At 39.1% G+C, this 116,167-nt stretch overlaps 1 protein-coding gene across 1 annotated transcript; it reads left to right on the top strand.

Annotated features, from left to right (window-relative positions):
• Positions 1 to 50,245: 50,245 nt before the first annotated feature.
• LOC145985397 (putative cytochrome P450 304a1) lies at positions 50,246 to 101,039 on the top strand. The gene is made up of 8 exons (XM_083119370.1): positions 50,246 to 50,370; positions 52,576 to 52,821; positions 54,457 to 54,872; positions 61,152 to 61,269; positions 65,425 to 65,605; positions 83,066 to 83,183; positions 88,189 to 88,330; positions 100,168 to 101,039. Exons 1-8 carry the CDS (start codon positions 50,277 to 50,279, stop codon positions 100,359 to 100,361), a joined length of 1,509 nt encoding a protein of 502 aa, XP_082975496.1. The 5' UTR covers positions 50,246 to 50,276; the 3' UTR covers positions 100,362 to 101,039.
• The last annotated feature ends 15,128 nt before the right edge of the window (positions 101,040 to 116,167 follow it).

Genomic DNA, 116,167 nt, shown 5'->3' with positions numbered 1-116,167 from the left:
GTTAAAGTTTTTTTTTATTTTAGTTATAGTTATTTAAGTTTATTTTTTTTCATTTGCATTGCCTACAATTTTTACTAATTTCTAAACGATAGTGTCCCCAAGGCAACGTGTGGATTCCACAAGACAAAATACATCTTTTATCGTCATGCGGATCTAATGCTACTTTCCTAACTTCGTTTGTTGTAATCACGTGGTCTACACTTTGGATTCTTTGTTCTATACTTAGTATCGTCGATTGTGAGTAAAGGCAATCGATGTAATCGTGGAAGGTGAGTTTGTTCTCCACCGTATTTTTGCCCACACCTTTTGCTTTCTTCGTGACTCTACTCTCTGTTCTCATGGCATACATCTTCGAACACAAACCCGCGAACTCGACAATAATATCACCGTTACATTCATCTTTCGTTTACCTAGGACTTTTTTGTTACGAGATGGACTCCCAAATCTGTTGGGTTGAGGATACGCAGAAGTATCGAAATCTCAAGCATGGAAGGATTTTTTATGTCTTCGTATAGGTTAGGTGTTTGTATGCTGTAAATGAAGCTGTCGGTGTCCGTGTACAAAAGTGACATCTTATCATTGAAGAAGGGTTTCATCACGTCATAATGAAATTCGAACATGTAAAGTTTCGACAAGTCGAGAACCGTTGCGCCAACGTAAATTGGTTTTCTGAATTTCATCAATTTTATATCTAGATTGAAAAGTGCCAAATTCTCGTTGTAAATTTTTCTCGACTTGAATCTAGGATCGGCTATCCACTTCCGACATTTATTCTTATCGGAAATTAATTTCACGTCTACGTGCTTTCTAACATTCTCCATGGTCTTTCCGTACACCGCATTGTTCATTAATTTAAAGAAGTCCTTGTCTAAATCGGAAGTGGCAGCTGTTCTATGTTGTGTGTTAGTTTCTATGTAAGATCTTAACCACGTGGAATGTTTAAACTTTAGTATTCTTCTAACATTTACTATCTGAACACCCTTCCCAATCAAAAACCGGAGATTCTTGTAGTGGACGACGTATCTCTGTTTAGGTCCAATGTTAACAAAAGCTTGTCTTGAACCGAGTCGGGTGGACATTTGATTTCGGGAGACGGAGGCAAATCCGAAAACGTGTCGTGCAGGTGGTCGGAGAATTGGAGATCTACCTCTGCGAAGAAACCACACTCGCTATCGTCGAAATGAATAATGTCTATCGAAGTGGGATCTAACCATTCGAATCCCCCGTAAGGAAGTTTCTGAACCATGGCATGTCCGTAGAGATTATTAACGTCGGCGTAGAAGATGTAATTCGATGCTCGATTTGAATCGTAATCTTCTTTAATGTGTACGTTATTAGCTTTCGCATGTCTCTGTACGCATTGCACCATTCCACCTCGTATCCCTCTTTCGATAAATAGCAACATGTCAACGTCCGATATCAGTTCCAGCTTGACCTTTGTCTGGAATAACATTGCCGACCACGCTAATCCCGGTAGACTGTAGAAATACGCTGGATCTAATTTATAAATATTCGTTGCCGTTTTCCTGAACGCTTGAAAAACATCCGCGAGTATCGTCACGTCTAATTTTAAGTATGCGTCGTGGTAGTCTCCGAGTGTCTTACATTCTAATTTCTCCCACATGAGTTGCGCGTGTTGGTATTCTTCGTCCGTGATTCCTTTCTCTCTGAGTCTGCTGTAAAATTCTCTTGGAAGTGGAAGAGCGTCGTCGTTAAATTTAGAACCATCACTAACGTATTCGTAAGGATAAATCCCTTTACGTCTAACGAGTTCTATGTCTACGTTGGGAAAACTAGCTCTAGTTATTTTAAATTGATCGTCGGTGAGTTTGTTCGCTAGAGCATCCAGACTTCCAGAGAGAAATCTATACGAATCCAGGAAGCGCATCTCGATTGTATTTTTCGTTCCCGGAATCGACACTTGCTTGCTGAGACGAATGTAGCGTTCTTCATTCTCGGCCAAGACACCTATACGTTTCGGATCGTAGCCAAGATGTCTCACCAGGTGGTGAAAATCATATCCGCTTCCGTTGTGAAAGAATATGGGGATGAATTTAGGTTTCTGGATTTTAAGATTGCACGTGTTGCAAATTCCACCTATGTAGTTTCCGCTGAAATGATCGTGGTGGAATATTTTTTTGTTCTCATCAGTGAAACTTTGATCACATACCGGACACACCTCAGTGGAATTGTAATTTTGAAGTTCATTTTCAGTTAAAGGTGCCATCGGTTTTGATGTAAGCAGTACGCTACCAATTACCTCAACCTCTTCCACCATTTTTTCCAGGAAGTGCTCGATTACATTTGGCCCGCGGTATATATATGCTTCATTTATTTTATCACGTCGCACAACAACATAGCCGAAACTGTTGTGGAGGAAATTTCGGGATCCGGTTCGCAGTACGAGAGTGGTTTGAGGAACGCCTCGAAATCTGCGACGATGATTGCGGGATGTTCCGACAATGCTTTGTGCATTTTGAATTCTTCGACTTCGTTCGTTTCGGGCATCAACATTCTAGCCGGTCTGTTGTCACCGCAATAAATTTTATGTTCGACAAGTTTCTCGATAGCAATTTGACGTCCGGTGTATTTTCGATAATTGAGTTGTTTTTGATCGTCGAACGTGGTTAGGCATCTCGGGCAAACTTCGATGCAATGTTCATGCTTGGTTGTTTGGCTTCCTAGTAATCGAGACATTGAACAAATTAGCGTGTAGTGATGAACATCCTCGTTGGAAATGAGAAGGAGATTTATTACACGAGCATCGTCATCGTCGATATCGCTTATCCTGACGGGATGCACGAGATATTTATCTGACGTGAAGGAATATACATTAATAGCGATGCGTTTTCCTGCACGATTTTCGAACTTTGTTATATCCGACAATGTCACCGGGTATTCGATGCCAGACATTACACTTTCAAATTCGGACTCGTATTGTTTGTAATGTCCAACCCACTGTGGATTATTTTTGCAATAAACAGGATGCAGTGCAGCCAATATACACCAAAGGAAACACTTGTTATCGCTGTTCTGTATATTTAACACAGCTCTCTTGTGTTGAATGTTCGGTGGAAGAGGAACGTAGCTGGAAGCGCGAAGAGGCGAGAATCGGTTCACGTAAACAGTTAACGTGTGAGGACTTCCACACAGAGACCATCCCGACCCTTTAGCCTCGAAACCGTCATGTTTCTTAACCAGCTCGTTGGAAACTTTATAATAGAAGTTGTCCAAATTTTCGACGTCAGCAAAATAAAGTGTCTGGTTTTTTGTACGATGATAAAAAATACTCATTGTGCCATCAACTTTCTCGTATTCAGAAAACAGAACAACGTATACTTTTATAGAGTTGTTTTCAAGTTTATCTTTCAAAATATTTAGTACAGATGTTTTCGTTTCATGCAAGAAACTAAGGATGTCACGGCCTGGTTCTGACTTAATTGAAAAATCCTGGAGTTGGTCGTTGAATGCAGATCTAATTGGTTTGCGTTCATTAGATAATTTAATTTGCTTGGAAGTGGAAGCTTCCGTATCTGCATTATCGATTTTCCTTTTCGATGCTTGTCCGGTCGATGGTTTGCAAATTTTGAGGTGTTTACTTAAATTTGTAATGCTAATTATCTTTCCACATCGAGCACAAGACTTAGAAGGTAAGGAACGATTAATTCTCGAACCTGTTTCGCTACATCTTGCCCTGTGCTTGCTAATATTAGTTTTAGATATTAATTTTTCGCAAGTAACACATTCAGTTTTATCATTTTTATGATTGAAACTGGTGGTGGATGCCATTGCTTTCTCCAAAATCACAGAAATCAAAAAAATCTAGTATATAGCGATACAATTTTCAGGTATGTTATTTTATATAGAATTTCTTGGAGTGATTACAAAACTCAAAAATTCAATCTACTGTAAATAGAATTTCAGGTATGTTATTTATATATAATTTCTTGTGTGCGAATACAAAAACTCAAGAATTCAATCTACTGTGAATACAATTTTCAGGTATGTTATTTTATATAGAATTTCTTGAGGTGATTACAAAACTCAAAAAAATCAATCTACTGCGAATATAATTTTCAGGTATGTTATTTTATATAGAATTTTCTCAGGGCGAATACAAAACTCAAAAATCCAAGAGAGTTCAGTTTTAACGTGTTCATATTTGAAAAAAAAATGCAAAATACGCCTTGGAGATTTCAACCAATCCACTTTACTAGATTGGCAAAACTCTAACTATTGTTATTTGGAACCTTTAACCTTTTTTGGTGACGTAGAGTACGCGTAGAGAGGTTGGGTTTAGTGTGTCGGTCGAGTCTCGGTGTCCTCTGTCCTCCCATACCAAAATAGACATAGGTCGTCATGGAACAAAAAAAAATGTACCGAAAATTTTCTAAGTCCAGCGTTAAATTGCTAATATGTCGAATTTTTGACAAACAGAGATGTCCCATAGGACCTTTGAGAAAAAAAACACGTGAAAGTCTACAGAGGTGTGGTTATCTAACCGCAGCCGTTAGAACCTTTTTTGGGTTGGGCACCACGCACCCTGGCGAGGTTATAGGGGCCAGGAATCCTAAAAAAAAAAACAATTATTATTTGTTTGCTTGCGTCACAATACGGAAATAATGAGAGGCACGAGCGCGCGTGTGGCACATCGTTCCCCAGAGAGAGGTTTACAAAAGGTCACGATATATAAACATTTGGCCCCGGGACTTGGAAAATTACGATAAGGTGCATTCATCCTTCGAAGGATGAGAGGATGAGAGAGTGCATTTCACTCATCACTGCTTTTCTGCGCCGTGAAACATCGTCAGCGCAATAAATGAGGCGCGGAACGTGGAGAGAAAGTGAGTTTTTGATGTTTTGGTGGTCGTGTGGTCAAGAAATCAGGGTTGTGGTCAAACATACATTTACTATCTGGATTACGCTGAGAGCAGAAACCTATTAGCAGGTCGTAGTAGATCACACTGAGGGACCTTACAGTAAGAGGAGACAGCCTTATAGGAAAATGACGTAAGTCATTTCAAAAGTAGGTGAAAGGACGAGTTAGCATAAGAGCAAAATTTGCAGGAGGTAAAAAATAGCTTAAAAAGTGATGCCAGAGCTTTTTCTGTCCACTTTTCTCTCATTGTAGGTTAGTTTAGTGCGTAAAACGTCGTAAAATAAAAAGTAGGTTAAAGGACCCAGCCAGAACGTACGGTTCCACCTACTAACCTATGTTCGGAAATCGAAAATAGCGACCGGAAGCGGGCTTATCTTGGAAACGGTAAGACTTAGAAAAAATCTGTTTGCGGATTCGTCATGTACACCTATACGTGAGAAAAAGTATGAATAGAACTTATGCTCGGAAATCCAAAATGGCGACCGGAAGTGGGATTATCTTGGAAACGGTAAGACTTAGGAAAAATCTGTTTGCGAATTCATCACGTACGCCTATATGTAAGTAAAATATCAATAGAACCTATGATCGGAAATCCAAAATGGCGACCGGAAGTGGGGTTATCTTGGAAACGGTAAGACTTAGGAAAAATCTGTTTGGTGATTCATCATGTACACCTATACGTGAGAAAAAATATGGATAGAACCTATGCTCGGAAATCCAAAATGGCGACCGGAAGTGGGGTTATCTTGGAAACTGTAAGACTTAGAAAAAATCTGTTTGCAGATTCATCATGTACATCTATACGTGAGAAAAAGTATGAATAGAACTTATGATCGGAAATCGAAAATGGCGACCGGAAGTGGGGTTATCTTGGAAACGGTAAGACTTAGGAAAAATCTGTTTGCGGATTCGTCATGTACACCTATACGTGAGAAAAAATATGGATAGAACCTATGCTCGGAAATCCAAAATGGCGACCGGAAGGGGTTATCTTGGAAACTGTAAGACTTAGAAAAAATCTGTTTGCAGATTCATCATGTACATCTATACGTGAGAAAAAGTATGAATAGAACATATGCTCGGAAATCCAAAATGGCGACCGGAAGTGGGGTTATCTTGGAAACGGTAAGACTTAGGAAAAATCTGTTTGGGGATTCATCATGTACACCTATACGTGAGAAGAAGTATGAATAGAACCTATGTTCGGAAATCGAAAATGGCGACCGGAAGTGGGGTTATCTTGGAAACGGTAAGACTTAGGAGAAATCTGTTTTCGGATTCATCACGTACGCCTATACGTAAGTAAAATATGAATAGAACCTATGCTCGGAAATCCAAAATGGCGACCGGAAGTGGGGTTATCTTGGAAACGGTAAGACTTAGGAAAAATCTGTTTGGGGGGTCACCGAGCTATATTTCGGGCAATAAAGTACAACAACTCACCCTAAGACAAGTGCCTAAAACAACAGCATAGCCTTTCACAAGAAAAGAGGGGAAGAGAATATTACAACAACTCACCCCTAAGGCAAGTGCCTAAAACAAGAGCGTAGCTTTTTACGATGTAAATTTTTGAGGGGAAATCTGTTCGAACGATCGAACTAACATCAAGATCGTCTGCGAGTTCAACAGTCCGTTGCCCGAGGGTACCGTGTGCAGCGTCATCCTGATCGCAGAGAAGTCCATGATGTGAAGAACGAGAGGGTCACAGAGCAGTTTTAAAATATTCGTGAAAAAAAATTTGCCACATACTAAAAAAAGAAAAAAATCTACTAAGTTTACTACCACAACTAATTATTATTATATTATGTCATTTGCTTAGGTGAAAGGGAAAAAATAGTACAAAAAGGGAAATTTTGCCCCTTGGGAAGAGAAATTGTGCCCTCATAGTGTGGCAACACTGCGTCCACATCGCCGGTGGCGACATCTAGTAGCAAACACTAGAACTATTTCCTCAGGTATCGTCTTCATGTTCTCGACTGAAATATTAAAACAAACAGAGTCCCTTGTAGGTTAGTTCGGTGCGTAAAAGATTGTAAATAAAAAAAATGATAGGTTAAGTTGCATCACTGAAGATCGTAAAAAAAAATCGTAAGAAAAAAAAAGGATAGCTATATCACGTAAGATCGTGGCATTCGTACCAAGTACGAGTGGGAAAAAAATTAGATGCGGTGAAAATTGCACTGAAAAGTCGTTAAACGCTATAAAATCAACAAAAAAATTGTCAAAAAATGCTACCACTGAGGTTAAATATGTAAAAAAAAAGAGCTCGTACCAAGTACTATTTTGAACCGGCTAATATACACTACTGTCAGGAATTATCATAAAGCAAGAAATGTCTGAAGACAGCATGCCTCTCCGTTTGTTCTGGATGGCTCTGTGTAGTCTCCGCAATGTCTCACAGTATGCAGCCGCATTGATTGTGGTCCCCGGCTCCATAAAGTCAACCAGTAACACACTTCGCATTTGGTGGGAGAGTCAATTATAGCAGACATCTCTACGCGCCCGTAGCTCAGCTTCAACTGAAGCGTTGGCCTTGGCGGTGGCGGTGGCTGTAGCAGGAGGAATGCCAATCACGCTGCGTGACGCCCCACTTCATAGCGATTCAAGGGCCAGTTGGCAGAAACAGTTTTGCAGTTAAATGAGGAAATCCAAACATTGCTGTACGCCTATTTTTAATATCTATTATACAGCTTTTCTTACTCTCTGTATTTATCCTTTCTAGCTCATGAATATCGTATCGGTAAATGAATTAACACCAGCTTATAAACATTAATAGAGTGTCTCAACCTGAAAAGTCAGTATGGAAGTAAATGGAGTACTTCCCTCTCTCTCTAATACATGAGTTTTGCCAATAGCTCTGTCCTTCTCTACCACCGCTGTGTTGCGAGATGTTACAAAATTTACAAAATGTAAAAGTCAAAAATTTCAAACAGTGAAATCATTATCCTGTAGGGCTTTTTATGCTCTATTTACTGACGGCATTATATAACATGTCATAAATTTATGTGATCTGAATTCTTCATAATTATGCAATTTTGCAAAACACTTAATTTTTTTCTAGTAAGTAGTGTAATTGGGCCGTTTCAAAGTCGTACTTAGTAGGTATTCTTTTTTTTTATCAATTGAATATTATTTTTTGACATATTTTGACAATTTTTTGTCGATGTTTTAGCGTTTGACGATTTTTCAGTGCAATTTTCACCGCATCTCATTTTTTTCCCACTCGTACTTGGTAGGTATGCATTTGTAGCCTTTTTTTTATCAATTGAAAATCAGTTTTTGACATATTTTGACAAATTTTTGTCGATGTTTTAGCGTTTAGCGATGTTTTTGTAAAATTTCCTATTTTTCTTTTTTTTCCCACTCGTACTTGGTACGAATGCCACGATCTTACGTGATATAACTTAACCTATTCATTTTTTTTTCGTGCTAAACTACACGAGAGCCTCTACGTGCTTTGACCTACTTTAGAGTAGAACCATAAAGACAGAGCTGCAACCGAAAGTGAGGCTCGAAGTGAGGCTCGGTGAGGCTCGACTTAATAGTTTGCTCTTGTAAGACATAAGCCTTATTTTCTCGCAGTGTTGCCAACATTTTACTCGAAATAAAATCACCAAGGTTTTTTTCTTGGTCTAACCTATGTTATTGAACTGCGTCGTCACGTCCAAACCTGCATGACTTCCGAACACTATTGGTTTTATTCATACTTTTTCTCACGTATAGGTGTACCTGATGAATCTGCAAACAGATTTTTCCTAAGTCTTACAGTTTCTAAGATAACCCAACTTCCGGTCGCTATTTTGGATTTCCGAACATAGGTTCTATTCATATTTTACTTACATATAGGCGTACGTGACGAATCCGCAAACAGATTTTTTCTAAGTTTTACCGTTTCAAAGATAACCCCACTTCCGGTCGCCATTTTGGATTTCCGAGCATAGGTTCTATTCATATTTTTCTTACATATAGGCGTACATGACGAATCCGCAAACAGATTTTTTCTAAGTCTTATCGTTTCAAAGATAACCCCACTTCCGGTCGCTATTTTGGATTTCCAAGCATAGGTTCTATTCATATTTTACTTACATATAGGCATACATGACGAATCTGCAAACAGATTTTTCCTAAGTCTCACCGTTTTCAAGATAACTAGTAGTGCAGGTTAGCCGGTTCACCAACCGAAAATGGGGCTCGGTGGGGCTCGGTGGGGCTCGCCAAACCTCAAAAACTCACTTTCTCTCCACGTTCTGCGCCTCATTTATTGTGCTGACGATGTTTCACAGCGTAGAAAACAGCACCAAAACATCAAAAACTCATTTTGATTATTTGGAGCTCACCAAAACCTCAAAAACTTATTTTTATTAATTGAGGTTTACCAAACCTCAAAAACTCTTATTTTCTCTCTATGTTCAGCGCCTTATTTATTGCGCTGACACAACGTGATGAGTAAATAATGCAGTCTCTTATTCTTGAAGGATGAATGCACCTTATCGTAATTTTCCAAGCCCCGGTCAAATGTTTGTATATCGTGACCTTTGTAAACCTCTCTCTCGGGAACGATGTGCCACACATACACGCGCGCGCGTGCCTATATTGTGACGCAAACAAACAAACAAATAATATTTTTTTTTAAGATTCCTGGCCCCTAACCCTACTTCCGGTCGCCATTTTGGATTTCCGAGCATAGGTTCTATTCATACTTTTTCTCACATATAGGCGTACGTGATGAATCCGCAAACAGATTTTTCCTAAGTCTTACCGTTTCCAAGATAACCCCACTTCCGGTCGCCATTTTGGATTTCCGAACATAGCTTCTATTCATATTTTTTCTCACATATAGGTGTACACGATGAATCACCAAACAGATTTTTCCTAAGTCTTACCGTTTCCAAGATAACCCCACTTCCGGTCGCTATTTTGAATTTCCGAACATAGGTTCTATTCATATTTTACTTACATATAGGCGTTCGTGGTGAATCAGCAAACAGATTTTTCCTAAGTCTTACTGTTTCTAAGATAATCCTACTTCCGGTTGCTATTTTGGATTTCCGAACATAGGTTCTATTCATATTTTACTCATGTATAGGCGTACGTGATGAATCCGCAAACAGATTTTTCCTAAGTCATGAATTGGAGGGTTCTATGGCAACCTATATTAATTCTCGTAAGAGAACAGAAAACGCACACACACAAAAAAAAAACAATACTGTGGTCACTACAACAAATAGTCTTCTTCAACCCCTATCCAACAAACCAAAAAAAAATCATCATCCTAACTAGAACCATGTAACTAACATTGTGATGACTCATATTAAGTACCTCTTAATTGTATTACTTATAAGTTTATACTATTGCACAACGTTTTTGCAACAAGTTATTACGTAACATTGTGATGACTCATATCTAATGCCCTTCGTTGTATTAACTATAAGGGAGTAAACTATTACACAACATGTTGCAACAAGTTATGACGTAATGTGATGAGTCATATCTAACGTGGCGTCTTCTGATTGGTTAATTATTACAGGTGTTTTCAATACGGTCCGTGTTTTTATTATATAAGACGGCATACACTGCAGATCAGTCAGTCTCGTGAGAGCAGCCGAAGAGTACGGACGTCCTGTTGCAGCGCTTCTTGTTTTTGTAAAAAAAATAGGTATTTAACTTTTTTTGAAGCTACATACCATCTATTATTTCAAGTTCAAAGGTGTTTCACGTGGTTTTTCATAGTAATTTCGACCAGATTGAATTTTGACGTGATCGTGCATTTTCTATTTTACCTCAAAAAATTCTATATAAATAACATACCTGAAAATTGTATTGCTATATACTAGACTTTTTGATTTCTGTGATTTTCGAAAAAGCAATGGCATCCACCACCAGTTTCAATCGTAAAAATGATAAAACTGAATGTGTTACTTGTGGGAAGCTAATCTCAAGGAACAATTTATCGGTACACAGGGCAAGATGTAGCGAAACAGGTTCGAGAATTAATTGTTCGTCATCTTCTAAGTCTTGTGCTCGATGCGGAAAGATGATCAGCATTACAAATTTAAGTAAACACCTCAAAATTTGCAAACCATCGACCGAACAAGGAATATTGAAAAGAAAAATCGATGATCCAGGAACCGAAGCTTCCATTTCCAAGCAAATTAAATTAACCAATGAACGCAAACCAATTAGATCTGCATTCAACGACCAACTCCAGGATTTTTCAATTAAGTCAGAACCAGGCCGTGACATCCTTAGTTTCTTGGACGAAACGAAAACATCTGTACTAAATATTTTGAAAGATAAACTTGAAAACAACTCTATAAAAATATATTTTGTTCTGTTTTCCGAATACGAGAAAGTCGATGGCACAACGAGTATTTTTTATCATTGTACAAAAAACCAGACACTTTATTTTGCTGACGTCGAAAATTTGGACAACTTCTATTATAAAGTTTCCAACGAGCTGGTTAAGAAACATGACGATTTCGAGGCTAAAGGGTCGGGATGGTCTCTGTGTGGAAGTCCTCACACGTTAACCGTTTACGTGAACCGATTCTCGCCTCTTCGTGCATCCAGCTACGTCCCTCTTCCACCGAACATTCAACACAAGAGGGCTGTGTTAAATATACAGAACAGCGATAACAAGTGTTTTCTCTGGTGTGTGTTGGCTGCACTGCATCCTGTTCATTGCAAAAATAATCCAGAACGGATTTATCATTACAAGCAATACGAGTCCGAATTTGAAAGTGTAATGTCTGACATCGAATACCCGGTGACATTGTCGGATATAACAAAGTTCGAAAATCGTGCAGGAAAACGCATCGCTATTAATGTATATTCTTTTACGTCAGATAAATATCTTGTGCACCCCGTCAGGATAAGCGATATCGACGATGACGATGCTCGTGTAATAAATCTTCTTCTAATTTCAAACGAGGATGTTCATCACTACACGCTAATTCGTTCAATGTCTCGATTACTAGAAAGCCAAACAACCAAGCATGAACATTACATCGAAGTTTGCCCGAGATGCCTAACCACGTTCGACGATCGTGACCGACGTGATCATCAAAATCTTCATAGTCGTCAAATTGCTATCGAGAAACTTGCCGAACATAAAATTTATTGCGGTGACAACAGACCGGCTAGAATGTTGATGCCCGAAACGAACGAAGTCGAAGAATTCAAAATGCACAAGGCATTGTTGGAACATCCCGCAATCATCGTCGCAGATTTCGAGGCGTTCCTCAAACCACTCTCCTACTGCGAACCGGATCCCGAACTTTCCTCCACAACGGCGTACCAGCTTCATCAACCTAATAGTTTCGGCTATGTTGTTGTGCGACGTGATAAAATAAATGAAGCATATATATACCGTGGGCCAAATGTAATCGAACACTTCCTGGAAAAAATGGTGGAGGAGGTTGAGGTAATTGGTAGCGTACTGCTTACATCAAAACCGATGGCACCTTTAACTGAAAATGAACTTCAAAATTACAATTCCACTGAGGTGTGTCCGGTATGTGATCAAAGTTTCACTGATGAGAACAAAAAAATATTCCACCACGATCATTTCAGCGGAAACTACATAGGTGGAATTTGCAACACGTGCAATCTTAAAATCCAGAAACCTAAATTCATCCCCATATTCTTTCACAACGGAAGCGGATATGATTTTCACCACCTGGTGAGACATCTTGGCTACGATCCGAAACGTATAGGTGTCTTGGCCGAGAATGAAGAACGCTACATTAGTCTCAGCAAGCAAGTGTCGATTCCGGGAACGAAAACAACAATCGAGATGCGCTTCCTGGATTCGTATAGATTTCTCTCTGCCAGCCTGGATGCTTTAGCGAACAAACTTGCCGACGATCAATTTAAAATAACTAGAGCTAGTTTTCCCAACGTAGACATAGAACTCGTTAGACGTAAAGGGATTTATCCTTACGAATACGTTAGTGATGGTTCTAAATTTAACGACGACGCTCTCCCACTTCCAAGAGAATTTTACAGCAGACTCAGAGAGAAAGGAATCACGGACGAAGAATGCCAACACGCGCAACTCATGTGGGAGAAATTAGGATGTAGGACACTCGGAGACTACCACGACGCATACTTAAAATTAGACGTGACGATACTCGCGGATGTTTTTCAAGCGTTCAGGAAAACGGCAACGAATATTTATAAATTAGATCCAGCGTATTTCTACAGTCTACCGGGATTAGCGTGGTCGGCAATGTTATTCCAGACAAAGGTTAAGCTGGAACTGATATCGAACGTTGACATGTTACTTTTCATCGAAAGAGGGATACGAGGTGGAATGGTGCAATGCGTACAGAGACATGCAAAAGCTAATAACGTACACATGAAAGAAGATTACGATTCAAATCGAGCATCGAATTACATCTTCTACGCCGACGTTAATAATCTCTACGGACATGCCATGGTTCAGAAACTTCCTTACGGGGGATTCGAATGGTTAGATCCCACTTCGATAGACATTATTCATTTCGACGATAGCGAGTGTGGTTTCTTCGCAGAGGTAGATCTCCAATTCTCCGACCACCTGCACAACACGTTTTCGGATTTGCCTCCGACTCCCGAAATCAAATGTCCACCCTACTCGGTTCAAGACAAGCTTTTGTTAACATTGGACCCTAAACAAAGATACGTCGTCCACTACAAGAATCTCCGGTTTTTGATTGGGAAGGGTGTTCAGATAGTAAATGTTAGAAGAATACTAAAGTTTAAACATTCCACGTGGTTAAGATCTTACATAGAAACTAACACACAACATAGAACAGCTGCCACTTCCGATTTAGACAAGGATTTTTTTAAATTAATGAACAATGCGGTGTACGGAAAGACCATGGAGAATGTTAGAAAGCACGTAGACGTGAAATTAATTTCCGATAAGAATAAATGTCGGAAGTGGATAGCCGATCCTAGATTCAAGTCGAGAAAAATTTACAACGAGAATTTGGCATTTTTCAATCTAGATATAAAATTGATGAAATTCAGAAAACCAATTTACGTTGGCGCAACGGTTCTCGACTTGTCGAAACTTTACATGTTCGAATTTCATTACGACGTGATGAAACCCTTCTACAATGATAAAATATCACTTTTGTACACGGATACCGACAGCTTCATTTACAGCATACAAACACCTAACCTATACGAAGACATAAAAAATCCTTCCATGCTTGAGTATTTCGATACTTCTGCGTATCCTCAACCCAACAGATTTGGGATTCCATCTCGTAACAAAAAAGTCCTAGGTAAACTGAAAGATGAATGTAACGGTGATATTATTGTCGAGTTCGCGGGTTTGCGTTCGAAGATGTATGCCATGAGAACAGAGAGTAGCGTCACGAAGAAAGCAAAAGGTGTGGGCAAGAATACGGTGGAGAACAAACTCACCTTCCACGATTACATCGATTGCCTTTACTCACAATCGACGATACTAAGTATAGAACAAAGAATCCAAAGTGTAGACCACGTGATTACAACAAACGAAGTTAGGAAAGTAGCATTAGATCCGCACGACGATAAAAGATGTATTTTGTCTTGTGGAATCCACACGTTGCCTTGGGGACACTATCGTTTAGAAAATAGTAAAAATTGTAGGCAATGCAATTGAAAAAAAAATAAACTTAAATAACTATAACTAAAATAAAAAAAAACTTTTACTGTCTCAAATTATCACATACACAATAAAGAACTAGCAAGGACAATGAATCTCTTTGGTTTCCGAAAGCAAACAATGGAGACTGTACACCGCAAGGCAGATCATGAATTTCTACCTTCCATGTTATCTAAACTCAACGGCCTGTTGATCAATCAATTTTTGGAACGCTGCTCTTCTTGCTGGAACAGGGACGATTTCGGATTCGCGACGATCGACGTGACGAGGAAACCCAACGACGGAAAATACAGAAACAAAATCAACGACTTTCAAAACGTTGCAACGTTTCAAAATATTTAGTACAGATGTTTTCGTTTCGTCCAAGAAACTAAGGATGTCACGGCCTGGTTCTGACTTAATTGAAAAATCCTGGAGTTGGTCGTTGAATGCAGATCTAATTGGTTTGCGTTCATTGGTTAATTTAATTTGCTTGGAAATGGAAGCTTCGGTTCCTGGATCATCGATTTTTCTTTTCAATATTCCTTGTTCGGTCGATGGTTTGCAAATTTTGAGGTGTTTACTTAAATTTGTAATGCTGATCATCTTTCCGCATCGAGCACAAGACTTAGAAGATGACGAACAATTAATTCTCGAACCTGTTTCGCTACATCTTGCCCTGTGTACCGATAAATTGTTCCTTGAGATTAGCTTCCCACAAGTAACACATTCAGTTTTATCATTTTTACGATTGAAACTGGTGGTGGATGCCATTGCTTTTTCGAAAATCACAGAAATCAAAAAGTCTAGTATATAGCAATACAATTTTCAGGTATGTTATTTATATAGAATTTTTTGAGGTAAAATAGAAAATGCACGATCACGTCAAAATTCAATCTGGTCGAAATTACTATGAAAAACCACGTGAAACACCTTTGAACTTGAAATAATAGATGGTATGTAGCTTCAAAAAAAGTTAAATACCTATTTTTTTTACAAAAACAAGAAGCGCTGCAACAGGACGTCCGTACTCTTCGGCTGCTCTCACGAGACTGACTGATCTGCAGTGTATGCCGTCTTATATAATAAAAACACGGACCGTATTGAAAACACCTGTAATAATTAACCAATCAGAAGACGCCACGTTAGATATGACTCATCACATTACGTCATAACTTGTTGCAACATGTTGTGTAATAGTTTACTCCCTTATAGTTAATACAACGAAGGGCATTAGATATGAGTCATCACAATGTTACGTAATAACTTGTTGCAAAAACGTTGTGCAATAGTATAAACTTATAAGTAATACAATTAAGAGGTACTTAATATGAGTCATCACAATGTTAGTTACATGGTTCTAGTTAGGATGATGATTTTTTTTTGGTTTGTTGGATAGGGGTTGAAGAAGACTATTTGTTGTAGTGACCACAGTATTGTTTTTTTTTTGTGTGTGTGCGTTTTCTGTTCTCTTACGAGAATTAATATAGGTTGCCATAGAACCCTCCAATTCATGACTTAGGAAAAATCTGTTTGCGGATTCATCACGTACGCCTATACATGAGTAAAATATGAATAGAACCTATGTTCGGAAATCCAAAATAGCAACCGGAAGTAGGATTATCTTAGAAACAGTAAGACTTAGGAAAAATCTGTTTGCTGATTCACCACGAACGCCTATATGTAAGTAAAATATGAATAGAACCTATGTTCGGAAATTCAAAATAGCGACCGGAAGTGGGGTTATCTTGGAAACGGTAAGACTTAGGAAAAATCTGTTTGGTGATTCATCGTGTACACCTATATGTGAGAAAAAATATGAATAGAAGCTATGTTCGGAAATCCAAAATGGCGACCGGAAGTGGGGTTATCTTGGAAACGGTAAGACTTAGGAAAAATCTGTTTGCGGATTCATCACGTACGCCTATATGTGAGAAAAAGTATGAATAGAACCTATGCTCGGAAATCCAAAATGGCGACCGGAAGTAGGGTTAGGGGCCAGGAATCTTAAAAAAAAAATATTATTTGTTTGTTTGTTTGCGTCACAATATAGGCACGCGCGCGCGTGTATGTGTGGCACATCGTTCCCGAGAGAGAGGTTTACAAAGGTCACGATATACAAACATTTGACCGGGGCTTGGAAAATTACGATAAGGTGCATTCATCCTTCAAGAATAAGAGACTGCATTATTTACTCATCACGTTGTGTCAGCGCAATAAATAAGGCGCTGAACATAGAGAGAAAATAAGAGTTTTTGAGGTTTGGTAAACCTCAATTAATAAAAATAAGTTTTTGAGGTTTTGGTGAGCTCCAAATAATCAAAATGAGTTTTTGATGTTTTGGTGCTGTTTTCTACGCTGTGAAACATCGTCAGCACAATAAATGAGGCGCAGAACGTGGAGAGAAAGTGAGTTTTTGAGGTTTGGCGAGCCCCACCGAGCCCCACCGAGCCCCATTTTCGGTTGGTGAACCGGCTAACCTGCACTACTAGTTATCTTGAAAACGGTGAGACTTAGGAAAAATCTGTTTGCAGATTCGTCATGTATGCCTATATGTAAGTAAAATATGAATAGAACCTATGCTTGGAAATCCAAAATAGCGACCGGAAGTGGGGTTATCTTTGAAACGGTAAGACTTAGAAAAAATCTGTTTGCGGATTCGTCATGTACGCCTATATGTAAGAAAAATATGAATAGAACCTATGCTCGGAAATCCAAAATGGCGACCGGAAGTGGGGTTATCTTTGAAACGGTAAAACTTAGAAAAAATCTGTTTGCGGATTCGTCACGTACGCCTATATGTAAGTAAAATATGAATACAACCTATGTTCGGAAATCCAAAATAGCGACCGGAAGTAGGGTTATCTTAGAAACTGTAAGACTTAGGAAAAATCTGTTTGCAGATTCATCAGGTACACCTATACGTGAGAAAAAGTATGAATAAAACCAATAGTGTTCGGAAGTCATGCAGGTTTGGACGTGACGACGCAGTTCAATAACATAGGTTAGACCAAGAAAAAAACCTTGGTGATTTTATTTCGAGTAAAATGTTGGCAACACTGCGAGAAAATAAGGCTTATGTCTTACAAGAGCAAACTATTAAGTCGAGCCTCACCGAGCCTCACTTCGAGCCTCACTTTCGGTTGCAGCTCTGTCTTTATGGTTCTACTCTAAAGTAGGTCAAAGCACGTAGAGGCTCTCGTGTAGTTTAGCACGAAAAAAAAATGAATAGGTTAAGTTATATCACGTAAGATCGTGGCATTCGTACCAAGTACGAGTGGGAAAAAAAAGAAAAATAGGAAATTTTACAAAAACATCGCTAAACGCTAAAACATCGACAAAAATTTGTCAAAATATGTCAAAAACTGATTTTCAATTGATAAAAAAAAGGCTACAAATGCATACCTACCAAGTACGAGTGGGAAAAAAATGAGATGCGGTGAAAATTGCACTGAAAAATCGTCAAACGCTAAAACATCGACAAAAAATTGTCAAAATATGTCAAAAAATAATATTCAATTGATAAAAAAAAAGAATACCTACTAAGTACGACTTTGAAACGGCCCAATTACACTACTCTAGTAAATACTTCAAAAGCCATAAATATCACACCGTTTGAACAACTTCGCCAGTTTTTTTTTTCTACGGGATATATGATGTTTGTAGATATGATATTCTTCGCCTGAGTGAATTAATTTGCTTACGAGGAGAGTTATATATATACACATACATTGGATATTTTGTATATATCATCAGACCGTAACACGAAAAAGTTGGTTAGTGAGAAACTTTTCGGTTTGTCGCGATACACATGCACACCGAGCGAGAAAAGTGTTGGCCATTGTTTGAAGTTATTTTTAGAATGCATTGTTACTCCATAGCACCGTTATTTATTCCGCAATCGTAGTTTGTTTATGCGGGCTGTCTCGCGTATCAAATTCATTGCGCGCCACCGAGGTTACAATTCAGTTGCAGGCAGGTGCCCCGGTTCGTAGGAAGTGCAGTGTGCTTTATTTTACATAAAAATGTATCTTAATGTTTGTTTTTGCATTTATTTAATTCTGTTTATGTAAAGGATACTGCATTCAACGAAAGAAGTAACAATAGTTGCATGTATTACACATATAATGCAACTGTAAAAGGGTAAGTAGTTACGTCGAAATATAAACATTTATATGCAAATCTTGAGGTACCTATAGTTTTTTTTCCCAAAATGCATCAAATACATAGATTTTGATGATTTCCTATACGATATTATGGAAGTAAATTTGTCGCAATCATTAGCGATTAACAGCGACCTGATGTTCCTCCGTTTGTTGATCTGGCAACGCCGCGGTCCATTTACCCCATACTGACTTTTAAGGTTGAGACGCTGTTTAGAAATTATACACCACCTGCATTAATCGCACACATTCTATGTTCATTACTTACACACAATGCAACGCTTGGGTCAACTTGCATGGCCAATTAACAGCATTGTCTTCATTGCTAATGAACTGATGAGACGGGAACATGTACTAGTTAAATTAAAGAATTGCATTGATGCAGGCAGCTATTTTTATGCAGTCTGGAACTAATGCGCGAGTTTCAATTAGTTCCAAGTACTACCTAATGCAGTTTCAAGTGTCCCTGGGCTTACCAAATTGAAGTTCTCTTTCTATTTTTCTGAAGTCAAAATGCATTAATCAACTTACCTCATTTGTGTTATTAAATTTTCTTCCAAAATTGAACTTCTTGGCTTCATAATTAACGCATCAGTGAGCTTAATATTTTAGGGCATGTTTAATTGTTATTTTTTCAACTTGACCTTTTATACACCTACAAGTTATTGTAACTCTGCTTTCTTTTTAGGTTTTCTGGGGTATGAGTTATTTTATTATTTTTATACCGCACTTTTCAAAGCTTAGGGAAGTTTTAAATCCATTTTTCTTCTTCTGAATACAGCCTAGTGGACTATACTAATTGACTTGTACGTACGTGTCGGCCTTCTGTGCATAAATGAAAGTATGAAACAAGTAAGGGTGTCCGAAAGTCACGCAACCCGGTGTTTACGACCGTATAACGGAATAGCGAAACGGAATGAGAAGAAACTCTTTCTGCCAAGAGAATGCCCTGTATGTTGGGAAAACTTAGAGAGACAAACATATGTAAGAACATGCATGTTTTAATAACAAATAAGCAAAGTGTTGCCAAAGGCGAAAAGAAAATTTGCAAATCAAGTGCATTGATGCACAGAACTCACTGAGGTAAATTATTGCAACATTTCACAATACCAACGAACAATTTGGATGGCCATCTATTGAATTTGACAGAAAAAGAACTTTCACGAAGTTTCAAAAACATTGCACAAGGGAATAAATGGGCTGTTCCAGAAATTGATGTTTTCACAATATTACGAGGGACACTGGCAACACTGTTGCTGTCACGTGTCACTAAGAGACGTGTTTCACCTCAGGCTATATACAGGGTGTTGCAAAATACCTGTTACAACGCTTGGGAGGTGGTTCGACAAGTAAAAACAAGGAAAAAATGTCATGTGAAAAAATGTCGAAATCGGCACCGTTTGCGAGTGACAGGCGTGCGAAAATCGCCTCACACCATGCGTAAAGTACAATAACTCAAGAAGGAAGAAAGATATCAATGTCGGAATAAAAGAATACAAACAAAATCGTGCCTGACGAATACAATGGTGCAGCAATTGAGGCCCAGTGTAAATTGCGCAAGGTGACTCTCAAAGAAAGTGGGGAATCCCGATGGAAAATATAGGAAATTTACTACTATTTTCTACATAATGTTGAGATCGGAATGTAGGCAGTAAAAAATGACGACGTATGTCCACATGTCCCACTACTGCTGGGACACCGTCCCACACTCGGGAAATAGGAAATTCACTCGAAAATGACGCTATGCCGTCAAATTACGCTCAGATTGATTTCAGCTAATTGGTACAGAAAGCTCCACTAGAGGCGCTGTGAGTGTAGGTCACCTGTTACGTATTAGTGTTGGTGGATACTACGTAGAGACTGTAGTCGACCGTTGTTTTTCCTGTCTTGTTCTGCGTCTCGCAGCGTGGAGTTTAGTCTGGCGTGTGTGTATGGTTGAATTGCGCTAAGGAATACTGTACGTAGAGTACGTATTCCCGTGTTCTTTCTCGGTTTGCAACAACTGCGTGGACACCTGTGTGACATTACGTGGGTGCTAATCACGGTAGTTGTGATCCGTCACTCGGAGGGAAAGTGCCCCTGTTTCTGGGCAGTTCTCGAACAAGACAATGGTGGAGTACTCTACCCACGAGCTTGCTGATATGCATCTCGTTTATGGAGAGGCAAACCGAAACAGCCGTGAAGCACGTCGTTTGTATCACGAACGTTTTCCCAATAGGCGATTACCAGCACATGCACTCTTTCAAAGACTTGATGCTCGACTGCGTGAAACTGGATCTCTACTACCCCGTAGGTGGGATTGTGGAAGACCCCGCACTGTGCGCACTGTGCAATTTGAAGAGGACGTGTTGGACGCGATACGAGACCGTCCTGACACCAGCACACGTGTCATTGCTCGTACTCAACAAACCCACCATAGCAATGTGTTCCGCGTTCTTCGAGAGGAGGGATTGCACCCATACAAATTGCATAAGGTGCACCACATACTGCCCACGGACTTTCCCCTACGCATGGATTTCTGCCAATGGTACGTGCAACAAACTCTTTCCATTCCAGAGTTCCCAACAATAGTTTTGTGGACCGATGAGGCAATGTTCACCAGGGACGGCATGTTGAATAGCCACAACAGCCACGTCTGGGATATGGACAATCCGCATGCAATCATTGTGCGCCATCATCAACATAGGTTCGCAGTGAATGTGTGGTGTGGCGTAGTAGGTGACCACTTGATAGGCCCGTACATTTTGCCATCTACTTTGTGTGGTGGGAATTATCGGGTGTTTCTACATGACGTATTACCTGAACTTTTGGAAAACGTGCCACTGGCAGGTAGACAACGTATCTGGTTTCAACACGACGGCGCCCCCGCACATTTCGACCGGGGAGCCAGAGCCTTACTCAACGATATTTTCGGCGATCGTTGGATTGGCAGGGGTGGACCTTTACCGTGGCCACCTCGTTCCCCCGACCTCACACCACTGGATTTCTTTGTGTGGGGAGAAATGAAAAGGCTCGTGTATGAAACCCCTGTGGAAAGTGCTGAGGATCTCGTTGCTCGTGTTAGTGCCGCTGCTGGGACAATTGGTGACATGCCAGAGGTATTTGCACGTACCAGACAATCAGTGCTTCGCCGATGCCATCTTTGTCTTGAAGTCAATGGCGGACATTTTCAACAACGTCTCTGAGTATACCGGTGTTTGTGTGAGCCCCTATCAGCACCACATAGTGTCCTTTAGTGAAAGGTACGAGTGAAGATGCTGGATATCGCTGTACTTCATACCGTCGATCTGCATGTGCGGAGGTTGTGCGCTTCTCAGTGGAATCCCTTCCAGATGTGCTGTGCCTGGAAATGTTACATGCCATTGTGTGCGTTTTCTCGCCATTCTCCGTCTTCATTCCTTCGAGGATTACCCACTTTCTTTGGGGAGCTCTCTTGTAGTATATGTACAGCCTAACGACATGTGGCCATTGTTTAACTTTTGTTTTTCGTACTGCAAAGTAGTGTGTCAATATTAAGGGATTGAAAACTTTTTTTTATGATTTTCCAGTATTTTTTTCCATTTGGGATGGTGTCCCAGCAGTAGTGAGACATGCGACAAATTGGTTTCTTTTCTTCGAACCGCAATGTGAACCGTGTACAACAGGAGATTTGCAGTTATTTTCCTATTTCCCGGGTGTGGGACGGTGTCCCAGCAGTAGTGGGACATGTGGACATACGTCGCCATTTTTTACTGGCTACATTCCGATCTCAACATTATGTAGAAGATAGTAGTAAATTTCTTGTATTTTCCATCAGGGGATTCCCCACTTTCTTTGAGAGTCCCCTTGCGCAATTTACACTGGGCCTCAATTGATGCACCATTGTATTCACCAGGTACGATTTTGTTTGTATTATTTTATTCCGACATTGATATATTTCTTCCTTCTTGAGTTATTGTACTTTACACATGGTGTGAGGCGATTTTCGCACGCCTGTCACTCGAAAACGGTGCCGATTTCGACATTTTTTCACATGACATTTTTTCCTTGTTTTTACTTGTAGAATCACCTCCCAAGCGTTGTAACAGGTATTTTGCAACACCCTGTATATACCCGTGCGTCCATTTCGATCTGCAGCCGAGAGATCGGGAGAAACGTGGCGGGCGGCGCTGACGGAGGTGCCGACATTTGCGGCCTGTAATGCCCGCATATTTTTATGGACATATGCAGACATTTATATAAATATTGCAAAACTAGCACTAACCTGTGTTATAAGAGTTGTTCAAAGTGATGTCCACCTACATTCACACATTCCTGGCATCGTTTGATGAAATTTTGATTCACACGCAAAAGTTCTTCTTCCGTAATTCTTCCTAGTTCTGCCCTTATATTGTCTTTTAGTTCGTCGATGCTATGAGGGTTATTTCGGTAGACTCTATTTTTCAAGGTTCCCCACAAATAATAGTCACATACGGTAAGATCTGCCGAACGTGAAGGCCATAAACCTCTTGAAATTATTCTGTCATCAAACACCTCCCTTATAGCGTCCAAAGAATCAGCGGCGGTATGGGCTGTGGCCGAATCTTGTTGAAAATACCCATATTGTCTCTCATTATCTGATAACAACTGAAAAAACGGCGCGAGTATTTGTGTGCGGTACCTCTCTGAATTTATTGTGTCTTCAAAAAATATAGGCCCTATTATTCTTTTGGCACTTACAGCACACCACACACCAATTTTTGCATCGTGTAACGGAACTTCGTGTATTATTCGGGGATTTTCAGTGCTCCAGTATCTATTGTTCTGTGAACAAACATGACCACGCAAGTGAAACCATGCCTCATCCGAAAAAATTATTAACTGTGGATCAACAATACCATCTACAATATTTTGCAAAACCCAATTACAGAAATTTACTCTACTTACGTTGTCAGGGGGCCGTAATTCTTGCACTATAGAAACTCTGTACGGTTTTAATTTTAGTAGCTTAGTGGCTGTATGTGCTGATGATTTTGACACGCCCATCTCCTGTGAAACACGGTTTAGAGGTGTGTTTGGAGAACGTTCTAACGCTGCACCAATTTCATCGAGTTTTGCTTCGGTTAGAATCCGTCGTTTTTGCTTAGGTGTTTTAAAATTTAACGATCCAGTTTCTTGTAATTTAAGGACAAGATGTCTAACCGTATCTCTATGTGGAGGTGAAACGCCTGGGAATTTCTGTACAAATTGCCTACACACGTCTCGACACGAGTCTGTTTTCACGTAAGTGTCATACATAAAAATTCTTTGTTCTAACATGAACCTTCCTTGCGGCTGGCATTCCAATCGTCTGACTGACACAACACACATACACACTGCAATAACAGAAACAAGTAACGGCAAGTAACCAAGAATAACACTCTTACGCACAGTACGAAATTAACACGCTCTTGGTTTACATCTGCCTGCCACTATATTCACAGCTCTGTAGTCGCGAAGGAACAAAAAACTTGAGCTAGGAGATTTCGGATTGCAAGGAAGCTCACGAACACCATTAGCTTTTAACGGTTCGTCTGCAGCGTAATCTTGATACAGTTTTGCACATTCGAAACCTCCAAACGATCCCCATCGACACAAAACTCTTTCAAGGATATAAACTTAAGCAGGACGTTACTGGTCAAAACTATGATTAAAATGTTTTACAGAGTATTATCTGTGGCTCTTAATATAATTTCTAAAGCGTATTTATTTGTGTATATAAGGGTGGAACTTGGAAGAATTACAGAAGAACTTTTGCGTGTTATAATACAGGTTAGTGCTCGTTTTGCAAGATGTCCACAAAAATAAGCGGGCATTACAGGCCTCAAATGTCGGCATCTCCGTCAGCGCCGCCCGCCACGTTTCTCCCGATCTCTCGGCTGCAGATCGAAATGGACGCACTGTATATATATATATGTATAAATTGTAGTTTTCTTTACTTCATGCAGTTTTGCCTCCAAGCCAATATTTTTGCTCTGCTGAAGACAAGTATATAAATGCATATCAAATCTATATTTATTTGAGATACACGCAAACCAAATATCCAGAGCCACCTGTGATCTTAATATCACCTGAGTTAACACTGATGGGATATAAGAAATTTAACCACACACGTGTGTACTGGAACTTAAGTCATGTACATGTACAGTGTCTCTCAAAAGTTTTAGGACAACGACATTTTAAACTAGGCAACCGAATTTACACAAGCCGTTGGTGGGTTGCGTGCAGAGTTAGGCTCAATTTCAGGGTTGCCACATACACAATAGATATTTATAAAACACGCGAAAGAAATATAAACAAGTATTATTGTATAAAATTATTAAACATATCACTATTATATCGCAAATGACAAAATTCTTTCTAAAAGAAAAAAATAGGTTTTCTAGTATTTCATCGCTGATGAGTCTACAGTAAGGAAAAGAGGTGAGAGGAAACGAAAGGTCACAAAGGAGAGGAGAAAGAGAAAGCGAAAGGAGAAGAGGAAAAGTAGAGCAGAGAAGAAAGATAGGATAGACGAGGAGAGGAGATGTAGTGAGGAGAATGGAAAAAGATTCGAGGAGAGATGAGGAAAAAAGAACAAAGAAGAGAAAAGAGGAGGAAAACGAGAGGAGGGGAGGAGACGAGAAGAGGGAAGTGGAGAGTAGAGTAAAGGAGAGAAAAAGAGAAGAACGAAAAAAGAGAGAATAGTACAGTGGAGTCGGAAATCTAAGACAGGGAAGGAGATAAGAGGAGTGGAGAAGAGTGAGATGGAGATAAGATGCGAGAAAAGTAGGGAAGGCGATATGAGATAAAAGCAGAACGGAAAGAGGGGAGAGAAGAAGGAGAAGGAACTGGAGAGAAGAGGTAGTTGCAGAAAATATCGTCTGAGCGTCAAGAATGGATGCATTGGTCAAATTATCGACATGAAACATTCAATAACATTTTGAAATGTATTGGAGAATATATTAGATCGGTGCGAAATGCCTTTTGGCTGAGTTAAGAGCAAATTAAAATCTTCCATGTAAGATCTTTGATTTTACCTGCGATTACAACACTAAAAAAATGAACATAATTTTTAATATTTATTCAATTTTTCTCCACTTCTCGGTTCGTTGAAATGGAGATTTTGTAATTCAATATTTACCCCCCCCCCCCATCGTTAATTCCAAACTGAATCATTTCGTTTCACACGGCGTGGAGAATGAACACAATGGGATATGTCTAAAACTTACGAAAATTTTCTGCCACCGGAAGGGTTTGAACCTACGACCATCAGATTGACAATCCTGAACGGTAACCACTACCCTACAACCTTTAGCTCCTTAAACCAGGTAGAAGAACCACTACACTACGCCTTTACCTTCGAATGAAACAATATATTTTTTTAAAGTATTCTGTCCCTCCAATATTGTAAATGTCGTTTGGTATACGTGTAGTTGAACTTTTACTTTAATTTTGATTTGCTTTCTTGTAGTATAACCGATATCTTCGAGAAATAATTTTCGAAGTAATTAAAAACGAGAATATTGGTAGTTGTGAAAATGCGAGTTATTTCTTCTAACTTATTATTGTGATTAGACATTACTAATGGAAAATATCTAGAGGCTTGAATATTACAGGACGATGTTCTTTTCCTGTGATACTCTAACAGACAAAATGCTTGTTTACTGATGCAAGTCTTGTGTCCAGAACAGTCTTATGAAATGTATTTGCTGTTGCGTAAGATAACACGAAATAATTACACCGTTTGCGAACTACCAAATCTGTGCAACGTTATACGTAAACAGGCGGATAATTTTATTCATAAAATCACTTAACATTTGACAGTGTTAGTCAAGAGAGACTCGTGGGACACTGTGTTAAGGTGCTGGACTAAATCCTTCTAATTTTTCTCCCTCGAAGAACAACAATTTCTAAGGAAGAGCAACAGTGATGATCTTTCTTATTTCTTTTAAATGCTTACACTTTCCTTTAATTGGGTTAAAAATAAATAAGAATATTGCTTGCATTTCTGTCATTGACGTAGACCAGAGAGAGAGAGAGAGACAGACAGACAGACATTACAAAATAGTTCAAATAGTGTGAACGCCATTAAAAAGTCATGATAATTCTTTATTCATACAATAAAGAACATGTCTAATTGTGAGTTAACAAAAAAAAAAAACAATAATAAAGAGACATTTTCGCATCACGATTGCAGTTCGAAAAAGTCGGGACAGGTATTGAAAGTAACGCACTGTCCTGACTAAATCGGTGAATCGGACATCTGGTAGCCTTGCATCAATGATTATAAAACTAAAACCACCCAATATTGCAGCTTGAAGACTTTTGCGCAAGAAACAGATTCATTTATACAAGAGCAAAATTGAAATTTTTACACATTTCAAAAATCGACGATGTTATTTTCGTATTTATTTATTTATAGGTTCACAGTTAAATATTTTAGGGTTCGAGGGGGATGCATGGCCCACATGGCCCGTCCCCTGGGTACTGACCTTACGTAGACAGTGGAAGAGAAATTTTGGAGAACCTTTCTATTAAATTTAGTATTTACATTCACCTTACGCTCAGATAGGTTAAACCGTTTATTGACAATCGTGAGCTTTTCGTTTAATAGATAATATTTGGTTTTAAACGACGGGAGAACATTGGTCGAATTTCCTTTCTTGCTCTTTTGAGAGAATATATACTTCTACAATAGCAATGGAGTTCGGAAACCGTGAAAAAAAATGACTTGGTTTTCAAAGGCAGACAAGCTTGGTAGTCTAGCTTGCTCGCGATCAAAGTGACTCACTCACGCTATTCAAGGCCGCTTCTTATCGCAAAACACAGTGTCTGCACCGAGCACGTTACAAGTGACCGGAGTCGAATTTTAAAGAGAATCTGAACAATGGTAGATTTCATCAGAGGCGGCTAGGTAGGCACCAGCTCAACATGCAATAGTTTAAGTGATAATTCCTGACAAACAAAAAACCGGATTGAATAATTATTGGGATAGTAATACGTGTATCCGCTCTTTTTTAACAATGTAAGCTCGAAGACAATCTGTATTCCATTCATTTATATTGGCAACTTGGTCAACCGGAGGTTATTTTATCGCCTTCGATAATCGAATTGTCTGATCGATTATGTTTTGTTTACCCAGGAACATGCCCCATAGGAGATATCGGTTATACTACAAGAAAGCAAATCAAAATTAAAGTAAAAGTTCAACTACAAGTATACCAAACGACATTTACAATATTGGAGGGACAGAATACTTTAAAAAAATATATTGTTTCATTCGAAGGTAAAGGCGTAGTGTAGTGGTTCTTCTACCTGGTTTAAGGAGCTAAAGGTTGTAGGGTAGTGGTTACCGTTCAGGATTGTCAATCTGATGGTCGTAGGTTCAAACCCTTCCGGTGGCAGAAAATTTTCGTAAGTTTTAGACATATCCCATTGTGTTCATTCTCCACGCCGTGTGAAACGAAATGATTCAGTTTGGAATTAACGATGGGGGGGGGGTAAATATTGAATTACAAAATCTCCATTTCAACGAACCGAGAAGTGGAGAAAAATTGAATAAATATTAAAAATTATGTTCATTTTTTTAGTGTTGTAATCGCAGGTAAAATCAAAGATCTTACATGGAAGATTTTAATTTGCTCTTAACTCAGCCAAAAGGCATTTCGCACCGATCTAATATATTTTCCAATACATTTCAAAATGTTATTGAATGTTTCATGTCGATAATTTGACCAATGCATCCATTCTTGACGCTCAGACGATATTTTCTGCAACTACCTCTTCTCTCCAGTTCCTTCTCCTTCTTCTCTCCCCTCTTTCCGTTCTGCTTATATCTCATATCGCCTTCCCTACTTTTCTCGCATCTTATCTCCATCTCACTCTTCTCCACTCCTCTTATCTCCTTCCCTGTCTTAGATTTCCGACTCCACTGTACTATTCTCTCTTTTTTCGTTCTTCTCTTTTTCTCTCCTTTACTCTACTCTCCACTTCCCTCTTCTCGTCTCCTCCCCTCCTCTCGTTTTCCTCCTCTTTTCTCTTCTTTGTTCTTTTTTCCTCATCTCTCCTCGAATCTTTTTCCATTCTCCTCACTACATCTCCTCTCCTCGTCTATCCTATCTTTCTTCTCTCCTCTACTTTTCCTCTTCTCCTTTCGCTTTCTCTTTCTCCTCTCCTTTGTGACCTTTCGTTTCCTCTCACCTCTTTTCCTTACTGTAGACTCATCAGCGATGAAATACTAGAAAACCTATTTTTTTCTTTTAGAAAGAATTTTGTCATTTGCGATATAATAGTGATATGTTTAATAATTTTATACAATAATACTTGTTTATATTTCTTTCGCGTGTTTTATAAATATCTATTGTGCATGTGGCAACCCTGAAATTGAGCCTAACTCTGCACGCAACCCACCAACGGCTTGTGTAAATTCGGTTGCCTAGTTTAAAATGTCGTTGTCCTAAAACTTTTGAGAGACACTGTACAAGCAGTATATGTCTTAAGCAATAAGGAATTACAACATATTAGTAGCGTTCAGTGCTCGTAATGAAAATCCCTAGCTTTGGGATGCTTCGTAGAGTACTTTTGCATTTATTTCTGCTAGAAATTTTCTTGCAAAGAACTTACACACAATCAATGATCATTCATTGTAATAACATAAAGACTTACATGTGCAATGTTTATGTTTCTGGTACAAATATAAATTTTCGTATATTTATATTATTAGCATGGAACGAAAGCTAGTTTCTTTGTTTTGGGCGATTCCACGAAAATCCTTTGGCTTTAGCATCTAGAGAAGGCACATAATTTGAAACAGATTTGCCAAATGTAGCTCTTCCCCAATGTTACAAATTTTCAAGTTAACAAGTGTTGATAACGTTGGGAGTAGAAGACTAACTTTGTTACTGTTACAGCTTGTTACTTTTAAAAGCAGCAAGTTACTGTTAGAATTCCTACAAAGAGAGAAGTTATTTCCAAACACTGCAAAGGAATGAGTGTGTACTTCAGTTTGTACTGTGACCCTTTGCTCTGAAACGCAGCGTAACATCAAACACGAGCCTGACATATTATAACCCTTCCCCTCTTTCTGAGGTTAAGGTTCAGTAGAACTGAAACAGCGTTAAGCAAATACAGATCACTGCAACCCATACTGCATACTGTTGCAATTACATGTTGAGATAACGAAACAGCACTTGAACAGGAGATAAGACGAAGGAAGGGTCAAGAAGTTAAAAGTCAATATAAAGAGTATTGCATCCTGCACCTTCATATGAATAAACGTCAATTATAATCGCTGCTACGTTCATTGATGTCTCTTGCCTATTAAATGAACTAGGTTTCTTTAATTTCCAAATTTGATATAATCGCCACAAGATGGCCCTGTTATCGAAACATATGACAACACGGCTAGCAGGATTATTTTGTTGCAAATATCTCCCCTGTCTTTTACCCTAGTGACACATAGAAAAGGTAGGTAATATACCAATTACTTGCCTAGGTCTTATTTAACAGAAGAGTTTAATGACTCCAAATCAGTATCATTGGTATGGTAAATATTTGGCATTGATTTTGTAATAATAAAGAACACAAAAAAATTGTATGGTTTACAAAATCTATGTACAGAAGCCTATTTACATGTGAAGACCATGAAATTCAATTCGTTTTTTTTTCAAAATGTAGTGCACTTAAATTTAATTATCCAGCTTTCTTCGCGATGTCGTATGTTTATTTCTTAATATATGACATTCTGTTTGACAGCTAATTTCTATAATTGAAAAATAAATGTCTGATAGCTTGAGTTGTTTGTCTTAAATCCACTTTATGCCAGATAGGTTAATCAGGACTGGACCTACAGTTAAAAGTGGAACCGAACCACGATGTACCTCAACCGCATATCCAACCCGCGACCCCTTGTTGCCAGTCCTCACTCACAGACTCCTCAACGCGCACTCAAAACCTCTACATTGATTGATCGATTAACTAGGTTATTTTACGTCGCCTCTTTTCCACTTTTTGACTAATCGCGATGATCAGGATGAGTGATGATAAGATGAAATTGATGACTATACCATGACAGATGGTGTTGTGTGTAATATATAGACGGGCCAACCCGCACACACACGCAATACACACCGCCGAGAAGTTGAGGTACTCAGTATCATGGTATGCTACAACTTCCACGGTAAAATAATCTCACCAAAAACAAATATGTGTCCTCCGAATTCTCAAATTTACCAAGAGACGTTCAAACAAATAGGACATACACGTGTCCACTCGTGTATCGATCAGGGAGGGTAAAAATGTAAACCTTTGCCTGTGATAAAAGCGATTCCATTTTCCGGAGAAAGGCGACTTGGCTTCGGTTCGAAGTTCACGAAGTCATCATCCACCATCTTGTCCCCCGTAGCATCTTCTTGATTAAAAAAGGAAATAATAGGCCATGTAGGTCATGCTGGCTGTACTGCCTTGTCCGGATATAGTTATGCAGAGTCAGTTTTAACGATCAGTGTGCGTCTTGCGTTCTAGAGTCTAGGTTCCCGATCGTGCCTAGCTAGGAGATATCTAGGGAGTCGGAGACATTCAGGTAAGTGTACTGCAGTGAAGTGCTCAAACCTACACGCTTCCTGGTGTGAATCGAAAATTAATTCAAATAACAGACCTTCCCTTACCCCAGTATAAGGAAGATAAACCTTCCCCAAATAGAAGTAATGCTGGGAGTGCTACCTCCCTTGGGTGCATACTTAAATTAATACACCACGGCTACAATATCTTCAGGGTAATGGGTTCTTTGTTTGCGAATGCAAATAAGAAAGCAATTATATAGCCGCGGTGGCTCAGTCGGTAACGCGTCTGACTACCATGCTCAAGGTCCCGGGTTCGATCCCCGGCCGGTTCAAATCCGGGAACTTTTCTAACGATGGAAGCAGCCCCGGCGCCCACCCAGCGTCGAATAACATGGGTACCTGGGGGAAACCCTGGGGGGTAAAGGCGGTCAGGGGCGTGATGCTGATCACATCACCCCCACTCACGACCGGATCAAGAAAGTGTGGGGCGTTACCCCCACACCCCCTATACGCCTTCATGGCGTGGTGCTATGCACAGGGGAGCATTTTATTATATAGCCAAAGGTTACGAGAAAAATGCGAGTCTATATTCTGAAAATCTTCACAATTTATAGTGATTATATGTTAGAGTTGCTAGATGTGTACATAAATATTATTTTGTAATGGAGTAGATCTTCGTCTTATTCTTATTCTTTCTTCTACTCTGACCCTGGCCTTCTTCTTCTTTCTTCTAGGCGTAGAGGATAGGCTTCATCTTCTATCTTCCAAGAGTATAAATTTGCTATATGTGTAGAGGATAGGCTTTTTCTTCTTTATTCTACTCTGATCCTGGCCCTTTTCTTCTTTCTTCTAAGCGTAGAGGATATTCTTCTTCTCCTTTCATCTAATAATCAGGTTTTCTTCTTTTCATCTAATAATATGGCTTTCTTCTTAAGGAAAATACTAGGCCTCTTCTTCTATCTTCCCAGATTATCAAATTGCTATATATATGTAAAGGATAGGCTTCTTCTCTCCTCTAGATGAATCTCATTGGGATTTCTTCTTCTCCTTTCTTCTAATAATATGGCCTTGTTCTTTAGGAAAATACTATGCTTCTTCTTCTCTCTTCTATTTACATCAATTGAATATTTCCATTAATCGTATATGCCTACTTCCCTCTTTTCTTAGGCATCGAGAATCGAAACAAAGCTACACCAATGGATTCAGGGGCGTCAAATATTGATATAGCGCCACCTCCTATACCAAATCAAAAAATGAGACAGCCCAAGATCGCTAATAAGAAGCGCTGCCTGTGGCTCGGCGCGTCTAAAGTAACTAGCGCAACCGTAGTGCTTTGGGGCGTCTAACTGGACTATAGCGCCACCAGGGACCAATCATCCCAAAATCTGGCGATATTCTCCTTGCCAGAGGTAAGGAAAAACAGATTCGATCGAAAGACCGAAATGAGACCCAATTCTGAACTCGCCTTTCAACTTCTTAACTTTGCTATATAATCAATATATGGGTATATCCTTAATTATCTTTAATTTCTATTTGCATTATGTTCCATATTCTTCATATACTTTTTATAATCTGTATTTACTTATTTATCACTTATTTTAATTAATATAATATCATCCATTATCTTCCGATTTCGTTATTCGGCGTTCTTTCCAGCTTTTCTTCGCGCTGCTATCTATAGTCGCGTTCGCTAACTAATTCCAATCCATATTAGTGATTGTATGCGGCCGACTAGGCAAGTGACAGGATATGTGCCTCGTGACAATGAAACACGCCCATTCTCAGGTACTTTTTCTTGTTTGTAGTGTTAAGTTTCCAATAACGCATTATTTCTGCTTCTTGATTGATTGGTTTGCTTTTACTTCGCTTTTGGCTAATTTGCGAAGATAGTGATGAGTAATGATGATGAATGGATTCGAACCCGGGACCCATGGCGTAGTAGCGCGATGTGCTAACCACTCCGCCAAGGGGACCGGCGCATTGTTTCTGCTGTTTAAGAGGAACTTTACTTGGTGTTGTGGTCACTAAATTGAAAAATAAATTTAGATGTTTCTAATTTTGCTTATTTTATATACATCTCTGGATTAATCGCTCCGGCGAGGGTGATTGAGACGAAATAGATGACGGCACAAACGAAATTATACGTCCATGCATTGCCCAAGATTCGACAGTGCTAAGTTATTTAAATGTGCCCTTTTCTCAAAACTGTCTTGAATGGAGTTCCGCCAGTGTCTGACTTAACGAGGTGGGGGGAGGGGACACAAAACAATTTATCAGCGGCAAAATAAAATTATTATTATCCCTCCCTCAACGGAAATGGAATTGAAATCATGTACTCGTAGTATACCTCTTAACTATCCGCGCTTTCGAGATTTCGTGGACATCTTTCCATCTTCTGCAGGAAAGCATTCATTTGCAAAATTCGATATCTTTGCAAAAGAATACCACTTAAATTCGTACTGCACATGTAAAATAAGATGTCGTTAAGTGAAAATATATAATATTCATGAAATATATTCCGTGATTTAGTCACTGACGGTGTTTTTTTTCCTGATAAACGCGAATATGCGTGATCATTCCGAATCTAACTTTCATTTGTTTCAGTGTGAAGCTTTCCGATTTTCACCGAATTTGACGTCATTTTTGGTGCACGAGTCGGATGCACGCTGGTGAAATCTGGAAAGCGCGATTTGTAACAAACGCAACTGAAAAATGATTGGAGTTCATTAATGGCCCAGTAATCAAAGATTTCCCAAAGCCGAAAAGTGTGCAGCCTTGTGGATTTAGGAAGAACGCCATTTTGCAACTGACTAACATTCACTGAGCCGAGAAAACAGCAAGCACTTTTCCACTTCTGCTAGCATGGCCTAGTGTTAATATTTTACATGAATTATAGAGTTCCTAAGAAACTTGTTGGTAGGTTAGATGGGCGTTAAGTTTAGGTTAGATGGACGTTAAGCTTAGGTTAGATGGACGTTAAGTTTAGGTTAGATGGGCGTTAAGTTTAGGTTAGATGGGTGTTAAGTTTAGGTTAGATGGACGTTAAGTTTAGGTTAGATGGACGTTAAGTTTAGGTTAGATGGGTGTTAAGTTTAGGTTAGATGGACGTTAAGTTTAGGTTAGATGGAAGTTAAGTTTAGGTTAGATGGACGTTAAGTTTAGGTTAGATGGGCGTTAAGTTTAGGTTAGATGGACGTTAAGTTTGAACTTGGGGATAGAAATTTTGTCAAGTTTTTGGTGTTACTAGTTCGACAGCTTTCTTTGTGTATGTGAGTTTGGATTTTCTTAGAATGTAAATATAGGACTAAGTGTTTCTAAATTACGTGTAAATATTATCATAAAACTTAACGAGCTAGGTTACAAGGACATATTTAGGGGATCCAGGAGGTACGGACCACCCCCCCCCCCCACATACACACCCGAAAGACTTATCAAGTTCTAAAATTAAATAATGAAAATATAGTCGTTTAGCATTTGTTGTATATTTAGGGGGTCCGGAGCCCCTCCCCTCCCCACCCGAAAGACTTATTAAGCACAAAAATTAAATAATGAAAATATACTCGTTTAGCATTTGTTGTATAATTTCCTCTGAACTTATTGGAAGGCAAGGATTATATTGGTATCATACGGCTTTGAAGGACAGGAAGGACGTCGATTGGAAATGGTTTAAACTCTTTCTCTCTTCTGGAAAGATCGTATTTTAATCCCAACGGGTCGTTGCTAACAACGGGTGGTTGTATAGTATCTCCTCCCTCTCGTCGCCGACGTTCCATTACATACTCGCGGACTCTCTTTCCTGCTCGCTCCCCTCTTTTCTTCGGTATAGAGAATCGAACCAAAGCTGCAATGGATTCAGGGGCGACAAATGTGGATATAGCGCCACCTCCTATGCCAAGCCGAAAAGGGACAGCCCAAGATCGCTAAGGAAAAGCGCTACCTGTGGCCCAGTGCGTCTAAAGAAAAGCGCAAACGTAGTGCTTTGGGGCGTCTAACTTGACTATAGCGCCACCAAGGACCAAACAATCAAAATCTGGCGATATACTCCTTGTCAGAGGTAATCGAAAAACAAATTCGATCAAAAGACCGAAATAAGACTTAGTTTTGAACTAGCATCTAAACTGCTTAACTTTGCTGTACATTTAACATATGAGTATATCCTTAACTATCTTAATTTCTATTTACATTTATGTTTTTTATTCTTTATATACATTTTTAATCAATATTCACTTATTTCTCATTTGTTTCAATCAATCTCACATTATCCAGTATCCTCCTGTTTCGTTCATCAACATTCTTTCCAGCTTTTCTTTGCTCTGCCATCTGTTGTTGCGTTCTCTAACTAGTTCCTTCCATTTTAACGGTTGTGAACGGCTGACTAGGAACGTAACACGACTGATAGTAAGGGTGTTAGTCTTGAAGAGCATTTTTATCTAAAAGGTTTAAACCGACTGAAGAAATGTCCCGGAATTTTATCCTCTAAAGTTGGCAAACCTGGAATATGAATTATATCTATTGCGTTTCAAAACCACAGATTATTCCACATTTTTTCTTGTGGTTTCTGGTCATGTATTGCAATTATTACAGAGCTACAGCAACAATGAAATTGCCCAGTTTCTTTTGGTCATTTGTATGATTTTAAAAGCGTTGATTGCAACTATTTGCGTTCACTCCACACTCGAGTAACTGTATATTTAATTTCCAACAAGAAAGATGTGAGGTTTTGGACAATTCGAACATTGCTTCGTTCACGCGGATTACTGTTGTTCCTACCAATTTCTACCGCTCCTTACCAAGATATCTTACCCTTAAATTTCTTACGGAAGTATGTTCATCTCATTGTTCAACAGCGCACATTTAGCATACACTCCATCGGGGTTATCAGTGCCCTCTGCTGATCCAATACATATTTACAAGTTCGTTGCTTTAAACACGAGTGGCTAGGGACAGCATTAGCACCTTAGGAAATACATGTTAACAGCACCAAACCTGACCTGCCTAACCTATCCACGTATGTATATAATAGCTTAAATAAACAAAATATAACTTGCCAAATCTATTTACATGCTTATTTATGCAATTATATACCTACGTGGATAGGTTAGGCAGGTCAGGTTTGGGTCTGTTAGCATATATTTCCCCAGGTGCTAATGCTGTCCCTAACCGCCGGAGGTTGTTTTGGATAAATCGTTACGAGTGCTAGTTAACGACCTTCAGTTCGTCATTGCAGTATTGCCAAAAACAGAAACATAATTTCCCTGCTAAATTTTCAATTTTGAAACAAATTTTTCCCTCGGTTTGGGGAAACTGAAATTTAAATTTAATGAAATGCTAGTAGCATTAGAAGAAACACTGCTATTTCCTTTGACCACAGGAAACATTAATTTACAAATTATTCGTTGATTTTTCATTTTACTTCGCTATTCTGGCACTTTTGGCTAATTCCGAAGATGAGGATGAGCGATGATATAATGAACCTGATGAAGAGACACTCTCAAAGAACATGTTTGCTCAGGCCAGGATTCGAACTCGGCAGCCCTGCGGTTGTAACGCGCTGTGCTAACCACTCTGTCACGGAGGCCGGTACAATAATGAAGACTATCGATAGCAAATGTTACACTTTCACAAAAATTAAAAAATATTATTATTATTACAAATTAAATTATTAAATTAACAAATTATTATTATTATTACATTTTAAAATACGATATTGAGAAGATATTGTTTATAGCTAAGTCAAATTCATAATTATGGTTACATTGATTGAGTTTGTTAAGTCCACTTTATGCACAGTAAGGGTAATCGGTACTGGACCTACAATTTAAAGGGAATCCGAACCACTATGTGCTTCTACCGGGAATCGTACCCGGGACCCCTTGATTACAATGCGACGACGCTCCCATTGTACCATCGAGGAGGCCCAAATTATAATTACAGTTCATTTTGGTGCTAGCATCAATAACGTGACTTGTTTTTTGTTATTTAGCATCGCATTTCTCTCATTTCTGGCTAATTGCGACGATAAGAATGAGTAATAATGAGTTGCTGTTTTAAATCCACTTTATGCACAGATAGGCTCATCGAAACTGGACCTACAGTTTAAAGTAAAATCCGAACCACTGTGTGCCTCGAACGTGGACCGCGTTGATTACAAAGCGACGGCGTTACCACTACACCACAAGATTAATAATTGGTCAGTAAGAAATAACACTCATGGCGAGACTCGAACCCGATGGTGAAATCGCCTGGGGGATGATATCCCTGCCAGTTACTAAGTTAATTTGCATATGCATTAACCCACCTACTGTATTGTCTCCATGTTGATCCATACAATAATCCCCCTACCTATCTCCAAACTCAACCAAGCACCCCCTCCCCCCCAAGGTAGGAATTTCCACTTCGATACTGACTCCAACGAACTTAAATTCAATTTGTGCAAATTACTTGCAATTGTAATTTCCGTGAAATTTCTCTTTTCCCTTTTCGCCTAAAATTCTGCCTAAATTTCCCTTGCGCGGAGGGAAATTTCCCTTCACTGGCAACACTGGAACAGAGCCAGTTTCGGCCGACCATGCGAACCAAAGAGAACCAGAAAGGCAAAGGAAAGGAATTGAACTGTGAAAACGTTGACCAATGAAATCGCCTTCCACACACAAAAACTGAACTTTCGTTTTCAGAGAATCCACACACCACTAGGTTACCAGCGACTTTAATAGGCAACATCGAAGAGGTCAGGCACGTGGACGATAGTTGGCCTACAAATTAAAAAACTATTGCAAAATGAAAGTTATGAAACCGCTTATAATGAAATCTGCTCAGACTTAATAGGCAATTTGTCTGTAAGAGCGTCAACAATATTGTTTTGAAGTTAGGTAAACTTTGAGTGGCTTTAACAGAGTGCGCCGAGTGGTCATAAGCAATATGTTTCTTTGTCAAAGTTTTTAGCCCTGAAATAGACTAATATGGACTGTGCCTAAAGTTGAAAGAGGAATCCGAACCAGTGTTGCCACAATCTGAGGGCATAATTTCCCTTTCCAAGGAGCAAAAGTTCCCTTCTTGCACTCAGTTTTCCCTTCAATAATAACCTTTAAAAATAATAGTAATAAATAGTACATAATCTGCATTAATCTGTACTATTTTTGAGTTTGGTGTCTTAAAATTGCCATGGAATTTTGGTATTTTTCATCCCATTTCGTTTAAAATTTGGTTCGAATTTCCCTTCATAAAGGGAAATTTCTCTTCATGTGGCAACACTAATCCAAACCACTGGGTGGGCCTCCTCGATAGCGTAGTGGACACCCCTGAAAGATGTTCCCTGATATTTGCAAGAATGGCCACTCTCTCCCTTCCACTCGAAGCAAAGGCCGAGACCAATGTCCGTTGACCTGTGTTTGCTCGATGGACCTTGGTCGAGACCTCAATGCTGGGGCTGTAAATAGCTCTCCTCCCTCGCCGCCTGCAAGTGACCCGCCACACCGCGTGACGTTGCACAGACTGAGCGCAGTGTTGCCACATGAAGGGAAATTTCCCTTTTTGAAGGTAAATTTGGAGCTAATTTTAAGGGAAAAGGGAAATTCGATGAAAAATAGCGAATTTTCAGGGAAATTTTAAGACAAACTCAACATTAATTATATTAAACATTATAAGAGATTCCAGTTTTGAAAGAACTTATTTTTTATTTTATTTTCTCGTATACTTTGTTCTGAGAGGAAGGGTGGAAGGTCGATCCACATCCTTTGGGAGTGGGAGCCCGAGGGTATTGTTTATGTAAAGCTTTCCGCGGTTCTCTGAATTTTGCCTCAAACACTACACGTGCAAACCATAAAGTTCTCTTTGTCGCTAATTATGTTTACTTCAGTCCTCAATGGACACTGTGTTATTCGTCATGTGCGAGTGTTTGGTGGACGATGGAAGAACAAGGGAAGCAAAGGAAACGATCTGCAAATCCAGAATATATTACAAAACGTCGTGGAAAATTATCGGAAGACGAAAAAACACCGCGGAAACAAGTTAAAAAATTCCGTGCGGAGTGGCAAGAAGTAACCAACAATACTTCTCAGATTCAATGGATTAAATTTTAATAAAAAACTTGCTGTGTTTTAGAAGTTTCCACCTAATATGTGAAATTTACCAGAATGGAATATTTGCTCAGGTATGTACTATATATACTTTTTTAAAAAAAATAAAACACGTATACCCGTGTACCGAACTTAAAAATTTTGATGGGGAGGCAAAAATGTGATTTTCTACACAAACTCTTAATATCTGCGCCTTACTAGAACCACAGACAAATTTGTCTGTGCTATTAGAACAGCATTTTGTGTAGAATATTTTTTCATTTTCTTCTGATGGTGTGATGAAGACAAAGGGCATTGGCCTCCCTAAATTCAATCTCTGTTTGTGTGTTTTGCTTTTTACTGATAAAAATCTTCAGTTGCCTACTTTAACATAGTTTTAGCTTTCATCTCAAAACGAAACAATTGGCTTGGTTTAGCAATAAAATCTAAATCTTCCGAAAAAAACATTTCAAAGTTATTGATTTGGTTTATTTTACTTAACTTTTCTGCCACTTTTGGCTAATTGCGAAGATGGGGATGAGTGATGAAATTTACGAATGGACACTCACAAAGAGCCATGCCCAGGCAGGGATTTGAACCCGGGACCCCTGGCGTCGTAGCATTTAAAAGTTAAATATTTTATACATACGAACATGGGTCAACGATAATATTGAATTATTATTATTATTATTATTAATAATAATAATAATAGTAATAATAATAATAATAATAATTCCTTTACATGAAGGGAAAAGATGGGCGAAAAAGGGAAATTTTACCCCTTGCAAAGGGAAATTGTGCTTACAGATTGTGGCAACACTGGCTGAGCGTGCCAAACCAGAGATTCCTTGCAAACTTGTATCCGCACGCAGAAGACCTTTCTTTCCCCGAAAACGCAGAAAATATCACGGTAGGCCACATCAATATTAACAGCCTAAAAAACAAAATAGATGAAATCGCAGCGTCACATATAACAAACTTCACATGCGTTGCAATCACCGAGACTTTGTTAAATGATTCCATTCCAGACAGACATGTTGAGATTGAAGGTTTCAAAATGTATAGACGACTTGATCGAGACTATCCTAAACAAGGGGGAGGTATTATTGTTTACGTAAAAACAGCTGTAATATGGGAACTTATATATTCTGTGTCGGATGTAGATATTGAAGGATTGTGGGTGTCTTTAAAACTCAAACAGAACGACAAACCTTTAATTCTAGATGCGTATATAGACATCCTAAGCATGGACGTCAGCAGACTTTTTTCCAGGGAGGGCCAAGGAAGGTGTTTTTTTTCCAGGTGAGCAAACAAGGCACATGTTCCCCAATAATAGTATTGTTCCCTCAAAAAACATTGCTAAAATTTGAATTTTGTCATATTCATACAATAATTAATACATATTGTTGTGGCTGAAATGAAATTATATGTCAAAAATATATAATTTTTGGTTGACTTTCATTTTTCAGGGGGCGCACGTCCCCCTTCCCTCCACCCCTTCCGGACGTCCATTATACCAAGGCCCCGTCACTTTTAATGAAAAACTAGAAAACATTTTGCAGTCATTTCCGGCTTGCCAAGCTTCGGTTCTCGTCGGGAATAAAAATCATGGCTTCATCAAACCTACTGCAGCGGACAATGCATTTTTCGATACGATGGAATCAGCGGGATAGAAGCAGCTCGTTCGCCTGCCGACATAGACCACATTTTTACCAACAAGAAAGAATTGCATGATAAATCCGCCGTAGTAATGCTAGCGATCATTTCCTGATATACACCTCAATTAACCTACGGCCACAAATATCTCCCAGAACCTTGACGTTCATTTAAATATTTCCCTGAACAACAGTTCGTTGATCATTCTTCTTATCTACCCTTTCACAAAACAACAATGATGTCGGATATAAACGATAAGGTAACAACATATTTGCAGTTATTAATAAACGAAGCTCTGGATGTCTATGCGCCAATAAAAACGTTTCGTGTTAGGGGCAACAAGCGTCCCTGGATCACTGGCGATCTTCTTAGATTGATATCACTCAACAACCGAATGTTTAAGCGATCACTTATTCCAAATAATAATAATTACACGTGGGAACAATATAAGACCTTAAGGAACTACGTAACAAAAACAGTAAAAGATGCGAAAAGAAATTATATCCTTACGCAGATCTATTCCGATAAATATTCAGGCAATAACAAATTAAAGATTTTCAGATTCTTAACTGGAAATGATATCAAAAGCCAATCCATCGCATCTATTGAACATAACAATGAAACAATTACGGAAGATGCGAGGGTGTCGAACGTCCTCAATGACTACTTTGCTAACGTCGGTAAGTCAATATCCAACACATTCACTAACGATTTAAGGGCGAAGAAAAATGAAAGTAACAAACAAAATTAAAACTACGCCAAATATCAAGAAACCAGCTTCAGTTTTAAGCCCGTCTCACATTATGACGTTATGAAAATTCTTCAAAAACTTAACCTCGGAAAAAGTCCAGATTTCAATAAAATAAGTAATCGCATACTATATCTACTCGCCCCATGGATTGTCAAATCTCTCACAAATATAATTAATTCATCCTTAAAAAGCGGAATCTTTCCTAACACTTGGAAACACGCAAGGGTCACACCTATATTTAAAGGGGTGGGTTCCCCGACGCAAGTAAATAATTATCGCCCCATATCAATAAATTCCTCATTAAGCAGAATTCTTGAAAAGGTAATAGACAAGCAATTAGAACAATACTTACATTCTATACAATCTGCTGACAGACAGACAGTTCGCTTTTAGAAAAATCTGCTGACATACAGACAGTTCGCTTTAAGAAAAAATCGCTCCACAGAATTACTCGTGCAAGAATTGTTACATAATTGGCGAAATATATTAGATCATAAAGGAAAGCAATACATAGGCATTATTTCTCTAGACATCAGTAAACCATTCGACAGTGTTCAACCAAATGTATTAATACAGAAATTACATCAGCAATTAAATTTCTCTGCTGCTGCCTGCAACTGGATCGAAAGTTATGTATGCAATAGGAGTATCGACACAAAAGTAGGCAACTCGATTTCAAACAGTTTAAATGTACCTCTCGGTGAACCACAGGGATCTATTCTAGGTCCTAAACTGTTTAACATGTTTGGGAATGACATCGCAGATAGGAAATTTGGGTTTGAATTATATTTGTACGCAGATGACTGTCTCCTGTACTGCGCGTCTAGCAAATTGGAAAGAGTAATTGCAAACATTGAGAAAAACATGCCCGAAGTTCTTGAGTGGTATCAATCTAACATGTTGAAAGTGAACGAGTCTAAGACGCAAGTATTAATACTATCCAGTGAAAACAATAACAATACGATATTGACAATATTAAAATAGGTAATTCCCATATAAAACCATGTGAATCTCTAAAATATCTCGGTATGCACCTAGATAAGAATGTATACTTTTCAAACATGTGAAAAAAAAATGTGTGCGCGTGCAGCACCTAGAATCAAGCACTTTCAATTTGTCTGCAAATATGTACACCTTGCCCACAAATTAGCGTTCTACAAAGCATTTATTAGGCCGTTACTTGAATACTGTTCCTCTGTACTTTATGGGATTAATAGAAATAACACCACAAAAGTAGAAAATGCAAAATTGGGCTATTCGTAGCATAAGAAATGAGACGCACGCGACTTCACGTGCAAGCAGAGAAGAGCTGCAACTACCCACGCTTGAATCCAAATATGCATTTATGTTTAAAATTCACCAGGCAATTAACACGCACCACCACTTATTAAAGGACAAAGTAATGATATCTAGTAATATACATTATCCCAATCTGCGATCCAATAACACAAATAGCAGTAGCGTATACTGGGTTAAGAACCTGGGCCATATCATAGTGTTCGAATGGACAAAAAATTGCTGGATATCAAATGTTCCGTATATTGTGGCAGGTCATTGCTCGAACCGCAGCCAATTCAAGGTTGTGGAGGAGTGTGAAAACTTCCTCCCCCTCTTATAATACAAGCAACAGGTGCAGCAAACAGGGAAAGTGACTGCGCGTTGGATTTACGTATGGTATATGCACAAATCTAACACATTCAGAACAGTGTATAATACGCATTTAGAGATACTTCTACAGTAATCCACACACATAATTCAACACATCTCGAACATGTTAACCCCACAGTATAATAAGAAACTCGCAAATATTCAAGTATAAACAAGTTACGTAATACTTACGTTCTGAAGCTTCAATAGACGTAATGTTCCACCGCCATTTTAGGTGTCAAACCGATGATACTACAGTGCTGTAACAGTACAGACAGAATCAAGCACTTTCAAACTTTTTACACAGCAAAGTTAATGTGAATGTATTTTTAACGTTAATACTGTACTACAGTAGAAGCCAAAGAAATATCCATATTACACTTACAACCATCATTCGAATCGCAACACAAACTTACACATTCAAAGCACCTCAATACTAGTTAGTTCATGCAACTGTCACTAGAGGGTGGTGCGTGGCGCTGTACCCTTTTCTTAAAATATCGAGCTTAAGATTATTGCGCAAACAAGAGTAGGGCGAAAAGAAAGAAAGCTATTGAAATATAATTTGTATGTGATTTGAATAATACCGTGCGTTCATTTCGATCTTCAGCCGAGATATCGGGTGAAGCATGACGGGCGGCGCTGGCGGAGATGCCGACATTTGCGGCCTGTAATGCCCGCTTATTTTTATGGACATACGCAGACATTTATATAAATATTGCAAAAGACGAGTACTAACCTGTGTTATAACACGGAAAAGTTATTCTGTAATTCATCCAAATTCTGCCCTTATATACACAAATAAATACGCTTTAGAAACGATGTTAAGAACCACAGATAATAAAACATTTTAATCATAATTTTGACCAGTAACGTCCTGCTTAAGTTTATATCCTTGAAAGAGTTTTGTATCGATGGGGATCGTTTAGAAGTTTCGAATGTGCAACACTGTATCAAGATTACGCTGCAGACGAAACCGTTAAAAGTCAATGGTTTTCGTGAGCTTCCTTGCAATCCGAAATCTCCGAGCTCGAGTTTATTGTTCCTTCGCGACTAGATGAAGACAGAGCTGTGAATATAGTGGCGAGCAGATCTAAACCAAGAGCGTGTTAATTTCGTACTGTGTACAAGAGTGTTATTCTTGGTTACTTGCCGTTACTTGTTTGTGTTATTGCAGTGTGTGTGTGTGTTGTCAGTGAGACGGTTGGAATGCCAGCCGCAAGGTTCACGTTAGAACAAAGAATTTTCAAGTATGACACTTACATGAAAACAGACTCGTGTCGAGACGTGTGTAGGCAATTTGTACAGAAATTCCCAGGAGTTTCACCTCCACATAGAGATACGGTTAGACATCTTGTCCTTAAATTACGAGAAACTGTATCGTTAAATTTTAAAGCACCTAACCAAAAACGACGGATTCTAACCGAAGCAAAACTCAATCAATGGTGCAGCGTTAGAACGTTCTCCAAACAAACCTCTACGCCGTGTTTCACAAGAAGTGGGCGTGTCAAAATCATCAGCACATACAGCCACTAAGCTACTAAAATTAAAACCGTACTCTTATAACACAGTTTAGTGCTTGTTTTGCAATATTTATATAAATGTCTGCATATGTCCATAAAAATAAGCGGGCATTACGGTCCGCAAATGTCGGCATCTCCGTCAGCGTCGCCCGCCACGCTTCTCCCGATCTCTCGGCTGAAGATCGAAATGAACGCACGGTACTTTGGGAATGACATAGATATGAATGAGATTATACATGATTAATTTTTTAAACTATTTATTTATTTCTTGATATTCTTGTCTGCAGCCGGCCCCGTGGCGGAGTGGTTAGCACATCGCGCTACGACGCCAGGGGTCCCGGGTTGGAATCCTGGCCTGGGCATGGATATTTGTGAGTGTCCATTCATCAATTTCATCTTATCATCACTCATCCCCATCTTCGCAAATTAGCCAAAAGTGGCACAAAAAGCGAAGTAAAATAAAGCAAGTCAATCAATCAATCAATTGTATGCAGTACTTTCTGTAAATTATGTAAAATTCAGTACGTATCTGAACTCCAAAAAAAATTAACGGATTAGATCTCGTAGTTCACAAATTACCGATAGATCACATGAAGAAAGAATAATATTTCATTCAAGCAAATTGTATTCTAAAGTTTCTGATAAGTGTTACGAACTACTTGATACGTTCTTGCAATTGACGCGTTATATTATTATACTATTAAAATTAACTTAATAATACTCAGCGGTGAACGATGAGACTCGGTGAAGTACACAGACTCCTCTCAGGTACAGGGATAGTGTTAGGCAAGGACAATATTCACAGCACAGAGAAATAAAACGACATTACTGCAGTATGTATAAACTGAAAAGTTTTATTCTTTATTTATTGCAATTATAATGCAAATATACTTGAGACGAAGGCGAGGATTCCGCTTTGTCGATGAATTGACTCAACTAAAACGCATAAACTCAATGCGTGGCTATCGGCATGCCTATGATCACATAGACCTAGCTTGCGCCCCGAACTACCACACCAAGTGATATGCAATGATAACTGAGCCAATATTTGCTCTTTAGCCTTTTATTTCCAAATTACTCCTTAGGCTAGCTTTATTATTTAACGTAGAATGGTTGCAGTATTGTGCATATCATCAATGCATGGCTATCGGCGTACCTATGACCACATAGGCATAGCTTGCGCCCCGAACTACCATACCAGGATGTATGCACAACACCGAGGAGTTCTCTTTAAGTTTAAAAGCTTCGTCGATCCGTGGCGAAAGTGTGATATTTCTTACGCGATATCCTCGCTTTTATACTATTTTCGAGAACACAGATTAAAGTACAGATGAATCACTCACTATCTACAAAAGGATACTATCAACAAAACTGACATCTATACATCTTTAGAAATACAAATTCGTATAGTGCACTCTCGCAAACATAAAGATACATTAAACTACTCATAACAGAGCATAAAATACAATAAACATTAAACAAAAGACAAAAGATATACATTACAAACAGGGTGCAATATTACATACAACAACACAACATTCACGTGTCCCCTCACAAAAGTATAACATATCAGTGACATATTTTAAAGTTGCGACGTCACATAAAAATATGGATCATATTATACTAAAATGTGTTACTTTTAGAATAGTCATTGTACATGTAACAATAACACCGTTATTTAAATGTACATTACACTACATTTTAAACTTCTTTAAGCCCCATAAGTAAACCACGTCTGAATATATTGGGATAAGAGCTTCTATGTATAAAATGTAAATTAATAGGTTTTTTTATTAAATCCTAATATTGTCTAAAACAAAAAAACTTATAATTTTTATACTTAATAACATAAATACATTTTAGTTAGCCTTACAACATAATAACCAAAGTAAAACATACTTTAGAATAAACAAAGTGCAAGAATTGAGCTACATTTTTTCATATTCTATCATTTAATCCAAAGAATAAATGGTTCCACAGTTCTCAAAATTCCGAAAATGATATTTTTATGAAGAAATCACAATATAAACTGTATGACTAAACTTTAACTTTTAGAGCCTTTTCATGAACGACGTTTGTACAAATGTACATAGCTATGTATACATACACATATTCATGCATTTCAGTACATGAACTATATAAAATGTAAAAGGAATAATGAAAAAAAACCTTTTTACAGGATATTAATTAATTTGGTGGATTTAGTAGAAGTATCCCCAAGGATATAATAAAGATAGGCCTAATAATAATGTAGTGGAAGAAGTAATGACACATTAGGAATAAAATGGATTTATTTTTATTAGTTTATAAATAGTTATTATATAATAATGATCACTATCATAATTATTATTTGAATGCAACGGCCTGCCCCCCGCCTCCTGATAAAGTTTCTGACGACGTTCACATCATGGCTATTGTATATTAGTCATAGCATAAATGGTATGTCTGTTATTGAATTGAATTGAATTTCACGTTTCAGTGTTAATCGCAACGATAATGATGAATGAGAAATTTGACCTATGGACTCCTGGATTCACTCTTTGTCAGGGAAACCAAAGTACTAAAGAGACCAAAAAAATATTCTTGTTATTTTTTCCATACCATACGCTAGGTAAGCGTTTCAAGCAGTTGCACTGATTTCGACCGTAGGGGGGTTCGATATTACAATGTCTACATGCGTCAGGGAGTTTTCAGACCGAAGTTACAAACGACACGTGCCACTTTGAAGCAAACAGCCGGCCTCCGTCACACACCGCTACGACTCTAGGGATTCCGGGTTCGAATCCCAGCCTGTGCACGGGTGTTTTTTGTGAGTGCCCCTTCATCGTTTCATCAATCATCATTGATCCTCATCTTCGCGATTAGCGACAAGTGACAGAAAAGCAGAGTAAAATGAACCAAATCAATTGGAAGCAATCATTCAAAACTGTTTCAAAAGTCGTGCAATTCGAAATTTGAAAATTTATATCACGAAAACTGTAAGAGATAATTACACCGGATTTGCTGCCTTGTAAAGCTCCATTCATTAAGATATTTTTAAATTATTAACATTATCAATTTATACCATACATAAAATTAAATAAATTAATAACTGGCGGAAGGCAGCGTTAAATTTTTTCCAGAAATGCACTTTTGAGTGAGAAAACTGTGTAAGAAATTATCGGAGAGTCATACGTCTGATGACTAATGCCATGTCAATCTGTCATTTGCAACCAATAATGATCGTGTGAAGCATTTGACGGATATATGACTGGCGATTTTATAGGTTGAGTGAAAAAGTGCCATTTTTGGGACATAACTTCGTAGCTGGTAACACTAGCAGGTCGACATTTTGGCACAAGACGCACGCAACATGTGCCTACGTATTGGCTATACATTTACGTGTAAAATCATAAATCATAATTTTGTACCGAAATTGGACTCTTGAGAGAATCCTAGGCTGCCCCTGGCTACCCTGAATTTTCTTCGCTTACGCTTCGCCGCTACAGTGTCTAGTTGATTCAGCAAGCGTATTCATTGGAGCAGTGTGTGTGCATTGTTAAATAGTATTTTACTACTCATTCTTAAACACATGTGCAAGAGGTTTTCCAAAAAAATACCCTTCTTATTCTATACCTAATATAGCAACATTTTTACGACTAGTGCGTCGATTTCGAGAAACCGGAAGTGCATGTGACACAACACAAATTGATCGCCCATCGGTTTAGTTTCAACACCTACCGCAAGGGGGGGGGGGGTGTACACGTATGGAACAATCTCCAACCAAAAGCCCGAGGAAACTTGCGTCCCAGGAAGTCTTGTCACTTTCCAGTGCTCGTAGGGCTGTGAAGGAACCCACCCTAAAACCATATCGTGTTCGATCTGTTCAAGAACTGCAACACCTTGATAAAGATAAACGCTCGAATTACTGCAGGTTGTTTCGATCTCTCATCGAAGAAAATGGCATCCGAATTCTTGATTCCGTTTTTTTCACTGATGAAGCTTGGTTCCATTTGAATGGTTATGTAAACAGACAGAACAGCAGAACATAGTCCGTTGAAAATCATCATGCGTCCCACTAGAAACCGCTCCTTCGAAAGAGAAAATAAAAATTAGGGGTATAGTGTACTGTGACACATGAATATTGCCTTTCCTATTGTTGTCAGACTGTTTATGTTTTTTCGACTTGACAATAATCTATAATATTAAACTCCAACAAATGATCCCACATATTGTTAAGAGTTCGTATTTACTATTGAAAATCAATACTCGGATGTTTTCAGCAAATTAACAATGTTTATCAAATATTGTAATTGATTTTATTTGGATAAATGATAACATAAATTTATTAACAAGCCTACATGATTAATTTAGTGATTTAATCGGAACACTTAATGTCCAAATTGTAATAATAATAAAAAAAGTAGCCGTATAGTAGCCGCATTTATGGCTCACCATTATCATTTCGTAACAAGCTCCCGTCAGCCATGTTGGAATGGCAGTGTTGCCAGGTGCGTAGAAATTTACACTTAAAAGTCAAATTTCGGCGTAAAATTATGGTTTTGATATTTCAATAAAATGTATGGCCAATACTTAGGCACATGTTCCATGCGTCTGGTGTCAAAATTTCGTCCTGATAGTGTTCCCAGTTACGGAGATATGTTCCAAAAATGGCAGTTTTTCACTCAACCTATAAATCCATCAAATGCTTCACATGATAATTATTGGTTGCAAATGACAGATTGACATGGAATCAGACGTCTAATTATGACTCGCCGATAATTTCTTACATAGTTTTCTCACTCAAAAGTGCATTTCTGGAAAACATTTAACGTTGCCTTCCGCCAGTTATTAATTTATTTAATTTTCTGCATGGAATAAATTGATAATGTTAATAATTGAAAAATATTTTAATGAATGGGGCTTTACAAGGCAGCAAACTCGGTGCAAATATCTCTTAAGGTTTTTGTGATATAAATTTGAAAAATTTTGGGTTGCGCGACTTTTGAAACACTGTAGTAAGCTTCTGTACTTGAACACCGAAGCGACACAACAAGCTGCACATGTCTCCCCTCTGTCTGGTATTCGCGCATGCGCCGTGAATGTTTTCTTCCTTTTGTTAAGCCTGGAGGTGCCCGTGACGCTTGTCGCTTGTCATTTCGGTGCGAAACTTCGTGTCGGGTGTCGCTTTGGTCTGAGCAGTCCCCCGGCTACGTTAAAATGAAGTGCGTTCGTCTGTGGCCAATAGAAATAACTGGTATGTGTCTCTGCATGCTGCAGGTGAAAGTATGGCATCCTGAAAAGGGTGAGAAAACAATTAGAAAAGTATTGTAGGATGATAATTATTCCACTTTACAACAGCCACATCACGTCGTCTTTTCATTGAGTTTTGTGCTAGATATGGGTCCATATTAACATACTCCCTTCTTGTGTTTCAGATAGAAGATTTCCCAATCGGCCCATACGATGTCGCCAGCAATATTACTGTTTGTTGCGCTGGTGTTGTTGACGATATTTCTATTGAAAGGCGTTCTTTCGAAGCCTCATAATTTTCCAAAAGGTAAGAATAAAATATCCTAGGCACAGTGCTTCGTTATATTGCTATACAATCAGTTTCCATTATCTTCGTCATGCAGGGTGAGTAAAAAGTCATGTTACACAGGGATTTATAGTGTCTTCAATGTGTACACGTGACATTTCCAGTTCTGCAGAATGACCGGCATAACAATGTCTGCACATTGCACAATGCGTTCCTTCAGATGATGGATTTTCGGAATCTTAACTGAGCAGACCACCCAAAAGGAAACAATTCATTGGTGGCTGGTCTGGGGACCGCGGTGGCCACTCAGGAAAATCACCTCCACCCTTTTGTGTTTCGTCAGCATCTTCCTTCATTCACAGTCAGAAACTCTCTATGTAAACTGACGTAAACCCTGTATTTTATCGTAATATATTCTGCGATCAGTGTAATGCTAAGTGAGGGCCAGTCAATAAAGAATTAGAATAAATTTATTACTCACCGAAAACCGAAGACAGGGTCCAGATGGACATGGTTATTTTCGAAGTAGTCGAGTTGGATACACTTGGTCCAACGGATCGGCAATCTTGGAATACGTTCTAGAGCCCATTCTTTTACATGGTCATCAGCACCGTTCGTCTTCTTCATGTCAGCTCCAGTTGAGTCATACGTGCTGACCTCCGTGGCGGAGTGGTTAGCACAGCGCGCTACGACGCCAGACGTCCTGGGTTCGAATTCAAGGCTGGGCATGCTTGTTCTTTATGAGTTTCCTTCATCAATTTCATATCATCACTCATTCTCATCGTTGCGATTAGCCAGAAGTGGAAGAAAAGTTATGTAAAATAATTTCAATCGAGTCAAAACATTTATCTCTTAGTCCCAATGTTAGGCGAGAAAACCAAAAAGTCGCACGGTCAGGGGTATAGGGTGGGTGAAGCAGAGATTTGATATTTTTCTTGGGCAAATATTGGCAAAACAATATTTGGAACATATGGTCTGGCACGTGAGGGACGTGTAACATATCGTCAACGGTTACACGTGGGTCTTCACGAACAAGGCAGTACCTGCAAAGTTCGTAACCCTTTCACGCAGTGCCGAATCTACAAATCGCAAAACGCTGCCTCTTCATTTAATAAGAAATTTATTTTAATTTCTAGGAATTGTCAAATGATGAAAAATAAATTATTTAAGACAAAGACAGAAGGTAATAACATTTGAATATTCTAGTGTAGTTTAGGGTAAACTTAAGAGTTAAAGGGAAAATTAATTGTTCTTTGGTGTCACGGGTGGGACACAATAGAAAACACACGTAAATCAAACAGTTAAAATAAACTAATTATATGTAAAATACCTTCTACTTTCTAACTTAATTATGTATAAAAAGGTAAAAAAGGTAAAGTGCTCAGCACCACGCCATGAAGGCATATAGGGAGTGTGGGGGTAGCGCCCCACACTTTCTTGATCGGTCGTGAGTGGGGGTGATGTGATCAGCATCATGCCCCGGACCGCCTTTACCCCGCAGAGTCTCCTCCTGGTACCCATGTCATTCGGCGCTGGGTGGGCGCCGGTGCCGCTTCCAACGTTACAAAAGTTCCCGGATTTGAACCGGCCGGAGATCGAAACCGGGACCTTTAGCATGGTAGTCAGACGAGTTACCGACTGAGCCACAGCGGCCACTTTCATTATGTATAATACTTGAATTGTTTTCAAATTTAGATTGTTCGCTCACAAGGTACGATAAAATTACAGCATTGCATTTAATTTTAAAAATTGAGGTTCAGGGGTTCATTCACATGGAGTAAAACAATAAACGTAATAAATTGTCCAGCACCGCAGAGCAGAGAATACCATGTGAATATTGTAAGGTGAAAGGATTTGCTATTAATTTAAATCTGTCTTAAGATGTAGTAGTTTTCGGTTAATAATTTCTGTTGAATGCTCCAAATAAATATTAACTTCTGCAGTGGCAGCGATTGGGGGAGGGGGCAGGTGCCGAAACTGGGTAGGTGGGGAAAGACAATATATTCCCTTTGTAGATAAGGTTTAGCATGGTGCAAAAATGGCGAGAAGTGCGCCCCCTCGGCTCCCCCAATCGCGGCCACTGAACTTTTGCAAAAAAAGTGAACGAATCAATATAATTTTCGTTCTCTTCATACTTTATTTAGGTACAAAATACTACTATCAACATATCTGTGATTGTCATTTCGTTAAATACAAAAATGCTCACAAATTATTTTTGCATTTCAGGTCTTCCATGGCTACCGATCTTTGGTTCGTACCCTCTGTTGTTCCTCTACGACTCTGTTCACCTAGACTTGGCTCTAGAGAAACTCAGCAAGAAGTATGGAAAGATGTTCGGATTGTTCATCGGCAACTTCCCCGCCATTGCAGTCAACGACTACGAGGGAATCAAGGCTATGCTCTCGAAACCCGAGTTACAGGGTCGAGTCCCGGGATTTGTTCCTGAATATCGCTCCTACTGGGAACGGCTGGGTAAGTTTCTATACTCACTACCCCAACATAGCAAGGCTTTATATTCAATGAGTTGGAGCCTCCATTACTCGGTGTTTTTTTTTTTTGGTTTTTTTTCTTTTTTTTTTTACAAAAGTAGTCTTATTTTTATTAATTTTCGATATTGTTCCTAAACTTCGCATTTTTACTTTAGCACACTTTTCTTACCAAATATATCTAAATTCAGTGGCGGCGATTGGATTCCAAAACTGGGGGACAACGAAAGTTTACCTTCTCTTGGTAGACAGGACTTAGCACTCGCCAAACAGTACAACTTCGCTCAGTAATGTAAAAGTTTTCTCGCGTGATCCCGATGTTACGGCTTCCGTGTGACGGTAGGTGCGCACTCGATCTCCCGTCAGAACCCAGCCGCTTGGCTCGGTGATGCAAAGGGTTCTGATAGAAGGTGGAAAATCATTAATTTACACATGGCTACATGCAGCCGTCTGAATTATTCCCTGTATAATACACATCATAGTTTTGTGGGACAAAACTTTGGAAAACAATCATGAGCCCATCAGACGCCCATTGGCCCATTAGTAATTCTTTCTTGTAATGTTATGTAATTGTAATTAAATTTAAGTCTAGGGGCGTCAGATGGGCTCATGATTGCTTGGATATATAAGATCTGTGAAGTAGATGAGAAAAATCTCACAGCTACAACAAAATACGGTATGGGATGGGTAATGGTGTGGGACTGTAAGGGGCCAATCATGTTGGTAATTTGTAATTCATTGATGGTACAATGGACCACACAAGTTACATCAACATTTTGAAGGCGCACCTATCCAACTCAGTTAAGATTATCGGGCTTACTGGTGGCTACATGTTCACCCTGGACAATGACCCGAAACTTTCAGCAATCAACACCAAGCTCTGGTTATTGTACAACTACCCACGCTGGAAAGAATCCAAGAACACCACATTTTCAACAAAAACGACCTCAAGCACGTTTTGTGGACGAATGGGGGAGATTACCTGACAAACAACAGATGCCTTGGTGAAATTAGTCCCACAACGGTTGCAGGAAATCATCAAGAGGAAAGGGGTCCAAGCAGGTATTAAGGATGTCACACACACCAAATATTGAATGCCGAAAGTATTACGGTTGAATACTTTTTTGACCTCCAATTACGCATCTTGTCTTTTATTTCTCTGCACTCCTTCTGTCAACTACTCAAGGTGTTTCTTTTCTGTGTAGTTTGTACCTCAATAGTATGCACTAAACTTCTGTGCACATGTGCTTCCACCTCCGTTCGTTTTCTGCTTGTTGTACATGTTTCCATGGGAGGCCTGTGGTGAGTTTAATACTTTTTTTGAGTCACTGTATATGAACAAAGCACACAACCCTCAGAGGTTGGCCGCAGGTCCAGACGCCAGAGCCTCGTTGGCCTGCAAGACTGTAGTTACTGGGATGTACTACGTAGAAGTGAGGTTGGCTTTTGGGTGCCTTACCAGAAGGTCACCCATAAATCAATCAATCAATCATAAGTAGGTCTATGTATAATGGTCTAATCGGAAGAATTTTCCGCTCTCGAAGAATTTCGCTTCGATCCAATTGTCGCTCAGCTTAGAAAAGAAAAGCACGTTGAAGGATTTCCTGGTTGTATCTTCCAGGCTTGTTCTTCGCCGACGGACCAATATGGCTGCAGCAAAAGAGATTCGCCTTCCGCCACCTGAGGGACGTCGGGATGGCAAAGTCCCACATGGAAGTCGCTATTCACGACGAGGTGTCCGCCCTGCTCGCCGAGATGAGATCCACAATGGCACGCAAGGGATATCTGGATATGCCGGAAGCTTTCGGGATCCTCACCACAAACGTCTTCCTCTACTTGTACACGGGGATAAGATTCATCGACAAAGACTCGCACAAGCTTGAGAAAATCTGGAAGTACGCGCTCCAGTTCCAGAGGTCAGGGAACCAGACTGGAAGTAGTTACGGAATCGCACCATGGTGGAGGTATCTCTTCCCCAAGTCTTGTGGGTTCAAAGACTTCAGCGAGTCATGCATGGGACTTCAAAAATTCATGGAGGTAAGTCGGCCATGCGGATTGAGAGTTTATACTAACGTCCTGACGTCTAGGAAGTTATTATATCATTAGCCAGAGCTGGAGCTATAGGAATCTCTCGATGTCTTTTTCAAAAAATATTTCTCGTTTCTGTAAAAAATAACACGCTAATATTCAAAATTCTCTCTGTTGAACAGGATATGTAGTTGATTAATTGTTTTTGTTTATTTTACTTGTATCTCCGCTTTCTGTCACTTTTGGCTAATTGTGAGGATGAATAATGATATAATGAAACTGATGAAGGGACATTCACAAAGAACACATGAACACATTGCATGAATTTAACAGTTCCCCCTCCATCTAAGTTCTCTCATTTATTGGTTATTTATTCATACAATATACATGAGAAAATAAACATGATAGAATAATACAATATAGTACAATAAAAATAAAATAAAATATGGCATGGTATTTAATTTATAGTAATTGTTTATTTTTGCTGTTCTGCGAATCAGATCTATATTAAGTACCTCGTGAGTGAGGCGATCGATGATTGCATATGAGTTCTTAAAACATAATTAGAACCTGCGAAATCGTAGTAGATACTGCTTTTGTCCAAAACCGAGCAAAATCGCTTCGAGTCAGTTGCAAATTCCCTGTACACGGCACTTCCAATGCCCAGTTCGATGGTTTTCAGATTTAGCGGATATCTTTGAAGTTATTTTGAACATAAGAGAAAATTTGCATCGCAGTTGCACCAAACGAAGCCGCGAAGCCTCCTGCTATTTAGAGGACGGAGGATTTCTGCGTATCTGATCATAGAAGAAACAGCAGTGAATCTCCCCTCCTGTTGCGTTTATTTGCGTGCGCAACTTCTAGGAGTTTGTTTACCCCGGAGTGCTGTTGGTCTGCGATATTACAATCCTTTATGTCATACTAGTGGCTTGATAATCCGATTTCCCGTGTGTTCTGGATTGCAAAACATTTTCTGGTATTTTCCCCCTCGGTATGGAGCGACATCCTGTATCACTGAGATTGAAACTTCTCCCAATAGGAAAATTATGGAAATATACTGTTACAGTGTTAAAAAGTATGCCATTATATCTAATAAGGGTACAACAGTCTCCATAGTTGGTGTACACTGAATAAAAATCCTATTCCCAGTTGTTGTTTTTAGCTTTAACACCAGAGGGACTTTAAAATCCACAGGAGCACAGTGGTCAATGTTCTCACTATGTAATCCAGAGTACAGCCATCTCATTGACCGTTGGGTGGTTGCCAGAATCCTGGTTCGAGTCCTGTTTTGAGAACGAATGTTGTGTGTTTTCATCAATGTCAGTCCATCATCATTCGTTCTCATCCTCTCCACTAGTCTCATGGTGCGTCAATACCTGCGCACCTTTTCATGCATGCATGCTAAGCAGTGCCGGATCTACAAATCTTGCCCCCCCCCAAATATTACCAAAGCCTCCCCCTTACCAACATACCTTCACACACACATACACATATAGATAATATGTATATTATTTATTTATATATATATATGATGAGTTGTCTGCCTGAAGGCAGGTCCTTTGACCGGAAGGTCGCTGGGCAAGGCGAACCCATGGTGGTTTGCTATTGCCTTCCATGGGATGAGGATGAAATGGACATTTACAAACAACCATGCACGAGCGGGATTCGAACCCGGGACCCCTAGCGTCGCAGCGCGATGTGCTACCACTCGGCCATGGGCTCATATTATGAATACTATAGAAATAGTAGAATTGTTGGGTGCTTACAATTACAGGAAATTTGATCATTTGGTGATATTATCTATGTTGATGTTGAATATTGATAATGTTCATGCTGAATGTTAAGTTGTTGATGTAGAATATTCTTGATGAAGACGTTGTAGTGTGTGTGCGGGTGTGTGTGTGTTTGTGTGTGTAATTCTTATGTTGACAAAGTCGCTTACAAGGTCATACAGGGTGAATCAAAAGTCCCTTAACACCTCTATAAAAAGTAAAAGTATAGGAGTTAGGCTGGGTACAATTGGTCATGATAGAAACAGGTTAGCCTTAAGGGGAACCACGGTGGTGTGTTTCAACCGGACGTTCGCCATATTGGTGCCCGCCATATTGAATTCAACTCAAAATATTTAGTGGGAAAGGGGTGATGTATATGACACTGTTTTCTCACATCTGGAAAATGATACATTTGTTACAATCATGCAGTCATAACCTTTTCCTGATTAAAGAAACGTTGAAGAAACCTTCACCACTGCATTTATCGATAAATGGTAACCTGATTTGATTCTAGTCTCACTGCCACGCGGGAGACCCGTGGTGGGTGATCTAAGGTCGGAATTCTTCCAGCTTTGTCCCCGCATAAAGCGGCTCCAGGCCCACCCAGCTTCAAATCAAATGGTAACCGGTGGGGGGCAAAGGCGACCGGAGCGTTGTGCTGATCACATCACCTTCAAGATGTCCTACATCGAAAATACTTGGGTCGTACCACCACATGCCCTAAATATGCCTTCATGGCACGGTGCTATATTGTATTCATTTCTGATCCCCTGAGAAACTACGTTTATTTTTAAAAACGCGAATCCTCTACAATGCCAATGGCTGAGGCCTCCTTAAAGCCCCCCCCCCCCCCCGTACTGCGAGGTTTTGCTGCTTGTAGATCCGGCACTGAGGCATTTGTGTATTGCATGAAGATCGATTTGATTTGGTTTGTTTTACTTCGCCACTATTGGCTAATCGCGAAGATGAGGATGAGTGATAATATGATGAAATTGATGAATAGACACTCACAAAGAACACCCATGCCCAGGTCGGGACTCGAATCCGGGACTCCTGTCGTTGTAGCGGGTACAATTCTCGTTGGGGGTGTCATTTGCAATGGCATATGAACTTCTCTCCACAGACAGCAGCTCGATCTCGATGCGTTCCTGACGCGTTAGGAGTATTCTGGCACTGTTTGCTCACACCTGAAAAATGAGACATTTGCAGTCATTACTTTTTCCTGATTAAAGACACATTGAGAAAACATTCACCATTGCTTTTCTTGAGAAATTCTAGCCTGATTTGATATGTCACATCACCCCTTCCCCACTTAAAAATTTTGAGTTGAGTTCAATATGGCAACCACCAATATGACGGACGTCCGCTTGGATCACATCAATATGGTTCCTCTCCCCCTAAGCCTAACCTGTTTCTATCATGACCAGCCTAACACCTTTATATTTTATAGTGGGTGTTAAGGGACTTTTGAATCACCTTGTAGAATACATCGGAGTTTGGTTTCAACATTAACGCTTATTGTAACAAAATTGATGTGAAACTGCACCTTATGCCCTTAAGATGCAATGTACTACATGCGGTGGATAAATTAACAGGTTGGCAACCTGCGAAAGGACATTGACCGTTCGGATTGCAGATTTTGCGAACGGTTCCTGCGGTTTTTGGACAAATTGTCGGCGTGATTGTCCATTTCTGCCGGACACTGTTCTCTCGCTGATCTCCCCCCAGTTACTCTGACTACGGGCTTTGCCGATTTCGGCCACCATTCCACTCCGGTTGGCACCAGTCGGGCAGAAATGAAGACAACGCGGGGGCAGGAAGGGAGGAAAATGTTCCTGCCCGGAGGTGGTCGGTCTTATTGTGCTGACTCAAGGTTTTATCTTTCCGAACCATCCACCGTTGCCATTCTCTCTTTTCCTTACGGTTCGCTAACAGTTTCCGTCTGCCTTCGGAAAATGATTTCCTTCGAAATAAAGGAATTCAAATTGCTCGCCTCGGAATGGAATTGTAATTATGGAAGTGACACTACTATTGAGTGTTTCGAATTGGTTTCGTTAAATATCTCAAATTTCTTTCTATTAAGCAGGAAGAGCTGCAAAGCTACTTCATAGGCCGCAACTTAGTTATGAGCAAAGTAACTAATTGTAACAGAGATTCTTCTTGAGCAGAGTAGCTAACTGTAACTTATATATAATCAAAGTAACTAACTGCAACTGAGATACTTCTTGAGCAGAGTAACTGTAACTTAGATATAAGCAAAGTAACTAAGTATAACTGAGTTACTTCTTGAGCAAAGTAACTAACGTAACTGAGTTACATCTTGAGCAAAGTAACTGTAACTTAGTCTCGAGCAAAGTAACTAACTATAACTGAGTTATTTCTTGAGCAAAGTAGCTAACTGGAATTGAGATACTTCTTGAGCAGAGTAACTGTAACTTAGATATGAGCAAAGTAACTACCTATAACTGAGTTACTTCTTGAGCAAAGTAACTAGCTGTAACTGAGATACTTCTTGAGCAAAGTAACTGTAACTTAGATATAAGCAAAGTAACTAACTGTAACTGAGATACTTCTTGAGCAGAGTAACTGTAACTTAGATATAAGCAAAGTAACTAACTATAACTGAGTTGCTTCTTGAGCAAAGTAACAGTAACTTAGATATAAGCAAAGTAACTAACTGTAACTGAGATTTTTTTGAGCAGAGTAACTGTAACTTAGTTATAAGCAAAGTAACTAACTGTAACTGAGATATTTCTTGAGCAGAGTAACTGTAACTTATATATAATCAAAGTAACTAACTGCAACTGAGATACTTCTTGAGCAGAGTAACTGTAACTTAGATATAAGCAAAGTAACTAAGTATAACTGAGTTACTTCTTGAGCAAAGTAACTAACGTAACTGAGTTACATCTTGAGCAAAGTAAGAGTAACTTAGTTATAAGCAAAGTAACTAACTGTAACCGAGTTACTTCTTGAGGAGAGTAACTGTAACTTTGTTATGAGTAAAGTAACTTACTGTAACTGAGTTACATTTTGAGCGAAGTAACTGTTAGTTGGTTATTGAACAAAGTAACTACTGTATTTGAGTTACTTTTTGAGCGAAATAACTGTTACTGCGACGGAGTTACTTTTTCAAATGTAAATTTTCAAACAAGATTGAGAAGTAACCGAATTACTGTTATTGAGAAAGTAACCTCGTTGCAGTTACTTCAAATTATCTGTGTTGCAGTGGATAAAAAAATAAGTACTTGGTTGTTAGTCATAACGGCATTACATTCTTTACTTTAGAAAACCGATATCCATTACACACAAAAGAACGCTCTTCACTTTAATTCCTCTGATGTAGAGATTCCGTTCTCTTTACCGTTGAAGGTTTTTGAGATTTCTCTCCTTGCCGCTTCTGCTCCTGGTCGCTTTCCAAGGAAGAAGGACCAAGAGTTCTTTTGTAAGGACGTTAAAATGGAAACTTGAGGGGTGCTAATTGAGCTGGTTTCAAAGGAGTGAACGAACGAATTTCGCAGTCAACTAATGAAATTTCTATCATACCTCGAAACAAACAAAACGCGAGAGAAATTAATGAGCAAGCGCCATCTATGAAGTTTTAAGTTGATGCATATTAACGCCTTGTTATGAAGAAGCGGAAGTGGATTTTGTTAATTGTCAGCGTCTCAGATTATTTGGGGAATTAACAGCTTGTCGAAGGAAATTCAAGATGGAAATGCTAATATCAGTGCTTCTGTTTTGCGGCCCCCGTGGCGGAGTGGTTAACACGTCCCGCTACGATGTCAGGGGTCCCGGGTTCGAATCCCGGCCTGGGCATGGATATTTGTAAGTGTCCATTCATCAATTTCATCATATCATTATTCATCCCATCTTCGCAAATTAGCCAAAAATGGCACAAAAAGCGAATCAATCAATCAGTGTTTCTGTTTCAAGATATTTAATCATATTGGTTGCGGACAGTGGCAAGTGTTCAAGCCGTGAGGGTGTGTCAACACTTTCACTTTTTGCAAAAGATACATCTTCCCTTTATCCCACACCCTCCTACGGCGCCAGGGGTCCCGGGATCGAATCCAATCCTGAACCTTTTCTTAGGGAGCGTCCCTTCATGGATGTCATCATATCAAATCAAGTCAACCAATATTAGCATCCCTTTTTGTTCAAGGTATCTACCTCAAGCCTAGCTCCACCAGGCCTTGTCAACCCCATCGTACATGTGGAAGGACTCTCTCGAATGCAGATATGGACTACAGAAATTGTCTCAAAGTTTAAGTTCACTTTTATCCACAGATAGGCTATTCGGCACTGGACCTACAGTTTAAAGTAAGGAAAAGAGCAGAGTAATGGCTCGTCTGGTAGATCTCATGATTGCAAATAACTTTTGGTATCTGCCACAATTTTTAGTTTATTGTTTCTCTGAGGTTTTTTTTAGGTCCACAGATAGGGTTGGTGTGGCTGGGCAATAAACGTCCCCCTCTTCACAACATTCCTATGTATGTTTCTTTTAAAATTTCAGGAGTTGATTGAAGAACACGAGGCTACGTACTCCGAAGGTACCATCAGGGACTTCATAGACGTGTATCTGGAGGAAATGTACAGACAGAGAGACAGTGGAGAGGAGGTAACATTCACAGGTAATTTAGATTTCTCTTTGGATGGAAGTCCTATTTTTTGTTATCGAATTTCAAGGCATTAACTGTTAAGAACTTATCCCCGTAATCACACAGTTGTAGGCTGCCACTCTGGAAAATACCTTATTCGCGCGAGATATCTGCATGCCCCTTTTGGGGTTACATTGGTAATCTGCTCAAAATAATACTTTCAACAGCAAGGCGGAAGGAAGGCGAGGTGAAACACATGACCGGGTCGTCGTTGAGAAATATACATTTAATCAAGCAAGCTCCCAAAATCCACTTCGCCTCGCATACACTTCAGTTGGCACATAGATTCTGCTCCAGTGTGCACATATATTTTTCTCCACTGTCGCATAGGTTCTACTCCAGTTGGCGTATGTACTCTGCTGCAGTGTGCGCATAGACTCTCCTCCAGTGTGCACATAGATTCTGTTTCAGTGCGCACATATATTCTTTTCCAGTTTTAGCATAGATTCTGTTCGAGTGGATACATAGATTATCATCCAGTGTGCACATAGATTCTGCTCCAATAGGCGCATCAATTCTGCTACAGTATGCGCATAGATTCTGTTCCATTTGGCAAATAGATTCTCCTCCAGTGTGCACATAGATTCTGCTCCAGTGTGCTCATAGTTTCTTCTCTAGTGGGCACATAGATTCTCCTTTAGTTTGCGCATAGATTCTGCTCCAGTGTATACATAGATTCTCCTCCAGTGTGCACAAACATTCTGTTTCAGTGGGCACATATATTCTCCTCCAGTTTGCGCATAGATTCTGCTCCAGTGGGCACATAGATTCTCCTTTAGTTTGCGCATAGTTTCTGCTCCAGTGGATACATAGATTCTCCTCCAATTGGCGCATAGATTCTGCTCCAGTGGATACATAGATTCTCCTCCAGTGTGCACATTAGATTCTGCTCCAATATACGCATAGATTCTGCTCCAGTTGGCACATCGCTTCCGCTCCTGCGGGCGACCAGCTTAAACAGAAGTGGATCAAACCAATCCAAACCTTTAGGTAGAACCCAAATCAATCCTAATTAACAGCTTCATAGTATTTAACTTCGAAGTTACAGTGCTAAAAATCACACAGATTCAGATACTGCCCCATCACACTCACAAAACTTTACGGGCCTTCATAAGATAAACTATAATTCTTGACAACAAAACAAGTGTCTTTTTTTTCTTTTTTTTTGTGCCACAATATGGTACACTGTTTACATTTGCCCACTTCATACGATGCACAGCAGGGCCAGGATGGGCCATTGTCCACCATGTCAATTTAATAAGTAAGTTTCATAATAAAAATAAAATGAAAGTGCATAAATATTAATGCATATGAATTACGTAATAATAATGTGCAAAATGTATCGAAATTCATGTGGTCTCACCAAAATCAGAAATTCTGATACACAGAGAGGGAAACAAGCTTAACTGATACCACAACGCAACGTGCACTGGTGAAGGGCATGCGGTGCAGAATGCATTTCAGCGGTTTGCCACGATTTTCCTGAAATCGTAGTCTTCAGGTCTTGATCTTCCAGCGTGTAATCTGATGCTGACGAAACTAAAGGTCGACCATCGTTCGAAGTACAATTGCCTGCGGAAGAATGTCCATTAGGAGCGCAACCTTTTTTCTCTCATCAAACAGCCTAAGCTTTCAATGCCTAAGGGGGGGGGGGGGTGGCTGCGCTATTCTTGAACTAAGGACAAACTTCTGATTCCCGAAAGAGAAAGTTGAAGACGGTACTAAAAGCAAACAATGGTTATAGTAAAACAAATGAAGCACTAACTGAAAAAAAATAATTTCTCAACTTAACCCTTTTATGCAAAATACTCACAAAGGAACACTCGTGAAATGGTGCTGGACTCGAACCCGGAACCTTCCGTACAGGAATCATGGGTCTACCACCTAATGCGCAATCTTACTGAGGAGGTATTCATCGCACTCGTAAACGTGAACAAACATAAGCAGATAATGTTTGCGAATTCTGTTACTGCCAATAACATAACAAAAACAACTAATATTGTATTTACGAATTTTCTAGTTCCTCCTTGAAATATAATATTTACGATTTATATTAACTGGAAAAATCAATATTCAAAGCAGATAACTTTTGAATATTAAGAAATAGTTCAGCATGATGGCTGTTCATTCAAAAGTTAGGACCAAAGAGGCTTACGACAAGTACACCCTTGATTATAAAGGAGAACAGATTACTAAACTATTATGTATAATTTTCCAAGAAAATTTTGGAATGTGAGATAGCCTGTCACATACGCAGAATCAGTAATATTTTCAGTTCCACTTAAGACAGGTACAGTCAACAACATTTCTGCGTTGCATTGACGCTTCAAAGTCGTTACAAAACTGAAGTGTCCCTAACTAACTCCAGTTGCATCGCTATAAATCCCAGTTATCACATTTCACTGAGGAAAATACAATGACAAAGTGTAAAATTTGATAAGAAAATGCAGTGTGTTTAAATTACAAGGTACACTCAAATGATAAAGTCTCGGAATTTATTTTTAGAAAAGTACTCTACTCAGACATCTGAAACTTCCGTCACTTCTCAACATAATCACCCTCCAGACGTACACTATTTTCACAACGCTGAAGCCATGATACTTGGCCTCTGCAAACGCTTCTTCAGGGGTCCGTTTTGAATGTTGAAAAATCTCTGATGCAAGAGCGGAACGGTTTGAAAATTTGCGACCACAGGCATGGGCGTCGGCAAGGGGGGGGGGGTCGAACCGGTCCATCTACCCCCCTGGAAATTTCCATGGTCTTTTTTTCAATGTATGGCAATTTATAAACGAAGTAATTTATTTCATCTCATTTTGCGTCATTGTTTAAAAATGGTCTTGAGATATCGAATTTGGTACGAAACTTTCATAATTTGCAACACTGAAACTCTGTTCTGAAGCACAGACTAGAAATGATGCTTATACTACTGCATTTACTGCTGTTACTACTACTAATATATAATAATATATAGTAATAATAAAAATATAACAATAATAATAATTGAAAATACCGATAATGCAATAATTGTAAAAATGAACACCCTCATGGCAAATTTCTGCATATGCCACTGGTCTGTATCACAATATTTTTGAGGGGAGGGTGTGTCCTCGACATCTTCGATTCGACCCGCCCTAGGAAAATTTCTGGCGACGCCCATGACCGCAGGAACTGTCCTTGAGCGTTGAAAGGAGCCAAGATGTGGGATCAGGTGAGTATGGACAGAGCATGTGATTTTGTGATTTAATTTGATTTGCTTTATTTAACTTCACTTTTTGTACCACTTTTGGCTAATTTGCGAAGATGGGGATGAGTAATGATATGATGAAATTGATAAATGGACACTCGCAAATATCCATGCCCAGGTCAGGATTCGAACCCGGGACGCCTGGCGTCGTAGTGTGATGTGCTAACCACAGGTGCCGACGGACGGAGCATGTGGAATCACTTCAAATCTGTTTTTCGTGAAAAATGTATGAACAATCGCCGCCCGATGAGGAGGTGCGTCGTCCGGATGAAAGAATACAGCTTCAGCCTTCTCCGACCGTTTCTCCCGCAATACTGGAAGCAACTTGGTATTCAAAAAGCTTCATAGCTCGTACCCGTCATTGTGGGACCCTTAAGATAACAATGCGTGGGTATAACGCCTTCGCTGTCCGAAAGCACAATTTTCTCAGCGTAACTGGCTGCTGGTTAGTGGACGAGGCTCCTTTGGTTTGTTTTCGCACGAAGTTTTGAACTGTCGCACCCACGAACACACATTGTTCACGTCCATGACACCACCACAGAATGTCTCAGTCAATTTAATTAGAATATCCATTGGTGTTACACCACGCAGGTGAAGGAAATTGATAATAACACGTGTTCTTTCAATATAAACGACACCATTTCAAGTATCAACAATTCGCTCGTCGCTGGACAGCGACACTAGCTTCTTATGAAAGAGATCGTGCTGACATCTGGCATCATCAACCTTCAAGAATGGATGCTTCTGCCCAAAGAACTCTCACGTTTATAACTGCTTCCATTCATGAGAAAATAATTAGGAGACCTTAGGACTTGAATGCACCTCGTACTTATAATGTGCTAAAAAATGAAACTTCTAATGTGTCTGCAACTTTATTTCTACAGTGAAACAACTGGCAATGATACTGACGGACGCCTTCATACCAGCTGCATCAACACCTATGGAGAGTCTCGCATTCACAATTATTCACCTTATTCACAATCCAGAGATTCAGAAGAAACTGCAGGCAGAAATCGATGAAATTGTAGGAAGAGACAGACTTCCATCATTAAATGATAGACCAAGGTAACACAAATCATTATCGATCATATTGTAGTACGTAGAAGGGTGTACAAAGACAAGAGCAAATAGTTTTGTTCCTTGCACATACAACAATATTAGAAACATTAGAGTACATTTTTTCCTAATCGCAAATCTGTACAAGTTCAAACTTATTCATGTTTTACATATAAATATTACTGTGTAACTTCTGTGCTATGATACTTAGAAGGAAAGTAAGAATTTCGTTGAAAGATATTACTTTTCCTTCTGAAAGTACTTTGAATTACAACTGCAGTTTCCAAGATCATCTAGGCTTCAAACTCCTCCCAAAATACATCACTTCCTATTGAACATGAAAAATATTTATGACGAATAGCACATCGTTTGCTGGACGACTCTTTGAGCTGTAATGTATTCGCTAGAACTACATGAAAGAACCTAATAAAAGTTACAAGTACAAGTATTTTGATAGGGGGATAACGTTGAGATAGAACTAAAGGAAATCGCCAAGGATGGAAAAGATTGAATTGATCATTGACAGATGGAAGGTTTGTGTTGCTTCAGTCATAAACCTTCGGCTTTAAGAAGGCTAGAGAGTTCGTTAGTTACGTATTTCGACAGTTGATGCTCTTTAACATAATTGTACTTCAGGTTGATATTCCAACTAATACTTACAAGCTAAAAAAAACCTAACATGATTATTTTGGTAAGGTTGTGTATCTATATGAAAGGAGTGTGTTTAACACATTGAATCCCATAGAGCATCCTGAATATGACGAGAGTCCCATGCACGTGCATAGTATTGGCAATATCACTTGAATGTTTGGAGTTACCATGCGGGGTCATGCACGTGCAGAATGTTCCTGAGAGTTCTTTTGGTATGCCTCTGCATTGTGTTGTACCCTGGTGGTGAAAATTTGAACCATCTTCGCATTGAATGGAAAGCACATTCATTTCATTGATTGCAGTATTAAGCCCCGCGACAGGTTAAGTTTGCAGCAGATTTTATGTATTAAACCACGCGAGAATGGCGCTCAGCATCTCCCATGCAAGCCTTGCCTCAACTGCAGAGCTGTTCATTAGGGGGGATCGAAAAAAGTAAATTTTTTATGATGCTTTTGGGGTAGAGCGGAAAAGTTGCCTCTATACATAAGTAACTTCTGTTCAAAATTTCACCACCCTAGGATAATGTCTTCTGTTCTGGCAAGGGACGTGAAATTTCAAAAAATTAGTAAAATCGGCAATTTTTTTTTTATTTTTGAAATTTTTTTCAAATTTCACAGCACTTTGCGGTAGTGTGCAAAAGTTGCACCTATGTATGGTTAATTACAGTGCAAAATTTGGCGCCCCACGGACAATATGTTCTGTTCTGGCAAGGAGCCTGAAATTACCCAAAAATCGACAAATACACTGTTTTTTCATTATTTAACTAATAATTATTAAACATAAACCAGAATTGTCATACACTCGCATACTATTAGATATAAGAATTAAGAAATAAGTATTCAAAATTAAAAGTACGAAAATGTGTGTTTTGTAGGTAATAATAATGTAAAATATGTGTCTTTAGGTTTTGTACTGTCTCTTGCACCTAAATTCAGGCATGGCCTTTCTCGATTTCAGAGTGAGAGTTCGGACATTGACAATGATCATTTAACAGGTCTTTACTTCGACGGCCGACGTGACAAAACATTGTCAACAGAAAAGGAGGATGATAAATACTACCAAAGAACAATTGTAGAGGAACACTATTCCTTGGTGAAACAACCAGGATCTAGCCACGTTGGTCATGTTACACCAGCTTCAGGATCAAGTCTGGCCATTGCTGAAAGTATTTACGACTATATCACAGCAGAAGTGCCTGGAGGTTTAAACCATATTCTTGTTCTAGGGTGTGATGGAACGGTCGTAAATACTGGAGTTCACAATGGGGTACTGCATCGTCTTGAACTGAAGATCGGGATAGCTGTGCAATGGGCTGTTTGTCAACTACATTTCAACGAATTGCCTCTCCGCCGCTTGTTCGAGTCCCTCGATGGTCCTACCTCCGGACCCAATTCCTACACTCGTTGTATTGGAAAATCTTTGAAGGCGTGTGAGCTGCTTCCAGTGGTAACATTTGAGCCAGTTAACTGCACCTTGCCATCAGATGATATATCCACTTTGAGTAAGGACCAGAAGTATCTGAGGGATATTGCTCTCGCCGTTAGCTCAGGCATGTGTCCTCCAGGTCTTGCTAAGCGCGATCCAGGTCCCCTAAACATGTCCCGCTGGTTGACAACAGCCAACAGGATATTAAGACTGTATGTTTCCACCACGGAACCATCAGACAACTTACGTACCATAGTAAAGTTCGTTATCAGGGTGTATGTGCCATCTTGGTTCCGCATCAAAATCCATCATTCAATTAAGGATGGAGCTCGGCATCTTTACCATTTCATTCAGTCATCTAGATACTTGGATCAAGTTAACCGCAACGTCATCGACCCAGTGATTTCTCGGAATGCTTACTTCGCATCTCGAGAAAACATTCTGCTCGCGATGCTGACTGATAAGAGAACACATATCAGAGCCCTTGGCATTCGAAGAGTCATAAAAGCACGAGAATCATGTGAGACGGTTGGACACGTTGGGATTAGAAAGTTCGATATTCCAAAAATAAACTTCGAAGCAAACGACTATATCGAACTAATTGACTGGTCGTCCAGCGAAGTAACTCCATCACCAATACTCGATGATGTGACTACAGAAGATTTGAAAAGTATGCTGAAAGAACCAATACCAATTGACTGGACTTTTACAAAGTTCCCATGCCACACACAAGCTGTGGAAAGAACAGTAAAATTGGTTACGGAGGCCTCAAAGAAAGTGTGTGGTCATAAAAAGCAGGATGGATTTATTCGCTGCACTCTGAAATCGAGAAAGGCCATGCCTGAATTTAGGTGCAAGAGACAGTACAAAACCTAAAGACACATATTTTACATTATTATTACCTACAAAACACACATTTTCGTACTTTTAATTTTGAATACTTATTTCTTAATTCTTATATCTAATAGTATGCGAGTGTATGACAATTCTGGTTTATGTTTAATATATGTTAGTTAAATAATGAAAAAACAGTGTATTTGTCGATTTTTGGGTAATTTCAGGCCCCTTGCCAGAACAGAACATATTGTCCGTGGGGCGCCAAATTTTGCACTGTAATTAACCATACATAGGTGCAACTTTTGCACACTACCGCAAAGTGCTGTGAAATTTGAAAAAAATTTCAAAAATAAAAAAAAAATTGCCGATTTTACTAAATTTTTTAAATTTCACGTCCCTTGCCAGAACAGAAGACATTATCCTAGGGTGGTGAAATATTGAACAGAAGTTACTTATGTATAGAGGCAACTTTTCCGCTCTACCGCAAAAGCATCATAAAAAATTTGCTTTTTTCGATACCCCCTACTGTTCATATCACAGAACATCGGCAGTATTGGAGCAGGACTACATTCTGCGTGCACGTTTGGGTCTATTTTATGCGAAAAGTTGCGCAAACCTAACCTGTCGCGGGGCTTAGGTCGTATTTTTAGTTCTTTTTCATCGCTCACAAACACACACACATACGCACACTTGACCATGGGCGCCCATATGGGGGCAGGGGGGGGACTCGAGCTCCCCTTTCTGACTAATGGAATATAGTATGCTAACATTACTTTTTATGTTGATGACAGGATCCATTTCAGTACACCCTACATATGGAATCTTGAAGAGCCCCCTGAGAATCTTGAAGAGCCCCTCCCCCCTGATGAAACTCCTATGGGCGCTCAAGTAGAATTGGAACGAGATGAAAGCAATAAATCATCATTTTAATTGACATTAATGGCTTTTTTATTCATTTTCGAGGGGTGACGCTATTGTTATTTAATCTAGCGCCACGTGTCGTGGGTGGAGGAGGGGTGACGCTATTGTTATTTAATCTAGTGCCACGTGTCGTGGGTGGAGGAGGAGATGAGGCATCGATGACTCATGCACACGTGTGAGTTTGAAATTAATGGTTTTCCATTAGTGCACAAAAGACACTATTATGTATTCCGTTTTTGACCTAAGCTAACACTATTGTTGTATTTTATTAATGCGTTTCTGCCGGATATGAGTCACAGATGATTTATACTGACGTTGGAGTTTGGAATTAATGGTTTCTCCATTAAGGTACAAAAGACACTATTATGGAGTTCGTTTTCGTACTATTCTAACACTATTGTTGTATTTTATTAATGCGTTTCTGCCGGATATGAGTCATGGGTGCTTTATACAGATGTGGGAACTTGGAATTAATGGTTTTTTCCATTAATGTACAAAAGACACTTCCGGCCATTTTGGCGTCGGTGGTGAGTAATATTTGGTATAATTAAGGATCCGGATTTACCCGTATTCAACCGGTGCCGCCGCGTTCGATCGGAGGTAGAAGATATTATAACACATGTTCGCTTTAAAGGCGAAGAAATTGAACGATGTATCCTATATGAAAACGAAGTATGCGAGCAGAATCCATGTTATTAATATTAACCTGTTACGGAAGAACCTGTTATGTGGTTGCATTCATCGGCACCCCCAAACCGCGCGCGTTCATGGACACGTGAGGGGAAAAAAGGTTCTCTATTGTTACGGCCCTCATCGCTTGGTCTTCTTCCGAAGTTGAATGGAAGTCAAGTGTCGCCAAATTTTTACACACGAGTATTGATTTTCTTTGAGGTTCCAATTTTATTTGGTGGAAGTAATCTACGCGGTATTTCTGCCGCCTTTTGTAACATTGCAAAGACTATTTAACCTAAGGCGTAACGAATTTGGCTGAACTAGGAACATTCACTTCCAGTATCTACAGGTTAAAGTGGATGCGATCCACTATTTGCTCTTATTTCTGGGTTGCGAACCACGGCCCATTTGATTATTGGGTTATAAACATCAGGATTCATGTAAAATTGACCAGATGTTTTTACTGTTAGAGACAATATTTCGCATTTTTTGTGTATTTTTACTCAGAAAACGCTATTTGAACGATTCAAGCAAGAGTTCGCATGGGAATTTAGACACACAAACTGTGTTTCTTCAACTTTAGCTGAAATTTAGGTTTATTTTTTCACTCTAATATCACAATTTCTTCTATTCAGGCAACATTTTTTTATTAAATTTTGGACTCACAAAGACATTTTTCAACTTTTAACTTGTTATTTTAAAAGTTTATTTCCATTTTTTACTCTAATATCACAATTTCTTCTATTCAGGCAACATTTTTTATTAAATTTTGGACTCACAAAGACATTTTTCAACTTTTAACTTGCTATTTTAAAAGTTTATTTCCATTTTTTACTCTAATATCACAATTTGATCTATTCTTGCAGAAGTGTTTATTGCAATTTTGACTTGCAAAGATAATTTTTTCAACTTCTTTTATTATTTTTTCTATTTATTGCCTTTTGTATCTTATATTTTTAATTCTTAACTTTGAGTTTTGTTCTTTATTTAAAAAATTTCTCTAATCACTAAGGAAGAAGTACTTTTAAGTAAAACTGTACCCACAAAGTTTATTATTACTATTATTATTAGTATTATTATTATTATTATTATTGTTTTTGTTTTGATGTAGTTGTTGAATCTTGTTGTTGTTGTTAGGGTTTATTGACTTCCACTACGCTATTTTTGGTTTGCTTCGTAGGAAAGTTTGTTTATTTTAGAGTTTCCTCGGTATTTTCTTACTGTTAGGGTAGGTAAAGTTTCCTAAATATATGAGTAGGGTTCCATATATTCTTGTTCTTGCATGTTTTTCATATGATGTGATCACAACAACTCTCCAAGTGCTTTTACTGCATGTTTCCATTTTTATTGAGGCTTAGTGATTCCTAGAGCCACTTTATGCATGAGAGAAAGCTTGAAAATTTCGATCTCAGATAGCCGTCAACCTTATGTCAGAGTATTTTCGAGTATATTTTAGACTTATTATGGTGCAGTAGAATATCACGGCTTGCTTATTTTTTAAGTATGTTGCGCAGTTATTGTATTTTTGCTTTTGCTTTCTAGATAAACTGTATGAAATGTTTAATATTTGTACTTTTTTTTTTTGCACTTATAAGAGGCCAAACTTTTACTGTAACTAAAATTATTATGTCTCTAAGCACTGAAACCCCTTTACAAAGAGTACTATAACTGAATGTTAATTAATTATGTTTCTTTCATCCCTTAAATATAACTACTTAACAATATAATGACAAATCACAGGACAAGACGATGTTAGCAGATGACTACGTGGCTCTTAAGTCCACCTGCCAAACTTTTCTTACCATGCCATTTACCCTTATAGTCTTTTATTCGGGGTACGTTTCAAGTACTACTTGACTTTTTGAGTGTTTGATTAACACCAGGGGTTATTTGTATCTGTTATGCTGTATTATTTGAGGCTTCTTTTTTTATTCTACAATCACTATATGTCCCTGAGAACTAAATTTCCACTGACTGAAGCTTAAAGCTTAGGCTCTACAGCATGTTGAATGGTTAAGCACTGGTCAATATGAATTTTACAGAGGCTAGTAGTAGTGATGGGTTCAAGCCGTTCATTTGTGCGAGTCGACTCATGAGCGCTCGCTCACTGAGAAGAGTCGTTCAAATGAGTCGTTCAAAAGAGTCGCCAAGCTTCTTTTTCTCGAAACACATGCCTGAAGAGGGGGAAGGGGGTAGGAGGTGTTGAAGCAGATGATTGTATTTAAGTAAACGAACACAACGTACGTCCTTCAAGATTAATAAATTGTATTGCATTTTTGTGTATATGTGTGTGCGTGTAGCCGACTAGATGGCCAAGATTCTGAAGTAATCGACATTTGATCTTGCCACAGAAGTTCCCGGGTTCTAGTCCCGGTCTGGTCAAGGATATTCTTTACGAGTGTCCCTTCATCTGTATCATCACGCATCATCCTCATCGTCGCGATTACTTAAAATTTGAAGAAAAGCGGCATAAAATAAGAAAAATACAAATACGATTCTGTATGTGTATGGATATACATATATGTGTAAACAGTAAACACACACACAAACAAAATTTATTGCACATACTTGTTTTCATTACTCTGCCTCATGAGTGAGATTTTCTATATTTGTATCTTGTTTCAGTTTACATTTCATGCTGCGGATAATGCAAATTATGCAGTACGATAGCATACACAGAAATGCTATATAATTATATCAACCTTTTATTAGTAATAACGTGCATTTACATATTCTTCCTTTTTTTCATTCGATCACTGGTTTTAATATCGCAACAAATGTGAGAAAGCGAGTCAACAAAATGCACTCCAGATCTGCGCTGCGACACATCATCGCTCGTTCACGACTCTTGAAACAGCACGAAGAGTCACAGCACAGTCCCACGACTCTTTCCCCATCATTCGTTCACGACTCTCGAGACGGCACGAAGAGTCATTAAGCACCTTAACGACTCGCTCGCCTTAGCGACTCTTCTGCTCACTCATCGTTCACGACTCTCGAGACGGCACGAAGAGTCGTGGAGCACCTTAACGACTCGCTCGCCTTAGCGACTCTTCTGCTCACTCATCGTTCGCTCGCGAGTCGCGAGCTCTCTTACACAAGGCGCGGCGGCGGCAGTCTTGCCAGCAGACTGGATCTACAGTTTAAAGTAGGATCCACCCGCTCGCTCTCCGCGGATGGCTAACAGCTGTGTTTAAGAAATATATATCGCTCTTGAACATTATCCATGTCCATCCCATATCCATAGCTTTTTGTTGTTCTACAGTCATTCAATATAAGTTTCTGCCAATATCATAATGTATGATCGAATTTCTATAAAGCGGGCCAAATTATACGTATGTATTTTTTTTTAATGTTGCTTTCTACTAGTAAAACACCTTAACACGTAGGCTCACCGCAGATGGCCAACAGCTGTTTATATCACTCGTGAACATGACCCATGTCCATCTTACGTAGTTGTTCCTAATTCTGCAGTCATTCAATACAAGCTTTTTTGCAGTATCATGTACGATGAGATTTATGATTAAACTTCTATATTTATTCTTTAATGCTGTTTTCATTAGTAAAATATTTACACGTTAATGTTAATGAAATATTTCACGTCATATGAAAACGATTTTGTCAGACAATGTTTAAAGTTCACTTTTATGCTCCAATAGGCTAATCGGGTCTCCCCGATGGCGTAGTGATAACGTCGCCGGTAATCAAGGGGTACCGTGTTCAATACAAAGTGGAGGTTCGGATCCTCCTTTAAACTGTAGGTCCAGTCCCGACTATCCTATCTGCACATAAAGGCTAATCGGAATATTGTAATCAAGAGGTCTGTGCCTAACACCTTCTCAAAATTTTTACGAGACTCCCCTAATATTTTTTACTAACATTTAATTTCTTGTAATTTTTGCGCTTGGTTTGGCCGAACTTGAAACTACAGGACAAATTTGTTGGCTGTTCTTCGCTGCCCGTCATGGGCTGAGGTTGCGCGCTCTCTCTCTCTGCAAACAACACTCGCGAGTCGCGAGCTCGCGAGTCGACTCTTTCCTTCGTTCAAAGAGTCGCTAAGGTGTGCCACGACTCTTTGAACGAAGGAAAGAGTCGACTCGCGAGCATGCTCCTTCCCCTCTCATCGTACACGGCACGTTTCAGCCAGCTTTACGGGAAAAGGAACAGAGAGGACCCCCCCTCCCTCTCCTCTCCAGTCCCCATTTGCTGCCCGCAGAATCGACTTGCTTTCTTTCAAAAATTCCGGCCGCCAGGCGAGTATACACTTGCGCATGCGCCTTCCTCGCAAAATTCGTAGAAAGGAGAGGGAATAATGGAATAATAGTTGCTTGGCGGGCGGAGGAGTCGTGGCACACATACGACTCTTTGAACGTGTCGTTCAATTCTGGTGAACGAGTTGTTCACCGCTCACAAGAGAGAGTCGTTACTTTTGAACGACTCGTTCACGAACGACCCATCACTAGCTAGTAGGAGGCATAGGAACACACGCCAGAGCCTTATTAGCGTGCAAGAAGCATTTTCAGGGAGTACTACGAGGAAACGAAGTTGATTTTTTGAGGGCTTTACCAGTTACACAGCCAATATTTGCTATTTCAAGTAACTTACATGTACCAGAACATTTTACAGCCCAACACTAACTAGACTTCAATTTATACTTTATTAGGTGCTAAATGTAGCAAGAACACTGATTGTACATACTTTTGAGAATCCAACTATTTCAGGATTTTTTCTATGTAAGCATATTTTTATTGATTACTAACTTTAACAGACCAATCAGGAAGACGCCAAAATTCACTAAACTTAGTACTATAGTGTATGTGATTGCATGAAAAGTAGAAATTATAACATCCACAAGATTTCGCTTTTTTTTTTGCTTTTGTGACTAATCGTGACGCTGAGGATGAATGGATGGCCAAAAATCTTAAGGACTGGATTTATTTTACCACTACAGACGCCTATGTAGAAACACTAGAGTACTGTTAGCTTTCAAAATTGAGGTTATACGGTACTGTTTTTTAAATATTTCGTATTTGGCACGCTTAACAAGTTACATTTATATCCATTTCAGGACAAATATTGCTAAAACTCTCAAATTTACTGGTACAACTTGATATTTCTGCTATCAGAGGAATTAACAACCCTATTTTACAAACAAATGGTATTGTTTACACTTTATTTACTTCAATCTGAGACTAATATTTTACAGTAATTGAATCATTCAGCCCTAGTCAATATTTTACTGCATCAGAAAGTTTGTTATTAATCTAATAAGTATCCTATTTTGTGCTATTCTAACGCAAACGTTGTTTAATTCACTGGTTATAATGCAAACTTTTGCACAAATTCGATATATTCACTACCTTCAAACCAAACAATTGTACTTATTTAGCGCATTTCATTTATATTTCTTGTAATTAACTTATGTTTCTTATAATTAACAATCTAAACTAATTACTTTGGCATGTTAAAAACCTTATTTTTTACTATTTCCTATTCTATCAGGTTCTATATTGCTGTTTTTATCAATTTATGTAAGACCACACTCTGGTAAATGCACATATATTCTCTTTTATACACACGCACATCACACACACACACACACATTTACACACTTATACGAACATACATCTGACGTTTTTCAATATTTTGCTATGAAGTTTGCATCCACGCTATTCAAACAAGGGCAGGCAATGTAGTATTTATGAGTATTAGTAATCCCAAAGTGGTGTTTTTGGTGTCCAAGTTCAGATGAGAGGCTGCTATGTGCCTTTTGCAGGGGATTGCATGTGAAGTGTATGCATATTGAGCATTATTGACTGTGTAGGCTTCCAAGTTTTGCTGTTATTTTCCTATAATTCTGTGAGACTGTAGAGAGTTCTCCCTTTTCAACCAGTTTTCTTTCATTGATTGGATACTTTTTGGGAACTTAGCAGTTTTTTATGTTATGAAGCAGATTGTTGTAGAATATTTTGCATGGTCTTTTGTGATATTGAGTGCCTGCTGTAACGGAAGTAAGTATCTTTCCTTCTTGTGTTGATGTTCTCGTGTAGGTTTCCTATTTTCGGTCAAGTTGCAGTAGGGAACATAGCAGTTTTTATGTTATGAAGCAGATTGTTGTAGAATATTTTGCATGGTCTTTTGTGATATTGAGTGGGTGCTGTAATGGTAGTAAGTATCTTTCCTTTTTGTGTTGATGTTCTTGTGTAGGTTTCCTATTTTCTGTCAAGTTGCAGTACTTAGAATAATCGCTACTGTCTTATTGATCTACGAAGCTCCTTTGAATAATCATTTGCATGTGACCCTATACTCCACGTTGTACTTTGTTCTGGGAGCTATCTTTTGAAGCCTTGGCATTCTGCTAGTACAGTATTATTATCGTAGAGGTAAATTAGTTCGTGAAAATATGTATTTTTCTGATTAACTATAGTCGCTTAGTTGTTCTAGCAGGTATAAGTAGTTACTGCTGATGTTGTTAATTTTCTATTCGCAGGGGCTATGTATGATGTAGCGTATTTGTGTTGGCTGTCCCTTTTATTCCTATGTTGTTGAGTTTCTCCATAAGCATGTCCTGTTTTACTCTATTCTATGCCTTGTTGCTGCTAGATATCTGAGGTATGTTGCTGGTTCATATCTGAGGTAGCTTGTTTGACTATCTATTATTTTTGCTATGGCTGTGGCTATTGATGTCCCTTTCTGAATTCCATGTTGGTTTCTGTTTATCCTTGTTGCTGCTTGTTATCTGAGTTAGGTTGTTTGACTTCAGGACTATCCTTTTTTAACTTTATTGTTGATTGCTGTTTTGTTTATTTCCTTATTTGTTTTTATTTGTCTACTGAATCTATTTGTTTTGTGTCTTGTAATATTATTTACTATAGTAACAAAATTATTTTTAAAAATTGATATTTATCACCATACTTGTATATTTCTTGTTCAGTATTTGTCAAAGTTTAATTTATTTTGTCCGCTATCTTTAGCAAATAACACTATTTTGAAATTTAATATATAAATTCCTGAAAATTTACTGTAATTTTATATCAACTAACATATTTATTTTAACAAAAATAACAAAATTGTACAAAAGTTCAAATAGCAGAAGAATTGTACTCTTAAATTATTAACTTTGAAAGAATAGTATTTTTAAAACATTAACTTTGAAAAAATGTACTTTTAAAACATTAACTTTGTAAAAATTGTACTTTTAAAACATTCACTTTGAAAAAAATGTACTTTACACCAGAAATAATCAAATATATAGGAAAGAAGGAGAAGTTCTGTTGCTCAGAATAATAAATGTGGGATGGAAGGAAAATAATTTTGTTACTATAGTAAATAATATTACAAGACACAAAACAAATAGATTCAGTAGACAAATAAAAACAAATAAGGAAATAAACAAAACAGCAATCAACAATAAAGTTAAAAAAGGATAGTCCTGAAGTCAAACAACCTAACTCAGATAACAAGCAGCAACAAGGATAAACAGAAACCAACATGGAATTCAGAAAGGGACATCAATAGCCACAGCCATAGCAAAAATAATAGATAGTCAAACAAGCTACCTCAGATATGAACCAGCAACATACCTCAGATATCTAGCAGCAACAAGGCATAGAATAGAGTAAAACAGGACATGCTTATGGAGAAACTCAACAACATAGGAATAAAAGGGACAGCCAACACAAATACGCTACATCATACATAGCCCCTGCGAATAGAAAATTAACAACATCAGCAGTAACTACTTATACCTGCTAGAACAACTAAGCGACTATAGTTAATCAGAAAAATACATATTTTCACGAACTAATTTACCTCTACGATAATAATACTGTACTAGCAGAATGCCAAGGCTTCAAAAGATAGCTCCCAGAACAAAGTACAACGTGGAGTATAGGGTCACATGCAAATGATTATTCAAAGGAGCTTCGTAGATCAATAAGACAGTAGCGATTATTCTAAGTACTGCAACTTGACAGAAAATAGGAAACCTACACAAGAACATCAACACAAAAAGGAAAGATACTTACTACCATTACAGCACCCACTCAATATCACAAAAGACCATGCAAAATATTCTACAACAATCTGCTTCATAACATAAAAACTGCTATGTTCCCTACTGCAACTTGACCGAAAATAGGAAACCTACACGAGAACATCAACACAAGAAGGAAAGATACTTACTTCCGTTACAGCAGGCACTCAATATCACAAAAGACCATGCAAAATATTCTACAACAATCTGCTTCATAACATAAAAAACTGCTAAGTTCCCAAAAAGTATCCAATCAATGAAAGAAAACTGGTTGAAAAGGGAGAACTCTCTACAGTCTCACAGAATTATAGGAAAATAACAGCAAAACTTGGAAGCCTACACAGTCAATAATGCTCAATATGCATACACTTCACATGCAATCCCCTGCAAAAGGCACATAGCAGCCTCTCATCTGAACTTGGACACCAAAAACACCACTTTGGGATTACTAATACTCATAAATACTACATTGCCTGCCCTTGTTTGAATAGCGTGGATGCAAACTTCATAGCAAAATATTGAAAAACGTCAGATGTATGTTCGTATAAGTGTGTAAATGTGTGTGTGTGTGTGTGATGTGCGTGTGTATAAAAGAGAATATATGTGCATTTACCAGAGTGTGGTCTTACATAAATTGATAAAAACAGCAATATAGAACCTGATAGAATAGGAAATAGTAAAAAATAAGGTTTTTAACATGCCAAAGTAATTAGTTTAGATTGTTAATTATAAGAAACATAAGTTAATTACAAGAAATATAAATGAAATGCGCTAAATAAGTACAATTGTTTGGTTTGAAGGTAGTGAATATATCGAATTTGTGCAAAAGTTTGCATTATAACCAGTGAATTAAACAACGTTTGCGTTAGAATAGCACAAAATAGGATACTTATTAGATTAATAACAAACTTTCTGATGCAGTAAAATATTGACTAGGGCTGAATGATTCAATTACTGTAAAATATTAGTCTCAGATTGAAGTAAATAAAGTGTAAACAATACCATTTGTTTGTAAAATAGGGTTGTTAATTCCTCTGATAGCAGAAATATCAAGTTGTACCAGTAAATTTGAGAGTTTTAGCAATATTTGTCCTGAAATGGATATAAATGTAACTTGTTAAGCGTGCCAAATACGAAATATTTAAAAAACAGTACCGTATAACCTCAATTTTGAAAGCTAACAGTACTCTAGTGTTTCTACATAGGCGTCTGTAGTGGTAAAATAAATCCAGTCCTTAAGATTTTTGGCCATCCATTCATCCTCAGCGTCACGATTAGTCACAAAAGCAAAAAAAAAGCGAAATCTTGTGGATGTTATAATTTCTACTTTTCATGCAATCACATACACTATAGTACTAAGTTTAGTGAATTTTGGCGTCTTCCTGATTGGTCTGTTAAAGTTAGTAATCAATAAAAATATGCTTACATAGAAAAAATCCTGAAATAGTTGGATTCTCAAAAGTATGTACAATCAGTGTTCTTGCTACATTTAGCACCTAATAAAGTATAAATTGAAGTCTAGTTAGTGTTGGGCTGTAAAATGTTCTGGTACATGTAAGTTACTTGAAATAGCAAATATTGGCTGTGTAACTGGTAAAGCCCTCAAAAAATCAACTTCGTTTCCTCGTAGTACTCCCTGAAAATGCTTCTTGCACGCTAATAAGGCTCTGGCGTGTGTTCCTATGCCTCCTACTAGCCTCTGTAAAATTCATATTGACCAGTGCTTAACCATTCAACATGCTGTAGAGCCTAAGCTTTAAGCTTCAGTCAGTGGAAATTTAGTTCTCAGGGACATATAGTGATTGTAGAATAAAAAAAGAAGCCTCAAATAATACAGCATAACAGATACAAATAACCCCTGGTGTTAATCAAACACTCAAAAAGTCAAGTAGTACTTGAAACGTACCCCGAATAAAAGACTATAAGGGTAAATAGCATGGTAAGAAAAGTTTGGCAGGTGGACTTAAGAGCCACGTAGTCATCTGCTAACATCGTCTTGTCCTGTGATTTGTCATTATATTGTTAAGTAGTTATATTTAAGGGATGAAAGAAACAATATTAATAAACATTCAGTTATAGTACTCTTTGTAAAGGGGTTTCAGTGCTTAGAGACATAATAATTTTAGTTACAGTAAAAGTTTGGCCTCTTATAAGTGCAAAAAAAAAAAGTACAAATATTAAACATTTCATACAGTTTATCTAGAAAGCAAAAGCAAAAATACAATAACTGCGCAACATACTTAAAAAATAAGCAAGCCGTGATATTCTACTGCACCATAATAAGTCTAAAATATACTCGAAAATACTCTGACATAAGGTTGACGGCTATCTGAGATCGAAATTTTCAAGCTTTCTCTCATGCATAAAGTGGCTCTAGGAATCACTAAGCCTCAATAAAAATGGAAACATGCAGTAAAAGCACTTGGAGAGTTTTTGTGATCACATCATATGAAAAACATGCAAGAACAAGAATATATGGAACCCTACTCATATATTTAGGAAACTTTACCTACCCTAACAGTAAGAAAATACCGAGGAAACTCTAAAATAAACAAACTTTCCTACGAAGCAAACCAAAAATAGCGTAGTGGAAGTCAATAAACCCTAACAACAACAACAAGATTCAACAACTACATCAAAACAAAAACAATAATAATAATAATAATAATAATACTAATAATAATAGTAATAATAAACTTTGTGGGTACAGTTTTACTTAAAAGTACTTCTTCCTTAGTGATTAGAGAATTTTTTTAAATAAAGAACAAAACTCAAAGTTAAGAATTAAAAATATAAGATACAAAAGGCAGTAAATAGAAAAAATAATAAAAGAAGTTGAAAAAATTATCTTTGCAAGTCAAAATTGCAATAAACACTTCTGCAAGAATAGATCAAATTGTGATATTAGAGTAAAAAATGGAAATAAACTTTTAAAATAGCAAGTTAAAAGTTGAAAAATGTCTTTGTGAGTCCAAAATTTAATAAAAAATGTTGCCTGAATAGAAGAAATTGTGATATTAGAGTAAAAAATGGAAATAAACTTTTAAAATAACAAGTTAAAAGTTGAAAAATGTCTTTGTGAGTCCAAAATTTAATAAAAAAATGTTGCCTGAATAGAAGAAATTGTGATATTAGAGTGAAAAAATAAACCTAAATTTCAGCTAAAGTTGAAGAAACACAGTTTGTGTGTCTAAATTCCCATGCGAACTCTTGCTTGAATCGTTCAAATAGCGTTTTCTGAGTAAAAATACACAAAAAATGCGAAATATTGTCTCTAACAGTAAAAACATCTGGTCAATTTTACATGAATCCTGATGTTTATAACCCAATAATCAAATGGGCCGTGGTTCGCAACCCAGAAATAAGAGCAAATAGTGGATCGCATCCACTTTAACCTGTAGATACTGGAAGTGAATGTTCCTAGTTCAGCCAAATTCGTTACGCCTTAGGTTAAATAGTCTTTGCAATGTTACAAAAGGCGGCAGAAATACCGCGTAGATTACTTCCACCAAATAAAATTGGAACCTCAAAGAAAATCAATACTCGTGTGTAAAAATTTGGCGACACTTGACTTCCATTCAACTTCGGAAGAAGACCAAGCGATGAGGGCCGTAACAATAGAGAACCTTTTTTCCCCTCACGTGTCCATGAACGCGCGCGGTTTGGGGGTGCCGATGAATGCAACCACATAACAGGTTCTTCCGTAACAGGTTAATATTAATAACATGGATTCTGCTCGCATACTTCGTTTTCATATAGGATACATCGTTCAATTTCTTCGCCTTTAAAGCGAACATGTGTTATAATATCTTCTACCTCCGATCGAACGCGGCGGCACCGGTTGAATACGGGTAAATCCGGATCCTTAATTATACCAAATATTACTCACCACCGACGCCAAAATGGCCGGAAGTGTCTTTTGTACATTAATGGAAAAAACCATTAATTCCAAGTTCCCACATCTGTATAAAGCACCCATGACTCATATCCGGCAGAAACGCATTAATAAAATACAACAATAGTGTTAGAATAGTACGAAAACGAACTCCATAATAGTGTCTTTTGTACCTTAATGGAGAAACCATTAATTCCAAACTCCAACGTCAGTATAAATCATCTGTGACTCATATCCGGCAGAAACGCATTAATAAAATACAACAATAGTGTTAGCTTAGGTCAAAAACGGAATACATAATAGTGTCTTTTGTGCACTAATGGAAAACCATTAATTTCAAACTCACACGTGTGCATGAGTCATCGATGCCTCATCTCCTCCTCCACCCACGACACGTGGCACTAGATTAAATAACAATAGCGTCACCCCTCCTCCACCCACGACACGTGGCGCTAGATTAAATAACAATAGCGTCACCCCTCGAAAATGAATAAAAAAGCCATTAATGTCAATTAAAATGATGATTTATTGCTTTCATCTCGTTCCAATTCTACTCGCTCATGCACTTGACCAATGTGTTTACTTGAAATATTTAAAGAAATGGAACACTTGTAATAATACTTGTAATGGATTATTTACTTGCACACCGCCTGTGTTTCATACTAAGGGTAGATATGTTTAGTATTAGAAATACGGACTTTTTATTATTTGAAAAACGAGAACTATGTTGAACATCTCTAGCACACGCAAGAATACACAGATTCTAATTGTTTATTTTTTATCGTGTAGGCAAAGAAATTGCTTTTATTTTGATGTGTAACACACATATAGCAAAACCAAAAAAATAAATTGTTTCAGATTGTCGAAAATCACATAAAATGCCCGGGTTTCTGAGTTATTGCCAATTTAAATACCCTGGGATTCATTGTGGAGTTCCAACAATAAACTGAATCTAGGACACCATCACCATTGAAAGTTTGAAACACACATTACGTGTAGAATGTCTGCAATATGTCTTTTATCTTTTCTGCAGAATGCCTTACATGGAGGCCACAATCCAGGAAGCCACTAGAAGAAACACTGTTGCGCCTCTGATGTTGCTGCACAGGGCAACTGAAGACACTGAATTCTTCGGTTACACTGTTCCCAAGGTACTTCCAAGTTCATACTGAAGCTAATAGTAATCGTAACGCAAGGAATGGCTAGTTTCTCACAGATCTGGTAGTATCATTCCATGTAGACCTAACAGGGTGGTCCAAAAGTACGGAACGAGCCGAATAAAACCGAAATGGATGCAGTTATTGAAATTTCATAAGTGTACATGTAGTTAAAAAAACTCTACAGGGTGGTCCAAAAGTACGGAACGAGCCGAATAAAACCGAAATGCATGCGGTTATTGAAATTTCATATGTGTACATGTAGTTTGGGGTTGGGGAAAACCTACCGAACCGCTCTTGAAATATAGTCGCCATCTTAAAAGCCGCCATCTTGGATCGAGATCACTTTTTTAAACGGGAACCTAGGCATTTGACACATGAAATTACACTGGAAAAAGCTCATAAACACGATGGTAGCATTCATTTTTGCAAAACTTTATTCATGTTCATGCTACAGGGTGTTAAAGAAGTGTTTTCAAAGTTTTGTCTCATTGTTGCAGGATGTTAGAGGATATGCTCAATGTGTCCACCATTGTTGGCCAGTGTCATATTGAGTCGATTCACCCATTCCTGATGGACTTTCGATAAGATGTCTGGTGTGATTCTTGCACAGCACTCGACAATTCTGTTTTTCAAATGTTCCATATGACGAATTTTTAAGGAATAGACCAGTGATTGCACGTGGCCCCACAGATAGAAATCGAGGGGTCAGGTAAGGCGAGCGTGATGGCCATTCCACAGACCCCCTGCGACCTATCCACCGATTGGGAAACTGGATGTTCAGATAGTCCCTAACATTGTGACCAAAATGCGGGGGAGCGCCGTCATGATGAAAGAACTCAGGGAAACTGCCATCCTCGATCATGAGAGATGGAAACACTTGTGTATCCAGTAAGTTCAAACTCGGCATTGAGGGTACCGTCAATGAAGAAAGGTCCTACCACACGGGTTCCCCATATGCCACACCATACTATCACTTTGAACGGAGGACTGTTCCAGATGTATCCACCCAATGAGGATTCGATTCAGACCAGTATCTCATGTTTTGTCTGTTCACCTCCCGATTGAGATAAAAGTTTGCTTCATCACTGAACAGCATCTTGTGAGGGAAGGTAGGGTCTTGTAACACCTTACGGTGCATTTCTTCTGCAAATTCAACCATGCGGTCAGGATCGTCCTCACTCAGGTGTTGAAGCAACTGGATCGCGTATGGATGCCATTTGCGCCTTCTCAGAATCCTCATAATGGAAGCACGACTTACACTAGTAACAGCAGAATGACTACGGGTACTACGTTGCGGACTCAACGTAACTGCCGCCAACACAGCTGTTGATGTAGCTTCATCTGTGGCTACCTTAGGCCTACCTGATATGGGCCTGTTTGCAAGAGATCCAGTCTCTCTGAACGTAGCGATTAGTTTCCGCACAGTACTGTCAACAATCGTAGTTCGTTCTGGATGGCGCTGATTGAACTCATCGGCGATGACTTTCGAGCTTCTTTCCCCACACATCAGGATAATTTCCACGCGTTCCGCTTGTGTGAGCTTCATTTCTTAATGCACCTGCAACAATGAGAGAAACCGTTGCAAACACTTCTTTAACACCCTGTAGCATGAATAAAATTTTGCAAAAATGAATGCTACCATCGTGTATGTGAGCTTTTTCCAGTGTAATTTCATGTGTCACATGCCTAGGTTCCCATTAAAAAAGTGATCTCGATCCAAGATGGCAGCTTTCAAGATGGCGACCATATTTCAAAAGCGGTTAGGTAGGTTTTCCCCCATCCCCAAACTACATGTACACATATAAAATTTCAATAACAGCATGCATTTCGGTTTTATTCGACCCGTTCCGCACTTTTGGATCACCCTGTATACATTAATATCCATTCTTTCATAAGTAACAATTATTATTGCGCTGTGAAGATATTTTTCCTTTACTTGCTTTCTGGAAATTTTAGTTTTTGCCTATAGAACCTAATTCTTCCTTGTCTCATTTACACCTCTGTGGTAAGTAATATCTGGACTTGATATTTATGAGTTTTTCAGTGAGTTGAGTGAGTTTTTGTTCTATGTCCACTTTATGTACAGTAAGGTTAATCGAGACTGCACCTACAGTTTATAGTGGGACTCGAGACTCCTCGATTACAAGGCGACAACGTTAGCACCACGCCATCGTAGAGACCCTGGGTGGACTAACCATTGGTCAATATCACGGGAACCATTCTAATTAGAAAGAACAAATTTCGTGGACATAAGAACCTGTCAACTGTAGTAACACTTTTTGGTAACAGTTCGTTATATCGGAGACACTTTTCTTCAAATTTACAGGAGAAACTACTTACGGAAATCAGTTTCTATAGCATTGACGAAGTTCTTCGAGGTATTTTCTTTCATCTTTCACTCTATTTCAGCCGGAAATCAATTCCCGTTGCTTCGATTTAAGCGAAAACGTAACGACGCCGTTTTTTAAAGTGTGTTTGCCTAACCTAACTGAACCTAACCTAATCTTCCGTGGGGCTATCCGGGAAGCGTATTTACAAACCCTATAGTGCTGCAGAACCTCCAGGGATATTCGGCTTGTGATTTGCTGTCATTCCGGAAGTTAATGCAGTGTTCCTCCAAGGTAACGCTAGATGGCAGGGATCAAGTTGACAGTGTAGATTTCAGAGATCTATCCCAACAAGATAAGAAACCCCTTTAAACTGAAGAAGATTTTTAGCACATTTTTTAAATTAATATTTTGAAAGACAGAAATCAGAACTCTTCTTGAAGTGAATGATTTTCCTATTTAAAGTCACATTAGTAGAAACATTGTAACTACTTACCACTATCGAGAAATTTATGTATTCCAACTTATTGCAAACAATACCACAATGAAGCCACTGGTATATATGATGAAGTAGTTTGCCCAGTAAACTTAATATGTATAATTTATTGTATTTTCAATTGGATTTCCAAAGATTCTTGATATTGTTCAACAATATTATGCTTCTAATTTCTCATTGCAACAGTTTGTTGTGCAGTACAAAAATTGCATTATTTAGCATATTTCAAGTTATAAAATTACTCCTGTAATGCCTGAAATCACTTCACATACATTGCAAGCTCTTTCAGAGATATTCAACATTATATCACAAAGTAAAACATTATTTAGACAATTTGATTTCAAACATTATTACTAAATAAAAACGAGTGTAATTTTTCAATACTTTTCCTGTAAACCATAGACATACTACTCTGTAAACGAACAAGCAAGGAACGATGGACACGAAACATAAACACTTCCGGTGCGCACAGCCAATAAGAAAGCGTTATATACCTCTGGTTCTGCAGCACTTTAGGGTTTGAAAATACGCATCCGGGAATGGTTTTTGGGGTTATTCGTGGATGGTTGTACGATCCCAAATGGTTTTTGGGGCTATGCGTGAATGGTTTTTGGGGCTAGCAGCATGACGTGCGTTCCCTAACACTTCGAGAAATGGCTTATTTTAGTGTAAAATATGTTTCTAATCGTGTGAAAACCTTAATGGCACCTTCAAATATGTTCCACAATACACAATTGGTAAGTACGAACCATACGAAACACAAAATATCCGATTTTAAAGTGTCTCCGATATAACGAACTGATACCCACTTTTCAATATCAAATGTTGTGCGTCATCTGCGTCATAACTAGACTTCGGATTTTTAGGATCTAAAAAGTGTTCTTTTAGGTTCCTAAAATAGGTTCAAAAAACCCTAAAATAGGTTCTAAAAGTCCTAAAATAGGTCCTAAAAAATCTTAAGTTAGGTTCGAAAAATCCTGAAGTATAAAAAAATATAAATATGCTGACCAAGGCAGTAATTTATTTTATTAAAAACATAAACTAAACGTAACGTTTCAACCTTCTAGCAAGGTCTTCATCAGACTCTGTATCAAGAGTCTGATGAAGACCTTGCTAGAAGGTTGAAACGTTACGTTTAGTTTATGTTTTTAATAAAATAAATTACTGCCTTGGTAAGCATATTTATATTTTTTCATAATCATGGAAACAAGGCTTCCTGAAGTATGTTAAAAAATAATTAAAATAGTTTAAAATTCTTGAAAAATGCTTATTATGTATAATCACCGGCATTGAAAATGGGACACCTATATCCTGAAATACGCACTATCTTGCATAAAGTTATGTGCGTTGCATAACCCTATGGCGATGGCAGACCTTACGATTGGAAATTTGCTAATAAAATGCACTCTTCGCCGTATAGTTAGGCAAAAATCTTCTTTCAGGTTATCCAAAGTCAAACTCAGTAATTTTTTGTGTGAGGATCATCTTATATGCTGAAAATAATCTTCAACAAAAACATAGTCAGTGGTGCAAACGTCAATGCTGGAATGTCAGTTTGCAAGGCGTGAATGCCAGAAAGCACCGAAGTGAAGCGAAAGTGAGAAAGACCGCACAGATCAGAGCACTTTGGATTGTACAGGTAACAGTGGCACCAGACATTTTGCTTTGTTTAGAGCTTTGAAAAATCACCATGGACTTGGAGGAAGGGAAATCGACAGAGAGGTCGTTTCAAACACGTTCGTCATTGAATTTTTTCGTGACAAACAAAGCAAATGCCACTGTGTGACATAAACATCTTGTAAATATTTTAAAAATATATAAAAACCTAAAAAAAGGCTTGATTTAGGCGCATAAACCTAAAATAGGTTCTAACAAGCAAAATAGTTTTTAGGCACTATAAAACTTCATCGGCTGTTGCGTTTTTTAACGAAACGCTGACATAACTTATTATTTCTTACATACCTGTAAAGGGAAAAAAAATGGGTTCAAAACCTAAAAACCGAGGTCTACTCATAGCCTACCACAGTAGGCGCTTTGCATTGTAACTCTAAAATACCTTATAACAGTTTTGACCGAAAAAATCCATGCACAGAATGAAGCTCTTCAACATAAATGTATTGGTCATGCATATGCATCCAAGAGAAAATATGTGCTTCTAATATTTATTTTTCAGGACACGATAATTGTTCCCAATCTCACGGCAATGCATATGGATAAGGAATATTGGGGAGACCCTGAAGAATTCAGACCAGAGAGATTGCTGGATGAGAACGGGAGAGTCAAGAAGGAGGATCACATCATCCCTTTTGGACAAGGTATGTTGAAATTCGTCAATTCTTTCTTGCGAAAAAAAAATGTATTCTTATAATTCCGCAGGTGCATAATTCTAAAGTTTAGAATGTTAGATATTTTTGTGTGCTGCCTAATCAATAATTTCCTTTGGTCGTTTATCTTTGTATAATGATGCATATTTAGTCCAATATTCTGATGCTTCCGTTACTGTCTTATGAAACAACAATATTAAGTTTTATTTTATTTATTTATTGGAATTTCCAGTACAGCAGAAGCCATTTTAAACCGGAAAGAAACAACAGTAAAACAGTACACTAGTGTTAAAATGAACACACGAAACAAGATAAAATAAACTAAAATAAACAAAATATAAAAATAAACATAAACAAGTCGAGACAGTTCCAAGGTAAACAGATGTGTGTTACAAAAGCATTACTTATATACAATTTTTTTCTATGTTGGTGGTGAAAGATGGATATGAACTGAATATATCGGTTTGGTTTGAGATTACATTGAACTCATTTGGTAGCCTATGGAATAGTGAACGTTGAATGAGTGAGAGTCTTGGAGTTGCAGTGTGGAAAGTTTCCTTGCTCCGTGTTTTATGTCTGGGCACTCTGAGGGAGAGTTTGTGGAGTGGGATGCTGCACCTTAGGTTTCCATTAATTATCTTATGTAGTAATTTCATATCTGCAACGTATCTGCGTGATTCTGTAGCATTTATGTTTAAGTTTACAAGCAGATCTCTCTTAGGTAGGTGTCTCAGGGCCGGCACTCTATATCGAACGATGGAGAGGAAAAAGCTGAGAACACGCTCGATCTTGGAGGTATGAGAAGGGGCAGCCATGTTCCAGATGGGTGAACAGTATTCTAGAATGGGGGACACAAAAGTTTTGAAGTAACTGGAAAGTGCTTTCGGGTTATGGATTTTTTCGAATCTGTAAAGTAAGCCTAACATACGCATTGCCTTTTTTGTGATGGTTGATATGTGATTATCGAAAGTTAGTTTAGAATCTATGAGGATACCTAGATCTCGGTGTTGTGCTTCCTTTGTTAGAGTGATGTCGGTGAGTGTATAATTACCTTCAAGAATGTTTTGCTTCAATGAAATTGTTATGTAGGAGCATTTCGACGGGTTTGTGGTCAGTTTCCATTGCTTGCACCATTCAGAGAATCTATTTATGTCATTTTGGAGAAGTTGGACGTCTGATGGCTGTTTTATTTTCTCATAATCTTGCAATCATCAGCGAACATTAGAATTGTGCTTGAGATGGGGGAATTAAAGAGGTCTGTGAGATCATCCAGATACAATACAAATTACAGAGGGCCAAGAACGCTTCCTTGCTGCACACCAAATATAACAGGAAGCCAGTTAGAATTAGTTCCAGGAAGTATAACACGTTGTTGTCTATTTCTTAGATAGTCTTTCACTATTTTTAACGTGTTTCCAGTTATCTGTTAGCTAATTTATGCAGTAAATAAAGGTGATCCACTGAATCAAAAGCTTTGGACAGATCAAAGTACACAACATCCAACTGATTACGATTAGTAATTGCGTTTATGGCATAGGATTGCATAGAAGACAGATTGGTAAGGCATGAAGAATTTGGAAGAAAGCCGTGTTGTGCTGGGATAATGTAAAGGTATGTGAATTTCAGAAGTCTATTTTTTAGAACGTTTTCACAGACAATAGCAAGTATGGAAAGGAGAGAAATGGGCCTGTAACATGTAGTATCGTTTGCATTGCCAGATTTAAAAATAGGAATGATATTTGCTTTCTTCCATTGAGTGGGAAAGCAGCCTTCAGAGAAGCACCTATTGTATAACATTGCAAGAGGAGTAGCAAGTGAGTGAGCTGTTTTTTGAAGGAAAATAGTAGGAATATTGTCTGGTCCAGATGCTCGGTGAGAAGAAAAGGAGGTAAGGAAGTGCAAGACTTCACCTGGTTCTGTAAAGACGGTAGAAAGAGAGTGAGAACAGATAGATTTGATAGGCGGGTGATCTAAAACATAATTTGAAACAAAATTGTTTTGAAATGTTTGATTGAATAGTTCAGCTCTATCATTACCAACACCTGAAATTCCATTACGTGTTGCTTCCAAAGGGATGCGTTTGGTTTGTCTCCGTGAATTTATCAATGTCCAGAATCTCTTCGGATTAGTAAGGAGTTCATTTGTGACTGTGTTTACATATTCTGTGTATTTCTGTTTTATGAGGTCTTTACTATGCTTACGAAGTGCTTTGAAAGTGTTGTGTGTTAACTTAACCACCTGGGGTATATTGTGGCGTTTGTGTTTCTGTCCCTTGTCCCTGTGTAATTGAGATTATTCATTCATTCACTTCCACCCATGCTCAGGCCCGAAATCGAACTTCGGACCCCTCAAGTCGTAGCTTGCTGGGCTAACCACTCCGCCACAGAGGTCGGTTTATGTCAAGACAGAATGTCATCTGTATGACCTGATTAGAAGTCACCATAGTCTGTTTTACCCTCCTGGTTAATTTCGTCTCTTACATTTGAGGTAATTGGCTTATCCTTCTTGGAAGATATTCAAACGTCAACCTCTCCCCCCACCAGAACTTGTCTTAAACTTTTGGCCAATCCCAACATTCGTAGCGTTCCAAAATGAAAGCGGGGATCTTAGATAGGAATGTAACTTGCCCCTCCCGATTATTCCTATTGATGGTAGAGACAGCCCTGAACGGGCAGGTACAAATATCTAACTTAACATTAATATAGACTCATGATTAGGTTTTATACTGAACTGAGGAATGCGAATGGCAGATAAGGGTGTAGGATAGCTTAACCTGATCGGTTTAGAAAACAGACCAAAGCTCCTGCTTCTCCGATGATTCCAAGTAAAAAGACCTCGTGTCCCTCTCATGCGAACCTATTTAAACCTTCGCTTGGCCTCTCGTCACCTCTAGCCAAAGGCCAGTGTTCTTACCATTTCCTGTAAAAGGCTAATCCTACACATTTCTGAGCAGGAGCTGGCAAGGTCTGCCAGGGTCAATATTTCTGAAACCGAACGGACATGCTACGATCTCCCTTTTGCAAAACAATTTCCAAAATTGAAATTGTAATCATTAAAAGTTTAAATTGAACCTTCTGCCATTCACCAAAATTTAAAATGTATTTTATTAAATGAAAAAAAAAGTTACATAAAATAAAATAATAATATCGGAAATCCTTCACCTAAAAATTGAATTGAACAAAATTGAAGCTCAAAGCTTGACTGCAGAAATGAAGTCTTTTGTTTTCATTAGCCACACGCTGGAAGAGTCTTTCGTAATGAGAAATGCTGACGTTTGATCAACATGTGATAGCAAATGTTGTTCGCAGGTCCGCGGGGTCAGCGGAAAGTTCAACACATTGTATCGTAACTCGAGACATGCGAATGGCGTCTGCGTTTCGCATAACAACTCGAAGAGATAAGTAATGGCAACTGAACTAGTGCTAACTAAGCGCCGAACGTACGCCGTGAGAAACCTTGAGACCGTATGCTCGCGGTCTTCCGCCTCGTCAGGATGACAGTTCAAGAGGCAAGAGAAAAGACCGTGGTAAACACCAATCTCCGCTTAGACTGCGCGGCTTTGAAATGGATGCACTGAAGCCAATAAAATAAACAACACACGCAGTATTGGCTATCCACAACCACACGAAGAGAAGAATATAATTGAAGAATAAATTTTCACTTGTCATTGACGTTCGTAGCACACTATGTTTAGGATATCAGGAAACATATGATTCCTCGTTCCGCAACATGCGAAGTCAGAAGGCAGAGCAATCCGGACACACGCGAACTCCGGAGTCCTGGGGTACGATGCACTGTTCCGGAAGATGCACGGTCCTGGACCGATCACAATTGCAGTGGGGGACCGGGTTCGAATTGCGGTGTGGAAAGTTCATGAATACAGTTCAGCAGATGAAAACACGTTGGCAGTGGGACGGGCGAACAAAGAGTAGTCCATGGAGAGCCACTCCAAGTATCATTTGCAAGCCCCAAAATATGCGTTGTCCGATGGCGATCGCTGGGGGGGGGGATATGAAAGGCCCCCGAAAGTTCAAAACACACGCCATTCCATATTTCCAGCACACATCTTATGCCGACACTGGATAGAAATAAAATGTTGTTGGTTACATACGAGAACGGAAGGTGTTCCATGCCGTTGCATACAGTATGCAAGGTGACAAGGGGTTGCGACGCCTCAGCCACTCCAGGAAGGGGAACACTAAACATGGACACTGGTAGGATGAAACTGTTCAAAGGTGGCCTGGCAGGTTGCAGATCCACAGGGGTGGGGTCTCAACACATTTGGGTCGTTGACTGTACCCGGAAAGTTTAAATATGTCTTGAAGATATGCTGCCTGGCAGGACAGAGCAAAAGAGGGAAGAAGTACAGGAAAGATGCTCATGTTTCTTCTTAAGGGGGGTAGAACCGTGGGGTGGGTGTGGGGGGTTGCTCTGTAAGATGAAATGTCTTCTGATGTTTTGGACTATGTTCCGATCCTGGGATGTCACGTGGGGTAGGATTTTCGTTGCTGCTTTGCTGGTCCCAACTGATGGTAGATAATAGGAACAGGGGCGGAGACGACCAAAAGGAGATAGGTCGTTCTGATTGCTGTGATTATCGAAAATACAAAACAGCAGCAGGGGCGTCTTGAGGGGAAAATCCCTGGCGATTTCAGCTCTTACACCGGTGACATACACTGCTGGAATCCAAAGGAGGCTGTTGAGCTCCAAAGCCGTCAGAAATGAGGCGTTCTTCTTCCGTTCTCAAAAAGAGTCGCTGGACTACTTTTGAAATTCTTGGAACTCTTAGAATTTCCGAAGAGGGTAGGAAACAGGTAGGACATTGGGAAGACTACATTGCTCTCAGTCAGTGAATATTTAAAATACAAGGTGTTCAACTTTGCTTCCGCCGTTCTCCGACAGGTGGCAACAACAGGAAGTAGCGGTCGAAAGAAGCAGATCGCAGACGTCACGCAGTTAGCTTGGACCTCTGTCAAGATAACCCCATTCAAACATTAGTCGAGTGGTGTGTGCATCGTGAAGTTGTTCGCGATTGAAAATGTCAGTGTACGAGCCAAATTCTCGCCATTTGCGGGAGGTTCTACTTTTTTGTTTCAATATGAAGAAAACTGCGGCTGAGGCTCATCGAATGCTCTCCACTACGTATGGTGAGGACGCTATAAGTCAGAGAACCTGTCGTGAGTGGTTTCAACGCTTCAAGAACGGTGACTTTAACGTCGAAGACCGGCATAGTGGTGGAAGACAGAAAGTTTTCGAAGATGCAGAATTGGAGACATTGCTGAGTGAAGACTCGCGTCAAATCCCTTGTGCCTCTTCCTTTCCTGAAACCAAACTGTTCTTCCTCTAACTCGCCACTGACCTTCGAGTATAGGCGTCTATTTAGAATTCTGTTGTTATTTGACGTTTTTCAGGTATCGGATATTATGCATAACACACTAATAGCATAATATCCGATACCTGAAAAACGTCAAATAACAACACTGACGAACGGTAAAAAGTGAATATATATTGTAACAACAAAAAAATATTGCAATCAACAACTGTTTACATAGCCTCCTCAATCTCTCACTCATTCACTCTCTCTCTCTCTCTCTCTCTCTCTCTTTAACACATCTGAGGTGTTTTTACATGTGAAGTATAGATACAAATCATGGATCTCATTAACATATCATTCCTTTTTAGTTTTAAACCCTTATGTGAATTTAGAGTATTTGTCTGCGAGCTCCTGTGCTCTTTTAAATTAATTTATGTGCCAGCCCTCGGAAAGCGGTTATCTAAGACAATTGGGTCGGCGTGGTTAAATCTTTCGTTCGAAGGAACGTATGCATCCAGTCGTAAGCACGACATTATACAAGTTTCTCGGACGGGGGTAATACACATAAGCCTTTCTCGTCCAGTGAGAACAACTACACCATTACAGAGTGATGCAAAACTTATCGGCTCCAGCTGCCGGAATACACAAATCATTCGTCGGCGCGAGCAAAAATTACATCAAAAACCACTATGCAACTAATAATACTACTTCACGCGCACGACCTTGCAATATAAAATTACGCTTTCCACAATTAAAAATGACTCATCAGTCGAGTATTGACAAATTAAATGGCGCGACGGGGCGGTCGGTTACACAAAAATGGAGCAAACTTTGACAATTTACACTAAATATTAAAGTAATGAAATGGAGCTTCTAACCCTGAATGCAGACAATTAAATTAGAACATCTGAACATGAAATGACCCTTTTTTATAACAATGCCCAAAAAATTGCCAGACACGGAAGTTAGGTTCGGAGTTCCTGAGTCACTTTGCAAATAAGTAAGACTTCGGCGTTAACAGTACGGTGTTGATACTAACAATGCACGTTTACATGGACATATACCATCTGAAGAATACTCTACCGGACTCTGCTACATTGCGCGGTCATTCATCTCTCCTGGACGCGGGACTTGCACACGGTTCCTTTGGGGCGAAATTGTTCTCCGAGGTCGATCGCGACGAAGGATGATTGCGACGATATGGTGTACTTGCACCTCCTCAGTACTTCGGGCGTTCCTCTTGTCACTAGCGTCGGGTGTACGTGGTCACGCGCGAGTCCGGAATCTCTCTAGTGTCGGGCATCAATTGGACGTCGATCTGCAATCATCTCTCTCTGGTAACGGGCTTCGATTGGACGTCGTTCTGGAGTCGTCCTTCTCTCTCTCTCTCTCTCTCTCTCTCTCTCTCTCTCTCTCTCTCTCTCTCTCTCTCTCTCTCTCTCTCTCTGGTAACGGGCTTCGGTTGGAACGTCGATCTGGAGTCGTCCTTCTCTCTCTCTCTCTCTCTGGTAACGGGCTTTGGTTGGAACGTCGATCTGGAAACGTCCTTCGGGCTTTGGGCAGTGTTTGGCTTGGATGTTTTTGGCGTTGGCTGGCTGGCTTCATCGGAAGATGGCGAGGCATCGTTGCGGTGTCAGGGAAGTCGACGGACTCCCTTCTCTATCTCAATTAGCAGCCCATTATTATGTAGTCCACGCTTGGCAAAAACAAATCTCCGCGTAATGCTTCACCAAAATAAGGCGCACACTGGTAACTCTCTGTCTGCAATTCGCTCACGGTACGTAAGAAAACGAAGTCCACGGACACAAAACAATAATCATGCGAGAGTGTAGCGCGGAGATGCTCTCTCTATGAAATCCGGGTAAAAACTGTGCCTGGAATCGTAGTACGCTTGTTTTTATATCACTTTCGAATTTGTCCGTTGAGAAGCACGCTAAAGTGGCTTTCTTCGGTTTCCGAGGAGATGGAAATGACCTCTGTCCATTGTCTTGAAATGCGGTCACCAGCGCGTCCTCGATCCTTGCAGGCTTGGCCTCCAGCTGATTTTCCTGGTCATCCGTGAAAAATGGATTCGCCCACCCGCTGTGACTTCTAGCCCGGTCCCGACGGGAGTAATCCTTCCTTTTCTCCGTGTTGGTGCAAATCTGTCATGTTCTAAGCCGCGGCTGTCACTCAGGAAAAACCCGTCTCCCAACTCCCGACGTCTGGCTCGGATACAAATTTATCCACAAAATAAAATCAAACCTCACACTTTTATATTTGAACATAAAATGAATCTATAAACAAAAAAAAAGTTATATCGAACTGCGTTTCACATGCCACTGGATACCGTGACAAGTAGACGTCATTGTTGTGAATGATCCAACTAATGATTGATTTGGTATATTTTACTTCGCTTTTCTGCCACATTTGGTTAATCGCGAATATGAATATAAGTGATGGTGATATTGATGAAGGGACACTCACAAGGAACATCCGTGCTCACTCCGGGATTCGAATGAGGGGCCTCTGTCGTCTTGGCGCGCTGTGCAAAACACTCTGACACGGAGGTGGGAGGATGATCCAACTCTCGTACACTCTACTAATGTAACAGTTCCGATTAGTAATTCAGACCACTGTATATTACGTCTTGAGAATGTTGATAAACAATTTTAAAATAATTTTGTTCAGAGACCATTTTGGGGCCTCCCCGATGGCGCATTTGTCGCGTCGCTGCCTTGTGATCAAGGGGTCGCGAGTTCGAAACCCGGTGGAGACAAAAGTGGTTCGGATCCCACTTTAAACTGTAGGTCCAGTCCCGATTAGCCTTACTGTGCATAAAGTGGACTTAAAACACCAACTCAACTCCAGAGACTATTCGATGTTAAGAGTTTTCAAATGAATGCTAAACATTTCCATTGACACAATATTAAGCAGTTACATAATAACGAAAAAATAATAACCCGCAAAAGTATTATTATTTTTTTATTAAGTGGTAGAGCAGCCACAGGCTGAACTTCTACCACGAGGACTTCAGCAACTTATTTGACGAAAACTGTGTTGATCTTTTAGTGTTTAATGTACATCGCTGTTCGTGCGATAAATTATACAATGCAGTGGGCATTAAGGAGTGCTATATTTCAGTTTGGTAAAGTTACGTCAGTCAATATTGCGTATTGTAGCAACACATAGCACGAGTGGCACGAGCGCGAAGAACCGGGTAGGAATTCTACCGCTGTCGTCTGCTTCAGAAGGCAGGAAGGGTCACGTGAACCAATCACGTAGCCCTGTGCTCCATTAGCTGGCGTAAAAGAGAGCATTTGGGCGCGTGCTTTATGGATCCAAGCTTTCCCTCCAGAAAGGCAGCAAGGAATATAGGGTCCTGTACGCCGAACCTGCTCGGCGTCCGGCCAGGAAAGTCATTGAAAAAAAAATGCTAGAACGAGTGTTGTTAGTGGAGCGTTGCAAGCGGATCGCGAGAAATAGCTATTATAATGCCATGAGGTCAGACATATATGAAATTAGTCAAGATTTACTTTATACTTACAGAATTTACGCATTTTTGAAATTTTAAATCTGGGAACGCCGGCCGTACTATAACGCTACGCCACTGCTGAAAAGCACTTAGCCGTATTTACCTTCTGAGTGGGGTTATATATTAAAACCAATTCACCAGGAGCAGAACTTGTTACTTGATGACGTCTGTCATAATACTTCTTTTGGGACTCAAATCGTTTACGTAAATTTTCATGAGCCGCGTCTCGTGCCTTGTTTAGCCTTTCAAGTTTGTCTGTGTTTGCACTATTTTCGCAGGGATCTGCGTGAAGCATACTTTCCCAGGACAGACGGGCTTCGACCCATGCATGAGGTAAAACGGTCTAAATCTACTGGAATCCCCGCGTGTAACATTATACGTAAACACTGCTGGCTGTAGATAGGTAACCCAGTTATCATGTTTTGGGGTTAGAAAATTCCATTTAGCCATTTCTGGATTAACCCTAGGTGCTTATTCCGGAACAACCGCCGTACTGGTGAGGAATGCGGAACTCAGCAGGGGACGGAAAAAGAGTTTCCTTCTGAGCCGTATGCAGGAGATCTTGCACTGTTCTACGGCGCATAAGGAACTTCGCTTTTTCATATTCCTTAAGATCTTTCAAAAGCTCCGAGAGTGAGTTATATTGTTTTTTTTTGTATATTTCCCTTATAAATTCCGGTTGAAGACATGCGTTGATATACTTAAGCTGCTTATTCACAGCCATGTTAGGGTCCATCTTAAACAGGAGGGTCTGTTTATCCCTAATGTAAGATGATACCGGTTCATCGTCCCTGTAGAACCGATATCTGATCTGCTCCTCGATCTGCAGCTTATCAAGGGAGCCTATGAACTCTTCAATTAGCTTTTAATTGACGTCCTCATAGCTAACTAAATTGACGCCTTATTGCTGGCTAATTGCATTAAACTAGCGTAGGGCCGGCCCACTTAACAACGCCGGAAACATTTGTCTCTTTTTCGTCTCCTCCCAATTATTCAAAATCGCCGCGCTTTCATAACGATCTATGAATTTAGTGACATCCTCCCCCGAGGCACCCTGAAATTGAATGCTCTCGAAAAGGAGGGGATGAACAAAAGGTATTTGAGCCATAGTGGGTGGGTCGATAAGAACTGTTGGACGATTATCAATTTGAATATTGGCCTGCGTACGTGCGCGACTTCTAGTTAATGGAGGACTTGTGATTGGGGTGGATGAGGCACAAGGGAGGTCCTCCACATCAAAAGACGGACCAACAACATTATTGGCTAGAATGATGAGCCTTTCTAAGGTGGTATCAAGCTCGTCCTCTAAGTCAAGAAATGACATAAGGCATTTCTAACAATGGTGACGTATCTTACTTAAAAGAGAAACCCCCAGTTAATAAAAAAAAATCCGCGGAGAAACAATTCTAGCATGACATTAACGAATTTCAATTTTAATTTATTTCAGAGTGAAATAACTGAAAGTTCCACAAGCCCAACGGAATTTCGATGTCTGTTTAAGAAAACTAAACTAGGACGCTACTCATTAAAATAAAATGAGAAGGCCCGCATCAATCCACCACGTAGCGTTCCAAAATGAAAGCGGCGATCTTAAATAGGGATGTAACTTGCCCCTCCCGATTAATACTATTGATGGTAGAGACAGCCCTGAACGGGCCAGGTACAAATATCTTACTTAACATTAATATAGACTCATGATTAGGTTTTATACTGAAATGAGGAATGCGAATGGCAGATAAAGGGTGTAGGATAGCTTAACCTGATCGGTTTAGAAAACAGACCAATAGCTCCTGCTTCTCCGATGATTACAAGTAAAAATACCTTGTGTCGCTCTCATGCGCACCTATTTAACCTCTCGCTTGGCCTCTCGTCACCTCTAGCCAAAGGCCAGTGTTCTTACCATTTCCTGTAAAAGGCTTATCCTACACATTTTTTTCTGAGCAGAAGCTGGCAAGGTCTGCCAGGGTCAATATTTCTGAAGCCGAACGGATATGCTACGCATTGAAGATACATTATTTTTTGGTGAAATTGACGATTGATTTATTTTATTTCTATGCGCTTTTCCGCCACTTTTGTCTAATCGCGAAGATGAGAATGAGTGATGATTGATAGATTTAGTTTATTTTACCTCGCTTTTCTGGCACTTTTTGCTAATCGCGCAGATGCAGATGAATGGTGAAAAAATGTGATGGATGAAGGGACAATCACAGAAAAATCGGGACGTCATAACACGAGCCCATGGCTGTGAGTCCACACGCCACAGTCTCGCTAGTCTACAAAATGCAGTTCAGGGTGTAGGGGAGAGTCGTCCAAAATGGGAACACTAATAACATATCTTTGCCTACCAAAAGCAAATTTGTCAATAAGAAATATATTTCAAACCTTTTATTTTCTGATTAGATCTTAGACTATCAGGAAACAAGGTTGTTTGTGTAAAAAAGAAAATAGGGGAGGCAGGAAAAACATTTTTCTGGAAACTATGCAATGTCCCCGTTTTGGACAACCCTTTAGGTAAAATTGGGTACTCATATGAAACAGTGTAAAGTCGGGGTCTAATGCCAAATTTTGTTGCGAATTTTGAAAGGGCAAAAGTTAACCATGAAAATACAATAAAATTATAAGAAAGGAAGTATTGTTTGTCATTTTTTTTTTTTTCAAACATCCCCGTTTTGGACAACTCTCCATCACTACATAGAAGCAAAGTTTACATGTGAGTGTGTTTGAAAAAGAACTACCCCTTTACGCCCCATGGGTGAGTGATGCTATGATGAAATGTTATGATGAAATTGATGAAGGGACACTCATGAAGGAACAGCTATGTATACACCAGAACTGGAGTTTCAAGTACTCATCGCGCTTTGCCATCCAGGAGACAATTTAACCCTTCTTCCTCTTGTACAAGTTGAAAGGGGCATATAGTGCTGACGCTTTTTAAATAATAAACCAATCAAGGTCAACCACTTTCACTGCCATTTACAATACATTCCTTTTCTCACGCAGGAAAACGACTGTGCGTTGGAGAAACTTACACGAGGCACACGCAGTTCTACTTCCTGGCTGCACTCCTACAGAACTTCACTTTCGAAGTACCAGAAGGTGATCCACTACCTCACACTGAAGCTGAACTCTGTGGATTCATCTCTGTGTCCAAACCCTTCAGAACGAAGATAATTGAGAGAACACCCATGCTGTAGATAAAGTTACAAGTCTAATGCAAAGCGAATATGGTGTTCGTTTCTGTGCGTAAGTTTGACATTGAATCCATGCTGAACATGAACTGGTTTGTGCTGCACCACATCAAGGAATGATCAGCCATTTCAAACTCGGGCAAATAGTGTTACTGAAATCACTGTGTTGAGTTTGATTGTAGACTTAGTCACATTGAACTATTTCCAGGTAAAGATTTAATCATCAGCAATGTATGTGTTTATAATAATTTTTTTCTTAAAAACAACAATTGTGGTTTGTATTTTAAATTATATTCCTTGTGTACATGTCACGAGATTAGTGCTACCTCCATTTCAATACAACGATGAGATTTCATTTGGGTTTTACATTAGCAACAAGCACAAAATCTATAAAAACTTTGACAAAACACAGAAATCAACTTACGACTTTTCATATACTTCAGGGTGCGAAATCCTGGAGAGGACGGGGTGATTTCCCCCCACCCAATCTTGGCCTCAATTTCCCCCCCCCACAAAAAATTTCCGGGTGGGGAGAATTTTTGTTACAACAAACAATTACTTTTAATTTCAAATATACTGTACTAAGAATAATATCGAAAACATACACAAATTAGTGTAGTTGTGAGTGTTCAATGCTTTTTCTCTCTCAAGAGATCATTAACAAATCTACATCAATACGCACAATAGAAGTAAATCAAGAATGCAAAACAATAATAACTATGAAATCTAATTCATTTATATTAACATAAAGCAAAAACCAAATAAAAACTTACACATAATAAAACCACTTCAACTATTTCATAATTTATTAACATCTTTAACCAGTTAGTAAATGAAGTACTTTGCTACATTATAATATCTGATATACGTACATGAAAGTAACACATTTATTTCTTTGTGTGTAATTAATAATAATAATATTTTTAATTACTAATTTAGAGTCATTCCACGTCAAATCATCCAGGCCATGTCACACACCATCTCCGATTTTGATTAAATTCGGTATACTTATAGAACTTTTGATGGAAATTACAAAAATGACAAATTTTTTGAGTTCGGCTAAGGGGGGTCAGAAATTACGCGTTTTTAAAAATCTCCGTGTACGCCACGTGCGGCTCCACTTTGAATGACACGCATTAGGTTATAAATTATAGTGTCTTCTTTCAGGTTTGCCGTAAAATCTTCAAGTTTGATTTCTTTTGCTCAGGATAGTGTAAGCTTTTATTTAAATAAGGTTTCAGATCAGTGTATCAATAATCATGTATTTTATGTATAGTTTCATGTATTTTTTTAGAAAAATAAATTACTAACTTCAAGAGCGAATTTCGTGCAATGCCCCCCTTCAATTTCCCCCAAATTTTATATACTGGTAGCTCAGTGTGGGTACTGATCCTTGAAGGAAAAATTGGGATGGGCGGTTCAGAGACAGGGTGATAAGAAATCATTTGCATTAAAAGTTAATCTTATTAAAAATGCTTATGTATTTAGCACAAAGTCTGAAGCACAATGTGTTTTGAGGTATAATATTCAAAACTTCTGTTCACTATGAGTGAAGGTAAGCATGGGCGTAATCTTGTTGGGCAAAGTGAATCATATTCCCTATCCAAAATTTATAGATTAATTAAAACTTACAAGTTAAATACATTTTGTGAACCTCCTGGCACTTGAGGAACAAACAAAAAAAGCGCGTAATTATTGTGATTTTTCAAATGTATTTAGCTAATAATCTTCGACACTATTTTTATGGGACGGAAAACTTTATGATTCTCTAAACCAAAGATAGTTCCCCGACTCGCTGAGAGTCTTGTTAGCAAATCAAAACGTGTCACTCCTGCATAAATGTGTGTAGTCGGTATATTGCTACAACGTTGACAAGGAATGGGGTATTTAACATGGCAACGAAGTGTGGAGGTTCTGCATTAATTATAACACCATTAAGCCATGTTTCCATGATATGAAAAACTCAATATGCTGACCAAGGCAGAAATTTATGTTATTTTAAAACATCAACTAAACGTAACGTTTCAATCTTCTAGCAAGGTTTTCTTCAGACTCTGTACCAAGTACAAAAAAAAAAGTACTTGGTACAGAGTCTAAAGAAGACCTTGCTAGATGGTTGAAACGGTACGTTTAGTTTGTTTTAAAATAAAATAAATTTATGCCTTGGTCAGCTTATTGAGTTTTTCTGTTTTAAATGCAAAATTTGCAAATCAACCTAGGATGGCCGTATTCAAACGGAATGAAGGGTGTAGGGCTAACCGCGAAGATGAGGATGATATGATGAAGATGATAAAAATACACTCACAAAGAACATCCCATCCGGTCGGGATTCTAAACCAGGACCACTGGTGTCGTAGCGCCCTGTGCTCAATAGGTACGATGAGAAAATAATTATAAAGCTCGCATTTCCAGCTGGCGGCTGAGAAACAACGAATCAGCGATCAGTTGAATTCTCCTCGCCTGACATCGGGCATTTTCGTGTCACGAGACACCCGAACGTTGCTGGCGGGACGAAACAAATGAGCGTCTGATACACAGCATGTTGCCAAACGTACTGTAAAACGAGGGGGGGAGACTGGAGCAGCACCGTTACTGGAAAAATGTTCTATAAAAGTACACAAAACACTCAAACACTGAACAAACACGCTAATAAAAATACCTGACAAAAACAGACGTACGCTTGGCAACGTTGTGACTGGATAGCGATGTTAACCCTACAGCCTTTACTTCGCAACTGAGATAGTTGACACCCATCGAACAACACAGCCCCCGAAGGCGGTTGGTGGGCAGATAGAGCTATGTGTCAAAAAGTACGACAGCCGCCAGATGGGTCTGAGATCAAAGTGATAGCCACAAAGGAACTCCCAGGGGTACGTCTGTATTCGAACCTCAGACTGCTGGTGGCGGATTTCAGCACTCATTGAGCTCGCCCACCTCTATGCTCTACATATGATTGTTTCATTACTAAAACTCGGCAGCATGGTAGCCATGCAACGGCGTCCGCATGGAGGGGCCAGGGGGACTCTTGTCCCCACCCTGATATTTCTGGAAAGAGTTAATATAATTCGAATGGTGACAGGCCGTAAATTACACCCAGTATTATTATTATTTAAAGTAGGATTACATTTAAGCTTATACTGATTATCTAACTATAAAAAACAGCTCTTTGTCAATATACAGTTATGAAAATTGCATATAGATATACAGAATATGGAAATTGCAATGCTTGTAATTTAAAATAAAAACATAAGTAGGTGTAATAGTAGTAATTAATTAATTAATTATTAATTAATTAATTAAAGTTTCAGACACAGCACTGAAAGACCATTTTATACTGAAACTGTAGCAACAAGAAGAAAATAAAAACAATAATAAAAATAAAAATAACAACAACAAAAAAATACAATACAAGATGGCAGACGAAATGAAGAAATTGTTACACGTACATTCTTAGCGATTGTCGGAACCTGTGTTCTGACAAGAAAATATCGGTATGTACAGGCAGGTTATTATATAAGTGGGGGAGCCTATAGTAAAGAGACCGCTGTAGGAGAGAGAGCCTTATAGCAGGAATGTGAAAGAGCTTTACCTTGCGGGTTGGCCGTGTGGGTACTCGTAGATGAAATTGGTTGATAAGGAATTCGGTTTTAATTTTGCCATTAATGATTTTATGCAAAAATTTCATGTCTGCTAGTTCGTGACGAGTGTGTGGTGACTGGATCTTCAAAATAGACATAATATCTGTTTTATGGAGGTGTCTGAGGGAAGGAATTCTATGGCGAGCAATTGCGAGGAAAAGCTGAGGACAGAATCAATCCTGGAAAGATTAGTTTTAGAAGCCATAGTCCAGATGGGGGAGCAGTATTCAAGAATGGGAGAGATAAAGGATTTGAAAAATATGCTAATGGCTGATTGGTTTTGGATTTCAGGGAACCTGTACAGAATACCAAGGACACGCATGGCTCGTTTAGTAGTATATGTAATGTGATTTTTGAAGTTAACAATAATTATTATTATAATAACAATAATAACAAAAATAATAGCAACAGTAAAAGCAGTAAAATAATAATTAAAGTTTCTATGACCCTGCCACCCCTGACAAAAAAACCTGCGGGTGCCTTGTAGCCATGATAGACACGAGTCTGCCTAAATGAGCCAGATCATGGATCACTTACATGTTTCCACTCACGTTAAGTGTTAAACGCTAGTCTCTCTCTCTCTCTCTCTCTCTCTCTCTCTCTCTCTCTCTCTCTCTCTCTCTCTCACGTCTCCATTCTTGCTTGCTAACGAGCTTCTTCCGCCTGAGTATAATTCTCTGCGGACTTCTGTCTGTCATATGTCAGTGAACGTTTCTTCATCCATTTGAACTTATGCCCATTCATCTCCATTGTTGCGATTAACTAAACGTGGAAGAAAAGCGAGGCAAAAATAAACAAAATCTCTCGTCAAGAGGTTTCCGCGCATCCAGTACTTGGGTGGTGTCCTTTAATATTGATTATTTCATAACACTCCTCCAATACAGCCTCGAGAGATACGATTCAAATTGTCCGTATGAAGTTCACGTTCATTTCAGGGCGCCTCCTGATGTGTTTTTCATAAATTCCAGTCATTTCTCACTTCATTGTAAACAATTTTTAAAAAGTCGCTATTAGTTAGGTAACAAAATAAAAGGGAGGGAAAGTTGGATGGTATGCTAAGCATAAGGATACATTGTTGCATTTACTTTCGTCGCATTTTGACCAATTGAAACACACAGTTGAGATCAAAATATGACATGGTATTATTTGGCGTTTACTTAACAGTAAACAGTTTCGTAACTTGAACCTTTGATATTTGCCAGATACTCTAGCAGGTTATGTGTAACAAGATGATGATTTTGCTTTAATTAATGCACTGCAATACAGGAATACATATTTCTTAAGACGAGGAGGAGCAATTTCCCCTAGGTCTTTCTCGCTGGGACAGCTGTCGATCACTGTTGCTAACTTCGCTCTTTTGGAGCCAGATCTGGCACTTTCGTGCACTCGTTACTGTGAACTATGGCACCCGCCCTCTACCCCACCATGATGCCACCACTGGCTCTGGCCCATAAGGACCAACCTTTGCCATGAGTGTACATTTTGCACGTGACGTGATATTCATATATAGGCTGCGTCACTCACACCCCTCTTTCCTCCCCAGGTATTTTTATATATAGAGCTGTCGCTTAAGGTGAAGATGTCAATATTATTATCCGGGAATCCTTTATTTTCGATTTCATATGAACATCATAAAATTATTGAGATGGGTAATGCCGCCAAATCTAGGCGGTGAAAACTAAGAATACATTTCCATCACTTTAAAGATAATGATAATACCAGCGCCCCCACCCCTCTGACACCTAAATTACCCTAGGAGACACTTTATGCAGCCTTCGTTAATCTAGATCCTTGAAAGTCATCTTTAGCTCTTGGTGAAATGTAGCTCTTTTATGCACATAAGGTTTGGCAACACTGCCAGGATGGCTGTAGGAGGCAAGGAGAAATACATTACGCTTATAGGAGAATTATTTTACTCGTTTTCTTGGAGATATCAAACTTCCGATGGCGGAAAAAATATATGATTGGATAAAGAAGCCATTGAAGATTATATTTGCGCTAGAAATAGTCGAAACTCCCATTTGTTTAGCCGTAACTTCAATTTGAAGTTGTCTCTCCATAAGGAATACATGGGATTCTGTAAGTACGTATTCATCACATTTTTCAACATGGTATCTAGCTTAATAATCAACTTTTAAAACCGCTTCCAATTGCAACATGGGGAAAAATTCATACTCTCAAATTATGCGTGGATTTTCTTTAGTGGCAGTGCCAATTCCGACGATTTTTAAATATATGCATGCCTGGTGCGAAATTGTCCCTCCTCACCTTAATGTGACAACGTAACTTCAATTTTCTAAATTTTTACCTTGCAAGATTCAATCATTACACATTTTAGCTTATTATACCGTGTAGAGTCTCTATCGCTCATATTTATGCTTAATATAGATAAATACCTATAGTATTATCAAGAAAGTGAGGTTGGACAACCGCCAATCCGTAAATTTTGTCTGAAGATAAGTAGAGCATTCAACAACATCGCGACGGGCAAAGGCCACGAGTTCAAATCCTGGCCTGGGCATAGGTGTTATCTGTGAGTGTCTGTTTATCAATTACATCATATCATCATTCATCCTTATCTACGGGATTAGCCAAAAGTTGCAGAAAAGCGAAAGATAATAAACCAAATCAAAATATCAAGAATGTGACACGCTCAAAATGACGATACATATACAGGGGCGTTTATGGACGGTATTTCATGTCTCATGTTTGTGTTTTCTCCCCTATTCCATCATCTCTGAAAGTCCGAAATATGTTCCCACAAAAGACCTGTATAACATCCTTCTAGTAAGAATAAAGTGTAAACAGAAGGAAATGGGAACATGTTAAGGCCTCGAGAAAGGGTACGGAATGCCAGAGACCCATATTTGAGTCCCGATTGAGCATAAATTTCTACGCAATAAATATTAGTCTGTAGATATTTTTAAGCACGCCATTCAAACACCAAAAACAGCGAACCTTTTCATTCTTGTCCGCTACCGATCAAAACCGCGCTAGAATCATATGGATCTTCTCTACCCCGCTATTCCCTGAAGTATATCTAACTTTCTCCCGTAGATTCCTCTTATTATCTGTTATTCTGGAAAGCATCGCGCAGAACCCACAGAGAGAGTACTGGAACATCTGTGAGCGACATTGTAATCCAGGTAGAATCATTCCACATGTTCACGAGTGTTCTGTTCGAAGTTCTGCATGGGTCATCACATGAAATACTGCCAGAAATTTATATTGAAATCACCACGGGGAAATTATGCCTTTGAGAACGTCACACCAGTAGCCTGCCCATGGGAAGATAGACCGAGGATACTGTATCAACATTAATCCATGTTTTGGAAGAAAAGGAGTATAAAGAATTTCCAGAGTTAATTAACTCGATTTTTGTTCCCCCTCCCCCCCGGAATTTGCATTTGCATAAGAGTAAATTGTGTTCGGTTAGTAGTAGACTTTATAACCCTTACCGTCGCTTTTTATCGATTTTCTGTCATTTTTAAATTAGATTAATGTTTTTTTATTGATTTTTATGAAGTATCGAGGGGGACACTATTGTTAATTAATCAAGAAGAAAGTGTAGGGAGAGGGGGAGGTAGATGAGTCACGGTTGACTCATGCCGTAGAGGGAGTTTGAATTTATTGATTTTCAATTAGTGTACAAAAGATACAGTTATGTTTCCCGTTTTCGAGCTTTTCTAACCCCATTTATGCTTTCTTATATGTGTTACACCCGGATATGATTCATGGATGATTCATACTGTCGTGGGAGCTTGGTTTTCAATTTGGGTACAATATGTACTATTATGTTTCCCGGTTTCGGCCTTTTCTAACCCAATTTATGTTTTTCTTATACGCGAGGATGTGTCACGTATGATTCATGCAGTCGTGGGAACTTGAAGTGAATACCTTGGAACAATATTCACCAACGACGACACGTTTTTGGCTATTTATGCAAGGTTTGCTGTCGCGGTTGACGTCATGAGCCGCCATTTTGTCGTCGGTGGTGACTCATATTTGGTATAATTGAGGATCTCCAAGGGCCCTGAGTAGAGGCAATTATAACACAATATCGTATCATTCTAAAGAATGATGGGATCTGAACCAGTCATTGTGCAATTAATTGCTGGGTGATGTAAGTTACTCATCATTCATCCTCTGATGAGAGCACTCGTCATTAGCATGACGAGTAAACGCTTGGCAATGCGTAAGGTACAAATAAAATTAAGGAACTAAACTGCAGAAAAGACAATGGCCACTCGTTGGGTTTTGTGAATCTTTGAACCTGAATTATAGCTGGGTGTTAGGATAATTACCTGTCTATCTGATGAATTAGGATGAATAGAATATACGAAGTCCTCTGTTGGCTTCTCAACTTGTTGACCAAAGCGTCGTCTCAATTCTGCCCTACTGCTCTCCTAACCACTTCTCCCTTCTCAACTCCAATCCAAAAGTCAGTCCCCTCTCTGCTTGTCTCACCTCTATATCACTAGGCCATGAAGCTCTTCCTCCATGCCGAATCGTGTTTTTAATTGCCACTATGCAAACCGCCGACTCCATAGGCAGAAGAAACTACCTGTTTCCTGGATAGCTCAGGAGGTGTGCATAGCACAACACTGTGCATTGTTTACATGCCTCAGAGGCTGAGACAACTGAGAAAAACAAGTGAATGCCCTGGTCAACGTGAAGCATTCAGAGAGACTTAATAAAATAAACATGTAATCTTAGAGATTGATACGATATATGGCGCTAGCCTATGTACGCTTTAAAGTCGAAGAAATTGAACGATGTAGCTCATATGAAAACGAACTATACGGGCAGAATGCATGTTATTAATAATAATTACTTTTAATAAGTCAAGAATGCCTTGCGCGAAGAGAGCCCCTATCGTACGGATTTGACAACATAAGAGAAGAATATCTCCTCCGCCACCCCTGCCAAGCGAGGGTTCGCCCCTTACCGAAGGGGAGAAAAGGGGTCTCCATTGTCAGTTCCCGCGGTACCCCTACCGGAACTGTAAGGTATGTGATGGATTTCAAGTGCCACCAATATTTAAACTCGTTTGAATTGTTTTTTTGAGGATCCAATTTTGTTTAGCGGCAGTAATTTATAGGGGTTTTCTTCCTCCTTTTGTAACATTGTAAAGACTATTTGACCTAAAGCGTAAGGGATTTGTCTGAACTAGGAACAAGGCCAAGGCAATTCAGAGCAGATCCGATAGTCTATTTTATTTTATAACTGGGTTTCGAGCCACGGAGCTTTTGATTAATGCTTTATAAGCTACAAGATGATTGTTCATGCGTATTTTACATAAGATTGACCAGATTTTGACTTTCTCTCCAAGATTTCCAACAAGTTATGCAACCAGGTTATTCCATTCGTACGACAGCACAAGGATCTTGGTATCATTTTTGATAGCAAACTGACTTTCAACCATCACATAGACTACATAACTTCGAAAGCTATGGAAACACTTAGTCTAATTTACAGATTTACAGACATAACACACATTTCTGCCCTCAAAACCTACTTTACAATGTGTGTTGTTCCTATTCTTGAATATGGCTAATGAATTTGGTCAATGGCATGTGAAAGCAATTTAAAGAAAACAAACAAAGTAGTAAGTTTTTTCGTCAGAATAGTCAAACTCAGATGGCCAACCCTTGCAAACTTCTCCAAACAAGAAATTCTATCCACTCTACAAATTCATGACCTTTCTCTTCGCCGTCAACTCTCAGATTTAACACTACTCTTCAGAATCATTAATGGACAACTTTTCACCAGCGAACTCTTGCCACTTCTTAATATCAGAATTTCACGTCCCAACAGTAAATGCAACAACTTCTTTTACATTAAATCTTCAGGACAAAGATCACTTCTCTACAAGCTACAAACCACTTACAACTCACTAGGAGACGCTCCGGACTTCCATTTATCAAAGCAGGCTTGCATAAAGCAGCTGAAGTGTAAATATCAGTACTTTGCAAGACAACAGTTATTTGTCCTGGTTCACAGATATATATATAAATTAACATAAGTGAAACTCCACATACACAGTGTGTAATTAATTATATACAACTTGTTAATATTCTGAACGTGTAGTCATTTGTAACGTCACGTTTCCGGAAATTGAGTTTCTAATGAACAAGTAAGAGTAAAAATTATCGAACATTATATGATCCATTTTCTTATGTAACTGAAAATAATTAAAGAATATGTCCAGTTTCAATTTAATTAAGTATGCATTCTAAAGAAACATGCGCTCTCTATGGGTGAACGAGCTTCATTCATGTTAGAATCAAACTATAACAGAATTATCATTACTTCACTGAAACAAATTCTTGAACTTGTCCGTTGTTGTTGATGATCCATCTGTATTAAAGGGTAGTAGTAGGATAAGCCTGCTTCACCAACAGCAAGTGAGCCGCAGTGTTGCCAACCCACCCCAAGAAAATTTCACCATATGATATTTTACAGGCGAAGCTAACCTACAAATAGGAGTTGGCAACACTGACTAGTTGCTTCTCAGCGTCTTGGAAAACGTCTTAAGACAAATATCTTAATCTTTAAGAAAGTCGACTTCCGGTTTGTCAAGATGTTACTTCCGGTCTGTCAAGAAAATTTTCTTAAGACAAATATCTTAAGACGTTTTTCCAGGACATTGATTTTCTTGGCTCCTAATTGAGCTAGGATGATGATTTTAGGTTTGTTGGATGGGATTCGACGAGAACTATTCGACTGGCAAATAAAATCGATTCTACCCCTCCTCTATTTTTTTCTAGCATACGCTAACCAAACCTCTTGGGAGACAGGGGGCTCTTGTAACGCCACGGGTCCTCCACATGTATGTATGTATGTAATGCGAATTGTGGGGGGAAGAGAGAGCCAAAATTTTGAACTTACAGCTAGAAATATTTTCTATAAAAAATAACAATGCCTATGAATCTGTTTGGCTTCAGGAAGCAAGCTATGGAAGTGCCCGTCCAGCCTACGAGCTTCAATGAACTCCTGCCTTCCATGCTATCTAAACTTAACGGTCTGTTAATTATACACTAGAATAGCATTTTGACCCAGTACGACGAGGATGTGGGCCAACTTTCTATGTATTCAACAACAACTTGAATTATTACCAGTTCCCCATCTCCGGCAAACTTGAGTTCAACATGAATCCCGAGAACAAAGGGGAGGCCAAAGTTTCCTCTGGCAAGAACATCTATCGCATCAAGCATGATAGGATGGATGCGACTACAACGTACGATGTGTCTGCTGCGATCGCCTGTACGTGGAGCTCTTGGACGACTACGACAAACTCATCCCTCTTTTTGTGGAGATGCGAATATAATATAATATATATATAATATAATAATATAATAAATAACCATAGCAACAATGCCTAACGATATTTTTGGTCACACCAAGCGCGACGACCACGGCGACGAGCATCTCATGCTCGACGTCAGGGTCAAGAAGTTGCGAAGCGACCTGCAGGACCTGCAGTCCACGCTCAACTCCAGCCTCCAGTCAGAGATAGCCAGCCTGCAGTCTCAGTGCCTGGACCCCGTACTCAAAATCCACGCCGAGCTTAAATCGCTGCTGCAAAAGTACACCGACCTCGCGTCAATAGACAACTTCGAAAACTTGGCGCTGAGCATAGGCAAGCTGCAGAACGAATTTTTGAAGCTGCAGCAAGCGCAGACCTCCGATGTGGAACAGCTGAAGCGACACTTGCAGAACCAAACGAGCACCATCCAGACTGAAGTGCAAAACATTATCCAGAGTATAAAAACTCAAGATGACTACGATCGCGTGAATGCTAGTATTGCCAAATTGCACGAACAGTTTCAATCTTTCGAAATTCCTACGTTGGAAAGCATCAAGGCTGAGCTTCAAACGGACGCTTTGCATGCAGTCATCAACGAAGTCAAAACTAAACTCCAAACGCTAGAGGACTTCATCGACAATCTACCTTCGTCCAGCGAGCTTAACGCCATTGGCCGAAGCGTGGCCAACATCAAACTCCAACTTCAGACCTACGAGGATTTCGGGAAGCTGCAAGGTACCATAGCCCATATTGAGGATGCTCTCGCCGTCATCAAAAATGATCTGGCAAACGTACACAAAGCACTGGAATCCAAACTGCCTGGCATCAGGGATACTCTGGCCAGCGTCCAACAGCAGATCACCAAGCTGGAAAATCTAAACACCGAATCAGAGTTGTTGCATTTTCATCACTTGATCGACGACATACATGCTAAGTTGGAAACTTTGCAACAATCCACCCCACCCAGGACGACATAACACAATTACAAGAAGGCATACGCGCTGCTGCTGCTGCCTCAGAGTTGGACGCGATGAAAAAAGCTTTGGAGTCGCTCCAAAACACGGTGGCCACCCTGCCTACCTCGCAGGAACTGAAAAGCGTGAAGAGGGCTCTCAACCGAATACTCAAATCCGACGACATCAAAAACATCCAAACCGAAATTGAATTGCTTCGGGAGTCTGTTGCAACCTTACCCACCAACCAGAACATCAGCGAGCTACATGGCTTGTTTGCGGAAATTAGAAACCAGGTGGTCCACAACCTCGCAACCCAGAGCTCCAAGTTGACACTCGTCGAAAGTCTACAGCAGATTATCGCCAATTTGAAAGAGCAAATTGGCAGCATCGAGGCGAGCCAGGAATCGGCCATAGCCAATTTCAGTACCCAACTACATGAGTTAAACGAAAAATTCAAGAGGCTTATTGTCGATGTGAAGATCAAGCCTGATTACGACACTGTTGTCCGTGCTATCGAGGAGCATCTGGGATCGGTGAACGGTAGATTGGAGGATGTGGAGAGCGAGGTTCGAACCAATGTAAACACCCTGAACGCCAGCATCGACAATCTCAAGTCCACTGTTGTCATCGAACTGTACAGCATTTCAAACAGGGAATTTTCCTCACTCTTCCATCCGGGTGCCAAACTCAACATGCTGACTCCTGCCAAAGCCTATCACCAGTTTTTCATCGCTGGCACACTTCAGTTTGTCAAGGTTTCATACTGGTCTTTGCCTCACGCAACCCACTACCCAACCATGACCGTAACGAACATCAGTGACGAGCCTAAAATAAGAGGAGTGGAGTTGGCCGATTTCACCCACCCCGAAACTTGCGAGACTGCCTATGCCGAAGATGCCACTCAAATTATCGACATAGAAATAGGTGATAAGCTGTATATAGAAAACCCGGCATTGTCTGCAGCCAGAAATCCCATCCAAGCTATATTCTTATTTTCGCGCAATGTCTAGGTAGGCTATTGTGAACGAGCTGCACAAACCTGCACGGCGAAACTACAAACGACTGCCGGTAGTGACCAAAGGCATAGACGACCTGTGGCAAACTGACCTTGTGGAAATGAGCAGTGGCAATTTAAAAAATTTACATAAAATCAACAAGGGATACAAGTATCTTCTCACCGTTATAGACACATTTTCAAAATTTGCGTGGTCTTTACCTCTCAAGGCAAAAACAGGAACCTGTGTAGTGGAAGCATTTAAAACTATTTTCGATAAAAGTGGCAGGCGACCTCGATTTCTTCAAACGGACAACGGAAAAGAATTCTACAACTCTGTCTTTCGACAATTTATTCAAAAACAAAATATTCAACATTACTCCACCTTTAGTCACATCAAAGCCAGCATAGTGGAACGTTTCAACCGAACTCTCAAAACACGCATGTGGAAACAGTTCACGCTTCAGGGGAATTACAAGTGGCTCGACATGCTTCCGGAACTCGTTAACAGCTATAATCACAGTTTGTATCGCACGATAAACATGAAACCAGCTGACGTCAACAAATCTGACGAGCGGCGTTTAATTTCTACGGTTTATTGTCCAAAGTACAAATTTACAAACAAGAAACCGAAATACAAAATTGGAGATCAGGTGAGAATCAGTAAAGTTAAGCGTGCGTTTGAAAAAGGCTTCACAAAAAATTGGAGTACGGAACTTTTCACCGTAAGTAGAGGAAGTTAGAGAGTTCTACAACCTCAATTGGGGCTCGCCTTAATGGACTTGTCTCGTAAGGCATGAGCCCCCTGAAGCTGGCAGTGTTGCCAGCTGCTTACTCGAAAAAATCACCAAGGTTTTTTTTTGGGTCTAACGTAGCCTCAAGCAAGGAGCTGGCAATTTTGCTTGAGGCTCGCCTTAATGGTTTGCTTTTGTAAGGCATAAGCCTTATTTTCTTGCAGTGTTGCTAATATTTTACTCGAAAAAATCACAAAGGTTTTTTTTTTGTCTAACCTAGCCTAAAACAAGGAGCTGGCAATTTTGCTTGAGGCTTGGGGTTACACAGTGCATAAAGCAAGGAGCTGGCAATCTTGCTTGAGGCTTGTCTTACAGTGCATAAAGCAAGGTTGCCAACCTACTGGTATTTTTGCCATAATTTTTTACAAAAAAAAAGAGAGAGGAGAGAGAGAGAGAAGAGTTAAACAACCAACAGCTGCCAACACCCATCTACAACTTTTTTTTGGTCTAACCTAACCTAAAGCAAGAAGCTGGCAATTTTACTTAAGACTTGGTTTACAGTGCATAAAGCACTGGTATTTTTGCCATGGCTTTTTACAAAAAAAAATAGAGGAGAGAGAGAGAGAAGAGTTAAACAACCAACAGCTGCCAACACCCACCCTAACCTAACCTAACCTAACCTAACCTAACCTACTCTAACCTAACCTAACCTAACCTAACCTAACCTAACCTACTCTAACCTAACCTACTCTAACCTAACCTACTCTAACCTAACCTAACCTAACCTAACCTAACCTACTCCAACCTAACCTAACCTAACCTAACCTAACCTAAAGCAAGGAGCTGGCAACCTTGCTTGAGGCTTGCCTTACAGTGCATAAAGCAATTTGCCAACCTACTAGTATTTTTGCTATAGCTTTTTTACAAAAAAAAGAGAGAGGAGAGAGAGAGAGAGAGGGGAGAGTTAAACAACCGACAGCCCACCTACAGTTTTTTTTTGTCTAACCTAACCTAAAGCAAGAAGCTGGCAACTTTGCTTGAGGCTTGCGTTACAGTGCATAAAGCAATTTTTGCCAACCTACATATACTAAACAAGAAGATAGGTTAGGTTAGGTTAGGTTAGGTTAGGCAACAAATATATATACTGCCGTAAAAGAGAAAGAGATGGATGGATGGATGGCAATATAGTATGTGTGTGCGTATAATATGTAGTATTATTAACTAGAGTGTGTTGGCAATTTACTTCCAACTAAAAAAAAATAGAGATGCCAATTTTGCTGTAAGATAAAGAGAGAGAGATTTATGGCTGGCAACAGTGGTGAGCGATGTCCTCTTATTGTAAATTTTTTCCAAGTCCCCGGGGGGGGGGACCAAATGTTTATATATCGTGATTTTTGTAAACCTCTCTCGGGGGAACGATGTGCCACACACACGCACACGCGTGCCTCTTATTATTTCCGTATTGTGACGCAAACCAAACAAATAACATGCTATTCATCATCAATTTAGCTGTGTTCTGTTTGGCGTCTATTTCGAACAGTTTGCCCGGCGGTAAAGTCTTATTGTAACAATCGGAGGTGTATATTGGCTGCACTGCATTCTGTTTATTGCAAAAATAATCCACAGTGGGTTGGATATTACAAACAATACGAGTTTGAGTTTTGAAAGTGTAATGTCTGGCATCGAATACCTGGTGACTATTTCTGATAAATTAAAATTTCAAATATGAGCACGAGATGCAGAAGGAAAACGCTTAATCATCAACGTGTATTCCTATATGTTGGATAAACATGTCGTGCATCCCGTCAGGATAAGCGATGTCGACGATGATGATGCTCGTGTGATTAATCTTCTTCTAATTTCAAACGACAGTGTTCACTATTACTGTCTCAGGAATGTTATGTTGTTTTTTTTTCTCTATAAAAAAGAGAGATTTGTGTTGATTGTTTGGTTAAAAAGAATTTCCTAATTATTTGTTTTTTGTCACAAGAATTGTTTGAATTTCAAACATTCCTAAGTGTTTGCTTAAAGATTGATGTATTAACCTGTTAAGAATGTCATATTAATAATACCGGCTCGGAAATGTTATGTCCTCTTCCTCTATAGAAGGTCATATAAATGTGCTAATTGGTTGGTTAGGGGGGATTTTTTGATTGGTAAATTGAGGTTATAAATACGTAC

This window comes from Lepisma saccharinum, chromosome 3, assembly GCF_977018435.1.
Source record: "Lepisma saccharinum chromosome 3, izLepSacc3.1, whole genome shotgun sequence".
NCBI lineage: Eukaryota > Metazoa > Arthropoda > Insecta > Zygentoma > Lepismatidae > Lepisma > Lepisma saccharinum.
This window is presented reverse-complemented; position numbering and strand designations above follow the sequence as displayed.

Bases quoted from the DNA above. Each gene is read 5' to 3' on its own strand.
- LOC145985397 (XM_083119370.1), top strand. From the start codon at position 50,277: ATGTCGCCAGCAATATTACTGTTTGTTGCGCTGGTGTTGTTGACGATA. The intron at 52,822-54,456 runs GTAAGTTTCTAT...TGTATCTTCCAG, and splicing joins CTCCTACTGGGAACGGCTGG to GCTTGTTCTTCGCCGACGGA. The intron at 65,606-83,065 runs GTAACACAAATC...TCTTTTCTGCAG, and splicing joins TCATTAAATGATAGACCAAG to AATGCCTTACATGGAGGCCA.